This window comes from Schistocerca piceifrons, chromosome 2 (genome assembly GCF_021461385.2).
Source record: "Schistocerca piceifrons isolate TAMUIC-IGC-003096 chromosome 2, iqSchPice1.1, whole genome shotgun sequence".
NCBI lineage: Eukaryota > Metazoa > Arthropoda > Insecta > Orthoptera > Acrididae > Schistocerca > Schistocerca piceifrons.
Genome location: NC_060139.1, coordinates 422,554,238 through 422,698,416, shown reverse-complemented (window position 1 = coordinate 422,698,416; position 144,179 = coordinate 422,554,238).

Genomic DNA, 144,179 nt, shown 5'->3' with positions numbered 1-144,179 from the left:
CTTCGTTAACGTGTTTACATAGTATGCCATTCCTGAGGGAGTAGTCGTCAACCTCACCACCAGATAAGACTCCCTTTCCTAATGGGTCCCACAACGGATCTTGATCCTTTTTGGTTTTAAGATCAACTGGTGATCTTCAACTAAAGTGGTACACACAGCCGGGGTGAGACTTGCTAACGCCCTTACTCTCGAGAAATCCATCCTCCTGAAACGTGTTACTGAGGGCGTCGGCGATTTGATTGTCAGATCCTTTTATGTGTCGCAGTTTGAAATGAAATGTTGAGATGCGGACCAACTAACTGGCAATCCTACCAGTTTTCCTGGATGGAGACAAGACCAAATTTAGGGAGTGACTGTCCGTCTCGAGATCAAACTCCCTGTGCTCTGGATAGAACTGAAAGCACAGCTAGCGCCTCACACTCGTAAACAGAGTAATTCATCTCGGAACCAAATAACCTTCTAGATGCGAAAGCTAATGGGTATTTTATACCCCGATCCTCCTGCAACAACACTGCAGCAATACCGGCGTTGGAGGCATTAGTTGAACGATAAATCTTTTGCCGAAATCTGGGACGGCCAAACCAGCGGGTTGGTGATAGTGATCTTGATAGTTTCAAAAGCCACCTTTTGGCTCTCACCCTAGAAAAATTTCTCCCCATTCCCACATAGTTTAGTAAGGGGAGTGGCCATCTGGGCAAAATCAGAGACAAAACGGCGAAAATAATTCACCATTCCAAAACATCTGGCCATTTTCCCCTATTTAGAGGATGAGGAAGTATCTTCAGCGTCTTAGTTTGTTCCTGGTCAATCGTAATGCCTTACCCGGAAATTAAATGGCCCAGAAAGGACACCTGTTTCCTAGAAAGTGTAACCTGGAACGGCATCCCAAAACCGGGAGAAGACCTTCTGAAGATGCGAATTATGATACTCAAACGACAGACTATAAATATCAACTTCAAGTCACCCAGGATATGATCTAAGAAAAGAGACTAAACCATTGGTTCAGTGGAAAAGCTGAACAGCACGCAGTTGAACTCATAAAAGTTTCAATGGGTGCAGAATGCGGTGACATGTTAAGACTACTCGGCAAGAGGAACTTGACAATAAGCTTGGTTGATATCAAGCACAGTGAACCACTTAACACCCAAAAGCCAGGCAAGAGGACAGATTCTAAGATAACATTTTTATTAAGTAGTCTGTGATCAACCACCGGCCTATAGTTCCAGCCAAAAGCTTTAGGAACGAGAAAAATCGGTGATGCGTGGAGATATGTAGACAGCCTAATGGCCCCCTCCTTCAAAATACTGGACAATTTCTGTCTCAAGATTTTCATTTTGGGTGACGGAATAACGTCAGCCAAGTGTATGATGTACTATAAGATACTCGTAACCTCCCAACTTATTAGAGAAAACCACGGGAAACTCCTCTAATAAATTCACACAACTGCCCTGCCTGACCTGGCTCAAAATGGGCCATACCAAATTCACCCGAATAACAATTTACTAATTAACCCACACTTGAGCAACGGCAAGAGCAAAAGGCTATCTTGTCACTAGGCGAAAGCCTAAATGAGAAGGTGAGGATCGCAAAGTCGAGAACTAACCCTGTTTTCTGAATAAAATCACATCTGAGCAACAAATTGAGCACTAGATCCTTAACAAGAAAGAGCATGAGACACATGGCTTAACATTCTGTCCAATCTAATTGTCAATGTTTCCCGTGTGTCCCTTTCTTCGCCGATTCTGCCGAGAACCTCCTTATTCCTTACTAGTCCAGCTAATTTCCAACATTCGTATCACTACATCTCAAGATTTTTGATTCTTTCCTTTTCCGGGTTCCCCGCAGTGCATGACGTAATACCAAAGAATGCTGTACCCCAAATGCACATTCTCAGAAATTTCATAGATTGAGGCCGATGTTTGATAGAACCAGACTTCCCTTCGCCAGAAATTTCCACTTTGCCATTGCTAATCTGTTTATCTTCACATTTTTGTGTGTGTCATCAGTTTCTTTGCTTTAAACGTCGTCTATTTCCTGGTCCCCAATTTTCATGTTAATTTTAGTGGTAATCTCATTTCTGTTTCTCGTCATCACTTTCTCCTTTACACTCAGTGCATATTCTGTTAGTATTACACTACCTGATCCATTCAACACTTCCTGAAATTCATCCTCATTTTCACTGTGGATAGCAATTTCATCAGTGAATCTAATCATTGATATACTTTCAGATGTGAATTTTGATCCCACGCTTGAAGCTTTGTTTTACAACCGTCATAGCGTCTTCGATGAACAATAGAGGCGAAAGACTATATCCCTCTCTTACACCAATTTTAATCACAGTCTGTTCTTGGTCTGCCAATTTTATTGTTCTCTCTTGGCTCTTGCACATATTACCCTTCTTTCCATATAACTTACTCGTATTTTTCTCACAATTTCCAACATATTGCAGAATTCGCACTTGTCGAAGGCTTTCTCTAGGTCTACTAAACCTATGAGCTTCTCTTGATTAATTTCAGCTTTGCTTCCATCAGCAAGTTCTACGTCACAACTACCTCCCTGGTACCTTTACCCATCCGAAAGCCAAACTGATGTTTTCTAATATATTCTCAGTTTTCTTTCCCAATCATCTCTATATTATTCTTATCAACAACTTTGATGGATGTTTGTGCGATAGTTCTCGTAGTTATCTGCTCTTTTTGTCTTTGGCATAGCGTGGACGATGTCTTTCCGAACATTGTTAACACAGTCTGTTCATCTCTGATGTTACTCCAAAAGGCTGCCCGTTAATAAATAATGGAGCGTGATGTCAATTTCTTCTCGTCTTCGGTTTCCTGTTTAGCTTTCAAAATAACAATCATACTTGTCGATTACGTAAAATATCGAACACAGCTCCCATATGTTAACGATATGTGAAAGAAATGATTTCGGACGAGAGTCTCTGAAAGTGGAGATGTATCTTTAGGTGGATACACAGACTTTTATCTCTTCCTATCGCACTGTGACTCTGAGGTGGTGGCATCGTGAATGCTTATGCGATCGTCATGTAACATAATAACGTCCGAAACTACAACTTGTCTCACGGAAAAAGGCCTTCAAAAGCAGAACAGTTCAGTGTAAGGCTTGACCACCTTTCCTCCTCCCAATAATCATCTGTAGTCTAAATTTCCAAATTCTTATTTTATTCTTCTACCAGTTTCGGCGATATATTACGCCGTCTTGAGGCCCCTGTATACAGACAACAATGACAACGGTATGAGAAGATGAGAAAAAGGGGTGGTGCGAGTCTTATGTACATTGGTAGTATGTAATAAGATAAACAATACTAAACTGTACAGGAAGTCACATCAAAGTTACAGATAAAGTAAGGAGTGAAATAAGAGAATAGTTGCACTCTATATTTGACAATGCCCCGCAGGCGTTAGCTGGGACAGATACCGGGGAAAACATAAGACAACGCCCGAAGGCCAGTGCTTTGAATACGTGGAAGTTGTGGGGAGTACGGGTGTGTGTGTGTGTGTGTGTGTGTGTGTGTGTGAAATCTTATGGGACTTAATTGCTAAGGTCATCAGTCTCATAGCTTACACACTACTTAACCTAAATTATCCTAAGGACAAACACACACACCCATGCCCGAGGGAGGACTGGAACCTCTGCCGGGACAAGCCACACAGCCCATGGCTGCAGCGCCTCAGACCGCTCGGCTAATCCCGCGCGGCAGGGAGTTCGGGTAAGCACCGTTTCTCTAATAAAAGCTTTTCTTTTACCTTTAAAAATTTACAATTTTATTAACTTGATTTTAAAATAGTAAGTGAACATTCGTTATCATGAACAACAAGATCCTCAGTATAGTTTGTTAATGAATTTTCCTGAAGTATTATTTTAACAGATCAAAGAACAGCTCACAGAATCAATTTACAACGCTTAAAACTCAAAATCGTTTTTTAAGCAAAGGAAAAAGAAATACAAATTGTAAATACAAAGTTAAATAAAAGATTCTAATGCCACATGGCAATACCGAAATTTTCGTAGATATTCCCTGTGACCTCTAAAGGTAATAAAATATTGATCGCAAAATTTTTAACTAACACAACTTAAATGCAATAAAATCTGATTACTATCGACGTACACTCAAACCCCGTAGCCTCTACGATGCCCACCGTATCACAAAATATTTTCCTTCCTTTTAAACACTTTACACCATAAACCTCCCCACAAATGATGCAAGCTACACCCAACGAATTATGGCAATTATGCATAGATGTTATAATTAACCAGGTATGTAATCTTCTCCTTTCAAAATAAATAAAAAAACGCACAAATGAACTCTTAATCTCAGTGATTATATCCGTTCAAAAATATACAATTCATATCTTTTGGTTTCGTCGTGGTCATGCGCTGATGTGCACCGTGCTCTCCTTCAGGATCACATGAGGCACGGGAAAGATTTTCTACAATATACAAAACGTTAACAGGGCACAAATAAATTTCACAAACTGCATACTGGGATTATACGTCGATGTGGATACGGCTCGCATATCTTAAAACAGGTGAGGGAGTAGGTGCGGTACTATTGAGCGACTATACCGTACCGCTCCAAACAGCAGTACGGTGGGGCAGACAAGAGACAAATCAACAACCGTTGCAAGGCAACCTCAGCAAGGTATTAAAAAATATTTCGGACTTTAAACTCTTGGGCGGGCCACACCAAACCACAGAATAACGTCCCTAGCTAAATAATGAAACTACTATTGGTGATTTCGTCACGACAAGTAGAACCGTAAAATACCATAAGAAGTGAACTGCAGTTAACACGATTAATAAGCGTCCGACTGAAAAGTTCCACAGCCAATCTTTCCCTTACTACAAACTCTTAACAGAACGTCCAAAGTTCACTCGTGGACACTACCTGAGTGTCAATTACTGTAGATAATAGAGCTTAACACGCTGGGGCCGACTTAGGTTTCTTAATAAGACAAGCAATGATTCAGCTCGTCGCTTGGTTCCACCTTTGTTCCAAAATAGTCATTTACTTTAAAGCAACTAAATAGATGACAGTGCCGATATCAACGCTCTCCTCCCAAGCAGCTCTCTAATGGAGACTGCAGTACTGAAGCAAAGCTTAAAGCACTCTCAAGTCTGATATACCCGCCACCAACGTGCACCTCTTAGAATTCTTATGGTCACCTCACACACCAAACTTGCCGTAATTCTTCGTCGGAATCCAAGGGCAGAACCGAGAAATCATTTTTCAGCCCTTGAGTGATCAAGCGATGATCGCCATCGGGACAACACCGGCCCTGCACACTAGAATCTTCTAGCCCACGGCGTTCTTCCCCAACCGACTGCTTCTGCGGGGCCCACCTCCAGACCGACGTCGCTCCTCACGCACCGTCCAGAGCAAACTCCCAGCAAGCCCCCATCTTCCTCGTTCTGTCCGCCTCGCAGCGCGTGGTAACCCAACTCGCCAAAGATATCCGGCGACCATCGACTCCAATGCGATCTTGATACTGACATCGCTGCGAGTACTGAGAAGACGGGTGGTTTCCAAAAACAAATATTTAAATAGCGAGCCGCGCCGGCTCTATATTAACATAAACTCGGGTCAGAACATAGATTTCACATAATCGTAAGAAAGAACCTACTAAACGTAGGTCAATACTGCGTGTTATGCATCGATATCACGGTATAATGCTAATGCAATGCCCGTGAAACAACTGGAGTAAAACAATGTAATCATATGTCGATGAGTACAGACTGAATATAAAACATTTGATTCCATGTTGTCGTACACTAGTAAAACATAAACCACTTGCTGGAGGTCAGCCTCATAACTATCTGTACCATCATTTTCCATATAAATAAAACGAGAATATAAAATTTTATATTTTTGTCAGTGCATTTTGTCAATCACAGATATGTAAGATACAACTTATTAAATAAAACATGAATTTAATATAATACACCGTAACGAATCCTCATTGAACAGTAAGTATTGAAATATAAGGCAAAGGGCATAAGCAACCTTATCTTGAGAGTGATAAGCCTGCTGGGAAGTAGGCGTGTGGCTGGGTGATATACCAAACCATAAGCTATGAAGTAAGTCTAAAACAGAGTACTGTAATACATAAGCAGTACATTAGGAAGACACTCATTTCAATCAGAACAACCAAAGACGTGTACCTCTATATGCCATGTAGTCCTCAAGCAGGGGAGACGAAGGATAGTATGACCTGCGACAGAGAAACCACCAGAAAACAATATGTAACATGTCAGACGGTACCACTATGAGTTAACTGAGAATCTGGATGTCAAGGAATACACCAGAACACTGTGTCAGGTATTATCAAGGCATTAGAGGTACTGGTGTGCGAGCGGACATCCACATTCTCAACTAACCATCTACTCATAAAGGTACCAACTAACATATTACACATTGTATGGTATATATTGACACATGTTTTCTGGCGGTTTCTCTGTCGTAGATCATACTAAGCTTCGTCTCCCACCTAATGTATAACACACACATTGCAAATAAGGGAACAGAAAAGAATTATTATTCAAATTACCTAAAAACAACGTGTCTCATTACTTGTGTTCAGTAATGTACAGTCGTTGCTGAAACGTATTGTCTGTAGTCCACGTGTGACACACTTTTGCTATCACAAGTAATCGGTAGCTTAAAGTTCCTCTGTCACACAATTACTTTACAAAAATTACATCTAATACAGTCATGGCTTTTGAACAACGTTCTTACTGACAAAACAAAAACCACATAAAACGATATGTCAGTGCAGTAGTAAATATAAGTATGCTATTATTACAATATCCCCCACTATATAGATATCATATCTGTATAGATATCACATCTGTACATTATGCTTTCATCAGGAGGTATGCAGCAGTTCGTACCTTTCCATTGTTCATTACATGGAATCAGATTTTCTGTAAATTAAAAAGGAAATACATGTAGAAAGTGAGAAAGATGAATGTTATTAACAAACGTACTGATATCTATATATCCCCCACTATTTTGTAGTTTAAGCAGAAAACAACATGTCAGTAGCTATATATAGTCTTGGTAATGTAAGGCTATGTTGCAAGGTAATAGTGATATGTGCTGTACGATTTTTGCTATAAAACATAGCCTATAGGGAAAAGGGAAACAGAACTATTTAATTATTTACGTAGCAATAACACCTGTACAGCTTATGTCTGTTGGGGTAAGGGAAGCATATTATTTTCGTAGCAACAGCATCTGCACATTCTGCTTTCATCAGGAGGTATGCAGCAGTTCCTACCTTTCCATTGTTCATTGCATGGTATCAGATTTTCTGTAAATTAAAAAGGAAATACATGTAAAAAGTAAGACAGATGAATGTTATTAACAAACGTACTGATATCTATATCTTAACACAACAGAAGTAGTAATGTACTGTAGGAAATGCTGCAAAATGCCACAAATTATTTTGAAATGATTTTATTGCACAATTACTAGTTTTGGACCTGCGCCCATTCTCAGATGGTAGCGATGACTTCTTTGAAATTTTACATGTGTGTCTTACAATATAACAAAGTTTTTGTGCTGCATAGTTCACCAAGGTTGGTACATTTGTGTCTTAAAATATAACAAAGTTTTTGTAATTACATAGTTTTCGTTTTATATGCTCTATACATTGCGCTCACGTCAGGAAGTAAACTATGCATAATAAAAACTTCGTTATATTTTAGGACACAAATCTGAAACTTGAAAGATGTCAACGTTACCATGTGACGACAGGCTCAGGCCAGAAACTAGTAATGGTACAATAAAATCATTTCAAAACAACCCTTGGCTGGTTCTAGTATCTCCTACAATGTAATCTACGACACCTTTGGTGTTCTCAAAACAAAAGGGATAAAATAATAAATGGTAACTGGATATCTGCTGAGTTTTGTTACTTAGCAGACACATGAGTTTAGTTACCAACTGGTCTTAGACTACTAATCAGAGCCGGCCGGGGTGGCCAAGTGGTTAAAAGCGCTACAGTCTGGAAACGCTCGACCGCTACGGTCGCAGGTTCGAATCCTGCCTCGGGCATGGATGTGTGTGATGTCCTTAGGTTAGTTAGGTTTAAGTAGTTCTAAGTTCTATGGGACTGATGACCTTAGAAGTTAAGTCCCATAGTGCTCAGAGCCATTTGAACCATTTACTAATCAAACTGGAAAGATATATCTGAAGATTGTGTTTCTCAGACTAAAATTTATTATAAAAATTGTGGCCATTGTTAATTGTAAATCACACAAAGAAATATCGTATGGAGAACTTGGGCCCCTTTCATTGCACTACAATGGATTTTGATGATAGCCGGAAATTGAAGCCACGGTGAGGGGATCTGAAGAGTTACTCAAACGTTCCGAAGCCGACACTGAGAGCCGGAAGAGTGATGTGTCCAGCACGTAGTAATACTTGAGTGTTGCTCATCAGTGTGGGATCCGTACCAGATCGGGTTGACGTAGGAGATAGAGAAGATCCAAAAAAGAGCGGCGCGTTTCGTCATAGGGTTATTTGGTAAGCGTGATAGCGTTACGGAGATGTTAAGCAAACTCAAGTGGTAGACTCTGCAAGAGAGGCGCTCTGCATCGCGGTGTAGCTTGCTGTCCAGGTTTCGAGATGGTGCGTTTCTGGATGAGATATCGAATATATTGCTTGCCCCTACTTGTACCCCCCGAGGGGATCACGGATGTAAAATTAGAGAGATTGGAGCGCGCACAGAAGCTTTCCGGCAGTCGTTCTTCCCGCGAACAATGCACGACTGCAACAGAAAAGGGACGTAATGACAGTGGCACGGAAAGTGCCCTCCGCCACACACCGTTTGGTGGCTTGTGGAGTATAAATGTTGATGTAGATGTAGACGTACGGTGATGCGATGGGCAGTGGATCAAGTGAAGCATCACTTTGTCCGCTGTGTCTGATCATGGATCAACATGTTTACAACAAAATTGGCAATGAAGCAAGCAATCGGAAGATGAGCATACGTAAAGTAAATATTACTATTACATTAACTGAAAATAATGCTCAAATGAAGAATACACGAAGTGCAGAGTAAACAGCAAATCTATAAAGGTATTCAAATATATCTTCATTAAAAAAAAGAATCAAGTTGAGAGATTTGTCTGCTAGTAATGGAACCATCATGTGAATGTAAAATTACGCATGGTTTATCAGGAGGAATAGTGAATATTTAGGAAGTTACTAGTATAATTAAATTCGAATAAACATTCCATATAACATTTGTCCAGATTTTATTTATATTTACTATTCCTTCTGAAACACAGATACTGAAAATAGACCATCGAAAAAAAAGAACATGAAAAGTGAAAAAAACTTCAAAAACATTACTAATAAGCAAGAACACGATAAGATGCCATTATTTCTAAATGTTAGTGACATACCTTCGATTCAATATCTTGTTGCACACACACACACACACACAGATATATATATATATATATATATATACGTCTGTATGTGATATCGCGCTTTTAGCAATTCTGAAACTGATTTTGTATAGCCAGTCACTCAAATTATATTTGAAACAAATTTTGCCATTTCTTCTCATAGGCTTTTCTCTGAGTTATTTCTCGTCTGGTATGAGAACTGTTAATCATTCACGTGCAGATCAGTATCGTGGTCTAAATACCTCAATGTAACGATTGAGTCTATTCTTATTTTTATAGGAATATTGTTTGTTGCAAATGTTATTTCATTTTAAATACGTTTGATTTTCTCGGAAAATTCTAATTATTTGTTCATGAATCGCGCATTGTCACTTTAGATGTCTAATAGAAGAAATGGCCCAAAAAGATTCCTATAAACAGATGTACTAATGTGACATGGATCTAGCTTCGCTGGAGAGTAATTCGCGAGTAGTGCTTACACCACTGAGATACCAAGGATATTCTATACAATCATCGTCTTTCAACTTTATAAACCAGTAACACATTGGCATTCGATGAAAATTCGGAGTAAAGTTTATGACGATGTTAAAATTTGAGCAGGTTCGGTAATAGTATGGAAATGGAAAAAAACGCGAAAATGTGCGGCATCCACCAGGGCTAAAGTTAACGGGAAGTTTGTGGTACATGTGTGTGTGTCTGTGTGGGACGCCAACTTCTTCCTACTGACTGGCGGTTAATGCATACAGAAGTGAGGCGGCACAAGATTGCGTTGTTATTAGATACACGAGACGAATGCGAAATCACATGTAGGCAAGACGTACAAAAAGGAAGTCTTTTTTACCGGAATCTGATGTCATGGGGGAGAAAAATTCCCAGAACCTTTTGCTATCAAATAAATCGTATGAAAACACATATTTGTACTTGCCATCAGCAAACAAATCAGACAGAAAAGTGTCATGTGACAGTAAGTACACACCTCTGCGAAGCAGTGGACAACAGGTTCTATATTCGTAGCGCGTCATATATTCATGAAATTATATATACATCATGTCATGAATTACCAGTTGTAATTACGTGTACCGAAAGCTGAGTTTCCTTTTTAGTTACTGTCACTAAAGGTAATTGTACGTATTACTTGGAAGCAGGACAAGTGTGGTACACGACAGCACACATGTACCTTTAAAAAATATAATAAAATAAAAAATAAAAATTTAAAAAATAAAAATAAATTAAGCAAGTTTATTTTTTGGAGGCGGTAACTAAAAAATTACGATTGACCATTGTAAAGAGAGGATTTTCTTGTTTTTTAAGAAAAGGAAAGAAACTTTCATTATTTTTCGAGTACGTTCGTTCTGCCATGGGACATAACATACCTTACTTTCCCTTAAATATTTATATTATTATTATTAAGTTAGTTGTCCAGTGTCAAAGATAGACGAAACGTAGTTCCGTTATCTGTTTTGAATAGCAGTTCTGTTTAGAGTCAGTAATGTTAAACAATTGTAGAGGACAGACGTAAAGACAACTCGAAGTCCTTGTGTTCCAGTTTCAACCTACCAGATGGGAAATGAGTAAACATCTGGAACACGTATTATTTAAAGCCTGTTGATTTGATACTGAATAAAGGGTACTTTGTTCAGCTAACATACGAGAACGTCTCACAGACCAATTCCGTAAATGTGATATTGTCCTGGTGTTCGTATTTACAGTGCGAGAAGCCCTTATCGTTAATGAACTGTACCTGAGAGTAACTTGTAAATATTCCACAGGGATGTACATTGATGGTCGTGTGGTAAAGGTTTAAAAGTTCTGTTTATGTTTTATCACCTGTTACGAGCATGACGGTATCGAACACTGATTCATAGAAAAAATGTTTTGAATAATGTATTTTAAGCACAGCAGGCATTAACTGTTTCTATGAATAAATGGCAAGTCGGAAAGTTTACGAAGCAACGGTTGGCAAGTACATGAAGACCCAGAACGCTGGTTGAGAAAAATAGTTTTTTGAATAACTCACTTCCAGCACAGCAACCACACAGACATGACTTACGCTTGAAATCCACACTGCCTTATAACAGGACAAAGATGTCGACAGTGAAACAGAAGGGACCAACTGGTTGCTATTTTAAGCAAAAAAAGATGTTCAATGCTTTCATCTGCATCTCTGCTCTGGGAAAGGTGGATCTTCATGTTGTAATACGCTTATCTGCTATTTCAAATATGTATATGCAAGCGTTAGACGTAAGACGTTAAAATAAATAAATATAACTAGTAAGTTGAAACAGGACCGCTGAAAACCAGGAAAGAGGATATTCTGTGGTGAAAGCTATTTTAAAAAACTAGCATTTCCTCTTTATATGCCCTGTTTATGTAAAGAGATAAAGAGATGTGCTACTGCGTGCCATTTAAAGCCATATATATATATATTTAAAGCCATATATATATATATATATATATATATATATATATATATATATATATATATATATATATATGGCTTTAAATATTTTAGATATGACAAACTTTTATAACACGCTGGCTTTTATCCACTTGACAACTTGGCTTGAAATTCAACATGAAATGAACACATTTCATAACAATAAGGTTTTTAAGACCTGAATATTACAGCAAAGTCCGTCGAAACCATTTGTCGTAAATAAAGAAATACTTTATGCGATCTAGGCTATTGGATGATATTAAGTAAGTGAAACAGATCACATCTCCAGTACTCTCAAAATGACGAAATTCGATCTTTACATATTTATTTTCAATTAGAAGCATGGACATATTTGAAACATCAATTAATATGAATGACAAAATAAAAGAACGCGTAGTAGCTAGTGTATCACATTAATTGGAAGCATACGTGCTCATTGAACTGTGTAAAACAAATGTTATTCATGGAGAACACTAATGTTGGCAAAGCTCTCCACATAACATGGGCTTGTGTCCAATACCGTTACCGGACAAATACCACAGGAATCTCTGATTAACAACTCGCATATGAGTTCGGGCGATGACTTTAGATCAATATAACTTCCAGAAGTAGCACGACAAAGAAACTAATACAATGGAAGTCAACATGTCTTGAAGCGACGTCAAACAAGTAAACTACAGTCAAAATTTTCCAAATGACCTCGTTGTGCCTCAAGTAACAAATGACTCAAAGTCAATTAAAAGGAGTTAATTAATGTAAGCTGATTAATGATCATTCTGATTAATGATGATTATCAATACCGAAACTACGTGATGCAGACTGCACGCTGTTCTCCTGTGGTCACCCTTGTCGGAAGTCGATTCACGTGTAGCGACCGGCCAGCGTTGTTGTATTCAGTTCGTCCCTCCAAGTCTTAGATTTACGAAGAACATGGCAGTACGAGCCAACCTACCAACCACGTTCATCCCTTGTGGCCTGGATGCAAGCAAGAATTCTGTTGGTTATGGTGTCATAATGCCGTTGTCTGCTTCTCTGAGGCAAGCTAGCCCAGAAGTATTGTAACTAAGGTAAACGAACCGCCACAGTTGATCATCAAAGAAATTTATTTCAAAAGACTGGTTTCGGTGCAACACTTGCGCCAGCGTCAGGTCCACATTCTTTGCCCAATGTATCGTAGAACCCATATAACATGGGTCGCGCAGGATACGGTGGCCGAAGGCGGTGATCAGTTTTCGTCCAAAGGGCTGGGAGAGTTCATTCGTTTGTTCAGTAGAGGAGGCCGACAAGCGTTCGCCACATTCCGGCCTGTCGACGGCGACAGAATTAACGCGCACGCCCTGCAATCTTTCTCAAACAATTTTACAAAAAGAATCCGGTAAAAAATTTCGTTTTTGCTTTACTTGTAGCTTTATATGTCAGTTTCATCATGATATGCCCATCATTTCGTTAATGGTCATAGTTACTAAGATACTTACGAGAAATTCTAAGAAGTTTGCAAATGAAAAGTAGGGATCGCTATGATTTTGCGTCTGGTGCATATTAAATATGTTGCTGCGTATGAGATTTAGCGAACACATTGGATTTTTCTTAGGACTCAGTTGGAGATCTCTGTCTGTTACCAGTCTCGAGAAAATACATCTCACGTGGCGCACCCATATGCGATCGCACCGCACCAACTAGAAAGCGAAAGAGAAATATTCACAACGTTCCTAATAAATGATAAACGGTTTGAGATACCGAAATGAGATTTTGGAAAATGATAGCACACAAAAACTAGAGTATTTTTACCTGTGGTTATTATGCAAAACTTCATTTACTACCATGTTACTCCACTAAATACAGACTTTTCCGATGAAAGAATGTAATTTTTAAGGGCCATCGATGGCTGGTGAAACGAGAATGTCTGGGTCTTGAAATAACGTAAGTGAAGACATTAAACGTTTATTTTGTACCGAGGATGTGCTTTTTCATAAGATGCTGACCTTACTTTTCCTCAGTTACTCACTTAATAACCTTCGTAATGCACTGTTTAAGATTTCAACATTTTACTGAGGTGAGACTGCGTAAACTCCACTGTTTTTCGCAAAAGAAACAATTTTTAATATGGCAACAAGAGAAGTTCGTAGGTTTTACTCAAAATTCGCCACTCGTGGCTCTTTTCTGAAAGCTACAAATGGTTAACGAACAAGGTGAAAATAAATCACTTAATTTCCGGCGGAAATATTTTTAGATACTAACCATAAAAGAGGTGACAGATCTTTTTGAATGGTCACCATGCAAGTGTGGGCATGGAGGGGTCCCTCTTGATATTTCCCAAAAATATGAGTGTATGCTTCAGTTTAGAACGGCGCTTCCCTCAAGCGTTCGGAATTTCTCCGACAGCGTGTAACACTACCGCCCTGCTCGGACGTAGGTTAGCTCTATAAAGCCTGTACTGTAATAAGTTCACGGGCTTCACCTTATAAACAAGGATTTTTAGTACATTAGTTGACCGCGTGTACCTAATAGAAGCAAGATCGGACTTATCTTCAGTCAATAACTACAGTGATGCATCAAGCAAATGTAAAGTATAATTGCTCCTTCGCATGGACAAGAAGTACACACAGTAGATACTACCTATAATTAACAATTCGGTCGCCAGCCCACTTAGGCAATTAGTGAGTTTTTCCTTGTACAAGTGGGTGCATGTACAAGCATCGTAACACGTAGTAATGATGCGTTATATGGCAAAGTTTGGAACCAGAAAAATCCACTGAACTAAAGTTTTCTCTTTTTGGTACTAATTTGGACGAGCTACATTTACACAACACCACACAGTAATGATTACTACTAACTGCATTTTGTATGTTGAGCAGACTGAAATCGGGCATAGATTGCCCTAGCGTCGACAATCTTAAAAGTACACACACAATATCACTATGAATAATGGAAAAACACTAATACATTTAGGATTAATATAGAATTTAGCTTTACTGGTCAAATCTGATCAGTACATTTCAAGGTTTGAAAGAATGGACAAGAGAAGGGGGGGGGGGGGCTGAAACTGTTATAGTCGTTATACTGAAACTGTTAAGTACTGAAGGCAAATTAACACACAAAATTATCAATCTATGGATAACTACTCTTTTGACTTACTTCTGAATAATTTAACTGTCATTATTTCTGGCTCAAATTAATTAAATAACATCGCTAACTCAATTCAAAAAAAAAAAACTCTTTTGTTCTTTACCAACATTTGTAACAACACACAGAACTTTAGATCCCTTTATGGCATAGATTAATCTGCTGATAATTTTCATTAACACAAACATTAAACTTTCTGTTTAGGATACTCGGATTGCACAATACGAGGTAAGGATCCTGTCTAGGTCAGTGATCAGGATAAGTCACGGCTAAAGCAATTCTGGTAAAAGTCACGTTATTATTGAACCGTTAGAAACAGTTTCGACACTGGTCCACACAGATACACTTCTAAAGATGAAATAAATGTTTGACCTGTGCAAGTCGGTGCGGCGGATGGCGGGCAGCGAGATAGCGGGCAGCACGGCACACATGCAAGCACGGCTAAGGCTCACACAACATCGGCACTTTCCATCTTCTTAGCGTCGTAATCTTTCCAATTTTGTGCCTCAGAATATAGCCATGCCAAGTAGTCGTCGGAATCGGTTCATCCGAGGCTCAATGGAATCCACTTTTCCTGGGTAGCCTCCTCGGTACAGTACGTGTACTTCCGACTGTTGCTCGCCTCCGACTGTGTTACTGAGCCCGTTGTGCAGAACCGCGCCAGTGTGCGTTTTCCCGCCTCGCCTGCCTCCACCTTTTCCCGCTCCCCTACAGGTAGGGTATTCACCACAGGTTTTCTACTGCACATATCCTAATGCATTACCTACGTATGGACCAAGTGTATAAATTACAATTTTCACATCTTACAATAGTTTTAACATTAAATACACTTTCCTTTGATTACCACATTATTTGAAATCTAACATAAATAATAATATTCGTTTCAAAAGTTGCTCACAGTTTCGTTAACATGACACGAAAAGAATCGAAAAAGAAATTCAACACATTGCTATTATTAATTTATCTAAATTCATAAAGAAAAAAATTATTATATGTATAATTCTCGTTACAAGCGCTCTGAGGGACCCCCTCCCCCCACCCCCACCCCCACCCCAGCCCAACCTCCACTGACTGCAGCCCTTACCACGCTTCATCTAGTGGCCACAGCATTTTGCGCGCACTATGCAGGTTGTCGTGGTTAGCATACATCAGGAGTTGTACTCTCCAACGTTGTAGATTATATACATCTGATGTAAGCACTCCACGACAACTAGAATTATATGGATTCTACGATGCATAGACCAAGGAATGAAAGTAATCTTCTTGTTTCTAATGGACCTGAAGATGGCGCGTGTACTGCACCGAAACTAGTCATTTGAGATATATTTCCTTGATGACCCGGTCGAGGTGGCTCGTTTTTTCTATTTATATCATCAGCCGCTGCCCCACGTCCGCGAGGACTCTGGATTCCCACCGTTGTAACTGGTCGTTGATATGCTCGATGATGGGCCGCGCGGGGTAGACACGGTTTTCCCACAGTACAACATTCACTATCATAAAACTCTGAGCTCCAAACGTAAGCCGCGCGATCTAGGGCGCCTTGCCACGATTCGCGCGGCTTCCGCCGTCGGAGGTTTGAGTCCTCCCTAGGGCATGGGTGTGTGTGTTGTCCTTAGCGTAAGTTAGTTTAAGATAGATTACGTAGTGTGTAAACCTAGGGACTGATGACCTCAGCAGTTTTATCTCATAGGAATTTACAAAAGAATTCCAAATTTTCCAACATTGGGTCACCGCGAATACCCCACAAATCTGGATATTTCTCTATTCAATCGGCAGGCCAAATGAATACTCATAGTGGGTCCCCTTTCAAAATACTGATGACGCTGTTCCGCACAATGTCCTTCACGGCAATCGCTCAGGGTGTAGCTAAGAAAACACCGACAGTGCTTAGTATATAGGGGGGAACATCGGTATTCAAGAAGAAACTCACAGCTGGGAGCGCACGGCTTTGGCGCTGGAGACCGTCGAAGTCAACAAACCCAACGTGAGTAATACATCGCCCTATCTACATTACAAACATGCTTCGAACTGCGTACCTCCTACGTGAATGCAGAGCCTACACTGAAGGTGCTAAGCCTCACGCACATGAGCCACTGCGTGCAGTTGTCTTTAAAGTATTTAAATCGCTCCGATGACTGAAGCAATATGATTCTCCGCTGTCGTTATAAGTTCGCAATACATCTTACTCCTCATACTACCCTACAGCAAATAGTCGAGAGGTGTCAGATCTGGCGATCGTGCTGGCCATGCAACTGATTCACGCCTACCAGTTCATCGAATGGGATATGCGACGTCGCGATAAGTCCACACACGGACTTCAAAGAATGCTGCATATCCGTCGTGTTGCAACCACGTGCCCATCCGAACGTTTAGTGGCACTACGTCCAATACGGCAGGTGAAACATCTCTAATAAATGTGAAGAAGATAAGACCTGTTAGTCTGTTTGGCAGTAGGTACGGTCCAATGACATGGTCAACTGTTAACCTGACCCGGATGTTAACTGATTTTGAATCAATTGCACATGGGGATTTTCGTCCGCCGAAACATGTATGATGTGCAAGTTCAATATACCATTTGTAGTCAACGTGCATTCACACGTGAATAGCACCAACTTCGTGAAAACTGATTAGAGCATCCGTTGTTGTAAACACTGTACGCGTCGTGTGTAGTCCTCCTCCCGCAATTCCTTGAATTTCTGCAGTTGGTATGAACTGAGCTTGAGTTCATGGACAACACCCCATATCGTTTCTTTACCTGAGTGCAGCGCCTGAGCTACCTGCCGAGTGCTGGTGGCTGAGTCCTCTTCTAACATTGTCAGCACATCCTCCTCTGACTGTAGTGTTCGATCCAAGCATGGATGACCTGCATTGCGTTTCGGCACCTACCAAATGGTAGACAGTAGATCGGGGACAGTATTCGTAAGTGCTAATCACAAAGTGCTACTACTTTAGTGTACAATCGACACACTTCAGGCAAGAAACACCTATGTGCATCTTTCCAGCTTGTCTGAGGTGTCTCCCGATGGCCGTGAACATGGAATCATGTGGGGTTCGTCCGTGTGGAAAGCGTTCCACATGTAATCTTGCAGCTGCTCTCCCATTACAGTCAACTTTGCCGTATGCAAGCATCATGTCGGGCATTTCCTATCTGTGTACTGGTACACTTCACACTGCTGTCAACAACATTACTGCATAGGCAGGCCGTTCAAGATTCACGGTAGGATGCGCACAGGGGCTGTGTGGAGGGATGTAGTGCATGCGCAGGAATTTATTACGCTCAGTTCGCCTATCTGCAGTACACAGACGACTGAAGGGATTCATACCTTCCACACTCAGACACCAAAACGAATAGGAGCAAACCGTCACAAACATTCGTTCTCAGACTTCCACACTCTCCAGCGCCTAACCCGTGCGCTTGCGGATTTGGGTTCCATCTTGGAAATTGCTCAGTTTGCCTTCCCACACCTGTACTAATGTACCCTTGTCGCCACTTAATATTAACAAAGAATTGAAAGACTGATGATGATTTACATATCCGCCGACTATGTGAACGTGTGCGAAATCACATTTACATCCGACCATATCTTCCAAGTGCTTCACTTTTTGTCATGAAGTGTGTATGTGTGCAACTATAGTTGAAGACGAAATGATACATATGTGTCTATATGTACAGCTGATAACCTAGTGCCGCACGGCAATCGTACATAAACATCGTACATTTTTGTAGGTGAAAGGTTCAAGAAGGCACAGCCACCTTCCAAAGTTTGTGCTACAGCCGCTTCTGGATAGAGTGTTAACTGACAGATGTCGCTACATCACAAGTAAGCTTACATGCTCATTAAAGCAGAATAACTCGGTTTGAAGTTAACAGATAGCGGCAGAAAACGTTTATATCAACAGAATGACTGACAGAAATCCCTCGCTAGAGCGATCAAACATAGTATTTGCCAAAAATATTGTACCCAAGGCTTCATCTCAGTCCAAGCGAAGATGATAAATCGTAATGGAAAGATCAAAAAATTACAGATTCCTTATGCTTCGATTTGACGGGTAGTTAGAAAGATGTAATAACTGTCTAGAAAAATTAAAGCTGAAACCATAGAACATACTAGTGGTGTTGTGGTGATTCCCCTTTCTTAATGACATAATGAGGTTTGAATTTATTTGAAGATTAGTACTTTATTTCATCTTCAGCAACTATTAATTATCTTTGTTGAAATAATCAGCAACCACATTCACAAAAGAAATTTTATTTCTTTAGCGGTCTCTTCAGAATTATGGCTGATAATACAATAATTGTAATTTTCTGAAGAAGGGCAACAGGTGCCTGAAACCCGTATAGAAATAAAATTTCGTTTGTGCCACTGATTGCTAATTTTTTTCAACAAATATATAACAGTTATTCCTTGTCCTTATACCCTGAGCGCTTAAGCTTGGTATTAATTTTGCTCTGGTAAACTACCGCTATTGGAAATTGGAAGTTTGTAGTACAAAAATCTTAACTCGAGCCACAGAATTCGAAAACACTGGACTCACATTTGGGAGGACGACGGTTCAGATCCAAGTTCCATCATCCTCATTTAAGTTTTCCGTGATTTCCCAAATACCACTACACAATTGATGCGATGGTCCCTTTGAAACTGCCGATTTCTTTCCCCATCCTTGAAAAACTCCAAAAGTAAGTTCCCTGTTTGATCTCGCTGTCGAAGACACTTCAACCTTCCACTTCCTTCCTTCTTCCTTCTAGAGTACAATCTGAACACATTAAATGGGATAACATTCGTTTCACAAGACTTCCTGCAAACCTAAAGTCATGTCGACGCCACATGCAACATTGATAACTGTAGGAACTGCCACCGACTTTCGTTAGCGTTCGATGCAATCCTCTTTCCCACGCATAACAGCACAGAACTCTTCATGCACTAGTGACATTATTTTGACGTCACACACAGTATCAGAGATTTATAAAAATACGTCGTTCTTGGTATGATTTATTATAATTACCACAATATTTGAACGTTACATAACGACATAACGGCGGTTCAAAGAATTTATAAAAGTCATTTACAAAACAGAGTTCAAAATTTAGGAACGTCATCATGGAGTAGTGGCAATGGGCGTGGAATTGTGAAATGGAAGTTTACTGGTAGCTGGCTCACGTATTGCCACCTGCAGAGTTTCTCCCTTTTCTAAAAGATTTTGTGACGTCCTTATTAATGTAACAGAACTATGTTATGTAATATTCGACGTTATGTGTTTATAAGAACGCTCACACAGGAGTGAGTTGTCGTTGTCAATAATTTACAAATGAAGCGTTCCAACGCAGAAAAAAAGCACAGTAAAGACTGAGAGATTTGCAAAAAATTAAAAGGTAATTTACTAGTAGTTCTTTTAGGATACTTCTTTGCCATACAAGAATGTCTTCAATTACAACACATCTTTAACCACCAACTTGACGTTATCGATCACTTTATTACAGCAAATTCTATGAATACCGACGCGTTTTTGAGCAACGCTCAATGTGCTAATGATATCAAACAGCATTTATTCGTAGACCATAAGTCAAATGAGCTGCCGCTTTAATTCGTCTGCCAGAATGACTATCCACACTTTATAATAACCGACCAACTGCTGAAACCAGTTTTCTGAATTTATAAAAATAAACTTACGTTGCTGAGACGCTAAATGTATTAAGTACGCCCTAGCTGGCTTCAGCTTGTTTTTTGTTTGTAAATCAGCAAGTCGCCTCACATTCGGAGCTGATGAAGATCCATTAGGAAAAACAACCCTTACAACTTTTTCAGTAAATTTCGGAAGTAATTCTTGCAAATACTTCAATGTCTCCCTTATCCTTAGCCTAGTCCACATGAATGCAGAACTTCGCACACTTATGAAAAATTTAACTTCGTGACTAGCGTACTCTACAATAAAGTAAAGCGTAACTTTCAGTTCTGTCTCATCGAGACGATTTGTCTCAAGTATTGTGAACCGTACAATCACGACAGATAGCGCTTGCCGTCTTTGATACAGCGTGTGACGTCAAAATGATGCCACGTTTGCAGGAAGTCTTGTGAGAGGAGCCGCTAACAGCTGAAGGATACCGAATGAAGAATCACAGAGTAAATACCGGATGATCAAAAATTCAGTACATGTATGAAAACTGAATAAATCACGGAATAATATAGATAGACAGTTACAAATTGACACACATGCTTGGAATGACATGGGGTTTTATTGGAACCAAAAAAATACAAACGTTCAAAAAATGTCCGACAAGATGGCGCTTCACCTGATAAGAATGGCAATAATTAGCATAACAAAGTAAGACAAAGCAAAGATGATGTTCTCTACAGGAAATGCTCAATATGTCCACCATCATTCCTCAACAATAGCTGTAGTCGCGGAATAATGTTGTGAACAGCACTGTAAAGCATGTCCGGAGTTATGGTGAGGCATTTGTGTCGGATGTTGTCTTTCATCATCCCTAGAGATGTCGGTTGATCACGATACACTTGCGACTTCAGGTAACCCCAAAGCCAATAATTGCACGGATTGAGGTCTGGGGACCTGAGAGGCCAAGCATGACGAAAGTGGCCGCTGAGCACACGACCATCACCAAACGACGCGCGCAAGAGATCTTTCACGCGTCCAGCAATATGGGGTGTTGTTTTTTGGTTCTAATAAAGCCCCATGTCATTCCAAGCATGTGTGTCAATTTTTACCTCTCTATCTACATTATTCCGTGGTTTATTATGTTTTCAAATTTATACTGACTTTTTGATCATCCGGTACATTGTTGTGACCAAAATCATGTGAAACCCCCCAACATCCTGTCGGACTTCTTTTTGCCCGGCGTGGTGCCACAATTCGCCGTGGCAAGGACTCAACAAGTCGTTGGATGTTCCCTGCAGAAATGCTGAGCCACGTTTCCTCTACAGCCGTCCATAATTGCGTAACTGTTGCCGGTGCAGGATTTTGTGCACTAATTGACCTCTCGATTATTTCGCATAAAACTTTGATGGGATTATGCGATTTTAGGTTTTCCAGGCGCATGGAAATCTTGAATATTTCTCGGGTATTCAACCGGGTGACGTCGTCCAAAAGGTGCGATATTTCGGCAAGTCGAGTTCTTGCCGTCTTCAGGCATTCCTGGAGTCTAATGTATGCCGACTCTCTGTAGTCTATAACACTCCACTCTGCTACTGCTCTACCCTAACCTCAAAACTGGAGGCAGTTTGCAAAACAGAATTATTTTGTTATAGCAGTTATGGTATAAAGCAACAGAGCAGTGTTACCCTCTGAGAGGAATTTTGTTATGTTGACCGTGTTATTCCTAACGTAGGTGGCTTATCGGAAATGAATGTCAAAATTACGTAAATATTGGAATAGTAACAAACAAAATTTTGCCTAGCTATATTGTTTACAGAATAAGGGAAACGGTCGCCAGCCTAATTAGGCAAGAGAAAGATTAACGTTCTCGTTTATGAAAGTAGGTATAAGTAACTATAATGGACAAACACAACCTAGACTTAGCCACACGCGAGTGCAATGAACTCTGACACACATATGTTTTAAGATTGAAGCTAACAACTGCAGCAGCACAAGCTATTTGCAAAAATTATAAGAGATACCGAAACACCCTATTACTTTCAGGCTGACATAAAGTGAATGGTCTTTATAACATAACTATTAACATGCACTTCTAATACACAAGATACACAAACACTTAGCAAACTTGAATATATAACGTTCCACAACTGCAGCTTTCTCGCTTTTACTACAGCGAAACACAATATTGACCAAATTGCAAGAACTGACTCACCTTTAAGAATTTACTGCAGACAATAATGTGATCGTTTGCCTTACAAGCCTCAGTCTTAAGAACTTTTAATATTGAAGTTAGCAACAACACTTTAAATAAGCAGTTTTACTGGGAAAATTATTTCAGCAAGCATCAATAACTTTAAGTCACTCTCTTGCCACATTAACTTTAACTTTCTCTTCACTATGTTCAAGATGCATTAATTAGCAAACTCTAGGCTTTAACTTCTTTTAGTAAGGACACTCGGATATCACTTTAGCTCAAACGGAGAGGAACCTGAGAGGTGTTATGATGAGGAGAAAATCAAGGTTGGTACATAAATATAGATATAAATTACCTTATATTTGAACACAATAACACATCCATTAAGCTGATCCTTCACTGTACATCATTATTGTATTGCTTTACAGTGATTGCGCAACGTGGTGGCAACTGCATGTTGGTAGGTGGATTCGCAGACTGAATTGCTGGACTCTGTTATTTCTTGGTGGTGACGACAGATACAAATTCCAGAATAGTTCCAGCTAATTATCCATCCATCCGAGGCCTTAGAAAGAAGGAAGAAAAGCCTCTCTCGGAATCAGCACAATATGCACACTTTGCATAGCAGTGCACAGTTTGGTAGCACATCTCTGACCGGTGGCTCGTCCCCGACTGACTATCAGTTCCACCATTTCCACCTAGGCCAACCACAATTTGCGCGCGCTACACAGTTCCGTTCCCGAGGGGAACCACCCTACCTCTAATACACCAAACTACTAAGATTCCTAAGTGAGGATCAGCAGTTTACATAACAGCAAACAAACGTATTGAATAACACAGAACATTTGCACATATTAACATGTCTACAAAAAATTATTCACACAAAGTTACAATCATATACAGTAAGCTTTGTTCCCTCCAAATGGGTCAAAGCATTTAAACGAGACATATGCTACACAGCATAGAATCAAATCACGACATCAAAGGTTTGACAAAGAAAAGAGTACACAATTTTGTTATCGATTCAAACACATTTACAGACGATCAACAATGTAACATTAAATAAAGCAAAAAAAATAAATAAATAAATCAGCACAGCATTACAGCTATGGTGTTACAAGTCGACATCCATTTATAGCCTTTATCCCCTCCCGTAGTCTCTTCTGATGGAATTCATGTCGGGCGATCTGGGTGATCAAAGCATTCGCTCGAATTGTCCAGAATGTTCTTCAAACCAACCGCAAACAATTGCGGCTCGGTGACGTGATACTTTCTTGTCCATCAAAATTCCATCGTTGTTTGATAACATGAAATCTGTGAATTACTGTACATGGTCGGCTACTTGAAGAACAATCACTCCCATTCAATCATCAGTTGAGCCGAACCACAGGGCTCTGTACTTCCCTTGTAGACAAAGCCCACACCATTATGGAGCCAATACTAGCAACTGAAATCGGGCCGCATCTGACCAGGCCACCGTTTCCCAGTCGCCTAGGGTGCAACCGATATGGTACGAGCCGAGAAGAGGCGCTGCAGGCGATGTCGTGCTGTTAGCAACGGCACTAGCATCGGCCGTCTGTTGCCATAGCCCACTGACGCCGAATTTTGTCTCTCTGTCCTAACATCTACGTTCGTTGTACCTCTCACATTGATTTATGTGGTTATTTCAAACAGCGTTGCTTGTCTGTTAGCACTGTCAACTTCAGGCAAACACCGCACCAATCGGTCACTCAGTGATCCACGGTCTCTAGTAGAACATCTTTCCCTTGGGAGGGTGTGGTTCGCTAGGGGAACGGATGGGCGAAGGGAGTGACAGTGCTACCGGGGAGGTGAAGCAGTTTGCTCTGGGTGAGGTGGCCGAGTTGGAACCTGGTGGCGAGCAGTGGGCAGCTAAAGGCTGGTACAAGTCGCCGGTTCTGAGCGTAGAGGCGATACCAAAAAGAGAGTTTCAGGCGGGTTCCTAGATAGTGAACCATTATTACCTCGGTTGTATCCGGCTGCAGGTTCCGTAGGAAGGAGCGTGTTATGTGATTCAGCGACCGACTGGACCTGGAGGTAGGGGCGGATCGCCACTGTGTTGATGTGGTGTCACCTCCACGCTGTCCTCTCTAGGTCGTTGTTCGGATCTGTCTGGCGAGCCTTTAATTCGGTTTATCGGAGATCCTCCCCTGTGGTGACCAGACATTGTCGATTACAACCTTGAGGATAAGTGTACCCGCGCTCACTTTCCCCCGCAATCTAGCGTTGAGTCATTGTCACACCCAAGAGCCATGCAAATATGGATATTGCGCAGTTCAAGTAGCAGGCCAAATAGTGACTCACAATTTGGCTCCCTTCAGATTTAGTCTACTGGTGATAACCTTGTCTCACATCAGTATCTGGCGTCCCTGTGTCCTTCACAGACATCATTCAACATCTGATGCTGTTCGCGTCCCTTATATGATCTACCAGGCCAGACAACAACACTAAACACGAATAACACAAGTGAACTCTGTACGCTGTTTTACCTAACAAAGAGAATTCCAACTCTAATCATATACATGCCCACCGATTGAACGCACGTGCATGAACGTAGTGACATATGACCATATCTTCAGGGTACTTCACGTCATTGTCAGAAAGTGTATATATCGTCTGGATAATACCATAGGCAATGAGCCTCACAGTACTGAGACTCTTAATAGTCTTTAATAATATAACGCGAACAGAAATATCGGTGATCTGAGCCAACTGCAGGCAAATCAATCCAGATCAAGGACAATGCAACGACTGACAATCAGAGGACCACAGCTTTTATTTCTTACGAAACAAAGGCCTGCGTCTAGGCCATTGTTCCGCTCTCCACCTCATTCACATCAGTCTCCTAGATACTGCTCTCAAGCACTCAGGAACTCGAAGGTGGGTGGTGGCTAGGACGTTCTTAGCATGAAATAATTCTTTTTCCATGATCATCAGTTAAATAACTTTTGCGTTCTTGCTTCACTTAGCAGCCGTATGATACTCATTTTTCTAGCCCTACAGTGTCATTAATTTTTAGTAAGGAATAAAAAAAATCTTATGTAATGGCACCGTTCCAGTGTTAGTCTTTTCACATGTTCTAGACAATTTTCCCTATAATGGATGACTTAGTGGAGAACTTGCTTGTAGAAATCCGTATTTTGTTTGTTCAGGATGCGTTTCACGTCAAAAACTAAATCTTAATGCTGAAAATGGCTGGCATCCAATGTTTTCTTCGTCTGTGGTAAGAGAAAGAAATCGATCGGCGCCTCCTGAGAGGAATTCGGTGGGAGAGGCAAAATCTGGTATCCCAAAGAGGTAGCATGTGGGACTACGTTTTTGGGTACAGAATGAGATGATCCGTTATCATAAAGCCACAACTGCTTTCTCGTAAGGAGCCTGCTCTTGTCACCTCACCATGGTAGCCCCTTAATACGCTCAGCGCTACGTTACCCGATACTGATTGACTCTGCACCCTTTTCGACGGTGGAGAATACACGTGTCTCCGCTGTTTGCGCTATTCCTTTATCTCGGGGTCATAGCATTCGTCCATTTTGATCTGGGCGGTTTGACAATGTTGCAACGCTTCCGCGTCTGCCTCGGTTCGCTGTGATTTTCGAGCGTCTTTGTCATGTTCATCTTGCAGAAAACTGAGCCGCGTCTGATTTCCACTTTTCATGTTATCACCTCGATTGTAATACGCTGGTCTTCAATCGTCAGGGCTGCCACTTCACTTACGATCCCTGTCCTTCACAGAGAGATGATCTGCCAGTTCGGTTTTCATTCTTTTTTGCGGTGTTCTTCTTCAAAAAAATAATAGAATAAAATAAAAACTAAAATAAAATAATTAAACGAATAAATAAAATGACAACTGCGTGCTATTCCGCTTCTGAAGGCAGCGGGGGTAAAACACAGGGTTCGAAAGGTTAGTAACAACTTGTACAGGCACCAGACGGCAGTTATTAGAGTGTGGTGGCACGAAAGGGAAAAAATGGGTGAGGAGGGAGTGACACAGGGTTGTAACGTGTCCTTAATGTTACTCAAGCTGTGCACTGAGCAAGCACTAAAGGAAACCAACGGAATAGTTGGAGTAGAAACTGAAGTTCAGTGATATAAAAACTTTCAGGTTTGCCAATGACACTACCGTTGTGTCAGAGACAGCGAACGACTTGGAGTGGAAGCTGAACGGAATGGACAGCGCTTGAAAGGTGGTTATAAGGTGAACATCAACAAAAGAAAGACACGGGAAAATGAATTAAGTTGAATTGAAGAGAGATATGGAAGTTAAACAATCTAGACAAGAAAGTAGTAGAGGCTTTCGAAATGTGGTCCTAAAGAAGAATGCTGAAGACTAGATAGGTAGATCACGTAACTAATGAGGACTTATTCAATAGACCTGGGAAGAAGAGAAATTTGTGACACATCTTGACTAAAAGAAGAGGGCCGTTAATAATATACATGTTCAGACATAAAAGTTTAGCCCGTTTAGTATGGAACAAAACTATGAGGAGGGACGGGGGGAATTGTAGAGACCAAGAGATGAATACAGTTAGCAGATTCAGTAGGTTATAAGTTGCTGCAGTTACCCTGAGATGAAGAGACTTGCACAGTGTGGGGCGGCGGATGCGTTGGAATAAGAATAAATCTACTGTTGTATAAACGCTTGCGTGTTGAATCAGTTTCTAGCTTTTAGAATGTTGTTAATGCTGTCTTTTGCCGTTCTCAACACTGGCTCTCTATTTACTTCGTGGCCCCCAGAAAGTGATTTAATAAAACTTGGAGCCAGTAAATAGATATCCTAGTGCCCACTTTGCCTGAGAATGTTCTTATAGCTGCAGCTTATAGCTCTGAGGAATTAGGAGATTGTCCGGGATTTCTAATCAAAAACGGTTTTCCAAAATAGTTGAGTATATTCTGAAATTCACTGATAAAAACCACAAGTATCCCTACAACCTAACTAACAGAGCAGTTCAGAGTCTAATGCGCTGATGCAACTATAAATGTCCGAATTAAATGTTAAAAAAGAATGCTCGCCATAATTTGATGAAAATACTTCATCAAACGCCACGCTAAATATTTGGTAGAATGTCTGTCCCGCGACGGCACGTGAAAATACTACAGTACGCAAACTGAAGCTAGATAATGAAAATCATCCCAGAATTAACACTTCACATGAAATGTTTTCATGGTTCCGCATATCTCTAGTAACTTAATACGGCACCCGAGGCTGTTTGTAGCAGATACACTGATGCGACGCGACTACCGACACAGATGGCGTGTCATTCAGCGTCTGGAGAGAACTGGGGCCTACCTTCCTCGCGCAGTGTTCTTATATATAAAGCCGCGGTGCGGACGGCTGAGGGATCGCCTGATCAAATCCGCTCTCCCGACTAGCCGCTGGGCTAGTAACGCACCACTTCAAGATACATAATAATTTATAGCTTCTTTGGCTGATGGCCGAAGAAGCTCTTAATTTAAATGTGCATTCAGCACGCAGGTAAGTATTGATAATAAAATTTTGACGTGGCTAAGTTAAATACTTTGAGCGAGAGAATTAATTAAATTACACTGCACGCAGCAGATGAGCTCTGAACTGTCCCTTTTGAGATCCGCTATTGCTATAATTTTATAGGTATTAAAAAGAAACTTTACACATTTTCATAATCATAGCGGACCTCCAACCTATTTAAATCTAAACATCCTAGCCTTATTTACTAGCCTACTTAATCTATCTTGCTTCCTTCAGTTTTGAGACGAAAACCAGAAAATCATGAATTTCCACTAAAGTCTTAATTTGTGAAATCCAAAGTACTGTTTTTATTAAATCATTATGAAAGATGAATCTAAATATAAATTTTGAAGTCTCTAGCTCTTTTCTGTTGCGCCAATGATTTTTCCAGAAAAACGTCCAAATCTCGGAAATGGCTGAAGTTATCGAACTGATATTTAACACACATTAATTTAGTATTATTTCTGACATGCTAGAAAAGTTTTAGTTTATTTGCTTGATTTTTAAGGTATTGCGCAACATTTATGACGTCAGAACTAGTTACAGCAGACTGGCTGGCACACAATGGAAACTGATGTGAATTTACTACAGCGTGAGTAGGCTGCTTCCCTACATCACCCTCTACTTAAATTTTTTTGTTTATGAATGTTAATGAATGAAGAAAAAATTTAATTACAAAAAGGGAAGCAAGAGTACAGTTTAACTCCCTATGAAATTTTAAAATCGAAATATAAACCTGTAGAAACATTAAAGAAAACTTATTACCTACATTAATTATTTAAATTGTAGGCATGTTCACTGCCTTTTTAAACAATGTCATTACTCAAAATTTTAAGCAAAGTCAACGAAATATTTTGACATACATATTGCCTTAGACAAACAAACACATACAAATTGAAAAATTATAAAAATCTTAACTACATTAAATACATTTTTACATACACATATTCAAAGAAAATAACATGATACATAAACAGATGATTATCTCTTAGCAGTCTTTTCTAAACCTGAAAGAAAAGTTCACAAATAATTTTTACACACGTGGTTGTAGCCGCTTAGGCTGGCGTCCTACACTTCCATTCACAAAGGTAGAGGAGGGGAAGTTGCTATGGTGTGCGTCCTTCACGTTCTCTCTAAATTACATGGGGAAAGGGGAGGGGTCACTGTGAGTTGTGTCCAAGTCACTCCACGCTTTCATGCAGCTACCAGGCTGCCATTATCTGGTTTGTCCTGTAGAACAAACAAAAAGAGTGCCTCAGACTCTGTTCACTTAATATCTAAGGGTGGGTCACAATGAAATGGGGATATATACATTTTATCCTTCAGTATGTTGCTGGAACAAAGTTAACAGAAATTTTTTTTTTTCTCAATTCTACTCTCGTGGTTACTTAATTGTCATAAAATCGGTAAACAAATGGTTCAAAACGCCGTTAGTCACGTACTGGAGAAAATTTATGCTCCTAAGGCATACAATCATAAATCATATTTAATCTGAATTTATCATTTCTGGGCCGGAACACTGAACCAATGCTCGGTACATTCCTGACAAATCTGCATTTTATTTACTTAACTGACTCATCTTTGACTACTTTATTCTTAGAGATAGTATGAGTATGATTAGTGGTTGTTTTCTCAGCTTCCATGTACATGTGAGTAACTTTTGGTAATAGTACAGTTTTGAGTGTTCAAAACACACTACGTTTAGTTGACTACTAAATCCACTTATTGGTCCTCAGCTGTTGTCAGTTCCACATCTGAAATTACGTACTTACTTACTTTGAAGTGTATTTATGCTGAGCTAAAATAATGTTTCACGTCTGTCATTATGTACTTACTTACTTTGCTAGTGTATGAACTTATTTAACACCCACCGTATTAACATTTAAAGCATAGGATAGCACATTTATTTCATAGTCATAGTGTATTGCAGCTGATTAGTTTGCTCACGTGGCAATCCATTTCCACTCGATCGGACGCTGAAACCACAGGTAGTCTCTCTCGGACCTACCACTAAAGTGCATCAAGTAATTATGGACGAGCGTAATGCTAAATTCCTTAAACCTATAGGACACCATGAGCTATTCTGTCTCATCTAACATAAGGGTACCTATGGTCGCATTCACGCCTCCAACTCATAACCTCAATACGTGTAGGTGTATCCTGTCACACACTACACTAAAATAATGGCCAGCTCCAACCTTATAAATACTTCAGGGACGTGTCCTTCACGTCTCAACCACAAACACTGCTCAATTCCATTACACTGCCTTTCCTTGCTATACCAGGTGAGTTTATCCTTACAACTTATCTGCATATTTTTCATAACACTAAGCAATCTCTTTTATTATTTATTAGTTAGCTCTAATGCATACACTAGGTTTCACTACCACTTCAGATCCTGCTTGTACATGAATTCATACATCTTTTTAAATTATTGTTGGTGGACCATTTCCAATAAAACAACACTTTGTACTTACTATATTACCAGGGTACTATACATAATTGTTACTCAAGTACATTTTATATCTTAATTACGTCATACTTCTCTATTGTTTGTCACTATTAGGTTTGTCACATTAGGTATTTTTCTTCACTAATCGGTAGATAGAATGGTTACATAACTCATGGCTTGATAGCCATGACAGAAAATTTTAGTATTTGGAAAGAAAAGGTCGAAATTTTTGAGGACAGGAAAGAGGAAGAATGAGTGAGACCTGAAAGGGAAAGAAGATCTCACACAGCTGGGACTGCACAGCTGCCACACTGTGTAGAGGTTAAAGAACAACCTCCTCCCTACAGCATTCATTAGTTTAATGCTGTAAAGAAGAGTTAGAAATTTTAGGTGGATAGAAAAGATGAAGAGTGAGTGAGACCTGAAAAGGAAAGAAGATCTCACACAGCTGGGACTGCACAGCTGCCACACTGTGTAGAGGTTACAGAACAACCTCCTCCCTACAGCATTCATTGGTCTAATGCTGTAAAGAAGAGTTAGAAATTTTAGGTGGATAGAAAAGACGAAGAGTGAGTGAGACCTGAAATGGAAAGAAGATCTCACACAGCTGGGACTGCACAGCTGCCACACTGTGTAGAGGTTACAGAACAACCTCCTCCCTACAGCATTTATTGGTTTAATGCTGTATTGATAACCATACCGGAAAATTTAATGTATGAAAGAAAATGTCGAAATTTTTGAGGACAGGAAAGAGGAAGAATGAGTGAGATCTGAAATGGGAAAGAAGATCTCACACAGCTGGGACCGCACAGCTGCCACACTGTGTGGAGGTTATAGAGCAACCTCCTCCCTACAGCATTCATTGGTCTAATGCTGTAAAGAAGAGTTAGAAATTTTTGTGTGTTGTAAGAAGATGTCGAAATTTTGTAGATAGGAAAGATGAAGAATGAGTGAGACCTGAAAAGGAAAGAAGATCTCACACAGCTGGGACCGCACAGCTGCCACACTGTGTGGAGGTTATAGAGCAACCTCCTCCCTACAGCATTCATTGGCTACCTATGAATCTGGCAGGTCGATCTGAAAATACTTTATGATGCCTTTTTAGAACCTGTCTCAGTTCTTCCTTCTGATTGGCGGAAATATTATCGATTTCCTGCAACTTAGCTTCTATCTTGTTTAAAATAATTGCTTCTTCTTCTTCTTCTTCTGTATTCAGCTTATTGTTATTAAGATTAACATCCTCGTCCCAATACCTCCCGTTTTTCAGAACTCTTATAGGCAGCTCCCAAGTTTTATGATCAGTTACTACATGTTTATCACTAAAAGGTACTATAATTACTCCGGTTATTGGCAAGACCATTTTTAACTGGCTTCTTTCAAAATCAACAACACTCTAATATTTCGACAAGAAATCTATGCCAATTAAAACCTCAATACTGGGATTGTTTACAATTAAACATGGATGATCAATTAAATTACCATTAATGTTAAAGGGTAGTAAAGCTTCTTGCTTTATCGTTTTTGAAACCTTGCCAGTAGCACCAATTATTCTTAGTCCTGATACCCTCATTACTGTAAGCTTATCTTTACCAGGTAATGCGTCAAAGAAGGACTGAGATATTGCACTCACCTCACTTCCACTGTCTAAGAGACAACGTACATTGATACCCAACATATTCACTATTATTATAGGGTGGCTTATTCTAGGTTGTACAGGTGGTTCCTCAAATTCATCTAATAGTTCCTTTTGGATTTGTCTCCAACTAAAGTGATCAACATCTGTCTTCATTACATTTAGGTCACAGTGTGTAGGGGTTTCCTGAATTACATTTTCAGCTGCTTTTTCCAGTCGGTCTATTAATTTTAAATCGAAACACCGCACGACTTCATTACATTTAGTTTGCTGAACATAACCCAAATTACTGTAGTCTGAGCGATTCTGCGCCTCCAGACCGGGCATAACATTAGTTGCAGCTAAACCACTTTCACCATTATCGTCGGTTTCCTTCTCAAGTGACAACTGGTCACAGCTACTGGGTTCATCGACCCCAAACAGCCTACCCTCTACATTCCCACTTATCTCCTGTCCTAAATCTATTAGTACATTATCAACATCCTGCACAGGCACTTTAGATAAGAGCACATCATCCTCATCGTAAATATAAGCATGAATTTCTTCTGCTTCTTCACCTGTCAATTCAGTATTTTGTAGCTCATCCCTACTGTTACACTGCTGCGCCTTCTCTTTCTCTTCCCACTTAGAAAGCGTTTCTAACACGGTATCTATCAAATACTGTGAGTGATCTAATATTTCTGTTGTATCCTTAGGTGCTATCGACTCTTCATCCACATGTTCAGTTTGAGTATTCTGATCTGTCTTACCAATTCCCTTAACTACTGGCTTAGGAAAAGTAACCGCCTGGTGAGCGCCAGTGTCCTCATAGACGGGAACTAGTTTTCCTGCCTCGGCCTACTGCTGTTTCCTTTATTTTCATTATAGTTAACTGGCATAGCATTGCTTTCCGTACAGTGGTTTACATGCATATTTTTGTTTGGCACAACATTACTGTCATTTGAATGCCATTGTTGGTTCTGATAATTATTTCCCCAATTCCTACCTCTCTTAGGACGGCGAACACCTACTGTTCTAATGTTTACATTGCCACTTTGCTCGTTCCTAAAATTACTATTATTGTTATTGGCATTTCGGTTATTACGTGCTTGCTCCTCATTGGCAGCAACACGTTCTACACGTTCCAAATACTCAATGAAATGATCCAGATTGTCTCTAGGGGCAGATATAATTCTAGTTTGCCAATACCATGGCAGTTTGGCTTCAAGACCTAGTATAATCATTTCAGGTTTCAGCTTTTCCGCCAAATGTGACAACCGTGAAATCCATGACCTAGCAAACTCTTTAATTGATTCCTTACCTGCATTGAAGCGTTTTCCACTCTAAAATTCTCTCAACACTTCATTTTGCTTATTGCTAGACCAATACTCATTAATGAAAGCTGTTTTAAACTCCGCTAATGTTTTACACTTTAACATAACATCAGCTGACCAACGCATGGCGTCACCTGCTAAATGGCTTCTAATAAACGAGATTTTCTCTCGTTCAGACCAAGTTGATGGAATCACATCTTCAAAATCGTTCCAGAAATCTAGCGGATGGATATTTTTATCTGGATCGAACCGCAAAAACTGCCGACACCCGATAAAAGCGGCGTTTGCAGCTACAACTTGTTGTACATTACCATTACCAGAAGTTACTGAAGCTACTTTACTTTCAATGTTAGCAATGTTAGTACTGATATTTTCTACTTTCGTTTCAACATTATCTACTCTTTGCACAATATGAGTAGTATCAGTTTTGATTGCTTCTACTTCTGCTTGACATATGTTTACTTTTATATTAACATCTTTAAATCTATCTGAGCACAGTTCAGACTCCGCCTCGATCTTTTCTGTTAACTTGTGCTCCAGCTTCGCATCTTCCATTTGGAAGTCTTTGCGAACCTCAGCAACTTCGGATTTAACTGTTTTATACATTTCAGAAAACTGTTGAGCAACCTTTTTCTTAATATCCTCATGATTGCAATCAATTTTATAGTTCAAACTGTCTAGATCCTCTTTCAACTTATTGCAACCAGCCTTGAAGGTATCGTCCATTACCTCCAACCGCTTATTAAAACTTGTTTGGCTGGCCACAATCTCAGACTTTAATTCAGCTGTCATTCTAGCATTACTGGCTGACATTTTTGCATTACTGGCAGCTATTGCTTGTAATATAACATTTAGATCAACAGCCCCAGCATCTTTGGTTTGCTCACTAGCTGGCTTTTTATCACACTCAGGTGACGAAAAACTAGCTCCAATACCAGAATCATCAAAACTAAATGAAACTTCTGATTGATTAGTCATATCTAACTGCTCCTTCTTAAACTCTACCATCTCTGATGACTGTTTCATTTTTAATTCATCAGAGAAACTATCATCCAATAAATTTACAATTTCTACTTTCTGCTTCACTACAGGGGTCTCTATTATTGAATCATTGCCCCTTCGCACACTACTGTCAGGAGACAATACTTCATATTTCACTTTAACATTACTACTTTCATGCATATTTACACTCGAACCGTTGTCTGGATTTACAGTTCCCTCAACAGACATAGGTTCTGATATAAGTTTAACCTCAGTTTCTTTTGGCGGTTCCATCGCCGACAGTCTTTTAGTGCAGGTTAGTAAAATTTTTAACAGCTTTTCACTTAACTTAGTTCCTTCTGCACGACGTATGGCGTTGCCGGCGCGTCGTACCAGGATTCCTGATGCGACGTGGCACGTTGAACTGCAGACGGCTCTCCGACGGCTGTTGTGTGTTTGCGTGGCCCGCAATTGCAGGCTCTGCGTCGGCTGCTCCAGCGGACGACTGCGGTACGGCGAAACTGGCTTCTCGCGATGCTGGCAGCACCGCTAGACTCAGTGCCAGCTCCGTCAATCCAGATGCGTTGTTAATCCAATTGCGTCGTCCACATGCACACGTAACACTTTCACTGTTTTATACTCAGTTGCGTGTCGCATTCCACTCGCGAATCCGAATAGTTAAAAATCACTTTCACTTAGTTGATTCCCGGCCGATGCACCATATGTGGGGCGGCGGATGCGTTGGAATAAGAATAAATCTACTGTTGTATAAACGCTTGCGTGTTGAATCAGTTTCTAGCTTTTAGAATGTTGTTAATGCTGTCTTTTGCCGTTCTCAACACTGGCTCTCTATTTACTTCGTGGCCCCCAGAAAGTGATTTAATAAAACTTGGAGCCAGTAAATAGATATCCTAGTGCCCACTTTGCCTGAGAATGTTCTTATAGCTGCAGCTTATAGCTCTGAGGAATTAGGAGATTGTCCGGGATTTCTAATCAAAAACGGTTTTCCAAAATAGTTGAGTATATTCTGAAATTCACTGATAAAAACCACAAGTATCCCTACAACCTAACTAACAGAGCAGTTCAGAGTCTAATGCGCTGATGCAACTATAAATGTCCGAATTAAATGTTAAAAAAGAATGCTCGCCATAATTTGATGAAAATACTTCATCAAACGCCACGCTAAATATTTGGTAGAATGTCTGTCCCGCGACGGCACGTGAAAATACTACAGTACGCAAACTGAAGCTAGATAATGAAAATCATCCCAGAATTAACACTTCACATGAAATGTTTTCATGGTTCCGCATATCTCTAGTAACTTAATACGGCACCCGAGGCTGTTTGTAGCAGATACACTGATGCGACGCGACTACCGACACAGATGGCGTGTCATTCAGCGTCTGGAGAGAACTGGGGCCTACCTTCCTCGCGCAGTGTTCTTATATATAAAGCCGCGGTGCGGACGGCTGAGGGATCGCCTGATCAAATCCGCTCTCCCGACTAGCCGCTGGGCTAGTAACGCACCACTTCAAGATACATAATAATTTATAGCTTCTTTGGCTGATGGCCGAAGAAGCTCTTAATTTAAATGTGCATTCAGCACGCAGGTAAGTATTGATAATAAAATTTTGACGTGGCTAAGTTAAATACTTTGAGCGAGAGAATTAATTAAATTACACTGCACGCAGCAGATGAGCTCTGAACTGTCCCTTTTGAGATCCGCTATTGCTATAATTTTATAGGTATTAAAAAGAAACTTTACACATTTTCATAATCATAGCGGACCTCCAACCTATTTAAATCTAAACATCCTAGCCTTATTTACTAGCCTACTTAATCTATCTTGCTTCCTTCAGTTTTGAGACGAAAACCAGAAAATCATGAATTTCCACTAAAGTCTTAATTTGTGAAATCCAAAGTACTGTTTTTATTAAATCATTATGAAAGATGAATCTAAATATAAATTTTGAAGTCTCTAGCTCTTTTCTGTTGCGCCAATGATTTTTCCAGAAAAACGTCCAAATCTCGGAAATGGCTGAAGTTATCGAACTGATATTTAACACACATTAATTTAGTATTATTTCTGACATGCTAGAAAAGTTTTAGTTTATTTGCTTGATTTTTAAGGTATTGCGCAACATTTATGACGTCAGAACTAGTTACAGCAGACTGGCTGGCACACAATGGAAACTGATGTGAATTTACTACAGCGTGAGTAGGCTGCTTCCCTACAACAGGATAGAGTTGCTGCATCAGACGAGTCTTCGAGCTGAAGGCCACAACCACAATAACAACAAGACTCCAGTTTATAGAAGACGGCACCTTTTTGTTTTGTTGCTTCCGGTGATGCGCTACGATAGTGTGACCCGGTTACTTCAATGTGTGCACGAGCTGCACACGCGTACCTGGAAACTAAACAAATAATTAGGTACCTTAATGTTTTAGAAGTGATAATCGAAACTTTATGACCACGTCTTAGAAACATGAACAGCAAAAGGGGAAAAAGGGAAGGAGTTCTCATCTGAGACAGTTGTCCGCAACACAAGACGCGTCCTGTGTGTTTTGGCAAGATGGATCTGGGATGCGGTAGAGGGCGTCCTCTGGCTTGTGCAGACGAGGGAGGCGGCGGATAATCCGGGCTGTGAGATAAGAGGCGGTCGCCGGGGATCCGCGCAAAGCCGCGGCCGCCCCAAAGCCTCGGACCACCTGGCCGCGCGGCCACTCTGCTCCCACATCTGCGCTCCGGAGGCGCCCGCCGCCGCCGCCGCAGCACGCGCCGTTAAGGACTGGGGCACACTATACGTGCTTCGCAGGGACCGTCGGACTCTTCGTCAAAGTAAGACTGAATGAAAGAGCTGGTTTTTCGTGAATGACTAAGAGTTACCTGCACATCGCTCGTTCACGATTTGCTTTCCATTACAAATTTTCACAGATACCCAATATTGAGTTTTTATAGCACACAGTGAACGGGATCTATAACTGAAGACCTCCGTCAAAGAACTTGGCGTAATCCATCGTTTTCGTGGACATGGGACAGCGGCTGAAGATATAAGTCAAGAAAACGAACCACCACAGCCTTATCGAGTTTCTGTTGTGGTCTTCAGTCCATAGACTGGTTTGATGCAGCTCTCCACGCTACTCTATCTTGTGCAAGGTTCTTCATCTCCCAGTACCTACTGCAACCTACATCCTTCTGAATCTGTTTAGTGTATTCATCTCTTGGTCTCCCTCTGTGATTTTTACCCTCCACGCTGTCCACCAATACTAAATTGGTGATCCCTTGATGCCTCAGAATATGCCCTACCAACGTATCCCTTCTTCTAGTCAAGTTGTGCCACAAATTTCTCTTCTCTCCAATTCTATTCAATACCTCCTCGTTAGCTATGTGGTCTACCCGTATAATCTCCAGCATTCTTCTATAGCACCACATTTCGAAAGCTTCTATTCTCTTCTTGTGTAAACTATTTATCGTCCATGTTTCACTTCCATACATGGCTACATTCCATACAAATGCTTCCAGAAACGACATCCTGACACTTAAGTAATAAAAGAAATTTATTTCAAACGACTACAGTTACCTCGTCTTCAGCGCCAGTATAAGCCAAGAGAGTACTGTCATTCTTTGACCCATGTGTCGTAGAACCCATACAAATAGCAGTTGTCGTGAATTGCATACATCATGTTGTCACCGCACTGGCGATTAATCCATAAGTTGTTCAAATGGCTCTGAGCACTATGGGACTTAACATCTGAGGTCACCAGTCCCCCAGAACTTAGAACCACTTAAACCTAACTAACCTAAGGACATCACACACATCCATGCCCGAGGCAGGATTCGAACCTGCGACTGTAGCGGTCGCGCGGTTCCAGACTGAAGGGCCTAGAACCGCTCGACCACAACGGCCGGCGATAAATCCATAAAATTATACTTCTGTGGAACTGCATGTTTGAGTACTAGCCGCCAGATTATTTTAACACTACGTGCACCCTGAGAAGGTTAAGGCGAATGTACTCTGCCCCTTACCTGGCCTTGATTAAAGTCTATTTTCTTAACTGCGCCAAGTTTCATCCGCGTAATAGGTATTTAAAAGGTATTCTACTTTGCCATCCGTCTGCTCACGGCAAACTACAGTCCTTCTGTGGAAGTTTACGACAGTTTCTTGCAACATTTAAAGTTTTACTGCAGCGTACGCTCTTCTCAATATTCCGGTTCATTAATCTATGTTGCAGTGCTCAAATGACAAACGAATCGCCACCTATAGTGGTGGCAATATTGTAAACTTGTGGTAAGTTCCCGTGGGACCAAACTGCTGCTGTCATCTGCCCCTAGGCTTCAACACTACTTAATCTAACATAAACTAACTTATGCTAAGAACAATATGCATACCAATGCCGGAGGGAGGATTCGAACCTCTGACCAGAGGAGCTGCTCGAACGATGGCAAGGCGCCCTAGACCGCTCAGCTACCCTGCACGGCAGTCGTCACCCTTCTCCATACTTCAGACACTGTGAAGAGCTCAGGAAATTAACGCAGTCATTTCACGCAATACTTGGTAATTAGAAATCAGAAGCCACGAGCATTTCTCTCCTTTCAAGATTGAGCACTGGCGCTAAATGTTTTTCCATTAATCGACATCCAAGATGAACGCTAGTGAACAAGAGTGCGTTAAAGAGAGCTACGCTGGTGGGATTTAAATTCTCAGTCTGCCTTATTATTTAGGTTTTCGATGGTTTCGCTAACCAGCTGTTAGCAAATACTTTTGTAAGATCACCACCGTACTCTGTTCTTCTCTGAAGTTATTTTCAGTGAGATGGTAATACACTCTAACATAAAAAAAGAAGACTCATTACGAAGGTGTTATGCAAATTGTTTACAAACTGATATTCGTACAAGTATCAATGAGAAATGCAAAATAGAACATCCTGGCGGCCGATGGATGAATGTGTGAAGCTGCAGAGCAATTTCACCGCTCCACTGGAGAGGAAAGTAAACAGGGGACATGTCGATACCGGGGCAGGTCTTTGCGAATTTCATTCCGTATACTCAGCTGGCCAGCAACTATGTCCCGCAGACAGGCGCGTGAACAATGTACACCGCTATGAGACATGTAGTTGGGCTCAAAGAAGCGGCTGGAGTAATAAGCGAATCGCTCGGCATTTGAATAAGAGCGATGCCACTATTCAACAATGTTGACAGAAATGGGTGAACCGTGGCCAGAGACACCTTCAAGAAGGAAGCAGTCGACCTAGAGAGACGACAAACCATGAGCACCGAACAATCGTAAGCGAGGCACTCAGAACCCCGGATTCATCACTATAATCGAACCGGTATGCAAATGGTGCTTCAGTGACCACAATGGCCATTATTAGGAAGCTCACAGAAAGGATGCAGAGCTCACTCACCCCTTGCGCCGACTACCATTGACCTCTGTACACCAAGAAGCCTGTTTGCAGTGTTGCTGGGCACATTCAGCTTGGTGTGTCACTGACTGGATTAGAACTGTCTTCATTGATGACTCTCATTTCGAATTGATCCCGGATGTCCAACGACGACGTGTCTCGTGACTCCCTGGACAGCAGAGAGGTACCTACCTGACTGTAGCCTCTTACTGCCCGACAATGGGAATGGTGTTTATTTTATTGGTTGTCATTCAAAGCATCCTAACACCACAGGGGTATATGTATGAAGCCCTTCCTCGTAAGATATCGTGGGCTTACTTTTCATCAAAGTATGCCCGCTCGCTCGCTGCGAGAGTTTCCACTTCTTGTGTTCGTGCTTGCCAAACCCTACCTTGGCCAGCAAGGTAGGCAGATAACTCCCGTTTGAGACCGGTTGGAGCATTATGGCCGGGCTCTCCAACCATCTCGGAACTTAACGATGCAACGCGCCGGTTGGACAGAATTCGGCACGATATCTGTCAGAAAGACATCCAACAGCTCTATCAGTGCCAGGCCAAATAATTTCTTGCATAAGGGCTAGAGGTGAACCAAGCGTTACTGATTTTCTGAATTTGTAAAGCTCTTTCTCTTGAATAAATCATTTGTTTGTCTGTACATGTGGATCACACTTATTCATTTCCGTCCCATTCGGATACTCTTTCGTGGTGAGTCGTTTTCTGTCTTAGAATGTCTCTCTCTTTACATGAATTTATTTTATTGTTTACATTTATGACACATAGTCAAATAACCAAACGCTTGCGACGGTTTTTGTAACTACGATTTAAAATAACTTGTTTGAGTTCGTGTCATTTATCGTTTTCTCAAACTGCAGAACACCTTGAGATTAGAGACATTTTCGGAAGGAAATCGATCATGTTCTTGTTTAGCTAACTTCCTCGGTCTATAAATATTCAGAGCAATGACGGAAAGGTCAAATCTTTATTATCTCCTATAAGCCCCGATCCACACGAACACCAGTACTGAGCTAGGTGGCGCAGTGGTTAGCACACTGGACATACATTCGGGACCACGACGGTTTAAGCCCACGTCCAGCTATCCAGATTCAGGTTTTCCGTAACTTTCCTAAATAGCACCAGGCAAATGCGAGCATGGCTCCTTTGAAAGGGCACGGCCGATTTCCTTCGTCATCCTTAATATAATCCGAGTTTGTGCTCTGTCTCAAATGACCTCGATATCGATTGGACGTCAAACGCAATCTTCCTATCATTCTTACTAGTCCAGTGTTGCAGCATTCTGGTTCTGAAGTGACTGTTCGTTTTTCAGTAGTTTTAATTCGTTGGAGTTAAGGCAAAGAGTCTTGTACAAATACTTTCAGCCTTTTCACTATCAATGATGACCATTTGAAGACGAATTTAGTCTAGTTTGCTTAGCTGAATAATCACATGGAGACATTATGGCTGCTCTTGGTGAAAGTGTGTTGCATATTGCTGTGCAGTGGTGCATAGTATGGCATCTGTACTGGAGTTGGATAAAAAACTTGATGTTCTCTCGCTTATCCAACTATCTCATAATGAAATGTGTAGGGTACAACGGTCCCTTATTGCTGTCAATTGAAATGGCTCACAGCTTTGTTCTCAATATACCGCCGACGGTGAAATTGGTAGAGATGGATTGGACAGAACCCGCGGAATCCCCTTTCATGTTGATGTTATTACTACAATCTAACTGGGCAAATTATTTTCTAAGGCAGACAGGACGCAACAAAATGGATACATTCCTCATGTACATGAGAAGGAGGTATACTATATAGACTGCTGAAAAGCTTTATTGGCATTTTAGGGATCAGAATACAGATTATATGTGTGCAACAACTAGGGAAAACACACATGTGCAGAGCGTACCAGATTACGAGTTGATGCTTTGCTACATAAAAACATTCAAAATGCCATTTTTCTTACTGTGATATACCTTTTGCATTTCTTGCTTTTATGTTTTCGTTTTTTTCAAAGGCAAAGAGAAAAGGTAAGGCGGCAGCCCAGTGTAGGGCCTGCTCTTACCATCATGTATTTTTGATTTGCAGGTGTTAAAAAAAACATAACATGTTTTTTCTGTTCCTCAGTAAGAGGAAGGACTCGATCTCTGTTAATGAACGAGGGTAGACGCATGTTATTTTAGAACATAATCAGTAGTAGCCATTTTGGGTTGAGAAAATGAGTAAAAAGTCCGTAATTTTGATGTGTATAGAAGAAATAATACAGTCGTATTTCATCAGTGAAAAATTGAGTTATTATTCCAAGTAGTACTGTAATATGTAAAAATCCAATAAACCCACCTGTGTACTTCGGAGTTAACACGATGATCTGAATACAATATCATGGATACAGTCAAGATTTTGCAGGTGGACACGGCAATCAGACGTAGTATTATTAATTGGTAAGCATAGATCTACAACAAGAGAAAGACTGTTTTCTCCGTGTAGAACTAATATGAAAAGATTCTTTGCGCATTTACAGGCATAGCCCAGCATTTTGTGCTTGTCCAACACTCCGAAACATCTCATTATCTCCATATATCTAAATATTTTTTATTATTTTTTATTATATTATAAAGTGGTGACCGTTACAGGTCTTTATTAGAATCTTTATCATTAGCACCTCTTTTTCTTCTGTATTTTTTGGATTTTCTTCTGGTTCTTCAAACGTGCCAATTCACACAGGTTTCCAGGGGCCTATTTACTTGGTCTCCGACTATCAAGCAGTAATGAAAAAAATCCAAATTAATGGCTGGAGGCCACTGAAGTCAAATGAAATAACTCTCTTTATTTATGGAGACAGTATATTACGTCAGGTGGACTCTAAGGCAACAAGCAGTGCTTTTTAATGTTGACGTGCCACTCATATATTGCTTGTTTTCATGTGATGCTCACTTCATTGCCTTACTAACACAAAACATTGATACACAAACACCAAGGATTCAGAAAATATCGTTTTGCGAACAAACACAACTGTCCTTTAAATCACAGGAAGTAATGAGTGCTACAGACAGGGCATCCTAAGTTGATTCCATATTTTTAGATTTCCAGAAGCTGGTTGATACCATTCCTCAATTGGCTTCCAATCAAATTTCTTGCCTATGGAGTGTTATCTCATTTACGCGACTGGATTCGTATTTTCCTGTCTTAAAGGACACAGTTACTTATTAACTGATGGGAAATCATCAAGTAAAACAGGTGATATTTGGCGTTCCCGAAGGAAGGACTACAGGCCCTCTGCTGCTAATCCATACAAACGATTTGGCAGACAATGGCAGCAGTTTTGAACCATGCTCTCTTTTGCCGTCTAGTACAGTCATCAGAAGATGAATACGAATTGCATGATGATTTAGACAAGATATCTGTATGGTGCAAAATCTGACTGTTGACCCTGAAACTCTAAATATATTAACTCCTCCATATGAGTACTAAATAGAATCCATTAAGTTTAGGTAACGCAATTAATAACTCACATTTAAAGAGTGTCACTTATAATGAGCCTAGTGTTTTTAAAGCCTTCCAAACTTAGTGTGGAAAGTATGCATGGGTGGCTGATATACAAATTCTTATCACTGTTGTTAATTTTTAAATCTATACAATAGTCACCCACACTATCAGCTCATTTTTTATCATTTTATTATTATTTTAAGTAAACAGACCATGGAGAAAATTAGATTCAAGGAAAGTAAACTAAGTTTAAACTTTAATGTTTATTTTAAAATTCATCAGCGTTCAATAGATTGGATAACAAGTGCTAAGTCTGTCTCAAAGCTAGTGCCTTGTTTACTATTGTAACTTAATTAAGAAAAGTGTTACTCAGAGGTGATTAACCATCACCAATTCTTTCCATTTAGGCAAAGAAATTCCGCTCTTCGCGCAGTCGTGTTCCCAATGGATAGCCACAGACTGGTATTGAATGTTTAGACAAAGATCATGTGGTTCGATATAGCCACAATCTTACCAAAATGCTCTATAAAAATGTTCCCAGAAATCGTGAAGTAGGGAAAACTGCTCGCGATAACGTTTAATTAAATTTAAATATGCTAAATATTATGCAAAAGAGTGGTTGAGAGCTAGTTTCATTACTACACCACATGCTCCACGAGCACATGAACATTTATAGAAAATATGTAATTCCTCAACGATTTTAATGAAGAAATCAAATCCAAACACATTAGTTACAAGAGAAACTTCCCAACTGCGTTAGTAACGGCATAGTATTGACCCGATAGCTCAAAAAAATTTTACAAGCACATGCTACTACAAAGCACCCACCACGTAAGTTGAACACAAAGAGAAGTTATTAATTTGAAGAATTTCAACAAGAGAAAACACTTATACGCACATTCACACTAAAAACCGATGATTTTAATCAGAATTACGCCTCATGATAACGTGCTTCCACTTCATTGGAGTAAAAACAAAGCAACTACCGCAATACACTCTGAAACCAACACTGAAATCACACTGAATCCCGATTTAATATAATATATAACACATTTTCAGTGTAGATCTGTGAAAAAAGTAATTATTATTTCAGTTAGGCTGAAAACTTAAGAATTTCATAGTCCTACCAAACACGTGCTTACCCGGAGATGCAACCACTTAAGGAACTGCCCGCAGATTAGCTTGCGGGGGCCTCGTCCGAGGGTGTCCCACAGATACAACAGGAAGTGGCCAGAGAGGTAGCTTCTTTTACCAACCTGACAAGTGACGGACAGAACCACGCCAAGGAGACAAACTCTTTGTCTTAGAAATCGTATCTACCTACTCAGACGTTGGTCCTACTGTTCTCTAGCAGACAGAACTACTCTGCTATCACCGAGTATGCAATACAAATACTCTCACTCATTCATCCTTTCACACCAGAAGGGAAGGAGATGACAATATCTTAAGACATCATGTACACTACGTAAAGGAGGAAAATGTGGGTTTCATAGGAAACTGTACGACAAGAGTTACAAATAAAAATGTATTTGAAAATGTTGTATGACAAGTTGTTCGTGTTTGTATGTCAATATAACATATTCCACTGCTCAGTCTCCTCTGAGATAAATATAGAAATACAACAGAAAATTTAGAGGAGCAAATGTATGACGTAAACAACAATAAATCGAGGAAAATAGCATGAAAGGAATCTAACAGACACCTTTCTTGGTTCAAATAAATGCCTTAGGCTTACTTTTACGAAAAACGTAAACTGGAACCATTGTACAGAAAACGTTATGAGGAAATCGAACCAAAGACTACGTTTTATCGGCAGAAAAGTGAGAAGATGCAACAGATCTGCTAAACAGGCTGCCTACTCTCCTCTGGCCTGTCCTCTGATAGAGTGCTTGTGCGACGTAGATGATCCGTACCATATAGGATTGACCGAGGACATTGAAAAAGCACGAAAATGGATATCTCTTTTTGTGTTATCTGGAAATATGGGAGAGAATGTCGCGAATATGATAAGCGATCTGGGATGAGAGGTATTAAAATAAAGCCACTTCACAAAATTTGAATCGCCATTTTTTGAAGGCAGAAACATTTGTTGACATCGATTTACATAGGGAGAAATGACCATCGTAATAAAATAAGGGAAATCGGAGCTCCCACGGAAGGATTTAGACTTGCCTTTTTCGCACGAGCTATTTCACAGTGGAACGGTGGAGAAATAGTACGAAATTAGTCATATGAACTATATGCTACGGAACTGGATGTGAACTGGCGAAGTAGATGTAGCATCATCTGTTTGCCTCATGCCTTCGTGATAGTACTGTGGAACGGTCCGCAATCATACGCAATATTCCAAGGGTGCGTCTGGGCTTGAGGGGTTCAACACGAACGCTTGCTGACTGTGAAACGTCCCCTTAGAGAAATTTATGAATTACTGTGCTGGTAAACCTCTACATTATTTGATTTTCAAACAGCTGAGCAAAACTGAACGTACTCAGACATTACTCTCTTTACTTATTCTGATCAACACTAAACTGACACACAACATTTTTAGCGCAACGCAATCTGACTTCCAACAATCCCTAAAAAAGAGTGGCCCTGACTAACAATAACTTATACCTTTCATGAATAAACTTACCTCACAAAAATCTTCGTTACTCGATCTACTGCAATACAACGAGCGCCAATACTGCCAGCTAGACAAAAGATTCTAACTACTGAAAGCACTAACTATTGATAGCCATAGTTAACAAATGAAAGATTCTGATGAAGAACAAAGAATGTATTTACTTTAATAATGTTCAAAAGTCATCATATATTTATATATATCAGTTCATGATATCCAATATTACAAATTTACTCCTTCTGATGGACACACGTCCAGATCGTCCGCTCTCAGAATTCTGCCATCTCTCTCCCCACATCCACCAAGGCTGGCGGTTCACCTCCAACTGCGCAACACTATGCGCTGTTCACATCTAACCACCTAACACTAAAACAGCAAATATTTCAACAATGCCAACCAGCCACGGACTGCACACAGCACAGTCAGTGATTTTAATACAAAGCGCTACGTGGCGTTACCAACATAAAAACCTAAACAGCCTACTTACATGCTCCCCACGAAGATTTTACAAATTGTTTTGGCCAGTGCCCAATACTGATTTGAAAATTTTTTTCATAGTTACAATAACAAAGATATTAAATGCACACACTTATTGATATACTGTTGATCAAAAGCAAAGATTTTCTCACTGTCCATAAAGACAGGCCTGATCGTTCATCACAGTAAAATTGCAGTGTTTTTCTCAAAGTCTGACCAGTAAAAGAAAATGCACACGTAAATAGTGGATTTCCATGCAGTCTTGAAGAAGCAGTATTGTCCTTGCAACGGGAAGACAGTTCTGACTCTTGGAATGCAGACAGCTAATGGGCCACAACAGAGCAAAAGCACAGCAGAGTCAGTCGACGTTGAAGAATATTGGTAGGTAGGTCATCACACAGCAGACCCACTGTAGTCCTGGTAGAGATTACGGTATTGGTGGGCCACCAGAGGTGCAGACCCACTGCAGTCCTTGTAGATATAATGGTACTGGTGAGTCATCAAAGGTGTAGACCCACTGTTGTCCTTGTAGAGATGGCCAGCAGCCATCTGTTGCGACTGTGCGGGTGCACAACCACCATTAAAGAGCCTTGCACACAATCTAGCAAGTCTATAAACCGCCATTTGTGCACTCACAAACTTTTTGGTATGTCCTTAGAACCAGCAATGCTGTTAACCAGTCCCTTGCTGAATTATTAACACACGTGCAAACACTAACAGTCCCTTTTTTCACATATTGTGCATATTCTATGACCAACAGAAACGTGTGAAGTGAAATGAAACTTAATTTGAAGAACTGGTGTCTATACAGTTATAAATTTACGACATGAGAATACAATTCCAAAGGTACAAACTACATCATTAAAGAACATAACAATACAGATAACATTTGTAGTAATATGGGCTTTACAAAAGAATAGAAATAAACATATACCTCAGGGTTACAGGAATTATGACATAAGTAAATAAGTAAAATAATGAGAATAGTTTTCGAAACATTAATTTCAGACATGAGCATTAAAACAAAACAGAATAAATGACTTCTAAACATCTGTACAAAGTAAATAACATGTCAGTAGAAAAATTCTACAATATAACTCTTATCAAATAAACAAATAAAGGCAGGAAGAACACAAATATACAAGGGTACACAAACACATAGCGGAATAACATAAAAGGAAAGGACAGGGTTTGTTTTACTGCAGTATTTTGCAAACAAAACTTTCTTTAGTTCTTGGCGATCTCCCTTCGTTCATCATTGTTCCCAAAAAGTCCTATCTATACCTGTTTCCTGTGTTCTGTTCATATCCATCTATCAAAATAATTATTCTTCATTGTACAGTACCTTTTTTTTTTTTTTACAAACATTTTTCATATAGCTTCTCAATGCATTTCTTCCACTTCATCGCAACTCATTCTCGTACATCGCCTACACCATCTGAAGCTAACTTAAATCTACTGAGCTCACATATATATACTAAGAGACGAGGCAATGAAACAGCACAAAACAATTAACTCAAACAGCAATGACAAAAAAATGCAAATTGGCAAAGATAGCAGCAGTAAATCTAAATTAGTAGAGCAGGTGCAACATTGCAACTAATATGAGACAACGTGGAGCAACAAGAAATATAAATCAGTAGTAAAACTGGCTTAACAGAGTAATACAAAGTGAAATTAAGTACCACTATGCCTGGCAAACAGCAGCAGAAAATGTTATAACCTATACCTAAACATGACAAAGCTCATGCAGAAAAAATATTGCAGTAAAGATGGCCATGCCTAATACCTATGTCACATCTTAACACTAGAGTGATGCATCATGATAACTTACTCTAGCAGACAAGTTATCAAATCGTTAAAAAATTATTTATGCAATTACTTACAACTGATGTAGCAATGCTAGCAGATAACTTTTTTAAAACTTTTGTGGTATATAGGTGCGCTATATGACTATGTGTTTCAGCTGAATACTGTACTGTGTAGAGTTGTATAAAATGAACATAAAAATAAAGCGAGTCTGGAATAATATCTATATAATGCAAGCTACCCAGACGAAATATGATAGTTATAGCAACAATATCAAAATAGAAAGTGTAACTAAAAGAAGGAAAAAAATTTCTATATTCAGCCATAAACCATGGACAGCATCGACTATGCACGCTCCTAACAAGCCGAGGTTCTACCATTGCGAGCAGTGTGGAGTTGACGGAGCCGATAGTTACAGTTCTCCTCATTTATAACTAAAATCAAGCGTTTATTTTAGCAATAAAACGAGTTGTCCTATTGCTGTTACATATTTTGTAGTACAGTTAGCTTAATTTCTTCTATTATTAATGAGATGGCTACCGTTTTTACATGTCATGAAACAGATTGACAGTTCTTATTAAAAACAATAGAATCACAGTCAGTAAACATCTGTTTTCATTGCACTGTGAATACTTCAGTTCACTGCTTCCACAGTAATAGAAACAAAATATCGTTTTTCTGACTATTTCACAGCAGTACATGTAAAAACTTTTGTCTCTATAATGCGCGATTTTTACACAAAACTGTTGTTTTCATTTTATGACTTTTCTGTCATCCTGTGGATACACAGAAATAAAATACATCGTAATATACTAGAAAATTTGATTATAAATATTAACGGTCTGTCATCTTAAAATCACATCTAATCTGAAGCTTTTTCTGCTGACCGTAACAAAAACCATAAATGAGTACATGTATTGGGAATGAGTCAATAATTCCAAGAGCCTTAAAAGGAATTCAGCACAATTTATCGCGATCTATTTAACATTACAAGATTGCAGTTCTCTTTTGGTGAATAAACTCTTTATTCAATTCATCTGCCCTGCCTTACAAGATAATCCAGTAGCCTCTGTTTAGCAGGATTATTATCAGTTTCATAGATCTCCACTGACTTCTTTAAGATCCATAATAGGCTGAGAAAGAAAACTGGCGTTCTACGGATCGGAGCGTGGAATGTCAGATCCCTTAATCGGGCAGGTAGGTTAGAAAATTTAAAAAGGGAAATGGATAGGTTAAAGTTAGATATAGTGTGAATTAGTGAAGTTCGGTGGCAGGATGACCAAGACTCTGGTCAGGTGACTACAGGGTTATAAACACAAAATCAAATAAGGGTAATGCAGGAGTAGGTTTAATAATGAATAGGAAAATAGGAATGCGGGTAAGCTACTACAAACATCATAGTGAACGCCTTATTGTGGCCAAGATATATACGAAGCCCACGCCTACTACAGTAGTACAAGTTTATATGCCAACTAGCTCTGCAGATGACGAAGAAATTGAAGAAATGTATAATGAAATAAAAGAAATTATTCAGATAGTGAAGGGTGACGAAAATTTAATACTCATGGGTGACTGGAATTCGGTAGTAGGAAAGGGGAGAGAAGGAAACGTGGTAGGTGAATATGGATTGGGGCTAAGGAATGAAAGAGAAAGCCACCTGGTAGAATTTTGCACAGAGTACAACTTAATCACAGCTAACACCTGGTTCAAGAATCATAAAAGAAGGCCGTATACATGGTATAAGCCTGGAGATACTGACGGGTTTCAGATAGATTATCGAATGGTAAGACAGAGATTTAGGAACCAGGTTTTAAATTGTAAGACATTTCCAGGGGCAGAAGTGGACTCTGACCACATTCTGTTGGTTATGACCTGTAGATTAAAACTGAAGAAACTGCAAAATGGTGGGAATTTAAGGAGATGAGACCTGGATAAACTGAAAGAACCAGAGGTTGTACGGAGTTTCAGGAAGAGCATAAGGGAACAATTGACAGGAATGGGGGAACGAAATACAGTAGGAGAAGAATGGGTAGCTCTGAGGGATGAAGTAGTGAAGGCACAGAGGATCAAGTAGGTAAAATGACGAGGGTTAGAAGAAATCCTTGGGTAACAGAAGATATATTGAATTTAATTGATGAATGGAGAAAATATAAAAGTTCAGTAAATGAAGCAGGCAAAAAGGAATACAAACGTCTCAAAAATGAGATCGACAGGAAGTGCAAAATGGCTAAGCATGGATGGCTAGAGGACAAATGTAAGGATGTAGAGGCTTATCTCACTAGGGGTAAGATAGTTACTGCCTACAGGAAAATTAAAGAGACCTTTGGAGATAAGAGAACCACTTGCATGAACATCAAGAGCTCAGATGGAAACCCAGTTCTAAGCAAAGAAGGGAAAGCAGAAAGGTGGAAGGAGTATATAGAAGGTCTATACAAGGGCGATGTACTTGAGGACAATATTATGCAAATGGAAGAGGATGTAGATGAAGATGAAATGGGAGATACGATAGTGCGTGAAGCATTTGACAGAGCACTGAAAGACCTGATTCGAAACAAGGCCCCCGCGGTAGACAACATTCCAGTGGAACTACTGACGGCCTTGAGAGAGCCAGTCCTGACAAAACTCTACCATCTGGTGAGCAAGATGTATGAAACAGGCGAAATACCCTCAGACTTCAAGAAGAATATAATAATTCCAATCCCAAAGAAAGCAGGTGTTGAGGCAATACTGACCCTACGACTTATCTTAGAAGCTAGATTAAGGAAGGGCAAACCTACGTTTCTAGCATTTGTAGACTTAGAGAAAGCTTTTGACAATGTTGACTGGAATACTCTCTTTCAAATTCTGAAGGTGGTAGGGGTAAAATATAGGGAGCAAAAGGCTATTTACAATTTGTACAGAAACCAGATGGCAGTTATAAGAATCGAGGGACATGAAAGGCAAGCAGTGGTTGGGAAGGGAGTGAGACAGGGCTGTAGCTTATCCCCGATTTTATTCAATCTGTATATCGAGCAAGCAGTGAAGGAAACCAAAGAAAAATTCGGATTAGGTATTATAATCCATGGAGAAGAGACAGGAAAGGACTTGGAAGAGCAGTTGAACGGAATGGATAGTGTCTTGAAAGGAGGATATAAGATGAACATCAACAAAAGCAAAACGAGGATGATGGAATGTAGTCGAATTAAGTCGGGTGATGCTGAGGGAATTAGATTAGGAAATGAGACACTTAAAGTAGAAAAGGAGGTTTGCTATTTGGGGAGCAAAATAACTGATGATGGTCGAAGTAGAGAGGATATAAAATGTAGACTGGCAATGGCAAGGAAAGCGTTTCTGAAGAAGAGAAATTTGTTAACATCGAGTATAGATTTAAGTGTCAGGAAGTCATTTCTGAAAGTATTTGTATGGAGTGTAGCCATGTATGGAAGTGAAACATGGACGATAAATAGTTTGGACAAGAAGAGAATGGAAGCTTTTGAAATGTGGTGCTACAGAAGAATGATGAAGATTAGATGGGTAGATCACATAACTAATGAGGAAGTATTGAAGAGGATTGGGGAAAAGAGAAGTTTGTGGCACAACTTGACTAGAAGAAGGGATCGGTTGGTAGGACATGTTCTGTGGCATCAAGGGATCACCAATTTAGTATTGGAGGGCAGCGTGGAGGGTAAAAATCGTGGAGGGAGACCAAGAGATGAATACACTAAGGAGATTCAGAAGGATGTAGGTTGCGGTAGGTACTGGGAGATGAAGAGGCTTGTACAGGATAGAGCAGAATGGAGAGCTGCATCAAACCAGTCTCAGGACTGAAGACCACAACAACAACAACAACACATTATGTGTTAGAAGACAGAGGCTGCTGCCTTACCTGGTAAATAGTGAAAGAGGAAAAATGTTTTCTGGCGACTGAACTTTTTCAAGTAATTGTCTGGTATCAAAGAGTTCAACAGATCGCATGGGTCAACAATGAACGAAGGAGAATAAAAGAACGATGGTAATAATACAAACACCTAACATTTCTGTATTGGTATCACAAGAAAACAGTATTTATGCAAAGCTTAATGTCTTGTACTATCAAAATTTATTAATCTCCACTTAACACAAAAAATGGTTCAAATGGCTCTGAGCACTATGGGACTTAACATCTATGGTCATTAGTCCCCTAGAACTTAGAACTACTTAAACCTAACTAACCTAAGGACATCACACCACACCCAGTCATCACGAGGCAGAGAAAATCCCTGACCCCGCTGGGAATCGAACCCGGGAACCCCACTTAACACAAATCAGCTGGAATCAACATTATTCAACCCCATTCATTACTGCTATGGAAAGACTGTATGACGGAGAAAGGGAAAAATAAACCAGTCAACTTAAAAATTATGAGAACACAATTTTAAGGTGTAGAAATCTTGGAAAGTAATAATCTGAGTCATGAAGTGAAACAAATTTAAGAAATTCATTTTTCTAACTCAATAGCAGTAAAGTTTAAGAAAGGTACAAAGAAAGTTTAGAGAATGGCACTCAACTTTAGTAATTTGTTTCACACTAGCAAACACTAAAAGTCCAGGTGCAGGTGATCTGTCTTCTGCGACTTGAGGTGTCACCACTTTTTGTCACAACGAACACGCAGTCACTGGTTTTCAAACAAAACTATTTTTCAACTGAGGACTGTGATTATCGAAGAGAGGGCTATTTGAAACATGTTCATCAGTTAAAGCGCAACATCATGTTCTACAAAGCTGAGGTATCTATCCTCCTCAAACGATTTTTTCCATTTTAAAAATTGACATTTGTCTAATAATTTGGCACAGACAAACATCATCATTGGATATAATAGACAAACCATCTCCTTTTTGGAGCGTTAGGACATAGGGTGATTTGGCAAAACAGACACTCCACTTTTATTTATTTATAGGATTTTTGTTTCGTAGTCAAGTAGAAAGTAAAGGAACTTGTTGAGGTATGTAATCCTAGTCATAAATTGTTGCAATGCAGAGCAGTGACCACTATCAGGTGTACCTAAAAGAATTACTACTAAAGATGTCTTGAAAGCACCTTCAAACTATACGAGTGTGGTATTGTTACTCTAAACCCCCCCCCCCCCCCCCCCAGCCCTCCTCCACTTCACACTGCACTGGGACACACTTCCAGCTGATCTTGATTCAGTTTATATGTCAGTAAGAAAGTCATTCCTGGTGCAGAACGATTTTAACAGTGATGAACAAAGCTAAAGATGAATACGGACTATTGATTGTATCTGTAAAACGAGGTATTTTTGTAGAGTGCACAGCTAACGTTTCCACGGCAGATTATTTGAATACAAATAGCTGCTGTTTTTCTTGTCTTACATATCAGTATCACAGTGTGTGGAAAAAGACACCATTATAGAAGCATAATAAAATATTTCTCACGTATTGTTGAAAAGTAGATTACCAAGTCCCTGTAAAGTGGAGAAATAAAAGCTTCAGAATGCAGCAAAAATAGCTAAGGCAGCGGGCCCAAATTTCGTCACCTTAAAGGACCTGTAAAAGTTCTAAAATGTTATGGAAAAGGCTAGAAACTGTTATACATACTCCGCTTGTAGGAAGACTGTAGTCAAACTGCACAAACAGAAATACAAAAAAGCATTGTTAGTTTCATCACCAAAAATAGTCTCTACAGTAAACTTAATTTAATTCTATTTTTGCCTTTCCAGGCAATTTCACTACTATGAACCACTTGAATGTCATGAATGAACAATTCTTCCAAGTTTCTTCGGCCTTCCAAAGACGTGTACCATATGAATTTGTGTGTCTTTGTAGATAAACAGTATTTGACGTGATAATAGACTAAGCATTCCATGCAAAATCCGTTTCTCTTCCCTTGCGTTTTCCCATATCGAAAATGTAAAATAATTTTTATAAACATCAAGTAACCTCAGTGTTTAATAACAGTTCCAGATTTCTTCCGCAGGACGAAAATAGGAACTGTATGGGGGACGAAATTACGAACATCCACAGATTTATTATATTTGTAGCGGCACCGCTGTTTAAGATAGGGAAGAGAGATTCAGTTGAATGTTTCTGAGCACATAAGCTACAGCCAGACGCAGGCCTGTTGACAATAAGTTAGGCTGGCCAGTGGTTGCGAAGTAGAATGGAGGCCACAGGGCCATCGAGCCGCTGAAAGAGAATACGCAGCGGCTTGAATGGCGCAAGGCACAGGCAGAAGGGGCCCACTGACACAATCTGGATTTTATGAGTACGTGACTCGGAGTGGCGCATTAGCAAAACACAGGCGCACAGCCGCATATAAATAGGTGCTGGTTTTCTAACGAAGGGTATTCAAGTGTGGCAGCTCTCTTGGACACAGGGCGTGTCACACCACCGGCTACACACAACAGCAGATGGGGCGCCAGCATTCCAGTCCCCGGCGGGTCGCTGGTTCGACCATCTGACGCCAACTTGCTGTCCGTAGCCAGCAAGTGACGGGCCACTCGACAGCTCGTTACCGCAGTCAGTCTTGTTGGCTCCCAACACACGCTGGAGGCATCCCAAAGCGAGGGCCACAGATTTGGCAGTCAGATCACAGGCGCTTTTAGTCACTGTGATCTTAACCACGACGGCGAAGAAGCACGCATTGGGCCGCCCTTTGGCTCCCAACAAGCGGCGCTGAGGCAACGGGGACAAAGGCCACTGAGTTGGCTGCGCATCCTGACATCATCAAAACTCTGTGGTTGTACATGACCAGCACGCTGCAGTACGTTGCACGGGTCACTGAGGTAGCCGTTCCATGCCAAACTGTTTTGCAGACAGCGAAGTGGCGTGTTCGGCATCACAGGACCCAGTGATGTAGACAGAGAGGACCGCGGCACTATAGCTTGGAATAATAAAACACTTGAAGATCACGGCCGAGTTTTAATACGGCGCATTCAGACAGTTTCCATCCACCTCCTACATTCCTCGACCCCACGCCAACATCTACATTTGGCAGTGACAGCTACATATAGGTAGCTACAGCAACACAGCCCCAACACTTGACTATAATGATTATAAACAAGAAACTACAACACACAGCTGAAATACAGTCCAATGATAGAAGACAAATCAGTGCTCTCACTAGGAATGTTAATTTTGTTGTAGGGTTGGTGGTCGAACCCGAGACTCCAGATGGCGAGCTGAAGCCGAAACCCACCACGCCACATTTCGTCAGGAGACCGAACAAGTTCAAGAGCACTGAGGGGCAGTGCAGAGTGATACAGCAGTATTCGGTAGCATTGCTTTATTCAGTTAATTTACAATATTCGGTGGGTGCAGCATAGTGACGGCGTGCCGCCCGCAGTGCTGTTCCGTGAGTCCAGCCAGCACAGAAACTCCGAATATGCCGACCCTGCTACTGTTGTCATCAAGACTGCTTAGCTGGAAGTCGGCCGAGCTCTGCCTGGTCACCGCCCGCCGATGCATCGCGTCTTGCATCGCGTAGCTGCCTGCTATTCTGGAGTCTGCTACAGCTCCTGGTCCTTGCCACCCTCTGCCCCAATTGGCCTGCTCTATCAGATCATGGAACAAAGGTGAATGTACTGGTCACCTGTGGCCCTCAGGCCGCTGCTGCTTCCAGGACAGGCCCGGACTCGAACCCACACCCTCCTGGATGCTGTGCCACAACTTGCCACTAGTAGTGCTTGCCAGATGGTAACACCCACGACCATCTATGGCACTGTTGCAGCGCAGCCGCATTCCCGCAGCGTACGACTCACCCGGACCCCAGTACGCCAGGTGAGAAGCGAACTTGGCCCATAGGCTGGAGTGGAACCGAGCCCCTCCTGGACCTGCTGCAGACCTCTGTCACTGCCCTCTTCCAGGCAGACTGTGCGGTCTCCATGTTCCAGGTTGCCGTTCTGTCCCACCCCCGTTTTGTGTACCTGGAGGCGAAATATAGCCCACACAAATACATAGAAACAAAGTACAAGTTTATGTAGAATATTTATAACATTGCTGCCTGACTGGCCCCTATAAGCATAGACCAGCACAGGTCCGTCCTGACGCTCGACTGACCTGGCACACTCTCTGTCCCAAGCAAAAATTGCTTGTCTATTTATACTGGTTCTTCCCTCGCTTCTGACATAGTGTCAGAGAGAGACAGAAACTATGACAGGGATAAATTCCCACACGTTAGCCACCTACAAATCGCCCTCCTGGCTCTGACCTAGTGCCCCGCCTCTTACATTGCAATAACTTCAGGCAACGCTGCGTTTTTCTGCCTTGTTGTTGCACCATTCAAAACAAATCATAAGTGCAATACCGCCTTGTTTACCTTGCCTGACCTGCTGGCTGTTGACTGGTACCACACTCTGCCAGCGGCCCCAGATTCCGTCGTCCAATCTCGCCTTCATTGGCTTTTGATAAAATTTCCCTTTCCCTCGAGTAGGACTGACACTGGTGCAGCAGTTTGAATGCTACACTAACTCACATCACCATAAAACTTGAATCCCTTAGTATAAGCAAGCTATACGTGCTCGATGAAACAGACTCTTTCAACAGTACAATGGACAGGGGTCACGCATGTATACACAGCTAAACATTTGTTACCAACTTTGGAAAACGAAAATTCCTAGATGGACGAAATTAGGAGTGGGAAAACATTACGGCCCCTGCCTTATTTGCTGAAGAACCACAATTGTGTTGCTTGTAAAAACAATCATCACTACCTTTAACCTGTTCACATGTAAAAACGATAAGCATTGCATTAATATTAGGAATTTTTGAGAATTTAGATTAATTGTATTGCCATCGTACAAGTGCACTAGCAATGTTGTAAGTCATCAAGTATATGAAAATGCAAGAAACAATAACTGTCAATAGCACTTACAGCATGTAATATCAGAAATTCCACTTGCTGCTCCCAGTAACTTGACTTAAACGTTGTTTTCAATATACTGACGTCATATGCAGTTTATCTTACCTTTGATTTGGGTGATCAGCAAACTAGGCAAAGACACAGTAGTGCAGTATCACTATGAAGAACTGCAGAGAAAATATGACTCAAGTTTAAAAGAATAGTTGACCATTCCCTGGACAGATAACTATATGCAGCCACTAAAACGACTTATGATGTTAGGGGCCCTCCGTGGTATATAGTCACCCTAAGGAATTTTCACGTAGTACTGAGACTACCACACAGTTGTGAAACAAAGCATGGGGCCATAGATAGAGACATGCGGAAGAAAAAGCATTTGGCTGCAGGATGAGTACTTCATGAAACCTGCTGTGGCTACTGCAGCAGAATATTGTTGAAAGAGCTTTCACAAAAGCCAAAGAAATTCCGGTCGTATTTAAAAGCTGATAGTGGCACCAAAGTTTGTCCAGTCACTCACGATCGAAATTGGTACTAAAATTTCATATTAGAAAAAATGCTGAAATACTTAATTCTGTTTACAAATGTTCCTTTGCAAAATAAAATCCTGAAGTAATGCTCCAATTTAATTCTCGTACCACTGTAAAAATGAGTGAAATTGATATTAGTGCCAGTGGCGCTGAGATACAGCTGAAATCAACAAAACTGAAGTCCAGCAGAGCCGGAAGAACCCCTGTCATTTATACACCTAATTTGCGATTGAGCTAGCCCTCTGTTGACTATAACAATCTATCGTATATCCCTCGAAAGCAAAACCATGCCTCATAGTTGGAAGAAAGCACAGGTCATACTCATGTAAAAGATGATAACAAAAGTGATCCACCAAACTATACCGTTCAGTATCCTCGACATCCATTTGTTGTGGAATCATGGGATATATTCTGAGAATGACCTCCTCTAAGCCCAGTCAACAGGATTTCCGTAAACACTGGGTATGTGAAACCCCAATCGCACTTTTCTCACATGGCATACTGAAAGCCATTCATGAAGGCAGGTACATGCAATATTTTTCGATTTGTGAAAAGTATTTTACCACACCTATGCCTGTCATAAAAAATAACATCGCACAGGGTGTCAAGAGGAATATGTGAGTAGATTGAAAGTTTTCTCATAGGAACAGCGCGGGCAAGTTGCGTCGGATGGATAGCTGTGGACAGATATAGAAGTAACTTTGTGTGTGCCTCTAGGAAGTATGTTGGCTCCTTGCTGTTCATAGTGCTAACAATTGATATAGTAACCTTACAAGAAGAACAACTAAGAAGTTAATTAAACGCTGCAAAAAATCGTGTAGCTGTAATATCAGAAACAAATAAGGAAGTACAAGGTTCTAAGGAAAGTATTGGTTATATAATGATATACAGTGGAGTAAGTAGAACTGAACGGACAATAGGAAGAGTTGCAGTTGGTAACGTTACGCGTATATGGGCGAGTTAGTCGTCCACTTAGTATTGGTATTGGGGAGAGCTGAATCTGCTTGCTGGGGTGTCGGCTGGACGAGGACGTCACGCGGCCGTCACGGTTGTGTGCGGGTGCAGAGACAAGCAGCGTCAGCGGAAACGGGTAAATCCCAACGCTGGGAATTTGGACAGCTGTCACTCACATTGGCTTTGTGCAGGAGACAATGCGCCAAGCAGTAGTGGACTACGAGATACACTGGAAGATAGCTTCTTACAGCTCTTCAAGAGTCTATAATAATTCACATCAAATGTCCTTGCAAATCTGAACACATTGGCGAGCTCAGATAAATGAGGTGCTTCCGGTGACACAACAATATTTCAACATCTTGAAAATTACTAAAGTTAATATTTCACAGTGAATGCACATTTACACAATGAACCTCTGAATTGACAACTTTTAATCAGTTAAAGTGATTTCAAGAATTATTATCACCACTGATAGCACTGCTTAACAGTAACCATTTCTGAAAGCTACGTATCTGTATCTACTTCATTTCTTGCATTTATACCTGTTTCATTATGTAAATGTTTGTCAGAACATAATATTCTCCACACTTACTCAGCAAATCAACACAGCATTAATACCACATATTCTGCCATACTTGTGTTTTTATTTACTGAGCAGTTCACTATTTTGCCAGTAACTTTAGTCAAAAATTCATTGCAAGGGCTATTAAAAGTTGCTAGTTTATAAGTGGTCAGCCACACGTGTTTGCAGACACCACGATTGAAAAGAGTTGAAAAGAGAACCAAACGACGCTCACGGAGACATAAATAACTGTTGAAACAATAGTTAAGAACAATCTGTTGTCATTTATGATGAGCACACTTGTGAAAGAGAGCTGGCTTATTTATTTATGAACCAACTATTACTTATATTTATTAAGTGATCTGAGTTTAAACCAAATGTTTATGACATTTATTTATGTAAACAACGTTGTAATACATTAGTTTTGTTTGGAAAGTGGTCATCTTGAATCAAATCATGGTTGGTTGGTTGTTTTGGAAGAGGGGCCAAACAGCGAGGTCATCGGTTCCATCGTATTAGGGAAGGATGGGAAAGGAAATCGGCTGTGCCCTTTCAAAGGAACCATCCTGGCTCCCGAATGGGATCCTAGTGATCAAATCATGTCTTCAGAGGTTAAGGGCGATGCATTCTTAGTGGTGATGACCTGCAGCTAGTGGAAAAGCAGATACTAGCGAAATATTACGGGGACAAGTGGAGACTGACGAGTTCAGTGATGTGATTCGGGACAGCTTTAAGTGAGTTCTGAAAGGAGGTAGCCCTATCTGCGGTAATAAATTATATTTGATTGTGGAGGTGATTGATTCTGGGTGGTAACCAGCCACTACCACACTTTAACTTCTGAGAGGACTTATATGTCGAGGGGTTTGAATGTACTCTAGAGTAGGAGTCTAACATTTACCACTTGATTTACAGAACTGAGAATAGACCAAGTAGGAGTTACTATTCTCCGTATTGTATGAGTTAATTTGTGAATTATCATGGTTCAAATGGCTCTAAGCACTAGGGGACTTAACATCTGTGGTCATCACTCCCCTAGACTTAGAACTACTTAAACCTAACTAACCTAAGGAGATCACACGCATCCAAGCCAGAGGCAGGATTCGAACCTGCGACCGTAGCAGCAGTGCGGTTCCGGACTGAAGCGCCTAGAACCGCTCGGCCACAGCGGCCGGCCGTGAATTATCATGTTGACTTGTAAACCGTTTTGAGTTGGTGAATCTTCTGCTTATTGTGATCTCGAAATGTACTTAGTTTCCGCGGGCCTGTGATGACTAATTTGGGTATTTTGCTAACATTCTTGTGTAGCTCTCAATGTAACTTTACTGCATTTGATGAGGGTATTTTCTGTTGACATTTTAACTGAATATCATTATCATTATTTATATCGTTTATTTGAGGTCCTTTCTTGAATGAACATTATTGAACGTAATTCTGTGTTGTCTATATCAATTAAAGACTTTGGAATAGAATCCTCATTCTTCAATTATTCATTTAATTTTTATTTTGTATTTCTGTGTATTTTATTAACTCGCAATTTTAGAAACTGCATCAGTGCACAGACTATCTGACTGCGGGATCACAGCTAAAGGTTGTTATTTGAAGCGAATTAGCTGCGGAGCATGAAAGCAGACTTGCTCAGCTCCCTATGATAACATCAAGCTATTCATTTTCAAACAGTCTAGCACAGCCCCTAACGTACGACCAATACCAGGTGAAGTCACGACTGGTTTGTTCGTAAGGGATGCTGCATGGAAGAGCAACTGTTCAGCAGTAACCATTAGGTAATGTCACAAGTTGTGATCAAAAATACCCATAGATAATCGTTGCAGTCATGTAAGGTCATAAATGATACATGTAATGTTAAAGATGCTGGAGAAGCTGGTGAATATAATCGAAGTACGTGCGCTGGAGGAGGGAATGAGTGCACAGGCGCACGAAACCTATAAATACATGCAAATGACATTAATGGAATACTTAAAGCAGAATATTTAATAATTTCTGGAGATTTCAGTACGATGATACGCACATCGAAGATGAAAGGAATAATGGGACCACATGCAAAACTTACTGAAAACTGCAATGCAGATCAGTTAAGAGATTTTCTCTCCCTCATAAAGATACTCGTAAATTTACATGGAGTGCGAAAGATACATGATCTGTAGTAGACTATGTTATTAAAAATGTAAACGTCATCCCATTAATAGAAGTCACCAGAGTGTATAGAGGATATATGTGAGTACTGACCATTTTCTAGTTATACCAAAACTAAAGATCGAACTGTATAGCGATAAAGCACAATCAAAAATCAAACACGAGAAGTTTATATAATGCTTTTGCTACAAGATTAAAGCACTACATAGTTATACAGAAAACGTTTAAACGAAGTACTAAAACACGTGCAAGACAAACAGGACATTAATGGGGGTGTGGGGAGGAAACTAAGAGTAAGAACAATAAACACAGGGAAAAGGAAGAAATATAAAAACAAAAAGAGACTCTCAGTCTAGAACTTAAAACTAGCAGGCACCATAAAATATGAAACACAAGTCTACACAGATATCTGATATAAAAGAGACAAGATGGCTATATCGAGTATAAGCGGCACACAGCAGTGCTGAGAAGAGAGACAAGAAAAATGTAACAACAAACCTGGGAACGTTTTCTGAGTGACAAGGAGCATGATGTACATAGGAAACAAACTAAAGCCTATACGATGCTGAAGCAGCTTGATAAAGGCGAAGAAGTATGCTTCAGGTAAACGCCATTTCAGCAGATGAGTGGCTGGACAGGTGTTCAGGAAAATGTGAAAACTGCAGTTAGTGATGAGCATGTTTATCTTCTATCTATAGAATAAGTAATGGTTGCATTAAAGACTTCGAAAAACAGAAAATATCCAATAGAAGACAACCTCAGTATAGAATTATTTTAAACATGCTTCGGAATCATTACTCATAAAACTACTGAATTTTGTAAATACTTATTTGAAATACAGCAATGTACCAGAAGATTGGCAGAGTGCAGCTGTTATCCCATTATTGAAAAAGGGGGATCGAAGAACCTGCGACAGTTGTCGAGGTATTAGTCTTTCGAGCTCTGGATACAAGATATATACGAAACTAATTAGGGACTTGAGGAAATGTATCTTAGGGAAGAACAGAATGGGTTTCGGGTGGGAAGTCTCCCAGATAATTGAAATACTCAGAGAGTATAATCATCCGGCGTACATAGCCTTTATTGACTATGAGAAAGCTTTTGATAAAGTAAACAGAGCTAAATCATGGGAAATTTCTGAAACGAACGGTTTATCCTAGCACCTAATAAGTGTAATTCAAAGTATGTGTATACAGAACAAAATCAAAGTACAAAAAGCAAATCCGTTTGTGAGAAACATCTCTCAAGGAGTTCGGAAAGGGTGTCTTTTTCCACCCGCCTTATTTAATATGTACATGACGTCATACAGACATGGGAGAATAACGTAGTGCACCTTTATAAACTTAACGATAAATTTGTAAAGATATTTCTCCTTGCAGATGATCAAATAATAGCCGGCCGCTGTGGGCGAGCGGCTCTAGGCGCTTCAGTCCGGAACCTCGCTGCTGCTACGGTTGCAGGTTCGAATCCTGCCTAGGGCATGGATGTGTGTGATGTCCTTAGGTTAGTTAGGTTTAAGTAGTTCTAAGTCTAGGGGACTGATGTCCTCAGATGTTGTCCCACAGTGCTCAGAGCCATTTGAGTCATTTGATCAAACAATCTTAGTGGACTCAGAAGATAAATTACAGAGAGCAATTTGGTCCTTGCACAAAGTAGAAAACTATTGTAATATGACAATATTTAAAGATAAAACCAAGACAATGGCATCCAATGGTAAGGAGTATTTAAGTGCAAATATAATAACTAATGATAAACCACTGGAACAAAAAAATACATTTAAATACCTGACATGTGAGATGACAATATTACAGACCATGATCAGTAACACAAACTGCAAAAATTCGAACAGTTGATAGGTACTATAAACCATTAACTCCTAAAAAAGGTAGAAAAGAGGTAGTACTAAACGTTTATGTGTTGACTGTGTCTGTTCTAATGTATGGGTCAGTCAAATGAGAAGGGCAGAGTTAGCAGAGAGACTCCTAAGACCTGTAGCTGGTTACAAACTCAAACATCGAATAAAACATTGCGAAATACTGAATGAACTGGGTGTCAAAAGCATACATTTGAAAACAGAGGGGAACAAAAATAAATGGCATAAACACATTCAAAGTATGTCAGAAGAACGAAAGCCTAAATTAATATGCAAATATGCACCTCAAGAGAAAAGGAATGTTCGGTGTGCTGAAAAGAGATGGAAAGATCAGCTCCATTCCACTTGAAAATGCAACAGGCAAGGAGAGCCGTGCTGCGGCTCGTGTTGGTGCTGTTTGTTGGTTTCCGCCCTCTGTTGGACGCCAGACCGCATCCTTTAGTTGGCATGGTTGCGGTTGTTTGTCTCCTTCTCCTCTTCACTGGCGCAACTCGTTTCGCAAGCGTTGCCTGTCCGCTAGTGACAGCAGCGGCGGTTATCGACATGTAGTAACTGTTGCCACATCTTTGGACAGACGTGGTTGTTTTTCCGTGTCGTGTGAGTGTGGCAGTTCGGTTGGGGACTCAGCAGGAGCCATGTCCGCGCAGTGGAAGAACACGCCGGGACCGCTGGTGGCACGGATGAACTGCCGGATAGAAGGGCTGTGGTCACAAGGGTGCACGATCTCGTCGTAAACCAGATATTGCAGGCTTTAAGACGAGGGAATTTCATTTCAAGTAGAGAAACCTCCACCATTATGATATCTTGCGAGTCTGCAGTGACTTGGGTTCCTGTTGCTGCTGGTAGTGCCGCCGAGGCGCAGGAGAAGAGCAGCGAGAGCAGTGCTTGGGGAAAGCGGATATGATTAGCTTACTGCGTTCAGCTTATTTCAGTTAGTTAAGTTCATCCAGCGGTATTTTTCCTGCCTGGTGGCCGCTAACGCCCCAGTTACCTGCCCTGGTGTTAGTGTATGTAACGGCAGTGTACGTTTCCTCGCCTTGCCGCTGCTGTCCGGTAGGGCGTGTAGTTTTGACAGCTTTCTTGATTGTAGGCCGTTTGTGATTCTTCTGCTTTGGCGTGTTGTTCCATTCTTGCATTTGATTTATTGGACGTCAGGTAGCTTCATCAAGATTATCATTAGTCATTCGCTAGAGTGCCACTAGTCTGATTACCAACTTGTGAAGTGAATGCAACTCTTGGCTGCCTATCTCATCGCTCGCGAAAGTGTTTGTTGCCATACCTTCTCAGAGGTCGATTCCTGGAGCACCGTCTGTGGTTAGTCCTTGCGTTTTATTATTGTATTATTTATTACCATACCTTGTAATGCCTACATTAAAGGACATGTATGTCTAGTTAATAGTTCCGCTCGCCTTCTGGAATAAATGTAGCAGTGTAAGGGTTGTGTTAGAAGTTTACCTTCATCTTATTTCACCCGTTTGGTGGTCAGTTCCTTGTTTCTTTTAATTAACCTTTGCTTACCTTTGCTGTTTTACAGCAGGTTTCTAAAATTTTTATATAATTGCCTTTCCTGGCGTGTAAGGCCTTCCCGGTGATTGAGGTCATTTGCTTCGAAAAAAAAATTCGGTATCTGTATTTTAGCAGTAAGCCTTAAAATCTTATTTACTGCCGTTCCTGGCGTCTGATACCTTCTGCAGTGTTTGTGGACACTTACGTTTTTAATATTTCAATACCTGTAAGTTGTAATCGCAGCGAGTTCGTAAGCATTCTTAATTTATTGCCATTCTTGATGTGTAAGGCATTCAGCCGTGATCACAGTGGCTTGTTGTTTTAAACATTATCTGTATCTGTATTTTATGGTGATTTGCTAAATTGTATCGCACTGAAAACACTATTATTTACATAGTTGTTTATGGCTCTGAGCACTATGGGACTTAACATCCATGGTCATCAGTGCCCTAGAACTTAGAACTACTTAAACCTAAGTAACCTAGGGACAGCACACAACACCCAGTCATCACGAGGCAGAGAATATCCCTGACCCCTCCGGAAATCGAACCCGGGAACCCAGGCGTGGGAAGCGAGAACGCTACCGTCATAGTTCTTTATCCCTTCATGAACAACATGTGGTACTTTTTTAATTATTGTTGAGTCTGGAATTACTGTTTTAAAAATAAATGTGTGTATCTGTAAAAAGCAACCAATAGTAACTGATTACGGCCCCGTCCAGAATCGTAACCGAATTCTGCCTCCCCTTGACTACTAGGTTTCCCAAGGGTGTCTAAACCAAAACTGGATATGATGACGATGATTTTAGACTTTTCACAGATGATGCTATTAACTCCCTAATGAAGTACAATCTGAAAGAAGCTGAAGAAAGTTTCAGTCACATTTTGATAATTTCAGAAGTGGTGTAAAGATAGGCAACTTGCTTTGAAGAAACATAAATGTAAAATTGTGTACTTTAAAAAAGGAAAAAAAAAATGTAGTGTTAATGTGTCACACACAGTTGGAATCTGTAAATTCATTCAAATACTTGGATGTAACATTTTGTAGGAAATCTAGAATGAAATTTTCACTCTACAGCGGAGTGTGTGCTGATATGAAACTTCCTGGCAGATTAAAACTGTGTGCCGGACCGAGACTCGAACTCGGGTCCTTTGCCCGTCCACCTAAGTGTAACATTACAGCAGCTGAGGCGGCTGCTTTACGTTCACTTAGAATGGATCCTGATATTGTTATTTTACCTGCGGACAAGGGTAACGCCACCGTTTTGTTGAACAAGCACAATTACATTTAAAAGATGCAGTGTCTACTTTCTGATTCGGCGTATCGCAAAATCGCTGCTGACCCTACTAAGAGTGTTGCGAGAAAGACAAATAGCCTCCTGAAGAAAAGTTCTTTGTCACAGGAGACTATCAAGAGTCTTAATTCTTACTGTGCTGTACCACCTACATTATATGGCCTCCCTAAGGTCCATAAAGAGGCTGTCCCGTTGAGGCCTATTGTTTCTAATATTGGTGCTCCAACATATCGGGTAGCTAAACATCTTGCTAGTTTGTTGAGCCCACTAGTAGGTAGGTGTGAACACCACATTAAGAACTCTGCAGATTTCTTACGTCGATTGCAGGGATTGCGTTTGAATGACTCTGATATTTTAGTCAGTTTTGATGTGGTTTCTCTTTTCACTCGCGTTCCTCTCTTTGATTCGTTGCAGCTAATTGAGGTTAAGTTTGGTGTCGAATTAACAAATTTGTTTCGACATGTGTTGATTTCCACTTACTTTTTATTCAATGGTCAGTACTACGAACAGACTGATGGAGTTGCAATGGGAAGCCCGTTGTCACCTATTGTGGCCAATTTGTTTATGGAGGACTCTGAGGAATGTGCATTGGAGTCAGAGACCTTGAAACCTGCGTGTTTTTTGAGATATGTAGATGATACTTTTGTTGTGTGGCCTCATGGTAGTGAGAATTTAAACCGGTTTTTGGAACATCTGAATTCAATCCACCCGAATATTCAGTTCACTATGGAGGTGGAAAAGAATGGATGCCTTCCCTTCCTTGATGTGTTGGTCAAAAGGAAGACTGATGGTACGTTGGGACATTCTGTTTATAGGAAGCCCACCCACACCGTCTTGTATCTGCGAGCTGATAGTTGTCACCATCCAGCTCAGCATGAAGGAGTACTTCGCACCTTGGTTCAGAGGGCCCACGTTATCTCAGACCCTGAAAGTTTGGCAGCTGAGCTAGCACATCTCGAAGTCACCTTTCGTCAGAATGGTTATAGTGAGAGGCAAATCAAACGTGCGTTGCGCCATCAGCCTTCTGTGCAACGGGTGAGTGACTATAGCAACGAAGTGGCGCCTAAGTCTACGGCCTTTTTGCCTTACGCAGGAAGCATTTCCAACAGGATTGGCCGTATTTTACGGAAATATGATGTGAAATGTGTTTATCGACCACCTTCCAAGATTAAGGCCCTGTTGGTGTCCGTAAATGATGATCTTGGTTTGCTTAAGGCTGGGGTCTATCGTATTCCTTGCAGTTGTGGCATGTCATATATTGGTCAGACAATCAGGACTGTGGAAGACCGGTGTATTGAACATAAGCGTCACACACGCTTACAGCAGCCGAGCAAATCCGCTATTGCAGAACATTGCCTTGACACCGGTCATTCTATGGAATACAACAACATGGAGATCCTGGCTTGCACGTCAAACTATTGGGATAGTGTTATTAAGGAAGCTTTTGAAATCAGACTGCTTGGAATCCGGCTCTGTCTCTCCTCAAAAAGCAGAGGGACAAAATTAGTGCTAACTCACTTGTTGATTAATAGTAACCATCGATATTTCTGATTTTGGTTATCTTTGGTCGTGTTGACACTTGTTCCGTGTGTGATATCTTCCTTGTTTCTCTTCTATGAACCGAGGTATTTAATTTGCTTGCACATTTTTTCTTCTTTGCATTTGTGCCTTGAGAATGGCAGGGTGTGCTCCTGTCGAAATATCGGCGGTGTCCGACGACGTCACCCGGCAGCAAACCCGTAAGTTATTTGAACATTCGATTCGCCGGGAAAAGTTAAGGTCTCACAGTGCTATGATTGTAATGGACAGTAGGATAGGATGACTCGCGGGAGAGCGTAACAAAAATGCGGAAGAAACTGAACTTTCAGACTCTTGAAGATACACGTAAACGAACCTGTGAAAGCCTATTTACAAAGAGCTAGTTTTAAAAATAATGACACTGGTAGTATACTACAACCCCGAACGTGTCGCCCATGTAGGCGTCGTTAGGAGATTAAGCTAATTGAATCACGCACGGTCGTAAAAAAAAAGTTCTTCCGTGAATGGAATGAGGAAACGCCCTAATAACTGGTACGTTGGGACGTACCCTTTGCCACACATGTCACAGTGTTTTGCAGAGCATGGATGTGGATATGGAGAGCACTACTAAGAGAGCGCACTAGGAGCTTTAGAGCGATGTAGCTGATGCAGACACGCTGAAGTAAGTCACAGCAGCGGACATCTGGAATTGGACAGCATGCCGCAAAACGCCATTTGTCAAACACTGCCAAATGCAGTGGAACCGCCGCCCCCGCAGCCATTGTATCCAGTTTCGTATCAACCAGGTACCGAGAGAAAACTGCGAAGGGAACCACAAGTAATCGGCACCAAACGGGACGGAAACCGCTGCTGTCAACGCATACAGACCACACCAGCCAAGGATGTTCGGAGATCGAACATTGTGAAGGGGACCACGTGCAACAGACATCTTGAATCGGACAATTCGCAACAAGACACCATTTTCCACGCCCTGACAAACCCAGTCCGTTACAGACATGAGAGGAACCGCTGCCGCCAAGCAATTAACTCGCGAAATCTGTGTCGGGAACTACAGTAATTGGAAATCTTTAGTGCCTCGCAACACGCCAATGTTTCAGAGCAGCACATATGCCTGTCTTCAAATGAGACAAGATGCCGAGTATGCCAAGGCTTTTAACCTGCAGTGTGTGAATGGTTAATTCCGTAGGGTGGCGGTTCAGTTACGGTTTTAGGGCTTCGTACCATGTCTTGCGCCCAGTGATTCGGGTAACCGTGAATGTGAACCAACTTGTTTATGTCAACATTGTCGTTGACGTAGTGTTGTTGTTTCTGTGGTATCGATAGGTGCAAGTTGGTAGGTTGACACTACGACACTGACACCGACGACAGCGCCCTATAGTGGGCGCTGTTCAGATCTATGAGCGCCGCTGCAGATTCTACCCATTTGATTCCGAGGAGACGACCTAGCACCATTGTTTATACTTCATAGGGGGGCATTACTGACTTTGTTACTTCTATGATAGTTTGTTCTACTACTAGTGGATATTAACGTTGATGCCTATCCAGTTTCGCACCTACAGGCTCTTCCGTGCAGGGTTACGTATGTCACTGACTAATATTCTCGGTTAAATGTACTTTCACGTAAGAAGCTGTACCGAGAATCTTGCCCCACCCGCTCCTCCTAGCTTGCTACATTCGGCCTACTCTTCAGTTTTCTGGAGCAGAGACCCAAGCGCCGCCTTCCAGGTGGGATACAAAATTTTCTGCTATGGCTTCGTTTACACTGCCTTGGACACTCCTAAGATGCCAACTGCCGTGGTCATAGAGATACACGAATACGTTCCTAATTTGGTGAACGCTGAACTACGCTATCGCAATTTTACTGGCCTTCTAGATCACCCGATCGTAATCCTAAGTAAAATAAGGAAAATGTGCGGGCCAACTTAGAACATCGGATGAGAAGTAGCTGTAGATGCTCCAGTCATCAATGACACGACGTACCTGAAGAAAGTTGTGGCTCTCTTCCCAGCTGAACTGAGATAGCTATCAAAGCTAGAGGTGATGCTGCACGGTATTAGTCTCATGTCTCCTGGGAGTGACAAGCTTTTTGTCCAGTATGAGAAATGTGTCTCGACAGTTTGCCTTATTACACCTTGTATAACATGGCCCTACAGTGGGAAAGTCTGACTGAAGACGGATTAAACCCTGAGAAATTAATAGTGTCGTGACAGCTGATTGTTATCTTGATATTTATAATAACGTGATACGTTATTGATGCTAAGATAGAACTGTGGTAAAGAAGTCGAATGGTAGAGTCCTGTTTATTGGGAGAATTTTAGGAAACAGTGGTTGACCTGTAAAGGAGGCCGCACGCAGGATGCTGGTGCGACCTCTTCTTGAGTACTGCTTGAGTGTTTGGGATCCGTACCAGGTCGGACTCAAGGAAGACGTCCCTGGAGGGAAGGCGACATTCTTTTCGAGAAACATTATTCAGAAAACTTAGAAAACCAGCATTTGAAGCTGAATACCGAACGATTCTACTGCCACCAACATACACCACGAAGATAAGATACGAGGAATTAGTGCTCATGCAGAGGCATATAGACAGTCGTCTATATGCGAGCGGAACAGGAAAGGAAATGACAAACAGTGATAAAGGGCACCCTCCGTCACAAATCGTACGATAGCTTGCGGAGCTTCTATGTAGATGTAAATTATAACAACCCTACCACAACAAAGGTCAAAAATTAATTATGATTGTAGTGTTGCTCACGCTGCTAAATATTGCATTTTTGGGCAACAACAAAGTTATATTATGTGGCAGGTGTCATTAGAGCACAGTTAATAAAGTCATTTCTTGAAATAATGGATAAACTAGGCAGTCATATTTTCGTGTTTCCCACGCTGTTCTCGTAGTGAACTCATGGTTCAATCGTCAAAAATTTAGGTAGTGATGATTCCAAGCTCGGATGAAAAAAGGCCTAGGTGTTATTCTGCGATATTCAAAAGTTTTATAGATGCGCTTCACAAACCATTCTTGAAGATTAAACTTTTGCAAGTTAGGACAATGGTGATGTGAAAAGGTAATCAGCACTCCGAATTTAAGTTACACTTCTTTTTTTTGTTACTTTTGTTGCAACATCACTTCACAATATAAAACATACTTGAAAATATCTTCCTCACTGTTAAAGTTCACATTTCATAAACTGACTACAATTTGCGTCTTTTCAACATGACGACCAAGACTTGACTCTCTAATAACCGCTTATGCGACCAAAAATCAGAGTTACAAGTACGACAAAGATCGTAGTGACAAAAGAAAGAGTACACATAAGAATAATATCATTGCAATATAAACATATCGATGTATCAATGTACGTCTACATTAATGAAATCAAATCTAAATGTTGTCACATAAATATGTTAACTATCTTACGGAAACCCAGTAGAATATTGCTTGTATCGAGAGGTTGAGGTGAGGTGCCGTAATGGTTACGTAATTCAAGTACCATTACAAGATATAGATGTAAATGTAGATGTAGAAGCGAATATGTCTTTCAGAGAAACACACGTCGCCGCTAGACACAGCTGCACACAGACCACGTTGCCTTAACATTAAGCTCGGCGTCAAATCCCCAATAGGAAGCCGGTGCAGAGCGGAGTGGGCACGTGAAGCGCTCGCGCCGCAGGCAGTAGTGAAGCTCTCAGTTGTCGGATGTGGGAGTAGCGCGGCTTCAGGAGCTGCTCGGCGAAACACGCGCGGTCTGGTGTAATGGCGCGACTGCCAGCGGCCAGGCTACACTAGGCTTGTGTGGTGCGCGCGGTGTGATGTGCAGCTACCGGCCGACCGCACGGCCTGCACCTGCATCAGCCTCTCCCGGTCAGCGTCGAGCTGCGGGCAGTCCGCGAAACTAGGGCCAATAACACCCGACGGCAACCACACGTCGTTTCCGTAGTGTATGGTGAATCCGTGGTCGGTATACTCTCACATGCTTACGTCAGAGATCGTTTGGATTATCCTTCAACTGTCCCAAACAAGATATTGAATTGTACATTTTCGAGTGTTGTAGGTCAACAGGCACCAAAAGTAACAACTACCACGACTCTGCACTTTCATACAGAAAACTCCACTGAGGATGTTACGTACCCGTTGCACCTTGTCTGTTGTTTGACGATTTTGTGAACTGTTCATTGCCTTGGTGCGGTGTTTGAACTGCTTACTGACGTATTGATTCAATATCGGAAATTTCGTAAACATCACTACCCGACAACCTACTCCTGAGGTATGTGTACCAATGTAATAACTTCCAGAAACATGCGCCTATACGACGCATGTACTCTCAGTCTGCTGCTGCCACGCCTCAATATAAGTATCAGACATTTTGAAGACAGCTTTCCTGGAACAGCTTACTTCTGAGGTACACATATAAGTGTAAGAAATTCCATAACCATACGCCTAGTGTGATACGTGCATCTAAATCGGCTACTGCCACTCCTCAATGTTAGTAACTCCGTAAACATACTACTGTAATTGGGATCACGAAATTAAGTTCATGAGAAGGAACCTACGTCGATATGCAGTTGTCTCCGACTACATAAAAAAAACGTAATTGGTATTGTCACTTGAGTTACCCACTGCCCTTTTTGATTTCATTCATTCATCGTAAACAACCGTATACTATTCTGTATTGCGCCATACTACTCATACAATAAATACATTTCGCCCCGTCTTGCGCCATGGTTTGTCAGCTCCATGCGCCGACGACGCAGAAAACTGCCTATACGCATTTACTGCGTGTTTCAAAGGTCAAAAGTTCTCCCCCTCCCCTTCCCCACTTCGTCTTGTTTCCAATAGAGATGGGGAACGAGTAAGATTCGATACACTGTAGCATTGCCGATATCTGTAGCTTTACATCGTTCAAATGTGGTTCCGGCAGTCTTAACGACCTCACGGATATGAGATGTGAAATGGCAGTGGTCAGTATGATAATACAACGAACATGACTCGTCCTATCTTCATAATAAACCACAATTAAGGCTTCATTGCTCCTAAACCAAAGTTAAACGTTTATCTAGTAATGTACTATTAGTCCGCAGCTCGTGGTCGTGCGGTAGCGTTCTCGCTTCCCGCGCCCGGGTACCCGGGTTCGATTCCCGGCGGGGTCAGGGATTTTCTTTGCCTCGTGATGACTGGGTGTTGTGTGCTGTCCTTAGGTTAGTTAGGTTTAAGTAGTTCTAAGTTCTGGGGGACTGATGACCATAGATGTTAAGTCCCATAGTGCTCAGAGCCCAGTCCGGAGCCGCGCGACTGCTACGGTCGCAGGTTCGAAACCTGCCTCGGTCATGGATGTGTGTGTTGTCCTTAGGTTAGTTAGGTTTAAGTAGTTCTACGTTCTAGGGGACTGATGACCATAGATGTTAAGTCCCATAGTGCTCAGAGCCATTTGAACCATTTGAATTTTGCTCAGAGCCATTTGAATCATTTTTGTACTATTACCTTGATTATTGATGTTTAGTCCTAATGAAATTCCACAACTCTTGTAGCATGTGACAGAACGGATTAAGATTTGAGCTGAACCTGTAGATGACTAGATCGTTACAGTTGGATGTCCAGCTCGAGATAAATATGAACTGGAAAGGAAATCAGCATGTGTCTTTTTCACAGGCAGAAGTCTGTAGCTGGCCTCAGGCCATCATAACAAAACCATATTCTCCTGCTTTATCTTCTCCTCCTTCAATCACTAGACCATTTGGTCTGTTCCGAGTTCTTGATCCACCCATCCATCTTTTCTTTAGTCTGTAGATGTTCTTCTTCCTTTGAGGATGGAGTGTAGCAGTTGTGACTGCTACGGTCGCAGGTTCGAATCCTGCCTCGGGCATGGATGTTTGTGATGTCCTTAGGTTAGTTAGGTTTAAGTAGTTCTATGTTCTAGGGGACTGATGACCACAGAAGTTAAGTTCCATAGTGCTCAGAGCCATTTGAACCATTTTTTGTAGCAGTTGTTCTGGAATACGTTCATCAGCCATTTGTTCTGTATGTTCTTTTCATCCTTTCCTGTATCACTGAATCTTTTTATTTAGTTGTAAATTCATTTAAGTTGAAATTTTTCCAAATGGTTTCATTTTTTAAATCTGTCTTTTCTCGTTACTCCCCGCACTCAAAAAACACGTCTCCGCTGCTTTGAATCTAATAAGTGCTCTAGAGTTCATAGTCCACAGTGAATCCGTATAGCTTCATAAAATTTTATAATTTTTGTGCTTTCGACCTGAATTTCATGCATCATTTTCACAAGTATCCAAATGACTTGTATTTTGTGCCATGTTCAGAAGTATTTATCAAAAATTATGCAAATGGTGCAACACACTGTATTTCCTTGGCTAAAATGTATAACTTTCGTTGTCAGGGAAACATACACACACACACACACACACACACACACACACACACACACACACACACAGTAGACAATATTCCTCATCTGTGCTTCACCTTGGTTTCATATCTTACTAAAAAATGTTTATGTCGAATATGATACTGTCTCGAATGTAAATTTCGTCTTACAGGAGTGGACACAATATGAAATGTAACGTAATGGTGTAGCTACAGTATATCCACATCTGCCTCGTCATCACTACATACCATCTCTCTCTCTCCCTCTTTCTGTGCTTCATACTCCATTACATTTTTGTCTCATCAATAATTTCACCTCTGTCTGACTTATACACCTTAGAAAGATATTTATGTAAAATACCGTACTTCCTCAGAAAATTTCATCTTTCCCTCTCAATGATTACTTGAATGTGAAATCAATAGTATAGAATATTACAGAATGGGAATAGAAAAAGAGCAAGCAAAATTACACTAGATATAAATTTTGTTAAAAAAAATAATATTCCACAGAAACGTTAGATGCACTATCAGCTGTCTGTACTCAATTTTAGCGAGTCAGTGTATCATGCCTAGTGGCGAGAATGAGTTTATAAAATTTCCCAAATTTAGTAATAAGTCGAAGTTGCATTTTACAATTTATGCTAATGAGCGATCCATGTTAGAACATGTTAGAACGTTTACAGCTGGGGTACTGAATCTGGTTCATATTCTGATCAAGGACATTTACATGCACCATCCTGTATATATAACTACACATACGGTATCTATGATGAGAGACATTCAGAGTTTAAATTCTACAATATTTTTACATTTTTACACATGCTCTAAAATCACTTACAAATGATGTGCAACGTTCTGTGTTTTTATGCGGTAATGATTCCAAGATAAGGCATTCCTTCAGTTCATTTCAACTCATGGTATTCACATCAGTTACAAATCACATTTAATGTTTTTACATCTTCAGCCATCATCAATATTACCATAATCTTTCAGGTAATAGTAACTCCAAGCTGAGATATTCTCACTTATCTGGAAGGAAACTTTTATCATCTTATGCCAATAAACATGGCTTGTGCTGTTTAGCAGTAGAAACTGCATCGTAGTTTCATTGAATTAAATGCTGCACGGTTGTTGCAGTTTCGATGTTCAAGGAATTTTGCTGGTAATCATATAGATTTAGCTTCTTAACAGCAGACTGTTTCACACAGTTTTGTTCTATGTATTATGTGTCCATGCTCAGTCCTTAGAGCAGAAATATTGGCTCATAGACTGACAAATATGGTAATAAGTTTAGTTACCATTCAACTCCTCTTTCACTAATCCACCATACTTTTTATTTATAAGCAATTATTTACCAGTGGAATGCTTAATTTATTATTTACAGGGAACTCTGAAGTATCAAACGATTTATATACATCTCTCTTGACATCGTCATAAATATCTTAAGTTTTAATATGATAAATGCAGCTATCGGTAAACCTATCAGATAGTTTTACAAGCTTTTCTGGAAACTTGTGTAATACGTATCCATAATGAAAGTTATAAGAGGTGTCTGTGAAATATCCAAAACAGACATTCCTATTCCTATGTGTTTAGCAAACACTAAATAAAACCTCTTTAATTAAATTCCAGCAAAATTATCGTTAAAAATAGCACTACTTTGAAAATTAAGATTTTTCAGCCAATGAAGCCACTCCATATCTATATTCGGAGGATGTTTCTAGTTTTATGTCTCTTATCTTTGCACATTTATCATGGTGTTATCAGACATAATGATTCATCTGCTTGAAAAATTTTCAGTGCTTGCTTTCATACATTTCTAAACTTTAATCACGATCTGTGGTTTCATGTAGGGAGCTTGCCGAAACGATAAAATTCTATAAATCTCTTGATACTAATATATTACGCAAATACTGCTTTATATTTTTGCAACAAGTAATTAAATAAGAAGAGCTACAAAAAAAACAATAAATAAGAAGAGCTACAACATTCAAAAGAAGATTAAAGTTTTCCTTGCTATATAAAGTAGAGATTAATTTCATTTGTTTGTTACCTACAAGTAGTAAGTCCAACTTTTAAAACTGAATCCTATGTCAAAATTGTCTGTTATGTATTCCGTGGTCTATGGGTAGCGTCTATGAATGTAATCTGTCCCGGTTTCGAACTCAGCCATCATTTCAGTTTTGTGAACTTAGTATCGCGCGAGAGCATCGATGCACACACCTCGCGCGCGTTTTCCATCGGAGGAGCCGGACCCTGAAGCTGCCTCCATACTTCCCTGTCAACTGCCTCCCATGAGGCTCACAGGTAAGTGACGACGAATATTGTAGCTGTCGCTGCACTTATAACAACATGGAACTTTGCGTTGCACCTATTGTCGTAGTCTTAACTTATTTTTACACTTGCAGTACAACACTACCACTAATACACACGGAACAGTTATTTTTATTATGCACATCGCACTTTAGTGTGCATCTTCACACAGCATTCGTGCTCAGTTCCTTCGTCGATAGCGTTCATTTCCAAAACAATCAATTTTACAGGTTTCCTCCATTGGTACATAAAGTCTTAAATTCAACTCTTTAAAAAAAAAGATCACTTACGAGCTAATATTTACAATTAATGGTCACTCCTTTGGTTAAGTCCAGTGAACAACTGCTTTGTGAATGGACTCTTTATGTCTTAAGGCTTACTTGTGAACCTAAAAATATTCTTTCAAACTTTCTTTTAAGGGCTCATCTCCTCATTATGAAAACTACAGATTTCGCAACACTCGTTGCATTTATTCTTCAGTAAACCCAAGATCATGTTCTACTGCCACGCAGCATATCTACTACTTTACGAATACGCATTTAACGCTGAACCCTTTCTTTTGTGCTTTCCTTTGTGCTTCCCAATTTTTTTTTTTTTTTTATATTTGAGGGCAGACTGGCTAACAATTGGTCTCCCTCTTCGCTTCATGTACTCAGCAATCGTTCTCTGCTAAAAAAATAGGGTAACGCGTGTCTACTATTTTTTGCATGAATGGAATTACCCACATTTCACTGGGTTTACGTAACCTGTCCATAACAAACATTACCAAAGCTAGCGAAGTTCATCGCGCCACTTGTCTCTTTTCTCATAAGCACTGCTTTGCCTCGAAGCACACGTGCCTTTCACAAGTCGACCCTTGGTCTGGGTTAATGAACCAGGATCAAAAGGAACGGGTTGGTTGATTGTTTTGGGGAAGACCAGACAGCGAGGTCATCGGTCTCATCGGATTAGGGAAGGACAGGGAAGGAAGTCGGCCGTGCGCTTTGAAAGGAACCATCCAGGCATTTGCCTGCAGCGATTTAGGGAAATCACGGAAAACCTAAATCACGATGGCCGGACGCGGGATTGAACCGTCGTCCTCCCGAATGCGAGTCCAGTGTCGAACCACTGCGCCACCTCGCTCGGTAAAGGAACGGGCACAAGGAAAATGGATTTCATAAGAAGAGTGTCTTAGGTGACATTTTTACAATAAAATCTGCATGTAAATAAAATTATTATAAACATAGGCTCATATATAAATTTCAACCTATTTCATTATAGCATGCTTTGCTACTTCTACGTCTTACTCTGGTTATAGTCAGTATTAAGTTTAAATATCACTGCATTGCTTGTTCTTTAGATTAGCCATCAATCAAGGTATTGAATAGTCGCTAGATTACACTACAAAACTTCTGAAGATCTTTACTTGGACTTATTTATAATACAGGGGGCTTGCTGTGTGGTTATTTAGTACCTTGATTCTACTGAAATTAATTCGCCAGCTAACATTCCTCATATACTCTTTAGATTGGGCTCAGATCACAAGGAAACAGTTCACTTTCATGGCAATTAATGGTCTCGTGGAGTACTTACGCTACATTATTGATGCTTCATGGTTTGCCTCTATTTGTGCTGTATTTCACCTAACCTAGTTTGTTACAGCTTATTGTCTGCTTGTGTGAACACATGTGGGTTACCACTTGTTTTCTCATTTAACAGTATGCTTTATCTGAACTTTAAGCTAAGATATTTTCTCCACTCCTGTTCACTGTCTGGACGTTTTGAACATGTATTTTTTTTAGTAGGTAATTTGGGCTTTTACAACAGAACTTCAAGTACTTACATTACTAAAAATAAATCTATAAATCTTCTTGTACCTTGAGAGAAGTGCTTATTTACGCATCCTCCTCCATTTCTCACCTTTACATATTTATATAGCTCCGGGCAATCGCCTCGCAAGCACTTTTTTTTTAATACTAACTTAAAGTTAAATTGAAATTCTTGCTGCAATCCCAATTTCCTGCTTCAGCTTGTTGAAGAAATATCAGTTCAATGTCCATCACTATAAACAATTTTTCTATACTTAACATTTAATACTTAAAGTTTACATGTAGTAGCCGTTACCATGTAGTCAGTGCGCTGTTCAACACAATACTTATCATTAACAGTTCACACAAGGAAATTTCCAGTACGCAAGAAATAAGAAACCAAAACATATTCTATCTGCAGTTGAAGCTGCGTCTGTAAACTAACTCTTTGTTTCAGTGGACCAATTGCTCCAGATATGGAGAACCCTGAATCGGCAATGATAAAACTTTTGAACCAGAAGACACCTGTCTGAAGAGACATGATGACATGACATTGATGTTTGCTCCTGTATCAACAATGGCTATGACAGGAATGTTGGCAATAGAAATCTTAATCGAAGTCTGGACCTGTTTATCATAAATGTCATTAATGTCTTGAGTTTCTCTGTCAGGTGCAAGGTCATCTCGTAAGTCGGTCTCATGGTCGTACCGTATCACATTAACATACTCAGAATCAGAGTATTCGTTAGTACCCCCACTGGAACCGGCAGCGACCTCTAGGAGGCTGAAAGGCGCTGCCTCTAATTTTCCGCAGGGTGTTTAGTCTGTTTGTCATTCATGGCCTTAAGTGTTTGTTCCTTTTCATATTGGTGCTGGTTATGTGGTACAAATGCCGGTGTAAAGTGGTAAAATCCACTGGGTGCATTCACTTGTGAATAGAATAGTTGAGGCGGCTGCTGTCGCCCAACCTTTTGGTTGCCAGCAGAACCATTTCCCTGTGAAGGAAATTTCGCATTTGGTGCAGTTTGAAACTTGTTCCGTGGTCCTCTATCCTGTGAAAAGTTGTTCTGATGTTGTGCTGGGTGGACTCCGCCATGCCCATGCCACTTGCTATTTTTCCACCTATAACTTTGATTGTACACTTGTCCGTTTGAAAAATTACCAATCGTTTGTGGAGAATTTCCATACTGCTCAGGCGCAGAATTAAAGGGTGGGTTTCCGTACTGATGTTGTACCTAGTGGTTGTAAATTGGGTGGTATCTCTGCTGATTACTGTAATTGGTTTTCTGCTTCCGTTTAAAGTTATTGCCGTTTGTGTTTTCATAACGGCTGGCATGTTGGTACTCGCGATCGCAGTAGCGCACTCTCTCCTTCGGCGCATTGTTGTCCGCGTGCCATGCATTCTGCTGGCTGCCAGGGAAAAATTTGCCGCTGCCAACCTTGGAACGCACATCCTTGCTAATTAAATCTAAGGAATCCAGCACAGAAAGGAATACATCCGTGTCTTCTTCGGACACATTTACTAGTTTCTCTCTACGAGTAATAGACACCGTGAGTTTGCTTTTGAGAATCATAATTACGTTCTTGGAAGAAATCGGAGAATCCCAGAATTTAATTTTTGCTAGATACTTCTCAAAGTATCGCCGGAGACTTCCGTGCTTCTCAATGAAAATTTCCGCACCATGCACCTCCTTCCTTAATCTTTGCTGTACCCCATTACTCCAAAATTTTGCCAAGAACATTTTCTCAACCTATTCATAATTCCTACACGTGTCTACCATTTCCGTTCCCCATAATGCTGCATCACCGGAAATAAAGCCAGTGACGAACTGAATACGCTGTCTGTCTGTCCAGCTCCTGGGAAATATGCCGGAAAAATTCTTTAGGAACACGATGGGGTGTATTTCTCGCTTCTGCGGATGAAAAACAGGAAAAGTGCGATGCTTAATCACACTTTCTTCTTGCATTAAACTCACAATTGTGAGCGGATCATTTATTTTCCCCACTCGAGGCTCAACAGAACCGTTGTTTTGCATGTAATAGGCAGTGAACCATAAGGAGTTGACTGACATTCGTCACCGTCTGTAGAGTTGTTCCCTATAGTTTGCGTATGCGTGTGCGGATTTTCTACTCAGTTTCTCAGCATTCTGACCTCGTCCACTACTTGCTGCTTCCACTCAGGAAGATCCCCTGTAAGTGTCCTCCGAATCTGTCCCAATTCAGAAACCACTGTGTCACCCGACTTACCAGAAGCAGCTAAGATTTCATATGTTACATCCTTAACAGTCTCCCTAAGCTCCTCCCTGACCTTCTTTTCGATAAAAATATCTTTACCCTTTATCCATTCACCCTAGTGTTCCGACAATGCCTTCGCGTGTGCTTTCACGGTGCTCTGAACCTGTTCTTCGATATTGATTGAGTCTATCTGCCTTGACATATCCTCTACTACACCTTCAATGTCAGATACTGCATTTTTAACTGAGATTATTTCTTTGGTAGCTGCCTGAATTTTTGTGTTTAATTTTTCCAGATATTTCAGCTATTTCACTTTTCACCTGTTTCTGCATTTTCTGAATTTTATCACTGATCTTAGTTTGCACCTCACGCAAATGGGTATTTAATTCAGCCGTAATTTCTTTATGCAGATCTGTTTTGATTGTGCCTAGCTGTGTTTTTACTGATTCGCTTACAGCATCTAATCTGGCGTTAACAGTCTCATTTTGTGTTTTTATAGTTTCATTTACTGCGTCAAACTGTTGTTTCAGCATTTCCATTAACGCACCGAGGCCATTTGTAGCTGCAGCGGGAAGAGTATGGACTTTTGGGTCTCTTTCCCCTGTTACAGACATGGTTAGTTCAGTTTCCATACGGGAACCTACCGTTCGCGATCGTAAAGGGTATGGAATACTGTTAACGTCTTCACTCCCGTCTCTTGTTGTCACCTGTCTCTGTTTACTATCTGCCATTTTCGTCAGTAAATCACGTGCTACGCAAGGCTTTCGTCGTTTGTCAGTGACGTGGTGAGTCTGCTAAGAGCACCGCTCTCGCGTGAGCAACAAATGAAATTCTATCTGGCGAGAAGACAAGATGGAACATAAACGTTTCAGACAAATGAATGAAGAGGCTCTTCACTGCAAATTTCACAAAATATTCACCATGTTGAAAATGTAATACAGCTATACTAACAATGGAAAAAAATTTTTGTTATCAGACTACGAAGAATTTTACTTTGAAAGATAAAATAAAGCAGATTTTCTATGGCGGGAAGGAGATAGAAAGGATGTGGATCGACTTGGAAAAGCAACGTTGCTACTGAAGCACTACACTGCGTATGCAAAATTCTGACTTACTTTTTGATGGCTTGGTTACCGCTATGTTGTCTCAGCAAATTCGCATCTCTTTTCTTTTTCTTTCTGTCGATAGTCAAACTGTGTTATTGACCAGCATATTTTCCGTCATTCTCACAGAGAGATGATGTGTACATGAAACGACAGAACATTTATTAACACAAGCACATAAAAATTTTTCCAAGAATTTGAACTAATTTTTGGTCAGGTCCCTGTTCGGGCGCCAAGTGTGATGTTGCAAAATAAAAGTGATGTTGTTATTCAGTGGAAAAGTTGGAAATTGAGATTTCGCTTACTGTTCTATCAAGCACAATTGGCGTAAGAATCATGGATTGACCATTGTCATAAAATATTGCATTATCAAATGTGAATAGTTTTTACTTGCAGTTTTGGTTGGCTTGAGGCAGTCACAACTAGCGTGCTATTGATTAAGAAATTGCGTTATCGTCTTTCTAATTACTTCATGATCGTAGATACGATCATACCCGGCCGTGAAGTTAGTGTTATGACAAAACAATTTCCTAAGGGACCAGAAAGTTCTTAAGGGCGCAAAAACAACTGTAACATCACAACCGGCCGCGGTGGCCGTGCGGTTCTAGGCCCTCCAGTCCGGAGCCGCGCTGCTGCTACGGTCGCAGATTCGAATCCTGCCTCGGACATGGGTGTGTGTGATGTCGTTAGGTTAGTTATGTTTAAGTAGTTCTAAGTTCTCTCTATGCTATGCTATGGTTTGTAGGTCTTGCAACAATGAGTAAAGAATCCACCCCTGAATCACAACAAATGTTCTTTGAGTGCAAGATGTAAGCCTTTTGATAGTAAAATGTATGTCAGATTTACATTTTTGTTGAGTGTGTACCCAAGAAGAAGAAAAGCATTCTACAACGAGTATGAAACACACTCTCAAATCAGTGTGTCACCTCTTCATCTCTAAACTGGTCAGATCGGCTGGCTTTCCAGCAATAATTGTAATTTCATAGTGAAAATAACAGGGTATCACCTCACCACACGCAGCCAGGCACCCACTACCGCTGCCTGCCGAGAAAGTTTTCAGTGTACAAAGAATATCCTATTTAATCGTATTCATATCTTCTTTCCGTTTCCGGTACGTTCATTGCTTCCCTATACTCGTGGACTTCGTGACTGTGTCAATACCAACAATGTATGATTAGCTTTTCCGTGCTTCAGTGTGATGCTGCGTAGCTATAAATCACTCATCAGAGTAATTGAATTTGTGTGTGTGTGTGTGTGTGTGTGTGTGTGTGTGTGTGTGTGTCATCAATGACTGTGTGTTTGGCTGTTGCCTGTAGTGTCTGCAGAGTGTTATGTGTAAGATGTGCCTTCTTAACAGACTGTGTACGGTAAACTGCCATCCAAACGTTTCAAAACATCAATATTATTTGCAAACAATACTTAGAAGACAATATTTTCATCATTTTATCTCACACATTGTGTCATTTCAGTTCTAAATAATCAGTAAAAGAATTGTATTTTGCTCGTCCATTAGAGCTAATTTTTTCATTAATTTGTGATCATATTCTTGCCCAGTGTAGGGTCTTTCCATTTCCAGGTATTGTAAACTCTAAAACATTTTGGACATTCAGATTGTTTCCTCTTTTGTGGGAGAACTTTCATAGGAAACTATATGCCTGTCCTTACCGCTCGTTCGTAATGTGTTACCAAAACACAAAAACATGATATCCTTTACTACAACATGATTGAATGTGGCAAGAATAGGTCAACATTCGATGTTAGAAGACAATGCCACTGTCTCTAGTCACCCACGCCCCTTTCCTTTCCACAAAGCAATCAAAGAACTATTTCCCTCAGAAACTTCGAAATTCCATGAACGGCGTGAAACCGTTGTTTGAAATGCGTTTGGAAATTTTTAACATTTCGATCCGTTCCGTTTTAATGCTATGCGCATGCCGCCACTTGAAAAGCATTGTGAAAGTTCTTTACATTCCGAACCATTCCAATCGGCGCCCTGTGGAATTTTTTTGATGTTCTGATCCCTTCCTTTTTGACAGTGTGTGTGAATACCGCCGTTCGAAATGCATTGTGGAATACGATACTTTGGCATCCAAAATAAATAATGTAGATACATTGGCAATTTTGTGACATCTATACTTTCATAAACGTGAGGTTTACAGGTCAATACTGTACAGGCAAATAAAGTACCTGAAATGTATTCGAAGTTGTGAATACGAACAACCATGAGTTATATAAGGGAACAGCGATAATGAAAACATGTGCCAGACCGGGACTCGAACATGGATTTCCCGCTTTATTGAGCTGTCGCCTTCACCTCTTTTCCAATCCATATGTCATCGTTCCTGCTTCACAACTTGCACTCATACACACATTATGTAATTCGCACACAGGGGGGAGGTAAGCTCTGTGGGACCAAACTGCTAAGATCATCGGTCCCTAGGCTTACATACTACTTAATCTAAGTTAAACTATCTTAAAGCTAACGACAAAACACACACTCCCATGTCCAAGGCAGGACTCGAACCTCAGACGGGGAGCCGCGTGAACCGTGGTAAGGCACCCTAGACGGCACGGCTACCCCGCGCGGCCCACAGAGCAGGACGCTATAATAGTAATTATTATAATATTATAATAATATATAATATATAACGCGTCCTGGTATCGGCGGATAAATCCAATTATGCATCGTTTTTCTTAACACCACAGGCACTGAAATAAAATAACCCTGAAGGGTAACAGATTGCAGTGCTTCAGTCGTAGACCCCATAGTAGCTAAAGTGAAAGAAATATACAAATAAATGTGTAACTAGCATCTTACACTTGGCAACAAATCACAAAAAATTGTAAATTTCTTCAGAATACACACACAAAGGTAATAATAATGAGATTCTCTACATTCAATAAAAGAGACGTCTACTGACAAATTTTAATGATATTTTAAATTGCTTCTGATAGCTCGTGCATATCGTTTGTATCAGTATTTACCTGGAAATATGTCAACAACAACGCAGATGACGAGGATATCCAGAGGTGTCTTCCAACTGATTCCATTCGCTCGTGGTACCCCTCTTCGCCTTCAAGCTTTCATTCAGTGCCGCGCGATTCTGTAACGGGTTTGTTTTCTCGACAGTGCAGTTGGTATATTAATAGTGATGCACAGCCACTTGGATAGGTTTCCCAACGAAGAGTTGATCAACACGCATCTCGAATCCGGATTCACTGAATGCAGAACAAAAGGAGCACAGCCGCGCTGTGTTGAGCTGTTTTCGACGCAGTGGCATGAGTTGTCATAATCGTGCAGACACGTTTTATTTCTTTTATTCTTTCCAAACAGGATGAATGTAATTTGAGGCATGTCTTCAGCGGTTGCGTTAACCCTGATATGACATTTAATGCTTTCCGTGATATATGGAAACGAGCACACACTAAGACTGAATACAGTTTTATAGTTACTAGTGATTTCAATAACAGTCGTTATTGTGATAACAGAGTAATAGAAAGGTAACACTGAAAATGAAATCTGGTGACATTATTGAAAACGCCAAATAGCAGCATCATACAGCAACAATCGATGTCTACAAAATTATAGACTTGATATAACTAAAAGTGGCAATTCATTAGCATAAAAACTTAAAAATGTGCACAAAGTTACACTAACCCCTTGAATATAATGTATAATTAAACCCTCTTACCAAATTAGGTGTTCGTAACTTCGTTAAAATATCGGATACCAATTTCTTTTCAAACATCGATGAATTGCTAATGACTTTCGATTTATTGCTTCCAAGAGCACAAAATTTCGGCTTGGGGGTATTTTCACAACGTAAAAACGAATCCAGAATGAAAATGATGGGACATCATAGAACGTAATTTTTCAACACATGGCGGATACCTCCTCTATACAGAGGCGCTGATGACCTCGACGTTGAGCGCCCATAAGCCCCAACACACACACACACACACTCTATACAGAGGCGCAGCAGTGTCTGTAATGCAGAAGTGGCCACGGACTTCTGTCTCACTCATCTAGCTAGCAACAGCTGTAATCAAGGTTGGATAAGTGTGCATAATATGCTTCTCGGAGTGTGTGTGTGTGTGTGTGTGTGTGTGTGTGTGTGTGTGTGTGTGTGTGTTTGTGTGTGTGTGCGCGTGTGCTTAGATTTTTTTCGTGAAAATACTGTAGGTATTTTCCTTTTATGAACCATGAACCCTGCCGTTGTGTGTCACAGCGATACAGACAGCCGCACTGTAGGTGCAACCACAATGGAGGGATATCTATTGAGAGGTCAGACGAACGTGTAATTCCTGAAGAGAAGCAGCAACATTTTCAGTAGCTGCAGAGGCAACCGTTTGGATGATTGACTGACTGGCTTTTCAATATCAATCAAAACGGATTTGCTGTGCTGGTCCTGCGAACGACTGAAACCAAAGGGAAGCTATATCTCTAATTTTTCTCGAAGGTATGCTGTTCCACTGTTCACTTTATGGTTAAATTATGATGGCGTCCTCTTGGATAAAATATTCCGGAGGTAAAATAGTACCCCATTACCATCTCCTGACGGGTACTCAGGGGGATGTCGTTATCAAGACAAACAAAACGGATCGGAGGGAGCGTGGAATGTTAGATATCATAATCGGGAGGTAGAATAGGAAACTTAAAAAGTAAGATGGATAGGTTAATGTTCGATATCGTAGGAGTTAGTGGAGTTGGTGGCAAGAGGAACAGGACTTCTAGTCAGGTTAATGTAGGTATAATCCAGGAGCATGTTTTACAACTAATAAGAAAACAGGAGCGCGGGTAAGCTAATATGAACTGCGTAGTGAACGCAATATTGGAGCCAAGATAGACACTAAGCCCGCATCCACCATAGTAGTACAAGTTTATATGCTAAGTAGCTCTACAGACGATGAAGAGATTGAAGAAATGTATGATGAGATAAAAGAAACTATTCAAGTAGTTAAGGGAGATGAAAATTTAATAATCATCGTGGACTGGAATGTGACAATAGCAACAAGAAGACGAGGAAAAACCGAAGGTGAATATGGACAGGGGGAAAGGAATGAAAGACGAAGCAGCCAGAAAGAATTTTGCACACAGCATAATATAATCATCGCCAACACTTTGTATAGCAATCGTGAAAGAAGATTGTATTCGTGGAAGAGACCTGGAGAAACCGGAAGTTTTCAGACTTATTATATAATAGTAAGACAGAGATTTCGGAAACTGATTTTAAATTGTAAGACTTTACCAGAGGCAGACGTGAACTTTGGACACAATTTATTGGTTATGAACTGTAGCTTAAAATTGAAGAAGTTACAAAAAGGTAGAAACTGAAGGTAATGGGACCTGGACAAACTGAAAGGAACAGAGGTTGTCGAGAGTTTTAGTGGGACCATTATGACATGATTGGCAAGAACAGCAACAAGGTAAAAGTGGAATGGTTAGGTTTGAGAGAGGATATATTGAAGGCAGCAGAGAATCAAATAGTTAAAAAGACGAGGGCTAGTAGGAATCCGTAGGTAACATAAGAGATACTGAATTTAACTGATGAGAGCAGAAAATATAAAAGTGCAGTAAATGAAGCAGGAGAAAGGGAATACAAACGTCTAAAAAGTGAGACTAACAGTAAGTGCGAAATGGCCAATCAGGAATGGCTGCACGACAAATGTAAGGCTTTGGAAGCATAGATGCTGCGTGTAGGAAAATTAAAGAGACCGTTGGAGGAAAGAGAATCACCTGCACAAATATCAAGAGCTCCAACATGAAACCGGTTCTAAGCCAAGAACGGAAACCAGAAAGGTGGAAGGAGTGTATAGAGGGTCTGTATAATGTAGATGTACTTGAGAGCAACGTTATGCAAGTGGAAGAAGACATGGGTGAAAATGAGATAGGAGATGAGATACTACGTGAAGAATTTGACAGAGATCTGAAAGACATAAGTCGAAACAAGACCCCAGGAGTAGACAACATTCCGTTAGAACTACGGATAGCCTTTCGAGAGCCAACCATGACAAAACTCTTCCATCTGGTGAACAAGCTGTATGACAAAGGCAAAATACCCTCTGACTTCCAAAAAAAGAAAGTGTTCACAGGTGTGATAATTACCGAAATATCAGATTAATAAGTCGTAGTTGCGAAATACTAACACGAATTCTTTACAGAAGAATGGGGAAACTGGTAGAAGCCGACCTCGGGAAGATCAGTTTGCATTTCTCCGAAATGCAGGAACACGTGCGGCAATACTGATCTTAAGGCTTCTCTTGGGAGATAAGTTAAGGAAAGGCAAATCTGTGTTCGTAGCGTTTGTAGACCTAGAGGAAGATTTCTCATTGTTAAGTAGAATACTGTTTTTTTTCTGTTCTGAAGGTGGCAGGGTAAAATTCAGACGCCGATAGATTATTTACAACTTGTACAGAAACCAGAAGGCAGTTATAAGAGTCGAGCGGTATGAAATGGAAAGAATGATTGAGAAGGGAGTGAGGGGGTTGTAGCCTATCCCTGATTTTATTCAGTTTGTACACTGAGCAAGCAGTAAAGGAAACAAAGGAAAAATTTGCAGTAGGGAGGAGAAATAAAAACTTGCCGATGACATAGTAATTCGGTCAGAGACAGAAAAGGACTACGAAGAGCAACCGAACGAATTGAACAGTGTCTTGAAAGGAGGATATAGGATGAACATCATGAAAAGCGAAACGAAGATAATGGAATGTAGTCGAATTAAATCACGTGATGCAGAGGAAATTAGATTAGGTTCAAATGGTTCAAATGGCTCTGAGCACTATGGGACTTAACATCTATGGTCACCAGTCCCCTAGAACTTAGAACTACTTAAACCTAACTAACCTAAGGACATCACACACGTACATGCCCGAGGCAGGATTCGAATCTGCGACCGTAGCAGTCGCGCGGCTCCGGACTGAATGCCTAGAACCGCTAGACCACCGCGGCCGGCAATTAGATTAGGAAATGAGACAATGAATGTAGTAGATACGTTTTGCTACTTGGGCAGTAAAATAACAATGAAGGCCGAAGTAAGGAGGAGGATATAAAATGAAGACTGCCAAAGGCAAGAAAAGTTTCTCTAAAGAAGAGAAATTTGTAAACCTTGTGTATACATTTAAGTGCCATGTCTTCTGAAATTATTGTATGGAGCGTAGCCAAGTATGGAAATGAAACGTGGATGATAAACAGCTTAGACGAGAAGAGAATAGAAGCTTTTGAAATGTGACACTACATAAAAGTGCTAGAGATAAGATGAGTTGATCGCTTTACTAATGAGGAGGTCCTGAAGAACATTGGGGAGAAAGAAATTTGTGGTACTACCTGATTAGAAGGAGGCTTCGTTTGGTAGAACACATTCTGACCCATCAAGGGATTGCTAATTCAGTACTGGGGGGAAGCGTTTGTGTGGTGGGTGGAGGGGGGAGGTGTAAAAGTCGTAGGTGGATACCAAGAGATGAATACAGTAGGCAGATTCAGAAGGATGAAGGTTGCAGTAGTTACGCGGATATGATGAGGCTTCCACAAACAGAATAGCTTGGCGAGCTGAGTCAAACCTGTCTTCGGACTGAAGACCACAGCAACAACAACATACCAGTACACTTTTTTAAAATGGTGCAGAAAAGTCAAATCGTTCAGATACTTTTGAACACGAACCAAATGCACAGTTTCTTAGGCGAAATTTACGTATTTTGGTAAATAAAACAAGTCATTCCATTATTTGTGTGTGTGTGTGTGTGTGTGTGTGTGTGTGTGTACTCGTGCTTGTGACCGCCCGTTTCCTCGCGCTTGTGTGTGTGTGTGTGTGTGTGTGTGTGTGTGTGTGTGTGTGTGTGTGTTTTGATGACGATGAAGCTCATGTCTTCTACGCGTGGAAATAATACCTGTTATGCCCTTTATGCACATTTTTGATAAATATTTGAAGTTGTTCGCTCCTTTTGAACATCTCGTAAATTTCACATCGTCCAGGTACTTTCGAATATGACACCATAATGGCTGCTAGCAGAAGTGAACCTGCTTTACCATTTTGAGCTTCTTTTTCTTCTAGAAATCTTTTTTTTTTTTGTTAGCCTCTTGTACAATTTGGTTAGTTACACCATATTGCGTTTTTCAATTTCCTGCCAACGCCCTCTGCATATTTCACTTTCGCGTTGTGTTCTCGACTGCAGCGTCGTAGCAGCATATGCTTGAACTATGCCTCAATTTCGCTTTAGTCATATTACTCATTATCTTCTAATAAGTTAGTTTTCCACACGTTTCCTTTGTAATTTTCTTTCTGTATGCTTCTCTTTCTCCGTTTATTGTTATTTTCCCTGTTACTAGGACATGTTCGGAGTTTATATCGATTCATCTCGTATTCTCACGTGCTGGGAGAATTTTCCCATTTACATTTCCTATCCAGTAATCTATTATCAGTCTACATCCGCGGAACACATAGGTAAATTTGTAGATCTCTCCACATTTCAAAACAACATCTGCTATTCCCAATGAAATAAAGTTCACAAAGACTTGCAAAATTTTTCCATTTTGATTAACTGCTGCGTCTTCATTTATTCCAATTACGTCTTCAGTGGACTGTCATGCTATTTCAGCATTCACATAGCTTCCAGTGACAACATAGTGACTGTTGTTTGTGAAATCAAAACACATGTGTGCTTTCATAGAATTTATCTGTTTCACTCTATCTTCATTTTTCAGGGGGGTACACTGATATAATGCTCATGTATCCTCTAGCTATATGGAAGCTGCGTGTTACAATTCTGTCATTTACCCAACTTTAAGATGTTCACCTATTCAATTCTGATTGACTTGAGTAGCTGCTCCTGCTGCTGCACTATTTTCAGTAGTTAAACCACCATAAATTAATGTACAATTTTCAAGATCACATATTGTTTCCTTCTGCTCCTTCTTAGTCTCCGACAAGTCACACTTAGCATTCTTAGCTTCTCTCAGATATCGTATTCCTTATGGGCAAGGCCAAGAATTTTTCAGGTTCTTATATTTATATGTTCTGATAAATCGTTTTCCTTTTCACACAGGGGTATCAGTACTATTTCATCCCGCCGGTTTCTGAGGCTAATTTCAGGTTTACCAACAATATTAACTTTCCCCTTCAAGTTACAAGCTGTGCGCATGGGGTATTCCAGTAGCGGGGTTCACTCCCTCAGGTAGTCTGCCTTCACTACTCATCTAGAGCCCTCCTTGCCCTATGCTGTGGGACATACTTTTTCTGTATTCTACGTCAATGTCTGTCCGGCGCGTGTTGCTCTATCAGTTGTCACACTACGAGTTCAGTGGGTGTCCTCGCCAAAGTTCACCAAAACTCCACCTCACTCGGCCACACCTTAACCCGGCCACTCTCTTACATTAAGAAAAGGTTTTTCTTCCGGAGAGAGACAACGATCGAGCACATTTATGAATGTGATCACTTTAGGTTTTAAGTAATCAATCATTTATTACAAATGGGTACAACTGCATCGTATCAGTCCCACAGATCTCGGCAGGTTTTAATCTGAATGACGTGAATAACAGTTTCTTCGAAATGAATGTACATACGTTCAAATGCTTGGGGCACTCTAATTAGTGTTTCACTTTTACGTACAATAACCATTCACAGACGGTTCGTGGCAGCAATAGCAGTGGAGGATAGCTAAAGCGTATGAAGAGGACGCGGAAAAGAGTACAGTTGCTGTATTGCAGAAATTGATCGATTTATCTGACGTCCAAAAGGACACGATCATTTCTTTCGGGCAAAGGGTGGAATCATTTCCGAAGTAGCCACGTTTGTAAACCGTTTGCGTGCCGCCGTGGTTAAAGTTTACCGTGGATTGCAAAATGGTGCTATCCAAAACCGGCACCAAGGCAACTGTGGTGCACCACAGGCCGTGGATGACACAAGTGGATGAGAGCTGCAGAGATGTTATGGGTAAATAGATGTGCAATTGTTGAGCAACAGACCACCCAGATGAACTAAGGAGCTACCAACATTTGTAGGGTGCCAAAACATGGGCACTAACACGTTAGCCTACCAACATTTGTATTAATAATAAAGGGACTGGCAAGGGCATCAGACGATTGACTCTACTGAATTATGATAAATATGAGGCACTCTCGAGCAGTACTCCCTGGATGTCTGCAGGATTGAGCCACTAACTTAAAGCATTGGTGAAAAGCATCGGAAGTTGAGGATTGTGCAATGTAAAGTCTGCAGATGGCCGCAGCTCGCCGGGCCGCCTTGGGCGGCAGGTAGCGCTCACCGGAAACGCTGGACAATACGGAGCTTTTGGGGATAGCCCAGCATCCGGAGCCACCTGTACTGGACAACACGTGGCGAAAACGGGAACTTCGTTTGCCTAGGGGCGTTTTGACCTACTCGATCTTTGGGTAGTTCTCAGTGGAGGGATTTCGGCGATGACTGAGCGTTCGACATTGGCCGAAACTGTGTTTTCTTCCGCGGCGTTTTCGTACGCGTGGGAGACGAGAGAATTGTGGAGGAGGACTTCGCCTTCAGCCATCGAGCGGTACGGACTTGGAGACGGCGTCTTGGCCATCGTCTCCGAAGGGAGATATACGGCCTGTATCGCAGCATTGCACCAACACGTGTTCCGTGCAGAGTTCTGCGGTTAGAGATCTTTGTGTGCTCAGAAGCGAGATTTTCACCAACGCCTAACCACTTCCAACAACTTACCTAACATTCTCGATCTAGAAGTTATCCTTGCGAGGTGCCGAGTATTTATCAACGCAGCTGCCGGGAATAGGGACGCGTAATTGCAAATTGTTAATGTGCCATTCTCAGGTGTGTGTGGGTGGACAAAGAGATTCACATTATTTTTGTAAATTTTGTCAGTTGTAGGGAATATCAAATTAAAATGCCAATATTATGATAGAATTATCGACTTCATTGTAGCTAGCATTTATCCTGTCCCAGTAAGCTTTACATGTATTCTAGTCACTGTAAAACTTGCGCAGACGGGAAGGAAAGAAGGTTTTCAGTCTTCTATGTCAGCGACGGATTGTTAAGCTTACACATGGCGACCGCTGCCAGGATTGTTCATAAATAGAAATTTTTTGTGACGTAGTCGGATTTTCTAAATTTTTGTTTAAGGCGACCCTAATTTCAGCTATTGGTTGTGGTGTTGGAAACTCTCGCTACTGAATAAGGCAGAAGGTTTGACGCAGCAATTGTGCGATATGAGATAAATGATTTCTTGTGTTGTTGCTGAATCGTTGTGATTTTTTTTGTTTTGTCTTACAGGATATTTTATATATTATGTGGTTTGTATGTTCTGGTATATGTAATGACGCGAGAGAGAAACCTACGACTATGTTGAAATATTGGTGGCACAGTGACACTGAACTCGTGCATGTCATGCGCTTCCAATATCGTGCATAAGTGTAGTTTTCGCTGAATCATCAAAAAAAGGTTTTTTTTCTTCTTGTCTTTTGCTGTAGGTCGTATTTGAATTCCTTTTGTGATTTGATTTGTGTTTTATGTACTGCATTTTGTTTATTTATTTGTTTTTGGGTGTAATAATCGTTAGTGCATGAGGACGCAAAGACAGGCCAAGGCGGAAAGGCGAACACATGATCATGAGATAAATATGGAAGGCCATAATGAGGAAAACAGAATGTTGGTAGACGCAGAAGTTCACGAAGTTCCGTTTGAGCATGAGCAAATGCAGTCAGAACGATCCAACGCTGGTAACTTGCGTAGTAGAGGTAATGGTTATGCTAGTGGTGAAGGAGACAACTCCGAATCTGAAGTTGAATTCGAGTACAGTAGTAGTAAAATTAATTTGAACCGGCAGGAGAATTATAGTCCGATACCAACCAGACGTTGCTACAGTGGGCCCTCGGCGTTTGGGGCAAGTCGAGCTAGCACCGCAGAAAGACCAACCGGACACGAATCTAACCATAACGATCACCGGACAGAGAAAGCTAGGCACTCGCGGAGACCGCGAAGTCCTGGAGGAACTGCGACGATAGATGAGTGGTTGCTCGCGCAAGTGATAAGGAAGATGGATGAAATCAACAATGATATCAAGGAAAATTTAGACGCACAAAGCAGAAAGACCGATGAGAAATTGATAGGATGCGTACAGGTTTAGAAACAAAAATGCTTTCCTTCGCGCAAGAAATTAAGAAAGAGTTAGGTGAAGTTAAAAAGAACGCAGTTCTGGCGAAACGAGACGCAGGCGGTGCGAAACGGATTGCCCAAGAGGGTCGTGAGCAAACTAAGACGGCGACCTCCGTCGAAAGAAAGGAACTGACTAAACTGAAACATCGCCTGGACAAACTGGCGAAAGATGCGGGAAAGTCATTACAGATTAATGTCGAGGAAGTAGTTGAAGAGAAAGTGGCACAGATAGAAAAGTTCATCGACGAAAGGGTCGCCCAGTTCGTGCAGCAAGAACGCGAATATCTTCGCACGCAGATAACTGGGGACGCGGTGCAATCACAAGAGAGTGCAGGAAATGTAACACCGCTAACTGGGGACACAGAGTTTCTGAACGGTGGCAGTGCAAATAGCACGGGACAGAAGCAGTCAGATCCTCCACCTCCCACTTACGAACCAAGTCCCATTCAAGCAGCTAGACAGGACGTGATGGGGAAAGATACGGTGTCCCACATGGTTGCAGAGCCGAGGTCGGTACGATCAGCCATGAGAGCTGTTTACCCCTGCAACGGTGCAACTCGCAGAGCGGAGACTCCGGTAGTACGGAAACACAAATCAGTACGAACGGAGGAGACAGTACACCGCTGACACACTACAATATACAGCAGGGTCATGGAAATGAACATACTCCAAGATACGAGGAGCAGTTCGACCATGAAAAGTACTTAAGCATACGAAGATTCCAACACTATCGAGAGGACAATGATGTTATGCACCCACGGACTTTTATCTCCCAATTCACAGTAGCATTGCCACCACATTGGCCAGAGCGGAAACAGATCGACTTTGTATGTGCACATTTAGAAGGGTTGGTGGCAGAAACGATGCTTAAGTATGGGAAGTCTTGCGAGTCGTTCGAAGAATTTCGGTCAATATTTCTCAATCGCTACTGGTCACAGAGTACTCAGACCAGAATAAAACACGAAATGATGATGGCTAAATACATGGAAAGGGTAGGCTTCAAAAGCTCAGTGAAATTCCTTGACCAGATGCTCAAGAAAAATGAATTCCCAGACAACCCGTATACGCATAACGAGATTATCCGTATTTGCTACATGAAGCTGCCGACACGTTACCAACAAAATCTGATAGGTAAATGTGGAGACGATGTGGAGGGCTTCATAAATATACTGAAAGAAGTCGAATTCGTCCTGGAAGAGGAGCTGGCGCATAACAGTAAAAGAGATAGAGAAACGAAAGTCGTGTCACAAAATTTCTACGCACAAGCAGATCAAAAACGGGTAAACCAATGGCATAGTAGTAACAGCTGGCAAACGCATAACGGTCAACAGGAAGCAAAAACGAATAACGGTAATAAATGGACGAAAGAAAAGTGGGATAACAACCAGCCATGGCCGCAAGGACACCTACAACCGAACTTTGCATCTCACAAAAGACGAGAAAACAATCCGCAGACAATAGATATTAGGGGGCCAAATCCTGGGTGTGCTCAGATAGGAGAGGTGCACGAACAGCCTTGACTAGCCAACGTTGCGGGGACGGTGGCACAAAAACCCGCACCAAGTATCGGAAACCGCCACAGCTACATGCTCATGTATGAGGATATTTAGGGGATCGCTCTTAGAAAGAGGGAGGAAGGTGTTACGCGAGATCTGCACCCGGTCGTTAACATTAAACTAGGTGACATAACGGCTGAGGCTATACTAGATAGAGGGAGCGAAATTTCAGCGATCTCGGAAACCCTATTTGACAGATGCAACATGTTGAAACCCCCGACACTAAAGTCCAGAAGATTAAAATCCGAGGTGCCGTCAGAGGGAAACCCACGGAAATTAAGCATCAGACAAGACTGGAGTTTAGTTGTCAGGGGTACGTACTACACGGAAAATTTTTCATCGTTCCACACCTCGCGGCTCAGATGATCGTTTATGACCCAACACAAGGCTATAATCAATATGGGCCTAGGCACACTGACGTTAGGAGAAAAGGGCGAAACGTGCATTAGGTTTGCAGAACAAATGACGAAAGATGAACTAACAGTGGATTCTCTGAATCTAAGGATTACTGAACACCAAAGTCAGGGTGTGCGACCGCACTCCACACAGGACCAATTACAAACGAGCTGTCAGGATAGAGACGAAACACTGACAGAAATCCATGAGGGAATACAAGGAAAAGTGGCGGTACTGGAAGACATAGCCGCTGCAGAGAGAATAGAATTAGAGACAGTGCTCAGAAGAAACGCGGAGATATTTCTTCCGAAACCGGGAGCCATAAAAGGGTTTCAGTATAGGTTTAGGGTAAGGACGCATGTTCCCTTCCGTCTATCTCCCTATCTCATTCCTCTGGTATATCGGAAACCGGTGGCGCTCGAGCTTCAGGAAAAGCTAAGAGACGGAGTAATAGAAGAGGCTACGTCCACGTACAACAGCCCGTTGCGTGTAGTAGAGAAAAAGAACGGAAAACTCCGCCTGGTCCTAGACTACCGTGAAATTAACACCATACTCATTTCAGAAACGGGTAGACCGGAGACGCTAGAAGAGCTGTTGCAGAAGTTTGACGGCGTATCGATATTTTCTTCAATCGACTTGCGAAGTAGTTTTTGGAAAATAGAGTTGGCGCCAGAGTGTCGCAAATATACAGCCTTTCTAGCATTCGGCCGATGTTACCAGTTCCGATGTTTACCTTTCGGGCTAAATGTATCTTCAGCTGCATTCATTAGCGGTCTGGGAACGATACTGAATGATACGTTGAAGGAGCGCTTCACGTACTATGTAGATGACATTTTGATAGGGGAAGTTCGTGGGGACGGAAAACGAAGTGTTAGGGATGTTGTTGGACAAACTGCGCGAGCATGGCGTCACGCAAACATCGAAAAATCGTGTGTCGGAACCAAGGAAGTGGACTTCCTAGGGCACGATATTTCGGCAGAAGGGATCACCCCGAATCCTGAGAAATTGGAACCAATAGGCCAATTTGCTGCTCCAAACTCTCGGAAGAGTTTACGTAGGTTCCTCGCAGTAATCAGCTTTTTTAAACGATTCATACACATAGAGAAGTTAGGTACACTCCGGCTCTGTGCATTGAGAGGCAAGAACACACGTTTTGTGTGGGACGAGGTAGCCGATGGAGAATTTAGGAGTCTGAAGCAGGCACTCCTTGAGGTTCCTATGCTCGCCCACTCGCCCATCCCAATCTTGAAAACGACTTCTGCATGGCCACTGACTCCGCGAAGACGGGTCTTGGAGTCACGATCTTTCAAGACTATGAGCAGGATGATCAGAGGATACACAAAACCATAGCTTTCGGAAGTCGTGTGTTCAGCAAGAGCGAGCAGAACTATTCCGTAACGGAACTGGAAGCTTTGGCGATAGTTTGGGGATTCCAAACATTTCGGTACTTCTTGTTTGGCCGTAGAACCCGCGTGTATACGGACCATCGATCGCTCGAATTCCTCCAAACGACAAAGCTCACGCTTGGACGACTGACCCGGTGGATTTGGTTGTTACAGGAATTTAACTTTACAACCATATATGTACCGGGGTCATCAAACGTCATCGCTGACATGTTGTCACGATCGCCAATTGGTGGAAATGACACCCAGCTACGGGAGAGAGATGACGAACCGTTTTCTCTCTACTACATGAAGAAGGTGGCGTTTGAGAACTACGTGGCTGTTTCGATGAAAGATATTCAGAAAGAACAGGATAAGGTACCGCACCTCTTGACAGTCAAACAAAAATACCGAGATAAGACACAAGCAGAGATTAGGCACCACTACTTGATGCGCAAGAGTGTGCTTTTCTATCGGAGGAACGTCGACAACTCCCTATGGGTAGTATGTGTGCCGGAAGAGCTGATCAACAAGGTCATCTGGTACACGCATTTTAGCTACGCCCACTTCGGCGCTCGGAAGTGTTTCTTGAAGTTGCGGTGCGTATGTCACTTCCGTAACATGGAGTGGAGAATACGGGCGGTGCTACGTTACTGTAAGGTTTGCCAGAAAGGAAAAACTAGCACGGCCACCATGCAGGCACCACTGTATCCAATTGTCCCTACAAAGCTACAAGAGACTGCGGCGTCGGACTTAATGGGCCCCCTAAAAATGGTTCAAATGGCTCTGAGCACTATGGGACTCAACTGCTGACATCATAAGTCCCCTAGAACTTAGAACTACTTAAACCTAACTAACATAAGGACATCACACACATCCATTTCCGAGGCAGGATTCGAACCTGCGAACGTAGCGGTCGCGCGGTTCCAGACTGTAGCGCCTAGAACCGCTCGGCCACTCCGGCCGGCTGGGCCCCCTAAACAGGACAAGGAGAGGCTACTGCTACATACTGGTAGTAATTGAGTTGACGTCGAGGTATGTAACGCTGACACCTTTGAAAAGGGCTATGGGTCTCAGTGTCAGTAAAGCTTTGCGGCGAGATATTTTAAAGCAATTTGGGCGCGTCGACCGTATTATATCTGACAAAGTTCCCCAGTACAGGTCAGAACAGTGGCAGGCAACCCTTCGGGAATACAATATTAAGCCTATTTACATCTCTAGGTACAAACCAAGTTGTAACCCCGCCGAACGAACGGTGAAGGATTTGGGAGCGATGTGCCGCATGTAATGTTCGAGACGACATCAAACATGGGACGTCTTTCTTAAAGACTTTGAGGAGGCCATCAATGAAATGCCCCATAGCACCACACTTCTTCCCCCGGTGACAGTGCTTAAGAACACCTATCCGCCGGACAGAATTCGGGAGCTTGTAGATTTTCCCCCACGCTCAAGATTAAGACACAGGGAGATTGTACGCCAGGCGTTGCAAAACATTCAGGTGGCTGCACATTCGCGTAAGGTGAGATCGGACAAATCGGCAGTAGTGAGGACATTTTCGGTCAATGACAAAGTGTTGGTGAAATCTCACCGCTTGTCTAATAAACAGAAGAATGTGTGCAAAAAGTTCTTCGCTCTGTATCATGGTCCTATGCGGGTGCGGCGAATTCCCCATCCCAATGCTGTGGAGCTAGAGAGCCTAAAAACCGGAAAGTCCTTGGAAGTGCTCCATATCACACATGTGAAGCCCTATGTGGGATAGGATGAGGCCACCTTGTTCTGTTTTTGTAAATAATGTTAATGTTAGTTGGATGTTAGAAATATAATTTTTATGGTATGTTCTTGTGTGTATGTTGTTGTTTAGTAGCTAAGGGGTACATTTGGGCAAACATGGCCTACAGTTCTGTTCATAAGAAGTTAGCAATTTGTGGTTCAAGCGACGTTATAGTCGTCAGTAAATGTGCAGAATGTTGGGCAAACAATGGAGAAATTAGCGGTTACAGTAAAGCAGAAAAATGACTAGGTAGCTGAGTCTGTGGCGAACATATTGACGAGCGAGCTCGTTGAAACAGACGAGAAAAACGGAACAAGCGTTGGTTCAAGGGGTTACCCAACAGATTTTTCATGAAATTATAGCGAGTTTTTTATGCATTTGGTACCTACCAGCAGAGTCAGAGTGACCTGCAAAATTATGTGAAGAAGTTCATCGTCAGGGTGACGAGAACAGGGGAAATATGTGTTGAGAGGGCTCTGTGCAGTTGCTAGAGTGGTGTTTTATGTATGGTTGATGGAATTAGGCTCTGGGGGGTTGTGAGAGCGGAGATCAACCCTAAAGAAGGGTACAGGATGCTAAGCTATGTAGAATAGTCTTTTGAAAAAAATCACAAGGGATCCATGACATGACGTGGTGTTGCGTAGGAATGGAGTTCCGAACATTTGGGCTTTCGAAAATAAACAAGGTATGTCAGCAGAGAAAAGCAGTCTAAATAAAGTAAATATTGTACGGTTAATCGCTCTTTATGTTCATCAGGTCCAACCAGGAACAATTACACAAACAAATTTATGTGAAACCACACTGGATTCCAGCTGAAGAGGAAATTTGGAAGGAGAACTAGATCACAAAAAAAGAAAGGTTTTTGAAGTAAGAGCAAGGAAAAAGGGTAACAATCACGACCGGCAAGAAATCAGAATAACCAAAATAGTAATCAAGGAATCAGGCACAAGCGAGATCTGGTGTCTGTGTTTGATTTTTTTGTTCACAGGAGGACCTTGGCGACATATCTTCATGTGCATGAAGACCTTATACCCTCATTCTCCTTCCTGCATAATAATAACTTTGCATTTTTTTAAAAATGTATGTATATATTAAATATATTTTTAACTGTTCAGGTGCTGAACAACATAGAATGAACATACTACAGACATGAGACACCTAACGAAAAAAAGGGTTTATTATTTACAAATTTGTAAAAAAATTGCTTGTTCATTCAATTACATATGTAAAGCTGATTAATTATGATGTCTGTAAAGTTAGAAGAATCACTTAAGTATAGCTTTAGGCATTCCTGTAGACTTAGTTCACCCACATTGTGAAGTCAAAAGGGTGCCATTTAGGTTAAGACAAGGTAAAATAAATCTATGTTGTATGTACCGATTGCAGGTGAGGTGTGACTACCCAAGGGGGCACGGTATGCAGAGAAGCACTAGTGACGAGACAGCTATGAGCACACACGGCATTTGACCTAATGAGTTCAAATGGTACAAATGGCTCTGAGCACTATAGGACTTAACATCTACGGTCATCAGTCCCCAAGAACTTAAAACTACTTAAACCTAACTAACTTAAGGACATCACACAACACCCAGTCATCGTGACCTAATGGAAAGCTGGACGGCAAACAGAGCAAGGGCAGTGTCAGACTGCAGTCAGCAGCTGTGTGGCACCGAGACCGGTTCTGCCGAACGACACGGCCGGTACAAGTATATGCGAGAGCTGGGCGCTCCATGGAGATGAGGCCGGCAGGTTCCCATTGTTCGGCTGTGGCAGCGGCGTCCGATATCGGCTAACAAGCGGCCAACGACTTTTAATCTGGTTAGAAGGACACGAGCGGATCACCCGAGGTGGGGCCAACTGCAGGGAAAGTTGCATAAATCCACCTCTCGTCCCCAACTATTATCGGATCAGGCTGACTCCGTAATTATAGCGGTACCGTGAAGACCGGACTTAAGAAGAGGAGGTCTCTGCAGGAGCGGAGGCATCCAGAAGAGTTAGAGGTAGGGAATAAAGAAGACGAGGTGCCGCTATGAAGTCAGTCAAGAAGAAGACGAGTAATTTATAGTTACCGTAGGACGAGGATGCAAGATGTACGAGGGCGCCAACAGAGAAACGATAACCGTGCCTTTCCTCCTATGAGCCCTGCCGTGTGTCCCAGCTAGCCAGAGCGCACAAGTTAGCCGATAAACGCCACTGACGCCACGGCAGACAAATACACTACGCTGCGCCGACGAGCGCGACACGCCGCCGAACGTCTACGGCGGAGGTGCATGCCACTTATGTGCGTTACAGCGGGCGTAGACGACACGAATGACGCCCCAGAACCTCGCCAACGCCTGTAAAGGCAGTAGCTCTCTGCTAGATAGAGCGACTGCCACATCAACAAACTGCAGCGTCCCATAAACAAATCATTGCCACTCACAAATGAACTAGTGCCATTGCTTCTCTTGTGCAAAACCCCAAGAACAGTCAGTGTCATTGCCCTGAAGAACTCTCTCAACAGAGACAATGTTTCTTTGTGTTTAAAAAAAATGGTGAACCAAAGGGCTTGCGTTGAATTTTAATTGATCTTAAATTTGCTTAATGATTCACTATTGAATCTCGGCGGTTGAAGTAACGTCATGTCTGTTCATTTAGATTTTTTTTACATGAATCCTTCTTCTATTATACAGTTCTGGTGCAAATTAATATGTTTGTTTTTGTTTTGTGTATTATATATTCACGTGTTCATATTTAATGTTTTGTGTTGATGCTATATGTTCGTGATTTTTGTACAACTAGATTGAGGCACACCCTTATACATTGTTGCCACACTATTGCTTGTAAATTAACAAGAAGTAGAGTAAATGCAGTGACCACAATAACCGTAAGTTGTCTTGTTTAAGCCAACTGTGTAGGAACAGTGACCATTGATAAAGTTTTCATAACTAAATAATTATACTAATGAAAAATAAGGTCACATTTGTTTAGTTTCTTTTTGATATTAATATCAGACAACAAAATATTTTGTCAAGACAGGGAATTCACTTCCAGTTTGAGTGGTACTGCCAATTTGCTTCAAATATTAATTTCATAACAGTTTCACATTACTTATTTCATTTTATTTTGTATTTTCAACTTCAATAATGGGCCTAGAGCCGTACTTTTTATAAGCAAAATCGTTAAGAAAAAATATGGTAACTTACTAAGACCAATTTTAGAATTAATATGATTTTATAATGTTTTGCGGAATGTATCTGTTGATTGTGGTAATTAGGGATTCTCTCAGGGGTACATCAGCGTATCCCAAGGGTAGGTGAGACATGTTGCTATCGAACAGATTGAAATATTATCACGCTGAGACTGTATTGCTGTAGTTCCATACAGGCTAAGCATTAGTGAATTTGTAACACGGCACGGGAACAAGCTCCCTTCAAGCAGTGTCGGGGAAACTAATGGCATTCAGTCCTTCTTCTGAGAGATTTCCAAGTAATTCATGTCTCACAAAGATTGATTGAGCGTGTGAATAAGTAGAATGGCAGATGGATAATATCTAGTCTCGGGACACCTGAAAAATTTTTCCGTTCGATCACCATAACCACTGGTGTTACTGATACTAACAAATATTTTATTACGAAGGTGGGGGCTGTGTAAGGTCCCAGGACATGGGCACTAACACGTTAGCCTTCCCAACATTTGTATTAATAATAAAGGGACTGGCAAGGGCATCAGATCATGACTCCACTGAATTATGATAAATATGAGGCACTCTCGAGCAGTACTCCCTGCATGTCTGCAGGATTGAGCCACTAACTTAAAGTGTTGGTGAAAAGCATCGGAAGTTGAGGATTGTGCAATGTAAAGTCTGCAGATGGCCGCAGCTCGCCGGGCCGCCTTGGGCGGCAGGTAGCGCTCACCGGAAACGCGGGACAATATGGAGCTTTTGGGGATAGCCCGGCATCCGGAGCCACCTGTACTGGGCAACACGTGGCGAAGACGGGAATTCGGTTGCCTAGGGGCGTTATGGCCTACTCGATCATTGGGTAGATCTCAGTGGAGGGATTTCGGCGATGATTGAGCGTTCGACATTGGCCGAAACTGAGTATTCTTCCGCGGCGTTTTCGTACGCGTGGGAGACGAGAGAATTGTGGAGGAGGACTTCGCCTTCAGCCATCGAGCGGCACGGACTTGGAGACGGCGTCTTGGCCATCGTCTTCGAAGGGAGATATACGGCCTGTATCGCAGCATTGCACCAACACGTGTTCCGTGCAGAGTTCTGCGGTTAGAGCTCTTTGTGTGCTCAGAAGCGAGATTTTCACCAACGCCTAACCACTTCCAACAACTTACCTAATATTCTCGATCTAGAAGTTATCCTTGCGAGGTGCCGAGTATTTATCAACGCAGCTGCCGATAATAGGGACGCGTAATTGCAAATTGTTAATGTGCCATTCTCAGGAGTGTGTGGGTGGACAAAGAGATTCACATTATTTTTGTAAATTTTGTCAGGGAATATCAAATTAAAATGTCAATATTACGATAGAATTATCGACTTCATTGTAGCTAGCATTTACCCTGTCCCAGTAAGCTTTACATGTATTCTAGTCACTGTACAACTTGCGCAGACGGGAAGAACGGACTGATAAGCTTACAAATTGTCTCCTCAACGATGGTTCAGTGAAAGTTGCTACGTATGGTCTTCTGCAGTCGGCGCCAGGTTCATGCACCCATGCCGACTGCTATGCATCGGCGACAAAGGCTGGAATTTACACGCCAGTGCTGCAACTGGACTCCCACTGAGCAGCGACAGGTGGCCTTTTCAGATGAACCACGTTTTGTGCTACATCGGACAGATGGCCGTTGGCGTTTAAGGTGTGAAATGTCTGAAACCATAAAACCCTGGAACTATTTACGGAGGGGTCCAGGCATTCTCCGTGTATGTCGTCTTTCTGGAAGGCACAATGAATCAGCAGAAGTATCCATATATTCTTCGGGACCATGTTAACCCTTTCATCCAGTTTGTTTTTCCTCAGCACGATGGCATCCACCAGCAGGCCAATTCAACGTGTCGCACAGCGCAGCATACGTGAGTGTTTCAAATCGAGGATGAATTTACCGTACGCCCCTGGTCAAAAAACTCTCCAAACCCAGTCGACAATTTGTGAGACCACCTCGATCGGAATGTTCACACCATAGATCTTCAGTCGAGAAACCTAGCACAGTTGGCCCATGGCACTGGAATAATCATGGCTCCACAGCCCCGTCGATACCTACCTCAACCCTACTGACTCTCTTCTTGCTCGTCGCTTCAAGGTCCGCACAGCAAAAGATGGTTATTCAGGTTACAAATGGTCACATTAATGTGACTGGTCAGCTTATGTTGTCCGCCTCCATACCTCTGTGGTCAGCGTGGTTAACCACCAGGCGAAAGACCATGCTTGAATTCTGGTACCGCAAAGAATGGAATAAAATGCAATTACTCAGCCTTGTGAGACCGTCTAAGGAACTACTTCACGGACTATGACAACACAGCCGTGTGCTGAATCTATGCCCTTCCATTCCACATCCAAATTATGCTACATGTTAGAGGATAACACGACGGCTGGTTGGCATGTCATGGTTCTCCGAGACTGATCATGAAACTCATTTCCCTTTTTAAAATGAAACAGGGTATTAAAGTAAATTCCACGCCAGATGGGGTGCCCAGTTTTATAGAAATCTCTTTAATCTTGAAAGTTGACTGTGTTTCATGCCCTTACAGCAGTGGACATGCATCACTCTAACTTTCATAATGGTTCTAGTGCTTCAAGCATTGAGCAGACGAAGTGCCTGCTGAGGCAGGGATACCCTGTGTTGATTACTCTTGTCGCTCACTTTATCCACTAAAATTTAAGCCAAATTCTGAACGTATTATAGTCGCAGAATTTCGATTACTTGTTTTCCGAAAATGTTTGCGTGTAATGACGACCAGTATTCTGAGTCACATTTATGTTCTTGCTTCCGCTATTAATTCCTTATATTTTCTTATATATTCTTAATTATAATCATCGCAAGAGTTTATGGGACTTGTATTTTTGGTAAAAAGTTGTCACCTAATGTGCACCTTTAGTACTTGGCCACGTGTGAATTTACATTATAATTGCAACTCCCATTACTCTTTTTTTGTCTTAATACATATTTATTCGAAATTGTAGATAACTGCACATGGTGGCAGCCAGTCAAGGAATATTTTAGGGAATTGGTTTAACAAATTTATTTCAAAGGCCCTGTCAAATCTTTCCAAGTTTACTCCTAGAGAAACTTACGCTGTGCCTATGTGACACAAGTTGCTCGTCTTTCAAAACCGAGGCAGTTCTGAGGCCTCTGCTGAAACTGCTAGCGTATTCACGCCATAGGTTTTAGCCAATAGCATCCGTGGGATACAGGTCACGTGTGTGGAAGCTGGAGTGTTCTGCGGTGCGGAACACAGTTGCCTCTCTCTCTTGTAATCCAGACCTCGAACAGAACAGACGTCATCTTGGAAGGCAGAGTGTCCGGCTCTGCTTTTCACGACTGGCCACCAACGTTAATATAACATGAACCGACCCTACGCGCGCCCCTTGTACACCGTACATTGAAATATATCCTCTTTATTGTACCTGATTTCCTATTTTATCATTTAACGGCAGCCCTGGATGCCCACTCTCAAATCCTGACCGCTCGACCTCGTGCAGACTGTCGTCACGAGGCATACGTAACAACTTCCTCCCGCCTTCCCTGCCAGTAAACATTAACACTGGTGACCCGAAGTGGGACCATAGACATTAACATAATTGATTTTACAAACCCTCCGCATAATAGTTTTCATAATTCATTATGTTTCTTTCTCACGCTCATAATTTCACTTCTTTACAGTAGACTGAACTCTCTTTCTCTCTCTCTCTCTCTCTCTCTCTCGCTCTCTCTATTCGTTTAGTCGATTCCGACACTCTGTGACCAATTCAATTTCTTCAGTGCTGTACTCTCTCCCGCAGTCTTTCCAGGGGTTGGAAACGATTACTTCTGTGATGCCATCGATCATCTCATCCTTAGTCGTCGCCTTCCTTCTACCTTTGATTTTACACAGAATTAAGATCTTTTACAGCGAATCGTGTCTTCTCATGATGTGAGGAAAATAGTTAAATTTTTGTATGGGAATTTAAGGGAATCACTGCTTCCAACTGCAGGCGGGACATTACGCGGAATCAGCGGCGAGAGCGAAAATGTTTACCGGACCGTGATTTGAACCCGGGATCTCAGGCTTGCGAAGCAGGTGCGTAACCACTGCGCCATACGGAACACAGCGTTGTTGCAACTGCATGGCCTATCTCTGCACTCTCATAGGCGATCCTCATTCCCACCGTGCGCCACCTACCCGCGGCCTCTCTCCAATTCACTCACTGATCGCTACTCTGAGATTCCCACAGGATGTCGGACGTGTTTGCGCATCAACACTGAAGAAACTGGACCCTTTGCCCAGCGAGACATATCATATACAATATATAAGGTCAGTTTTTGTTTCAGTATGAAACTTACCAAGCAACAATTTAGTTCTATTTTCAGTTCTCTTTGCAGTCTTTCTTCTATAAGAAGAAAAATAAGAACTTTAGATTGTAAGTAAGCCATATAGTCCTTGCTAAATAATTGTTTTCACATTTTCCTCCTGCGTTCAGCGATCTCGTATACCTTTTCCTGACTGATCAATACAGAGCTCTCCGTATTTTGGAAAATTATCATATACTGAATGGCAATTATTTCAGCATTAAAAATTCAGTAAGTTGACACCAGTAAAATACACTTACTTCGTAATAATAACAAAATATAACTCTAAAAGCGGACCTTCCTGTGGCTGGAATTCAAATAAGTAACACTGGCAATGCGTCGAAAATGACAGCCTTATTGTACTTCAAATTTTATATGTATTTCAACATGTCGTACTTCCACCAAAGAATTATCCTTAGTGCAATCAGACATAAGTTAAGAGCAGAAATCTTTAAAAATTAGCTCAGAAGTACGTAATACTTTTTAAAACTGTCATTTGCTATTAAATATTCACTTTTAAATTACTTTGATAAAGAAGAAGGGAAGTAAAATGCTTACGTAAACTGTTTATAACTAGTTACACTCATGTTCAGGCAAAACAGAACATCTTGAACTACTAGAGACAGGATGTTAATATCCACAGGACATGTGCATTAGTATGTTCTGCAGAATTGATTAGTATTTCAGTCACCTTGTTTCAGCATGTGTCCTGCTGCATCGTAGGCACAGGCCCCCCATGGGCCCCGATAACTTGCTCCATGCGTGGTTTCATTGAGTGAATAAAGCGCGAATGGTGTCCTGTGGTACAGCCATCCATGCTGCACTGATCTGGCTCCATAGTTCATCTGATTGGCATAGGGTCACAGCACAGCACCCGTCGTTTCACCTTATGCCCCACATTTCCGATTGGCGACAAGTCTGGTTATCTGGCGGGGCGGGGCAGAAGGCTGACATCCTGTGACACCAAAAAGGCAACATATGGTCGTGCATTGTCTTGCTGAAAAATGGCATCTGGCGTATTGTCCATAAAAGGTATTCCTACATGTCGCAGGATGTCATTCACGTGTGTCACACTGGTTACAGTGCCCTGGACACTAACGAACTGTTATTTGTGTGATTGTACACAATAGCACCTCATAACATAAGGCCCTGAGTTATATGTCTTGAGCGAATGCAGTCACTGCGATGTCGCTCTCCATGTTTGCGGCGAACCGAAATGCTGCCATCATTTTCAAATAAACGGAACCTGAATTCGTCAGAAAACACTATCCTGATGCCTTTCCCCTCCCCACTGACATAGTTCCGTACACCATTGTCGTCTGCCACGTTTCTGCACATTCGTTAAAGGTAGGCGGGGAAGTGGACGATGGAGAAGTGGACGACGTGCAAGTAACCCACGCCGTAATAAACAGCGACGGAGAGTCACGCCTGATAGTGTACGATGTGTTACACTATTCCACTGTCACACCAAAGCCGAGGAGAACGCAGATCTGCCCTCCAGTGTCATTCGGATGAGTTGTCGATCTTTCCGGGGGGTGGTCTGCGTGGTGCAACCTGACGCATTCGTCGTGTTCTACGGCCTTCCATGAACCATTCTGCAGACACCCGTTGCGGTGCCTAAACACTTCCTCCCATGCGTGCAGCAATATTACGGATGGATGTATGACATTTTCTCATGCCAATAATGCGCCCCCTTTCAAATTCACTGGTTTGACATTACGGTTCGCGCATGCGTCTGCGAGGGATCCTGCACGTCTGCTCGTTACCCTGACCCATTACCTTCACATTAAAGCTACAACGAGAGCCGCTGACACTTTTACCGATAAGTGGTGTTGCGCAGCAATATTGACGTTGACCTTGAAACCGGGGCCGACGTAGTACAAATGCTAATAATTAATCAAAATGGTTCAAATGGCTCTGAGCACTATGCGACTTAACATCGGAGGTCATCAGTCCCCTAAAACTTAGAACTACTTAAACCTAACTAACCTAAGGACATCACGCACATCCATGCCCGAGGCAGGATTCGAACCTGCAACTGTAGCGGTCGCTCGGTTCCGGACTAAAGCGCCTAGAACCACTCGGCCACCGCGGCCGGCTAATCATTTCTGCACAACATACTAATGTGCATGTCTTGTGAATATGAACATCTTATCTCTAGTCACTCAAGGCGTTCTACTTTTTCTGAACATGAGAGGACATCTATAAAATTTGTTGAGTCAGAATTAATTCATTTTGAAACCATAAATGCTGACAACTTCAGTTTTTTAGTTAAGTCCGAAAAACATTGTAATCTACAGACACTGTTTCTGATTCGTTATGCAGAATGAATTTTGATGGATAACAAAGGCACTGCTGGCATCACAAGATTAGCCAGTGGCATCATTTGAATAGTGTATGATCAAATTAACTGTTTGGTAATTGATTTTCAGACAGCTTAGGTTAAAATGACAATACAGTCGTCGGAGTATTGACGTCTTAGAACATAATCCCCTTACTGACGATCAGTTAAATCAGAACAGCATACAAATTTTACATAGAAGGAGGCAACGAATGTGTGTTACTAGTCCACAAATGAGTCACCATGATAACCAAATTCCTGTTGTGTGTGTATTTCAGTGTATGTACTCTTTGTTTCGGAGGCAGACATTTCACACAGACTGAAAGAATCTGGGCCTGAACAATCGATATTCATTCAGCAAATGGGGGCACATCCTGCCTACAGTGCTGACACAGCACAGAAAAAAGGGACGCAGAATACTTCTCGCTCAAGCTACGCGCGGGTGGTTATCGTTGCTGCTCCAGTGCCATTAATTATGGACAAATCATTTATTTTTCTCATTTTAGTCCATATATTTCTGTGCCGCTCCCGAATGAAACAACTTCAGCGCTGTTATACGCGCGACTGAGCATTGGCGCGCACTGATTGGTCGGAACTGTTGGACCGGCGCCAGCCATTGTTCGGTGCATGCCTCAGTGACAGCGACGCGTTTGACTACGTGCGCCGTTTGTCCATCGCCGCGCCGTTACAAAGACCTATGCAAAATAACGACCGCCATTACCTTGTCACGATTCGTGCGACGCCAAAGACAGCCTGATCTGTAACGAAGCGTTGGATTTTGTTGGACAGTTACCCTAGCGCACCATCACAATTAAAGCCATTGAAGAGGAGCGCTGTTAGCAACACAACATAAGATAAATGAAAATATTTTCTGATATAAATTGTTTCTTAAATTAGCAAGATTGGTCTGACAATATTGTAGTAACTTTATCTAGCAAATTCTTCAATTGTGTGGCCATATTGTCCGTAGTTGCGTTACAATTCTTGTATGTATTTTCGTTACTTCGTTACAACAACAAGAAAATGAGTCAAAGACAATCTAGTGGCAATGTTATGTTGGAAACAGTGCAAAACACAATACACACTAGATGTGTACAAAGAAAACAGTAAACAGTGTTGTGCTGTGCTGTGAAAAACGTAAGAACTACGTATTGTATTTCTTCAGAGCAACGAAATTAGACTACAAGCATTAGTGACAAATTAAGTAAGGCAACAAAGACGTGCTGGCAGACGGAATTTCCTTCTGTGGGCGAGAAACCAAGCAGAAATCACTATAAGTAAAAACCAGCAAATTGTTAACGAACTGCTTTTCGATCTTAAAACCAAATCAGATTGTAAGTATCTGTAATTTCTGACCACTGATGAGGCTTTACGTCAATCAAGCGAAACACATCTGGCGAGAAAAACACGCATTTCTTGTAATTGTAACGACGGAACGAAAATACACTCAGGAGTTATTTTGCAAAGTTTAGATTTCTTCATTCGCAGTGAAAAACGCAAGAGTTTCTTTTTAAGTTCGAGACACATTAACAAGAGCAACAAAAATGGAAACAAATATTATTTAAACAATGTAGACATGCATTACCGTTCATCACTAAAGCCCTGCGCAAAACTGCGTCTTCCAAAGAAGCTGCGCTGCCATGCGCATCTTTCGTTTATATCAGGGGCGATCAAAAGGTTTTCGTTTGAGGGTGTTGCTGTAGCTTATACGCAACGCAGCGCGACTCCGATGTGGGTATATAGGCATCGACATGTAGGCAAGGGCTAGTGAGGCATTCCGCAATGCGCGCACGGTAATGCGGGATAGCTATGGAGACGTTATTACCAAATGAGTCCAAACAGGACGAACGTGCTTTCATTATTTTCTTGGCTGCCGAAGGAAAAATACCATTAGACACCCATCGGAGAATGCGAATGGGGCAGCTTGTCTGTGGAAAACCATGTCCCCATATAGCAAATGTCGTAACGCACAAGTTACGTCAACTCCAGTGAGAGACACCTGAGCATCCGCCCAATAGTTCTGATCTCTCCCCTGCTATTACCACGGCCTTTGGCCCCTTAAAAGAAGTTTTGAAGAGCAGACGATTCGTGTCGGACGAGGATGTGCACCAGGTAGTCCCGGACTTCACGGCGTTTTACCAAACGGGTTTTATCTACCACGTGCGTTGCTGGGATAATTGCCTTCACGTTCACTGCGGTTTTGCCTCACTGGCATGCCGATTCAGGACTGTACTCCCTTCGAACGGAAACTTTTTGATCACCTCTTGTGTTCTGCGGTTTTTTGAGCGTAGAAGATGACTGACTGGATAGCCAATGTGTTGCCATGTTGTCGGATCGTCTATATAGTACCAATTGGAGTGGAGAGCCGATGACAACTTTAAGGTTGGTTAAGGATTTAAATAGAGATTTTTCTGTTATTCTGCTTCTACAAAGTTCTGGCATGGTCGTGCGAGTGCTCAAACGCCCATTGTAACAATATATATTGTTACTCGTCGAAGTTATAGGTCCTTCATCTTATTTTAAAACCCATCCTTGCTACAGTTAATTATACAGTAATATATATTATCAGGCTGTGTTTGGAGAAGACAAGAAAATAATACTGAATCTGTGAAAGACAATCTTTCTTCAGTGCTGTTACAAGAATGTCTGATGCTCAATTAAAACGACAGAACCATTTTTTCTTCTTTAGCTGTGTTTTGACATGTTGGTTTTACATGCTATTGATTTAGAAATTGTATATATTCCTCTTTAGCCACCATGGAATGATGCAACATTAGAAGAGATCAGTCAATTTGTGCTGTCTCATAGAAACCCGGGATAAACTGTCATGATCTGCATGCACCAACATTACTTCAAAAATAGTCATCCTAACCATGGAACACCGGGATAACCGTCACATAAATGGTCTGTACCGAAATGGTGACAAAGACCAAAATGAAGATATGATGTGAAGAAACTTTATTGTTAAGAACACTGAGACAATAAATATCAATTACTCAATTAATTATCAAGAAATGACAATATGTTTAGAAAAATTATACAATAACCCAAGGTTTATTATTACAATAATAATAATAATAAGTAACCTATTTCTAGCATTTGAATTTTCTTCTCTAAGTGCTGATCAAAGGCAGGACAGTAACTCAAATTTCTCGCGTTGCGTGGCATGAGGTATTCTAGCACAACGTTCTCATTTAATCAGCTCCTCGTATGAGCTCTGACGGGCCATTAAATACCGACCGCCACCATGTCATCTTCTGCTAATGGCATCATTTCGTTTGCGGCATGTAGTTCACCCCTCTCGCAGCCGTTTTCGATTTTCAAGACCTCCCATGTTCATGTGTACGTGTAATAATGCATATGGACTAAAATTTAATGTAGAAGGATAAAACGACGTATAGGGATACGCATCTCATGTTTAATTTCGATTGAGCAGAATGTAAGTCCGACATAATATTATTTTGGGTACCATCCAGTCTTTGATTTAAGTATGTCGATAAAAACCGGGTATTACTGTTTAACGATAAGGAGCACATAGTAGCAATTGTTTCTTCACACAACTCGTTGCGTCTATCCATAGTATATAGCCCATTTGCAGATCGGAAACTTTTTCATTACGCAGTATTCACGCAGTGTCTGCTTATCTCCAAACAAGACAAAATTTCTGATGAATATCGGCGTATTCACCAGTTGTGAAACTTACATGGAAAATAAGAGCGCAGTGCATTCGTAAGCTGCACGTACCAGCTAGTGCGAAGACTGCAGTTCTGTTGTAAACAACACATCTACGGCACATTCTTCCTTAACTCTTTCTCCCTTATCTCGTTTACAGCTTAGGCCTTATGTGACACGAGATTGTTCACTCTCTCGCGTGAAAATGTGCGAGTCAGAAGGTCCTACGACGTTTTTATGCTATGCAGTGATTCTTGCACCTCTAGTAATACAATAGGTGACCAGAGCAGACTTGTTACGTATGACATCAGCGGCAGTATAAAATCTGTGAATTTTTGAGGATTCTTGATGTCATGCTGAGAAGATGTGGACTTTCTTTATCTTGTGAAATTGGCGCTATAAAATTTCTAAATACTGCACCTTCTCAGTAATGTTTTTGACGGTTAATATGTTTCCGTATTTGGCAAACAAATAGTTCATGTCTTCTGCACACACTTGATGACCCTTATCAGTACAGTATTAGCAGCAGCAAGGACTGATCGCGAAATGTGGTCCCAAGAAGAATTCATTAAACGCAGCATGTTCGTGACGGAACAAATTCGGCAAATGTAGAGGTAATTTCGAGGGATACCCAAAGGAAGTGTTGTTCGTATAAGGCCGTTATCGTTTACGCTATACAGGGTGATAGGAAATTCCCGCTGAAAATTTCTAGGGCATGTAGAGGCTAGTGAGTACAGAACATTTTAAACAGGAACCCATGTCCGGAATAGTATCGTTTCCGTTCTACGACAGTTTCAACTCAGATGTGCACCTCGTCAACGTCTGTTTGTGGCAAGAGAAACGTCTCAGAGTTCCCTGTCCTGGTATGCAACAGGTTAGACACGATGATGTGTACTACTTCAAACAATCCCCAGATGTAACTTACTGTCCGCTTTGCTGTGAGACCGAGCATCACCGATAAAGGAAACATGGTGCAGTAAACGTTTGGGGAATACACAGACACGCTCCTTGTGTATGGCGAAACTGAGGGTAACGGAAGAGCTGCTAGTCGGCTGTATCACGAACACCGTCACGAACACCATCACACTCCACGGCACGAACTGTTTGCCCAAGTTCCACAACGGCTACGGGAAACGGGTACCTTCACCGTGAGGCGGCAGGACTGTGGTGCTCCACGGCGACGTCGCACTCCCGAATTTGAAGAAGGTGAACTGGTCGCATTGAAGATAGCCCGTCAACGAGTTCACGTACAATTGCGCGTGAAATGGCTGTTTGTCACAGTACCGTCTTGGACGTCCTGGATGAGCAACAATTGCATCCGTACCACTTACAAAGGGTACACGCTATGGGTCCAGCAGACTTTCCACAACGCGTCGCCTTCTGCATATGCTTCCTGCACCGTTGCCTCTCTTTCCATATCGAGTTCTCTTCACAGATGAATGTAGCTTCATAAGGGATTGTGTTCTGAATGCTCGAAATAGCCATGTCAGGGCGGACGAAAACTCTCATGCCACGCATGTTCAGGGATTTCAAGACAGGTTTGGAATGAACGTGTGGGCACGGATTCTGGACGGTCATGTGACTGGACCATACCTCCTTCCATCCAAGCTCACAGGTCCCGCATACTTCGTCTTCGTACGACACGTAATGGACCCGTTCTTGGAAACTGCGCCATTGAATTTCCTTCAGGAAATTTGGTTTCAGCATGATGGAGCACCACATCACTTTTCCTGGCTATCCGGAGACATCTCAATAGACGGTATGGTGAAAGATGGATAGGCCGTGGTGATCCAACCCCGTGGCCGCCACGATTTTCGGATTTAACCCCTATGGACTATTCCTTGTGGGTTCGTATGAAGAGCCTAATTTATGAGACACCTGCAGAGACAGAGTTCTGGCCGCTGCAAAAGACACTGAAGAGACACCAGGTGGGATGGAGAGAGTCTGCCAGAACATGCTTCGGAGGTCCAATGTGTGTAACAACGTTGGTGGTCGCTACATCGATCCGCTGTAGTATTGCAAAGGTACGTTGCGGCTGGTGATGCTGGGTTGTTGTTGTTGTCGACTAATATAAACCATAAGGTGTAAGTTGTAAGGGAAATGTGTAAGTAACAACGGAACGAGTCAGTATTCTTTTCAAATGGATTGCAACAATTGTACTGGGTCACGCCTAAGCACATTCTTCACGTGTGTGGGAGGGAGATAATTATCTGAATTGAAACTGTCGTAGAACGGAAATGATAAGTTTCCGGACATTGGTCCCTGTTCAAAATGTTATGCACTCACTACCCTCTACATGTCCTATAAGTTTGTAAAGGGGAATTTCCGACCACCCTGTTTACGCAAGTGGCGTACTTGATAATGCAGCATACTCCTTGGCACTGTTCGTGAAGGAAGCTCTTGTCTACGCAAAGCGTGATCCAGGAAGACTTGCAGAGGATTCACGACAGGTGCACGGGCTGCCAGCAGACTCAGACCATTATAAAATTTCGTGCATTGTCTATTACTGCTAGAATACACTGTTGGCAACAAATTACTTCTTGACATGCAAAGACAGCTTCACTGCAAATTTAAACGTAACCAAAGCCTCACAGGCCAACAAAATCTGAAGCCAAAATCAGCTTAAGGAGAGGCATGTGTGAAGCACTCAATGAATTCTAAAGTAACATTATATCTACAGGGTTGAAGAAAATTTCAAGAAGTTTGGGACTTCGTTAAATCAGTAAACGAATCTAAGCCACCTGTCTAGACACTTTGTGACTACAACGGCATTGAAACGGAGAGTGACAGAGAGAAGGCTGAAGTACTAAACCTCGTTTCTCACAAGCTGCGACATTGTCGCGAATAAAACAGTGACCCATATATACAATAAAATTCCTTTAATTTACGTCTATGGTCACAAATGGTTTGTTAACAGATTACCGGTTTCGGTCTGTAATGACCATCATTAATTTTTTTTTATAAAACACATCTGATGATGGTGATTATAGACCGAAACCGGTTATCTGTTAACAAAAAGTTTGTGACCTCACAGGTGCATTGAAGGAATCTTATACTAAACCTCTTTTTTCAGAACTGTCTTACTGAGGAAGTTTTACTGTGGTTCCTCCTTTAACTCGTCGCACGAATCTCAAAATGTCAGTTATTGAAATAAGGGACCATGGGATATAAAAACAGAAATCGAACAACAGAGGAAAGACCACTAGATGGGATACCAAAAATTATTAGATTCTACGTAGAACATGCGAAAGTACTGGTAGTACTGGAAAGTAGGTCGCTGGAGGAGCGAGGCGCTCCTACTATTTGGGAAAAGGTGCAGATCATTCTCGATTGAAGACGGGTCGTTGATCAGAAGCATAAAACTTTAGGCGTAAGTCCATGACATCTTTCTACTGCTGAGTTTGGAAAATGTTTTATGTTCGCATAATGTGTCATTTCTAGAAACCGAAAATCTTCCCTGTAGGAATCAATACTGGTTCCGAAAGCATCGGTCGTGTGAAACTCGGCTCTGTGTTCGTCCATGAGCCTCAGGAAGCAGTAAATGTTCAAATGTCTGTGAAATCTTATGGGACTTAACTGCTATGGTCATCAGTCCCTAAGCTTACACACTACTTAACCTAAATTATCCTAAGGGCAAACACACACACCCATGCTCGAGGGAGGACTCGAACCTCCGCCGGGACCAGCCGCACAGTCCATGGCTGAACACCCCAGACCGCTCGGCTAATCCCGCGCGGCAAGCAGTAAATAAAGGCGTCGCAGTTGATACAGTGTTGGTTGACTTCCATAATAGGGGGGGGGGGGGGGCTCTGAGCACAATGGGACTTAACTTCTTAGGTCATCAGTCCCCTAGAACTTAGAACTACTTAAACCTAACTAACCTAAGGACATCACACACATCCATGCCCGAGGCAGGATTCGAACCTGCGACCGTATCGGTCGCGCGGTTCCAGACTTTAGCGGCTAGAACCGCTCGGTCACCCCGTCCGGCCCTCCATAATGCTTTCGACACAATTCCGCACTGCTGCCTGCTGTGAAAAATAAAGCATCTCGTTGTGTGAGACGTACACACAAGCAGAGAAAGGTGTCAAGGTAGCCAAGAACAATGGAACTTTATTACTACCGAAACACCCAGCACATTGAGCAACAGATACAGTTTCCTATAATTATGTCTGCCTAAGTTGAGCTCTGACAGTTGCATGGTATGGGCATGGTAGCTTCGCGGGCATACCTCAACAAATAAGACAACGGGATTTTATAAAAGTCTCTATGCCAACACCTCAATGTTGCTGCAGCTTTATAGGCGCCTACTGTATTCGTCTGCAGCCAGTATCAAATCGCAATTTAAAGCCGGCAACACCGCTACGAGCTCTCAGAGATCTACCTACTCCGTCTCCTCTGTAGGGAAGGCAGTGTAAAAATCTTCGTGAACTATTGAAAGTTACTAATACGACACAGTACCCGCAGGTTCAAGTTGAGCACTCAGTCTGTAGCGATCGGGGAACACTGCGTTAGGCTCGGTCAGTGTAGCTGTACTGAAGATGTCCAAGTTTCTGAAGTCGTACTCTGCACTCGGAGAGATGTACTTGAACGTCGATGTCCTGGCTGGGACTCACACAGGCTGGCAAGCTGCTGGGTGGTCTCGTATGAAGCTTAATGTAACTATTGCTAACACTTGGATTAAGAAACATGAAAGAAGGGTTTTTATATGGATGAAACATGAAGACATAGAAAGCTTTAAGATTGATTATGTACAGGTAAGACAGATATTTCGGAACTAGACTTTAAATTGTAAGACATTTCCGGGAGCAAATGTGGCCTAAGAGTACCATTTATAGGTTATGAACTGCATATTAAAACTAAACAGTTCGTAAAAAGATAGAAAATTAAGAGACCTATGTAAGTTGAAAGAACCACAGGATTTTGAGAGTTTCATAGGGAGCATTAGGTCACTGACTAGAACAAGGGAATGGAATACAGTAGAAAAAGAATGGGTATCAATGAGAGCTGAAACAGTGGTGGCAGCAGATGAATTAAATAGGTAAAAAGACGACGCCTAATAAAAATCCATGAATGAAAGAGACAAAACCGAATCTGAAAAATGAAAGGAAAATATATAAGAATGCAGCAAATGATGCAGCTGAAAGGGAATAGAAACGTTTAAAAATGAGATTGACAAGAAATTGCAAAACGACTAAGTAGGAATAGTTAGAGGACAGATGTAAGCATTTAGAAGCCTATTTAACGAGGGGAATAATATATACCGCTGAGTGGAACATTAAAGAGTCCTTTGGAGAAGCAGCTGTATGAATATGAAGAGCTCAGATGGAAAATCAGTTCTAAACGTAAGAAGATGGACGAGTGTGTAGAGGGTCTATGCAATTGAGATGAACTTGGAGGCAATATTATAGAAATAGCAGAGGACGTAGATGAAGATAAGATGGGAGATATGATACTACGAGAAGAATTTGGCAGAGCACTTAAAGACTTAAGTCGTATCAAAGCCCCGTGGGTAGATGACATTCCATCAGAACTACTGACAGCCTTTGGAGAGCAAGCCATGACTAAAGTCTTCCATCTAGTGTGCAAGATGTATGAGGCAGGCGAAATACGATCAGACTTCCAGAAGAATCTAATAGTTACAATAACGAGAAAGAAAGGAGATGCTGACAGTTGTGAATATTACCGAACTAATAGATCAATAAATCACTTTTCATAATACTAAGCTGAATTGTTTACAGAAAAATGGTAAAACTGCTAGACGTCGACTTCGGGGAAGATCAGTTTGGGTTCCGGAGAAATTTTGGAACACGGGAAGCTATATTACGTCTACAACTTACCGTATAAGATAGTTAAGGAACGACATACCTACGATTATAGCATTTTTAGGTTAGTGAAAGCTTTTGACAATGTTGACTGGAGTAATCTCTTTCAAATTCTGAAGGTAGCAGGGTAAAATACAGGAAGCGAAAGACTATTTACAACTTATAGAAACGAGACGATAGTTGCTGCGTCGAGGGGCATGAAACGTAAGCAGTGGTTGAGAAGAGAGTGACATAGCGTTGTAGCCTATCCCTGATGTCGTTCACTCTGTACATTGATCAAGCAGTGAAGGAAACTAATGAAAAATTTGGAGGAAGAACAAAGTTCAGGTAGAAGAAATAAGAATCTTGAGGTTTGTCGATGACGTTTTAATTCTGTCAGAGACAGACGAGGACTTGAAAGAGCTGTTGAACGGTATGGACAGTGTCTTGAAAGGAGTGTATAAGATGAATATCAACAGTAGCAAACCAAGATGGATGTGGCTGTTTTAATTTTCGTTTCGTATTGAAACTCCGAATTACTTGTAACCATGTGTTACAGAGACAGACATACAAAGATAATTTGGCAAAGTCATGGCACGTTTCACCAAGATGAAGGCTGCCTGCAACAGCGATATTCTTATTGCTATATTGGCATTGATGAAAGCACGTTAAGAAGGATGTAAAAATGTGGGTATTTCAGATCACTAGCCACTGTAACATAGTTTGGGTCCGTACACCGGATTCATGAATATGCAGTTACACGAGAGGCAAAACACGCCCTTGAAGACGGTAATTTGCAGATGAAAATTTCTGTGTAACGATCACCCTCTAAATTTCTAGGTCAGTTGCGTATACGCTGAAGCAAAATTTGAGAATTTCAGTTGTGAAAAGTGTTTTCCTTCTTTGCATCAGCTTTTACATTTTGTATACGTCCCTGTGTAATATAATTTTTTTTTCCCTATTACAAATGTAAAAGAAACCACAGTTATGTTCGTCGTCGTTCTGTCTTGCGCCTACTTGGGGTGTGTAACTGGCAGCATTATTCTACATCTACAGCTACATGTCTGCTATGCAATTTACACTTAAGAACCTGGCAGAGGGTTCATCGAAATACTTTCAGACTGTTTCTCCGTCTTTCCATTCCGAACAGTGTATGGGAAAGTGACCACTTAAAATTTGGTGCGAGATCCTATTTCTCTTACTTTAACAACATAATCATTTCTCCCTATGTAGTCTGAAATATTTTCGCATTCAGAGGAGGAAGCTGGTGATTGAAATTTCGTGAAAAACTACGGCCGCAAAGAAAAACGCCTCCTTTTTAATGTTTGGCGGTGTAACTCGTGAATCATATCTGTGGCACTGTCTCACCTATTTCGCTATAATAGAAAACGAGCCATCCTTGGCCGGCAGTGGTGGCCGAGCGGTTCTAGGCGCTTCAGTCGGGAACCGCGTGACTGCTACGCTCGCAGGTTCGAATCCTGCCTCGGGCATGGATGTGTGTGATGTCCTTAGGTTAGTTAGGTTTAAGTAGTTCTAAGTTCTAGAGGAATTATGACCTCAGATGTTAAGTACCATGACTAATGACCTCATCAGTTGAGTCCCATAGTGCTCAGAGCCATTTGAAACATTTGTTAAGTACCATGGTGCTCAGAGCCATTTGAACCATTTTTGAGCTATTCGCCTTTTAACTTCTTCGATGTCCTCCGTCAGTCCTATCTGGTAAGGATCCCATAAAGCACCGAAGTACTCTAGAAGTAAGCGTAGTGTAAGCAGTCTCTTTACTAGACCAGTTGCATTTTCTAGGTGTTATGCCAATAAAACGTAGTCTTTGTTTTGTCTTCCCCACAACATTTTCAACGTGATGGTGCCAGTTTAAGTTTTTCGTAACCGTAATTCCTAGATATTTAGTTGAACTGACGGCCTTTAGAATTATGTGATTTATCGTGCAACCGAAATTTAACAAATTCCTTTCAGGACTTATGTGGATGGCTTCACACTTTTCATTATTTAGAGTCAATTGACGCTTTACGCACCACACATATATCTCATCTCAATCATTTGGCGACGGGTGTTGGTCTTTTGATGACTTTACAAGACGGCAAATGCCAGCATCATCTGAAAGCAATCTAACAGGAATGCTCAGATTGTCTGCTGACATTTATGTAGATTAGGGTCAGCAGAGGGCCTATAACACTTCCATAGGGAACACGAGATATCACTTCTGATTCAGTCGATTACTATGGACTGCGACCTTTCTGACACGAAATTTCGAATACCGTCGCACAGTTGAGATGATACTCTATTGACATGTCATTTGATTAAGTCGCTTGTGTCAAAAGCCTTCTGGGAATCTAGAAATATGGAATCAAGCTGAGATCCCTTGAAGATACCATTCATTACTTCAAGTGAATAAAAAGTTAGTTGCGCTTCACAAGAATGATATTTTTTGAATAAATGTTGACTATGTGTAAATAAATCATTCTCTTGGGGGTAATTCATAATGTTCGAATATAGTATATGCTCAAAAATGCTGCAGCAGAATGCCGTCAGAGATACACGTCTGTAATTCAGCGGATGAATTCTATTTCCGTTCTTAAGTATTGGTGTCGCCTGTGCAACTTTCCAGTCTTAAGGTTCAGATCACTCGTGGAGCGAACTGCTGTATGTGATTGCTAAGTATGAGACTATTATAGTAGCACACTCTGAAAGGAACTTCACTGGTATGTTGTTTGGACCGGAAGACTTGCCTTAATGGATTTAAGCTGCTTCACTATACCTAGGATATCTACTTCTGACTTACTCGTGTTTTCAGTTGTTCTTAATTATAATTGCGGAGTATTTTTGTCTTGTTTGGTGAAGAATTTGTGGAAACCCGTTTTTAGTAACTCCGCTTTAGTGGCGCGGTCCTCAGTAACATTACCACTGCTATTGCTCCATGAAGGCACTGATTATGTTTTGTCAATGGTGTGCGTTATAAACGACCATAATCGCTTTGATTTTCTGCCAGACTTCATGACAGAGTTTTGCAGGCCACTTCAGCTCTGCGCTTACCTAGTTTGGAAGGAGCGGAGACCGTCTCTTAGGAAGGCGTCTAGGCAGTTATATTTGCTTTTTAAGTAGATATAGTTTGCGTTTACCTTTGGGATATTTGGATGTTATGTTATTCAGTATCGTTACTCGCTTGTGATCACTAATGCCTCTTGATGCTCCATTCTTTCTAAGGATAACTTGTTGCTAAGAGGTCAGACATGTTTTCGCAAACATTTACACATAGAGTCAGCTCCTGAACTAATTGTACAAAATGATTTTCAGAGAAAGCATTTAACACAAATACATACGATGTTTTGAGCCAAATACCGACTTCAGACACGTTTTTTCGCCAAGATATCGAGGGTAGATTGAAGTCAATACCAAAAATTAGTGAGGTACCTATTTGAAATGACAGTCAAGTTTTCTTTAACCTGTTCAGCAACTTTATCAACTGAGACTGTGTGGGAAGTCTGTAGAAGGACCCCATTATTAATTTTTTCTGGTTGTCAGGTACAGCATCTACCCAGAATAACTTACTAGAACTGTCTCTTTCAAATTCGCAACCAGATAAACTGCTACTAATAGCAACATATACGCAACCGCCAACTAATTTAATTCACGCTTTCTGAAGACCATCACGCCCTTTATAAGGAGTTCGATCCAGCCTTCCATACCAATGATGATTTCAGCTTCAGTGCACTCTATTAGCGTTTGGAGTTTCGGTTATCTTCCAATAGAATACCACTTGTTACAGTATTTCACCAGTTTTGGAGCAAATCACGTCAATGTTAATGAGTTATGAATCACCTACGGACATCCATAAATGGTCTACGGGGGAAATAACTGATATTTGACAGTACATTTCTGTACGTAAATATCGGACAACACGGTTACAGTTCGTTGACGAAGATTATCTGTTCACCACACGTGTCATATTGAATAGAGTATCCTGTCTGATCCGTTCGCAGCAGCGAAACGGAAAATACTGCATTAAGCGCTAACATTTGTGTCATTCAGCGGTAGATCGCGGTTTATTCCAACCTTTGTCTTTCCTGCAGAGTTGTTGCTTTTGTTTAGTATTCCATTGTCCTAAATTTTTAAAATATCGTGATTAAATTTGGCTACACATACAATTTGCTTCGGCAATTGAACAAGCTGATTAATTATGGTGGTTGCACCTGTCATGTCCCGCCGGTAGCGAACATATTCGTCCGGCGGGCATCAGTAAATGAACACGAGGAAAACCGAAAATACTTGAGTACTTATCCTGTTGTATAAAGTGACAACCTAAATCGGTGTGATGCCTTTTAGGAACGGAAGACATAAATCTGTATAACGACTAATGAGTTTAATCTTGCGTCTACGTTCTACGAAACTGGAAAAAAAAATTTTTTATGTAATTTCTCAAGATCTTTTTTGATAATGTAACATGTTTCAATACCAGGAACTTTTAAGAACATTAATGGCTATAAATCTGACGTTATTCCGCAGCACATGTGTGAAAAGCTGTTCATATAATGGGGAAGTGTATTTTCGCTATGATAAGGGAAGGCTTCGCAAGGAGGGTACACACAGCTCGAAGGAAATCATAGAGTTTCCGTGATAAAGTTAAATACGTCATTAAAGACATTTCCACGAGGAGTGGTGAAATGTAAGGCCTCTGAATTTTTTACGTGAAAACTCTTAAAGCTTTCTAAAAAATTAACATTCTACATCTGTGTTCTTCATGTCTACGTATTTGTAACAGTCTGCGGCAGGAGCGCCCTGAATTTTATATCTGTGCATGAGAAACAGCGTGCTGTAATCGAGGTTCGAATTCGAAGAGTTCACCCACTCATGTGGCACCTTTTCCATCAGCATGGTAACCCCAAACCACACAGAAGAGCAGCGACATTTGCAACAGTCCGAAGCCTTGGGTTCACTGTCATGGATTATCCTCCATACAGTCCAGGCTTGGCCCCATCCGATTTTCATCTGTTCCCAAAACGAAACACCTTCGAGTACTTCACTTTGAAGTAGACGTGAGGTTGTGGCTCCGGCAACAAAGTCAAACGCCTTAGAGTGACAGTATCAACAAACAGGTCTCTTGTTGGGAGAAGTGGGTTCGTCGCATTGGTGACTGCGTTGAGAAATCAATATGTAGACGTGTCGAATAAAGATATAGAATGTTAATAACGTCTGTTTTATTTAACCCTGCTGTTCTCCTAAAAAACAATTCACACACTAGATACTTTGGGTCATAATGACGCAATGGGTAAAACTCTAGGAAGTGCTATTACATTAAATTTAATATATTCGTTGCGGTTAAAAGATCCTTCTTTTAACCATAACTAATATTTCGGAAAAATATAAGCAAATACCAGTTTATTCTTTTCTTTATAGAATGGTTCAAAATACAATAAATGAGTAATGGATAAATTTATTATATACAACGAGTATCCAAATGCAAATAAATGACAATATATTTCTTCTAATAATTTCCGGATATGCAGCCGGATCCCGTCGACATTCTGCCACGATATTTCGGCCATCGGCCATCATCAGGTGAGTACACAACTACTGAAGAGCCCAGGTGCAGTCGCAGTACTTATGCCGAATCTCGCGCATGCGAAATGTACTGGCATCCTACAGCGCATGCGTCAGGTGTTGACATGCGCGGCATAGCCGAGTTGTACGTGCTGCCCTCAGTGGTGAAAGTAAAACATCATCTAGTCATTGAGTATCGAATGACGCTGTCGATTCCGCTGTGATTATATAATTTTAATAACAGGAATCCAATATTTATCCAGCTGAAAGCCGTTGTCACGATTTATAAGATTATTGGCAAGACGTATTTCCACTGATTCTTTGATTACGGTATCCCAAAATCCGGAAACCGAAGCTAAAATTTTTGTTCCATTGTATTCCACTGAATGTCCCAAAGAAATACAGCGCTCTGCTAATCCCGATTTTGACGGTTTCGGCAGACGGGTGTATCTTTCATGTTCTGTACATTGTTTATGGACAGTTCTTGTCGTCTGGCCAATATAAGCAGAGCCACATTCACAGAGAATTTTGTAGACGCCTGCTTTCTTCAGTTGTAAATCGTCTTTAACGGATCCAACCAGGGCCCGATTCTTTGCTGGTGAACGGAAGATAACCTTGATTTTATTTTTCTTCAGTAATCGGCCTATTTTCGACGACACATTCCCAGTTGATTCAAAGTCGTCATCAGCGTCCTCAGTGCGTTGCTTCTTGTTATGACAGTTGCGCATGGCCTTCCTTATTTGGCGTGAAGTGTAGCCATTCTCTTTAAAAACCTTCTCCAAGTGTTCTAATTCTGCATGGAGGTTTTCATCATCTGATATTACATTATTAAAAGAAGAAATACGCCGGGAAAATTTCAGAAGTCATGACAATATATTTTTTTATTTATTTCGTAAAATATTGATCAACATGTAAAAGATAAATAATGGACAAATTTCTTTTGAACACAAAACTTTGAACAAAATATAAGGAAGTGATAATGGATAGATTAGTTTTGAACACAGAACATCCTTCATAATGCAGACAATATATATATATATATATATATATATATATATATATATATATATATATATGTGTGTGTGTGTGTGTGTGTGTGTGTGCGTGTGTGTGTGTCTTTCTGTGCTGTTACCAAATTATCTGTTTGTTTAGTGCAAACCATTCATCAAAGTACAAGTAAATCATGGCCGACATGCTAGTTTTGGACACAGAACGCTGATAACATATTAAATCTTACAGTTTGGGCAATAAAATACAGCGTCACCTTTACAAACATGTTTCTCACAATTTGAACACATGACAAGCGTCTTATTGTCACAACTAGAGTGACAAAATTGATGCTTGAAACGTTTGCAGATTTTGGAGCCTGTGCAGCTAGACTGGTCCTATGTTTGCATCTTGGTCCTCATGTAGATTGGTCTATGTTTGCATCTTTTTCACAATAGCAATGATTGTTATTGCATTTCGTGACAACCATTTCTTGGCCTCAGTGTATGGAGTAACAAGAAATCTACCCAAGTTCTCAACGAATGTTATTCTTGCGTGAAGAATATTTGAATATTTCTTTTCCTTTCTGGATTGATTCCTTCCCATAGTACAAAATCGTTGTACGCAATAGTGTCAAGCATATAGCAAAATACAATTATAGGCGAGCGACTGAGTTTCCTCTTGTATGTGCATGTGACAATATGCTGGTCGAGCGTGCTAACTGCATCTTTTGTGGCAATGTAGTCTAATATCATTTTGGGCATTTTATTTTCTCTGTTGCTTACTTCCTTATCATTACGCATTGCGCTTATCAATAAAGCGTTCCATTTATTCTTTGGATTGTGGGATACTACTGTGGTATGTTTCGTGAAATGCAATTCAGAACTGTGGACGTCTTTGCATGATAACTTAGCCAGATGTCTTTCGCTTTTTCTAACTGTGCTCAACATCGTAACCTTCCTTTTGAGAAGTGCTTGGCCCAACATGTAGGATGCAAAAACAAAATTATCACTTCTCGCATTCTGTCCTCTTAACTCAAGTGTCACATCCAGGACAACATGCAAACCTTGGTTTTTCTCACGTGCTACGCTAGGCGGTTTTCCTATGTAGATTTGTGTTTTCAGAACACGCAAACTTGCCACTAGTCCAACAGTGTCCATACCTTTACCATATCTTTATCTCGTACTTGGTGGGTTTGTTTGAGATGTATTTTTTGAATGGATAGTGACCTCATAACACACCAGCTGCTCGTCAATAGCCATATTCGAGCCACAATTATATAACTATGCAAGTATTTGCTCCTACTGTTCCTGTAAGTCTTTTATAGGTGCTAGTTCGTCGTTTGTTCTTCCCACCTCGCGTTAGCAACTTGTTCATTAACCATACGATGTATAAACACCAGCAAGCCAAAAAAACATCAGTCCATGCTTCAAATTTAACTAAGCTAAATATTCCCATTTGTAATTATATACCCTTCCGCCTTCAACATTAGTCATTTCCTACACAAAGTTTTGTTGATAACTACTTGAAAAGTAGATATAGCGTATCTGGCTGGACCAGGTATGTGCCGGCCGGGCTGACCGTGCGGTTCTAGGCGCTTCAGTCCGGAACCGCGCGACCGCTACGCTCGCAGGTTCTAATCCTGCCTCGGGCATGGATGTGAGTGATGTCCTTATGTTAGTTAGGTTTAAGTAGTTCTAAGTTCTAGGGGACTGATGACCTCAGATGTTAAGTCCCATAGTGCTCAGAGCCATTTGAACCATTTGAACGATGGAGGTCCCTGCTTGCTTTTGCAACAACAGACGCTATATTGTCGAAGATAAAATTGTTGCATCGTAAGAAATCAGTTACGTTTGACTGACTTCTGAAATCCGTTATATTTTTAGTGCTTGCTGCATTATTATCGTGGCAAAATGTAGCCAATCTAAAAGTGAATTGGAAGCAGTAGGTAATGCATCTGATAGTTGGTAGAATATTTCACCCAACGCTAGAATCAGAAGACGGTGCTTCAGGCAACGGGATTAGCAGAGACAACCTGCAAACTGTAGAAGTAGTTCAGTCGAAAGATAAGTACGTCAGTTGGAGTTTATATCCTTTCCACAACGTGGAGGAGCATCCAGTACAAACATAATGAAAGACAGACCTCGTTCAAACGGTTCAAATGGATGCTCCTCCACGTTGTGGAAAGGATATAAAACTCCAACTGACGTACTTATCTTTCGACTGAACTACTTCTACAGTTTGCAGGTTGTCTCTGCTAATCCCGTTGCCTGAAGCACCGTCTTCCGATTCTAGCGTTGGGTGAAATATTCTACCAACTATCAGATGCATTACCTACTGCTTCCAATTCACTTTTAGATTGGCTACATTTTGCCACGATAATAATGCAGCAAGCACTAAAAATATAACGGATTTCAGAAGTCAATCAAACGTAACTGATTTCTTACGATGCAACAATTTTATCTTCGACAATATAGCGTCTGTTGTTGCAAAAGCAAGCAGGGACCTCCATCGTTCAAATGGTTCAAATGGCTCTGAGCACTATATGACTTAACATCTGAGGTCATCAGTGCCCTAGAACTTAGAACTACTTAAACCTAACTAATCTAAGGACATCACTCACATCCATGCCCGAGGCAGGATTAGAACCTGCGAGCGTAGCGGTCGCGCGGTTACAGACTGTAGCGCCTAGAACCGCTCAGCCACCCCGGCCGGCGGACCTCCATTGTGATGTACACTGATACGCAAATGGATATGGAAATAGTGGAGTCTGAAACCCAACGTGTATAAGTGATTATTAAAGGCAATGAGGTTATTGTAGCCCGAGGAACATTGGTGTAACAATTTTAACTATAAAAAAGCAGAATGGTGTTCTTTCAACAGTACATGGTTTTAGGGGAAGTAGTTATTAATGTAAACAAATACATAGATTTATTAGCCAAAGATATTGTGGTGTCACCGCCAGACACCACACTTGCTAGGTGGTAGTTTAAATCGGCCGCGGTCCATGTAGTACATGTCGGACCCGCGTGTCGCCACTGTGATCGCAGACCTAGCGCCACCACCAAGGCAGGTCTCGTGATACGAGAGTGGACTCGACCCCAGTTGTACGAGAACCAAGCTACCGCCCAGTTGTACGCGAACCTAGCTATCGCCCAGTTGTACGAAGCCTTTCTCTCTCATTAGCCGAGAGACAGAATAGCCATCAGCTAAGTTAATGGCTACGAACTAGCAAGGAGCCATTTGTATCAGTGCCTATAGCTTACGAGTATTCAAGAGAGATGTATTCCAAGGATTATTAAAAAGATAAGTAAAAAGCATCTACATACTTTTCTTCTTATTCATTCATAAGTTTTTATGTTCCAGACTTCACGCCCGTATGCTTATTGCCGTTCGTGCACTATCGGCCACAGCGTTAGTTTAGCATTCCTTTTCAGCAATCAACATCACGGTGTCGGTCCAGCTACCGACACTACAATTATTGGCGACGAGAAAAAGAGTTTGTATTACTTCGATTGTTTGCTTCATTGACGACGTTTTACAGTGTTCTGATTGCTTCCATTTCATTGTGTCATGGCTTCGCCACATTCTCCAGATGTACTGTCCGAATTTTATCGCTTGCAGAATCAGCAGACGCAGGCGTTACTGGATGCCCTTGGACAGCTCGTCCAGGGTCAACGTGCGCTGCACACCGATGCGGCCGCAGCCGCTTCACCGCTAACGCAGCCACAACCTGCCGTTGCACCGCCTTTTAGGCACTACGACCCGAACCACGAGACCTGGCAAGAGTGGTCTCGTCAGTTCGCCTTTCACCTTGCTGCCTACAGAATTCAAGGTAATGAGCGGCAGCCGTTTTTGCTTTCTTGTGTCGGTGTGTCCACATACCGTGTGATAGTGAAATTGTTTCCCCGCCGCGACGTAGCAACTTTGTCATACGAGGAAATTTTGTCTGCATTAGATGTCTATTTCAAAGAAACAGTTAATGTGGTTGCAAAACGGTATACGTTTTTTCGTACAAAACGTACGACCGGTCAAACTAATAGGGAGTGGGTAGCAACATTGCAAGGACTTACTAGGGACTGTGCCTTTGAATGTGACTGTGGTCTTTCTTATTCGGATACAATGGTGCGTGATGCAATTGCACAGAACGTTTCTGATGTTCGCATACGGGAGCAAATTTTGAAACTCGTTAATCCCTCCCTTCAACAAGTGATAGACATATTGGATAGACAGGACACACTGGACTGTGCTCAGGAATCTTTTGAAACTTCGCCAGCCGTGTGTAATATTAACCGGCCCGCTGGACGCGCTGCGCGGCCCGGTAACCGGGCCTCGCGCACGGCGACACAGCGACCGCCGCGTGCTAAGCCAGGTGTGCCGCGCCAGCCCACAAATGCAGTGAAATCATGCCCGCGGTGTGCTACTCGACATTCGCGTGAACATTGCCCGTCACGCCAAGCTATTTGCTTTTTCTGCAATAAGAAAGGACATGTTCAAAGTGTTTGCCAGAAAAAGCTCAGATCAGACAATCACGATCATTCCAGGCCCTTTGCTTCGCGCCGGAATCGAACCAAGGACACTCAGGCTCGTGGACCTTCGCCTATGGACATTCATGTCGTTAATTCCACTTCGTCCAGTGACACTTTTTCTAACAGTGACTGTGATCGTCCCACAAAAACTGTGCGTCGACGTCGCCGGAAATCACGTCAATTAGCAAGTGATTCTGTACCAGTGTCTGTTCCAATTGCACAAAACAGTCGCTCTTGTCGTCAGCAGGACAATAAACTTTTTGTGGACTTAGACTTTGAAGGCAAAGTGATACCATTCCAGCTCGATACCGGAGCTGCAGTTTCATTGCTCAATCACGACACATACAAACAACTGGGCGCACCTCCGTTGCGTGCCGCAAATGTTAAGCTAACTACATATTCCAGACAGAAAATTCCTGTGTTAGGACAGTGCAGCCTTCTTGCAACATTCAAGGGACAACCAAAACTTGTGTCATTTTACGTTCTTCGTTCTTCTTCTGCAGTGAACTTATTTGGTCTAGATTTATTTAAGTTGTTTAACATGTCTATTGTAAATCAGGTCCTATCTGTGAATCAGACTGTGCCTACAGACAGTGTTTCTCGGCTGTGTGACGAATTTGCAGACATTTTTGCACCGGGCTTAGGTTGCGCTAAAAACTATGAAGCACATTTAGAACTGCAGGTAAACGCGCAACCGAAATTTTTCAGGGCGCGCAATGTTCCCCACGCATTGCGTGATGAGGTCGCAAGAACGTTACACGATCTCGAATCACAAGGTGTGAGTGAATGTGCGCAATGCCTCTTTCATTTCAGCTCCGCTTCATCGCTTACGCCGTGCAGGTGTTCCGTTTCTCTGGACGACGGAATGCGAACGCGCCTTTCGCCAGTTGCAATCGGCGTTGCTTTCTAATACTTGCCTTACGCCATTCGATCCCCAGAAACCCCTTTTGTTGATGGTAGATGCATCGGATTTCGGGATCGGTGCTGTGCTTGCGCACAAAGTTGGCTCACATGATCGCCCTATTGCCTTTGCGTCCAAATTGCTCTCGTCTGCGCAAAGAAATTATTCACAGATAGAGAAAGAAGCTTTGGCTCTCGTGTTTGGTGTTACTAAGTTCCATGAATTCTTGTATGGTCGTCACTTTACCATCATCACAGACCACAAACCTTTGACATCGCTTTTTCATCCGACCAAGCCTGTACCTCCACGTACAGCGCAGAAATTCATTCGCTGGTCTATTTTCCTCTCGCAGTACCGCTACGATATCTTGTATCGGTCCACTGCTAAGCACGGAAACGCCGATGCGTTGTCCCGTTTGCCTGTTGCTGAGGATAAAGCATTCGATTCTTCCGAACTTGCTTGCATGTTCATTGATTCGGAAACCGATGAAGTGGTCGAATCGTTTCCGATTGATTTTCGTCGTGTCGCTACAGCCACAGCTGCTGACCCTGTCCTTGCTACTGTTTTACGTTTTGTTGCTACGCAATGGCCTTTGTCAAAGTCTCGGATCGAGGATCCGTTGGTTCGCCGATTTTTTGCTCACAAGGAGAGACTTTTTGTTCGACGTGGTGTTTTGTTGTTGCGTTCTGATAATGATCAGTCCAGAGTCGTGGTCCCACGTTCGTTACAGTCCTCTGTTTTACGGCTTCTTCATCAAGGACATTGGGGTATAGTGCGAACGAAACAACTTGCTCGTCAGCACTGTACTTGGTTCGGAATCGATGCTGCGATTACGAATATGTGTTCTTCGTGCCCGGCGTGTGCCGAACAACAGTCCGCACCGCCGCGGAAAGTCTTTGCGTGGCCAAAAGCCACTTCCCCTTGGCAACGCTTGCACATTGATTTTGCTGGTCCATTCTGGAATGCTCGATGGTTGGTTCTGGTCGACGCCTTCAGTAATTTTCCTTTTGTTGTCCGGATGTCTTCCACGACGTCCTCCGCCACCATCCAAGCGTTGTCTGCTATCTTTTGCATTGAAGGTCTTCCGCAGACTATTGTTTCCGACAATGGCCCACAATTCATGTCCGCAGAATTCCAGTCTTTCTGCCAGGCCAATGGTATTCAACATCTGACATCCGCGCCGTTTTCGCCTCAGTCCAACGGTGCCGCTGAACGATTGGTCAGGACTTTCAAGTCACAGATGTTGAAATTGAAAGAGTCGCATTCTCGGGAGGACGCATTGTTGCTCTTTTTGTCTTCGTATCGCTCTCAGCCCCGAGATGGTCGCTCGCCGGCTGAGTTGCTCCACGGTCGTCCTCATCGCACCTTGATGTCTTTGCTGCATCCGCCGCATCAGGTTCCTGCGCAGCGGCAGACTCCTGCTTTTGCTCCAGGCGACGTTGTATTTTATCGCCACTATCGAGGTTCACGGCGTTGGCTCGCAGGGCGCATTCTTCGCTGCCTCGGCCGCGCGATGTATTTGGTTTTGGGGGCCTCTGGTGAGGTGCGTCGGCATCTCAATCAGCTGCGCCTCTGTCGTCGCTCGGGTTCTGCCGCTCCCCGTCTGCTTTCAGCGACGGTGCCGTCCGGTCAGCGCCCTGGGGACCCATCTACTGGCTCGCCTCATCCCCAGGTGTTACCGACGATGCCTTCCATTTTGCCCCATGGCGACGCGCCGCCGCCGCCGCCGCAGCAGCAGCAGCAGCAGCAGCCGCCGCCGCCGCCGACCGCATTAGACGCTTCGTTGCAGCCGCCAAGCGCCTCCCAGGGTCACGCGCCGCCGATCGCTTCCCGTGACCAGCTGTCCTCCGCCATGGAACGCCCGCCCGCTCCGGACCACATGACGTCATCGCGCGTCGGCTACCCCGACGCCATGGACGTCGACCCTTCAGTACCTCCTGTCTCTTTACGGGCGCATACACCGCATGTTGACGTGCACCCTGGACTAGTTTTGCAGGCGTTTCCTAGCTCCCCTCGGACCGGATGGCCGGGTGCGGGTGGCACAGCCTCGCCTGTTGTTAGGCTCCCCACCTCATCGCATACGTCAACATGTGGTCCTCCCCACGGCGGGCGGAAGCCTTATTACACGACCGTTCGCCGATTTGCGGGGGAGGAATGTGGTGTCACCGCCAGACACCACACTTGCTAGGTGGTAGTTTAAATCGGCCGCGGTCCATGTAGTACATGTCGGACCCGCGTGTCGCCACTGTGATCGCAGACCTAGCGCCACCACCAAGGCAGGTCTCGTGATACGAGAGTGGACTCGACCCCAGTTGTACGAGAACCAAGCTACCGCCCAGTTGTACGCGAACCTAGCTATCGCCCAGTTGTACGAAGCCTTTCTCTCTCATTAGCCGAGAGACAGAATAGCCATCAGCTAAGTTAATGGCTACGAACTAGCAAGGAGCCATTTGTATCAGTGCCTATAGCTTACGAGTATTCAAGAGAGATGTATTCCAAGGATTATTAAAAAGATAAGTAAAAAGCATCTACATACTTTTCTTCTTATTCATTCATAAGTTTTTATGTTCCAGACTTCACGCCCGTATGCTTATTGCCGTTCGTGCACTATCGGCCACAGCGTTAGTTTAGCATTCCTTTTCAGCAATCAACATCACGGTGTCGGTCCAGCTACCGACACTACAGATATTACCTATTTTTGAAAACATTGCTGAAGAAAGTCAACGATCAGAATAGAATATTTGAAATTAATTACAAAATAGTCTAGAGTGCAGAGGCACGTTTATCACAAGCTCAGCTGATGCAGAGAGCAGCATAGCTATTTGTTAAACCTGTTCACAGCAATGAGAAGTTTGTTTGTTTCCTTTTAAAAGTTCAAATTATATTTATTTGATAACAGCTGCATTAACAAGTTGTTTCTTCTTTATTTAAAAATTATTCTACATGATTTGGCCTTTCTGTTTGCTAATGAGTATATCTTTTTGTACATAATTCTTTTGATTTGTACCCGATTGTCTAACTCTGACATAATGCTGTCAGAGTTCAAGTTTAGAACACGTATTCTAACATCTTCGTTGTTGTCCACAACAGCTGCAGCACATAATGCAGATTCGTTGACGGCAAAACTCGAGTAGAGAGGTTTATACTGCTTCCTGAGAATGTCTTTGTCGGAAGAAAAGACAATATTTTGTAATAGAGTTTACTTGAGTTTTTTGATTTTATCATGGCTGACATCCCCTCCCCAATCTCCTTTATTAGCGAAAAAATATGCGGTTGTACACTGTTAATAACGCTGATATTAAGCAGTTTCAGAAGAATATCATCCATCTAACGCTGAAGATAACAAAAGTTGATAAATTCGAGAGCAATTGAAGCGACAGCCTCACAGATGAAGCATTCAAATTGTTGGCAAGAATAATATACGAAAGAATGAAAAAAGTAGAGGATTTATTATGAAACCAATAATTTTGCTTAAAATGTTAGGGCAACAGGGAGACGGTTCTTACACTGCACTTGATAAACCTAGAAAAAGCGTTAGAAATGTAAAATATTCCAAGAATTGTAAATAATAGCTTTCTGCTATCAGTCGTCCTTTGGAATTTTTATTGGCAGATCTAGATTTCAGCTAGCAACTAGCCATCCTCAATGAGTATTCCATGAACTGTGTACAAAGCCAGACCAACAGGCACTACATGCATTGACCAAAAAAGGATAGTGCATTGAGAATGGATAGTTGCTATCTGAAATCTAGATTTGCCAATAAAAATTCCAAAGGACGACTGATAGCTGAAATCTATTATTTACAAATGAAAACAACGGTCGCTGCGGGCAACAGCCTCTGAATGGAGGGTAGCCTGATATTCCAAGAAGTTTTCAGTACTCAGTAAAATAGCTGTAAGCGACAGAGAGAAAGAGGGAGAGAGAGAGAGAGAGAGAGAGAGAGAGAGAGAGAGAGAAAGAAGAGGGAAAAGAGCAAAGAGTAAGAAGGAAGGAATAGCATTACAAAGAGTATAAGCTAGAATACAATGTTTCTGTCCTACTTTTGAATCTATACATCGAAAATGTAAACGCAAGAGTACAGTTTTTTTGTCCTACTGTCAAACATAATGCATCGGGAATCGTCGACCTAAATTTAAATAACGTAAATGATCGACTCTGTATGTTACACTGAATTACTTAACTGTGTTAGTTAACGGTGATTCATTCTACACCTGGAATTCTCAGACGAAGTAATGGTGTTAAATTTACTGTGCAGCTCGAAAGCAGTGAAACTGTTCTCATGTAATCGCCTTCTACATTTCCTGAACTTGCAAAAAACATAGCGTGGTGTCACCGCCAGACACCACACTTGCAAGGTGGTAGCCTGTAAATCGGCCGCGGTCCGTTGGTACACGTCGGACCCGCGTGTCGCCACTTTCAATGATTGCAGACCAGACCGAGCGCCGCCACACGGCAGGTCTAGAGAGACTTCCTAGCACTCGCCCCAGTTGTACAACCGACTTTGCTAGCGATGGTTCACTGACAAAATACGCTCTCATTTGCCGAGACGATAGTCAGCATAGCCTTCAGCTACGTCATTTGCTACGACCTAGCAAGGCGCCATTATCAGGTGCTATTGATCTTGTGATGCACGTACCGTCAGACCGACGTTCACCATTAAAGGATTAAAGTTAAGTATTCCACCAGCTACGTCCGTTTTTCTAAATTCTAATTTCCTTGTGCTGTTCCAGACCTCACGCCAGCCTCCGTGAGCTAAAACGCGTGCCTTTCGGCTTCCTCTATTATTAAGGTGTTGGCACTCCTGCCAACCCACAGCACATAGAATCAACAAATTTAAATAAACACCATTTTCTGATATTCAGTATAGTTGTCACAAGTATGTAGTACCAATGTTGTAGAATAGAGACTATAATGAATGTATACGTTCCCAACGTGTACTGCTGATTAAATCTTCTCGGGCCTCCACACAGCCCGTGACTGTTTCGATGAGTGTCACTATCATCGTCTCCTAGAGTCTCGCTCATCCAAACACCGCAGAATGTCGCGAATGACCCAAATAGAGATCCAAAAACATTTCATCAGTAAGTGTACATGTACTCAGAAATGCTCCCTGTTACTCGAAATATACTGATGCGCACAACCTATGCAGTTCGCTTAATATTGCAGCAAACCAGACGCAAACACGCGTGCGCCAGCCGCCAAAAGTCTAATATCGCGCGGGCTGCGTTCTCGAACATCTGTAGCAAAGCTAAATTACAATGGGCTCGTGCACATGTTGTATAGTGACGGGTAGTAGATCTGTTCATTTGCACAGTCATTTATCTATTATGTGAGTGAACGAATTATGCGAAGCTTGGCAGGTACATTGATTAAATAGGAGTAGGTGTAGCTGTTCTTTTGCTAAATAGTACAAAAACTCTAGGAAAGAAGATAGACCGAACACTACATTTTTTGGGCACTGTCAAAATACAGTTACGATAATTCTTACTTTTTCCGTCTCTCCTGCACATTTTTAATTAGGTTATATGATTCGATCACTATGTATTATCTTCAGGTCTAAGTGGCTGCTTCAGCAGTCCGTCCTGTCTACCGAGAATCACATGTCAGAGTTCTGAATGCACAAGCCGGGTTGCTTACGCAATTACTTAGATCTGAAGATTATCCAGAGTGATCGGAACATGTAATCTAACAAAAAAAATGTGCTACATAGACGACACAATAAATGACAGTTATCGTAATTATCTCAACAGTTACTGAAACTCTCAACACGATTACATCGTCTATAGGTGAAATGACAATGTTGTCGTAGACTGAGTAATTACAATCTTAAGACTGAAACAAGATTTTATTTTAACGAGAAAACAGGTATTACATTATTTTTAAAACTGACAGCATGGCCGCTTTTAACAGTATTTCACAAAAACACCCAAGCTGTTTGCGCCTCACCTAGCCGCAAGTTTCTGAAATAGGGTGGTGACGATGACGCATGATGTGGATATTTGGTGATTCTGGATTTAAAACGGTGTCTCCAGATACGTTACATAGATCCAAAAGTTTAACATTTGAAAATGAACAAATTCACGGAATAATGTAGACAGAGAGGTAAAAACTACCACACAAGCCCGAAATGACATGGCTTTCTATTGAAACCAAACAACTAGTGCAAAACTGGCCAATAAATAGCAACACGTCGGTGACACCGCTTGAGAATCGCATATAAAAGAGAGGGAGTCAGATCATTCCTACCTGGCTGATAAACACCTGCGGGAAGGTATTTTCTGTTTAATGGAGAGTACCTTTAACATATGGATGAAGTTACAGTGCGTAGCTCACTCTCATATTGCGTCGTGAGACTGTATATGGAGCTCCTTGACCAAGAAGTTATACGGATGCAAAGCAACTTCATCTATTCGCGTAATGGTCAAGAGAAAAGCAGACGACTCCTTGGGCCACACTATATATCGCATTGACCAGTACCTCCATGCAAACAGCTGCCTCAAACCTAAGCAAAGAAATGGGGCGCTCAAAATGCAAGTAAACTGGTTGGGCACAATCTCAGAGGCAGGGTGTCTGTCCTAGGAACTGCTACACCTCAGAAAGGTTCAAGAAAGGTGATTACTTGGAATAGCGTCCCACCATTGCAGCACATCCTGTGGAGGCGGACAATGTTACAGAGAAATAGGCGGCCACATCCTGTATATCGAACACCTACATGAAGTCGGGAAATATCGGGGGCACAGTAAAAAAACCTACCGTGTAAAAACCGTGTTCTTCGTACCCGGTGAGACACGGGGATTACTGGGGAGTGAAGATGACCTCTATTTACGAAAGGCTTGTCTATGCCACTTTCCCTAACAATGTGACAACACATATATTGGACAAGCAGTGCATATTGTAGATGATCGTTGCAGAGACACCGGCGGCATACTTGACTGGAATAGCCATACAAATCGGCGGTTTTGGAACACAGTTTCTACGAGAATCATGCGATAGAATGCGAATGCATCACGATTTTAGCGCATACGTTAAAATACTGGGACCGTAACTTAGAAAGGCCATATAAGTACGCATCAAAGGCAATCTCACTGAGGAGGACTGCTGCTATAGTCTCAGCAACACAGGGAACTTACATTGGGTGTAATTAGTGAGAAACTCAGCAAACATAATGAGCTGGCAGGAGGGGCGGGATCACTGCCTTCATCCACACTGCAGCAACTGGGGTGCCCTGCTGGGCGTCTCTGGCCACAGACACAGTTGCTTCTTCCGCAGCTTTCTCTCGCCGTCGGGCGTGGACCGCGTACGGAGCACCCGCAGGGAGAGGGAATATATATATATATATATATATATATATATATATATATATATATATATATATATATATATATATATATATATATAAGGAGATGGGACCTGGATAAACTGAAAGAACCAGAGGCTGTACAGAGTTTCAGGGAGAGCATAAGGGAACAATTGACAGGAATGGGGGAAAGAAATACAGTAGAAGAAGAATGGGTAGCTTTGAGGGATGAAGTAGCGAAGGCACAGAGGATCAAGTAGGTAAAATGACGAGGGCTAGTAGAAATCCTTGGGTAACAGAAGAAATATTGAATTTAATTGATGAAAGGAGAAAATATAAAAATGCACTAAATGAAGCAGGCAAAAATGAATACAAACGTCTCAAAAATGAGATCGACAGGAAGTGCAAAATGGCTAAGCAGGGATGGCTAGAGGACAAATGTAAGGATGTAGAGGCCTATCTCACTAGGGGTAAGATAGATACTGCCTACAGGAAAATTAAAGAGACCTTTGGAGATAAGAGAACGACTTGTATGAATATCAAGAGCTCAAATGGAAACCCAGTTCTAAGGAAAGAAGGAAAACAGAAAGGTGGAAGGAGTACATAGAGGATCTATACAAGGGCGATGTACTTGAGGACAATATTATGGAAATGGGAGAGGATGTAGATGAAGATGAAATGGGAGATATGATACTGCGTGAAGAGTTTGACAGAGCACTGAAAGACCTGAGTCGAAACAAGGCCCCCGGAGTAGACAACATTCCATTGGAACTACTGACGGCCTTGGGAGAGCCAGTCCTGACAAAACTCTACCGTCTGGTGAGCAAGATGTATGAAACAGGCAAAATACCCTCAGACTTCAAAAAGAATATAATAATTCCAATCCCAGTTTAATAAGTCACAGCTGCAAAATACTAAAGAATTCTTTACAAACGAATGGAAAAACTAGTAGAAGCCAACCTCGGGGAAGATCAGTTTGGATTCCGTAGAAACACTGGAACACGTGAGGCAATACTGACCTTACGACTTATCTTAGAAGAAAAATTATGGAAAGGCAAACCTACGTTTCTAGCATTTGTAGGAGAAAACTTTTGACAATGTTGACTGGAATACTCTCTTTCAAATTCTAAAGGTGGCAGGGGTAAAATACAGGGAGCGAAAGGCTATTTACAATTTGTACAGAAACCAGATGGCAGTTATAAGAGTCGAGGGACATGAAAGGGAGGCAGTGGTTGGAAAGGGAGTAAGACAGGGTTGTAGCCTCTCCCCGATGTTGTTCAATCTGTATATTGAGCAATCAGTAAAGGAAACAAAAGAAAAATTCGGAGTAGGTATTAAAATTCATGGAGAAGAAATAAAAACTTTGAGGTTTGTCGATGACATTGTAATTCTGTCAGAGACAGCAAAGGACTTGGAAGAGCAGTTGAATGGAATGGACAGTGTCTTGAAAGGAGGATATAAGATGAACATCAACAAAAGCAAAACAAGGATAATGGAATGTAGTCGAATTAAGTCGGGTGATGCTGGGGGAATTAGATTAGGAAATGAGACACTTAAAGTAGTAAAGGAGTTTTGCTATTTGGGGAGCAAAATAACTGATGATGGTCGAAGTAGAGAGGATATAAAATGTAGACTGGCAATGGCAAGGAAAGCGTTTCTGAAGAAGAGAAATTTGTTGACATCGAGTGTAGATTTAAGTGTCAGGAAGTCATTCCTGAAAGTATTTGTGTGGCGTGTAGCCATGTATGGAAGTGAAACATGGACGATAAATAGTTTGGACAAGAAGAGAATAGAAGCTTTCGAAATGTGGTGCAACAGAAGAATGCTGAAGATTAGATGGGTAGATCACATAACTAATGAGAAAGTATTGAATAGGATGGGGGAGAAGTGAAGTTTGTGGCACAACTTGACCAGAAGAAGGGATCGGTTGGTAGGACATGTTCTGAGGCATCAAGGGATCACCAATTTAGTATTGGAGGGCAGCGTGGAGGGTAAAAATCGTAGAGGGAGACCAAGAGATAAATACACTCAGGAGATTAAGAAGGATGTGGGTTGCGGTAGGTATTGGGAGATGAAAAAGCTTGCACAGGATAGAGTAGCATGGAGAGCTGCATCAAACCAGTCTCAGGACTGAAGACCACAACAACAAATATCATCAAACCAGTCTCAGGACTGAAGACCACAACAACAAATATATATATATATATATATATATATATATATATATATATATATATATATATATATATACACCGCGCACCCCCAGGAGGTCAGTTCGTCAGCGCACCTGTCGATAATACTAAGTCTGATCGCTGAAATTTTGTGCCCACTGGACATTATCGACCAGAAGTGGACACGTAGGAAGTTCGATCAGTTAGCATGCTGGGGGAAACTAAAGAATCACACTGTTAATAATCCTGTTGTTACCAGTTGCGACAATCAAACCATGGTGGAAATTTGTAATTACGATCGCACCTGGACTCTGACCCTTCCATGCCGCAACCAGTATGACAGGTCCTACTAAGATGCGTTATCGTTAAACGCTATGTCTCTTTCTCGCCCTCAGGTACATGTTTTACTTCATTTTGGATGTGTCCTGTGATTATGGTTCTTCTTATTTAATCAGGTGCTGTCTGCTAGTCCAGTATTAACACTCTGGTTTCTAGGCACAACTGACACCAATTCCAGCGCTTTTTTTACCTTGTTGAAACGTATGAGCTTCATTATTAATCTACGTGTGGGTCTTTTTTTAGAATATACACCGAAAAACAAAATTAAAACAGCAGTTATTCGAAAAACCATAATTATATGCCACTGAGATGCAATTTGTCTCCAAGGTGGATACAAACTTCCTTTGAAGAGATGCAGAAGTTTGGCACCATGCAGCTTCGACCCCAGGTCTGACGACGCTTCTAACAACAAGATGTCGACACCACTGAAAAGAAGGCTGGAACTCAAAAGTTCATGTGACGTGAAGGATGTATAATCATATGACATTGCCACAAGATTTCACCACGATTGTGACCAATGCCACCGTGGACGTATCACACGATGGGAAAGTCTTATCCACATTTCTCTTCTTCTTTCGACGAGGCCTGAACGGCGGCACCAAATGTTGAAATCACGCGGTTTTCTTACCGTTGGCCGAGAAAAAGATTTCAGACACTCCGCCCCCTCAGAATTGGCACCAGAAGACTTCACAGGATGACGTAAATGGTTGGAATGAAACGACGTCTCTCCTTGCAGCGTTGACTTCTACGCATTCCTCTGCCGTAAACGTAATTTCTCAGCGCGATGAGCTACAGGACGAAGTTTTTGACAACCTCAGACACTGCTGACTCCCACAGACGTTTCCATGTAAGAAAATTGTCCCCGTTGAACGTTATCGCATTTCGATGGGAAGGTTAGCTCTCGTGCAAAGATTGGAACCACTAGGGACCGTTCAAAACGATTCGACGAAATTTGAATGCGGTCAGAAGCAGCAAAAGGTGCTTATGCTTTTCCATCTCTCCTGCTACACGCCATTCTGTGGCATGATGATGGACGGGTGCAACATTCACATATGCATCATTATAGTGGGAAAGGCCCCTCTAAGACCCCCTCCCCCTCCAAGTTTGGAAGTACCTGCCTGCCTGCGGGCTATATTGCAGGTTTTCTCCGTAAAGGCAAATTTTTAAAATAGTCAATGAATGTGGTCGGTTGCCGCCGTGAGTATTGCCGGAACTGGGGAGTCTTTGCCGGGCCCTTTGCAGGTGCATACAAGCATGTGTGAATGTCGTACTCATTCATTTTCACGTCGCAGGAGTGCGTGAAACAGGAGAGCTGAAAAAGCATATGCACCCTTTGCTGCTTTCGATCTCGTTCAAATTTTGTCGAGTTGTTTTGAACTCTCCGTAATGGTTACAACCTATGCACGAGAGCAAGAAAGGCGGTCGTGCAGCGCTGCAGTAGGGTTATATCGAATTTAATGGCGATGCAGCCCCAGAATGTAAGGGTTGAAACGTCAGATGGTGTCAGTTGTGTCAAATGTTGTCAAGAACGTCTGCCTTTTGCTCTTCACACTGCGATCCCAGGGAAAGGAGTGGATTGATTGATGCCCTTTCCGTCACCCCCTAAGGCTTTTTCCTGCCGTTTCGAGCGGCGGTATGGCCATGCATAAGAAAACTGCGTGGTTTCAACGCCTGGCGTAGCGGTTCTGGCCCCCATCGGAAAGACGTCAAAAGAAGGGAAGGAATGAGGGTAATAGAGGCTGTGATGATCTTCCCGATGTATGACACGGCCACGGTGGCGTTGGGCAAATTTGTGGTGAAGTTTGGTGCCAATATGGCGTCATTAACCCACCTCACACGTCACACGAACTTCTGAGCTGTGGCCTTTTTATCGCATGTGTGTGCACCTTGCTGTCTGGAGGGTCGCGCGAGCAACAGGGTGACGTCGAAAGGCGACCGGCATTTTGGCCATTACAGAGAAACGTTGTAGTCGCACTTGAGCCAAATTTTACTGTACTGGGGCAAAAATTAACCAGCGCACGTAGGATTAATGTATACGATCCTTGACTCTATGTTTAGCTTTATCTGTGGTTGACTTATTAGTTAGTTGTGCAGCAATCGGACATTCTTATTTCAAGCATAGTAGCGTGCAGTTCCGTTTTTCCGAGAAATAGATCTGTTACTCATGAATCTGGGAAAAACTGTCTGGAGTACTTCACTATTGGGGTAAAAACACATTTACAATATTTTGAAGGAATTTTAGAGCTATGTTTGTAATTTTTGTATTCCGAGAAGTAGATCTGTTACTCATGAATCTGGGAAAAACTGTCTGGAGTACTTCACTATTGGGGTAAAAACACATTTACAATATTTTGAAGGAATTTTAGGGCTATGTTTGTAATTTTTGTAATGGCTCTAAGCACTATGGGACTTAACATCTGAGGTCATCAGTCCCCTACACTTAGAACTACTTAAACCTAACTAACCTAAGGACATCACACACATCCATACCCGAGGCAGGATTAGAACCTGCGACCGTAGTAGCAACGCGGTTCCGGACTTAAGCGCCTAGAACCGCTCGACCACAGCGGTCGGCTAATTTTCGTAATGAGAGAATTTTATATTCACAAATGCTATAAACGTATGCTAGCTTTCCTTTAATTTATGTTCCATGAGAAGTCTTAGGCTTTCAGAAAAACGAAAACAAAAATTGGATTTCAAATGAAAAGTACAGTTAGTTGTAGGCTACGCGACCAAGTTGGCAACAATAGCAACAAATATTTGGAATCTGGTGTCTATAAGATCAGCTGCCAAGACTGTGACAAGTTTTATATCGGTCGGACAGGGAGTAATTTCAATACTCTTTTTAGAGAGCATACGTATAATCAAAATAAGAGGACTTTCAGTACATATTTGGACAGAGAAAAACTTTCGGTAGGAAACAGAGAATAATATGAAACTGTTGCGTAGGGCGCCAAAGTGACAGCTACTGAACCTACTGGAGATAATGGAGGTTTGTACACACAGAAAACGGCAATCGGAATTACTGCTGAATGAACAGAATGAGTTTAACCTCACTGCTTATTTTAATGTATTCAGAAACCTACCAGTTCGAGCAGCGTCAAGCCTCGTGTGAGCCGGCCCCTGGAGACGACGAGACTGGGCGTTCAAAAATAGTTCAAATGGTTGTAAGCACTGTGGAACTTAACATCTGAGGTCATCAGTCCCCTAGAACGTAGATCAACTTAAACCTAACTAACCTAAAGACATCACACACATCCGTGCCCGAAGCAGGATTCGAACCTGCAACCGTAGCAGTCGCGCGGTTCCAGACTGAAGCGCCTAGAACCGCTCGGCCTCAACGACGGGCACTGGGCTTTCCTTCGCAAGTTCTGCCGCAGGAAAACAAGAACGTGCCGCTATTGAGACCACACTCCGGATGTATTATCGACTACCGATTTTTTAATCTTTAAGTAATAGTCATTGTTTCGTCAATTACTTTAAAATTACGTTTACGTTAACTAACCTGTCAGGCTGGAATATTTCATTTTATATATGTGTTTTTAATGTTATACCTTTTATACTGGCTATTGGCTTTCATTCAATTGTATGTTTTACCTTGCCAGGCTAGGAGCTTCACATTATTAGTATTTGCACTTCCTGTGTGGATTTTAAGTATGGATCTAAGTCCGCGTATAGTATGTCAGTACATGTTTTATTATCAGACGATCGTTTTGACATGTGAAGTAATTTTAATTAATGACTACGCATATTGCATTTTAATCATTACATTTGCGATACTGTTTAGTCATGTACCCTAGCTCTAGTGCCCTCTGCTGGCCTCAGTTTCTTTGGATAAATACCAGACACATTCTGGTCATCACCAGTGCTTACTATGTACATACATGTTTAGTTTGACGTTGATTCTACATCAAAATATTTTAAAGTCTGTGTGGCTGGTATACATGGCTGTCAATCATGTAAACACTTTTTATCTTTCTTATGGCCTTTTATAGATTTAGCGTAAGCAAACTGAACTTCGTTGGTTTCACACTTGTTTTGTTTGTAAGAGATCTGAAGATGGCAGTAGCCGAAACCGGTAACATTGAAATTTAAAAGTTTGTGTGATCAAGACGGGCCTGTAAAATAAAGTATTACTTGTCTATATTGAAGGAGTGAAGATTTCGGTTAGCTGCCTGACTGTTTAGCGGAAATTCGTGCATTTGCAAAAAGATCGATGTCCAAGCCACACATACTTTCCACGGTCATCCTTAGTGTAATATCTTGCGAAGACTCCGATAA